Source organism: Apis cerana, linkage group LG11 (genome assembly GCF_029169275.1).
Source record: "Apis cerana isolate GH-2021 linkage group LG11, AcerK_1.0, whole genome shotgun sequence".
Lineage (NCBI taxonomy): Eukaryota > Metazoa > Arthropoda > Insecta > Hymenoptera > Apidae > Apis > Apis cerana.
Window position 1 is genome coordinate 4,482,221 of NC_083862.1, and position 129,862 is coordinate 4,612,082.

The window sequence follows — 129,862 nt, forward strand, 5'->3', positions numbered from 1 at the left end:
ATTAATATAAGCAATTAATAAATATATATGACTCAAAGATTTCAATAAAGAAAACTTTATTCAAATTTAATTACATTCGAAATTCAAAATTAATAGTATTGCAATAAATGCATTTTAAAAGAAAATTTTAATGATCATTATAAAGTTAGAATTGACAACTTATGGATAAAAGTTAAAAAGAAATTGAAAATACCATAGAAAAATATAATCTAATTCTAGACAGATATAAAAATTCTAACATGCATATTGATAAATATAAAAATTTAAAATCCAAATTAGATCTTATATTTTTTCTTCATTATTTATAATATTTAATAAATATTTTGGACGAAATCAATATAAAAATATGATGAAATTTGAAATTAGATTACTGATCTTATTTCTATAATTACGAATGAAATAGAAAAAAAGCTATTTAAAAAAAAATGTTATAAACTGTGTATGTTATGTTATAAACTATTTATATAAAAATTCGCCAAAGAACATAATGATAACTAAGCAAATTTTTTTTCTTTTCAATATGGAAATTTATTTCTTAATAATAAAAACTATGATATTTATATTCCGACAAGAAAGAAAAATTATCCAAATTCCGTAATGGAATTTTTAATATGAAAAGAAAAATTATCCGAATTCAATTCCATAATGAAATTTTTAATACGATTAAAAGAAAAATTAAAAAAAAAACGAAAAATGACATATAGAAAATGGAATGAATATATATATAATTTATATCTATATATATAATTTAATAAATGGAGTAAATAAATTTGATAAATTAAAAAGACATTCATTAAAAAATTTTGTTTACAAATCTTACATATGATATTAAATATTCATATTAATTATTATTATTATTATTATTATTATAAGCAATTAACAAATATACATGATTTAAAGATTTCAATAAAGAAAACTTATGTAATAATATTTAGAAAAACATTTATAAAACATTAGCATCAAAAGTACAATTAAAACTTCAGAAATGCATATTTAACAATCATTTTGAATATATGTATATCAATAAAATTAATAAATATGGTATTAATATATTTAAATTATTTTTCACATTTTTGACTTTTCATAATTTTAAAAATTATTGTGTATACATACGTTTCAATTTATTTTGACATAACAAAAAAAAATAAAAAAGCATTCAATTTAAAAAATTGAAGAATTATATGAAAAATTATATCAATAAACAATAAAAAATTATATGAATCATTATATTGTTTAATATAAATAATATAGTTTTTTTCTTTATCATTTTTTTCTTATGTTATTATTTTTGAAAACAATAAATAATATAAATAAATATAAAATAAATATAATAAATAAATATAAATATAATATAATTTTATTTTAAATATAATATAGTATAATATAATAATTATAATTATAATATATTTTATATTATATTATACATTTTATAACATTTAAATATATTTTGGTTTTTTTTTTACTTTCGGTGTATGTCATATATAATTGTTTATTTTGAGATAAAATATATGTAATAAAATATAATATATAAATATAAATATAATAAATAATAATATAATATATAAGTATATATAATAAAAGATATTAATGCATGAATTTTTGTAAAGAATATATTTATATAATAGTGCATAATAATATTTAATTTAAAATTGTAAAAATAATTGGAATAATTTGCAATTCTTGAAGTCTTTAGCAGATGAAGTCTGGAGCAGATACATAATAATTATTTTTTACTTTTATTTTAGATTTTTATTTTTATTTTAGATTTTTTTTTCCTTATTATTATTTTACACTAAATTTTTCAGATAGTTCTTTTAAAATACATATCTGAATTATAAGAGAGTATTATAATTATTCTCTTTTGGTAGTTTTTTCTATGTAAAAATGATTTATACGAAATATATATATATATATATATATATATATATATATATATATATATATATATATTATAAATGCGAAATTTTTTTTAATAAAAAAATAAATTTTAATTCATTAAATTTTAATTCTTTATTTAAATAAAAAATTTTTTTGTTTGAAAATTTATTTATCGAAATTTATTTAAATTTTATTATTTAAACATCATTCTGAATAATATCCCAAAAAAAATTAATCGATCTTATGTTGCGAAAATTGTAATTTTTTGCTTAAAATATATTTTGACAACGAAAATAATTGCAAATCATTAACTATCAAAATGGAATTGTGATGTATTTCATTAATGTTATTTTAAGCAAATATTTAAAAATTTTTTTGTAAATATTAATTCTGATGAATATATCTTTCAATGTTTTCGTTTTTTTCATTTGCTTCATGTTTTCGTTCTCTCAACAATTGAATTATGTTTTGATTAATTATGTTGTACGATGAATTATGTTGAAATAATAAGATATGATATTTATATATGACAAAATTTCTTCAACTTTCGTTATTATAATATTGTTGTTTTATTAAAATTAAACTTGTAAAAAAGATATTTGACATAATTAGAAATCAATCACATACGTAATGCAAAAAAATAAATTTATTAAAATCCACAAAATAATATTATAAGAAAAATCTTCTTAATTGAATATAAAATAATATTAATGATTAAATTAATTAATTAATGATTAAATAATTAATTAATACTAAAAATATTATCACATTTACAAAAAAATGTTATATTTATTAAGCAACATTAAAGAATTCCAACAATTTAGCAAAAGTAAAAATACTTAATATAAATTTAAATAAATTCGAATTCAATTTGGCCATTTTATACGAAGAATTAAAAATTCAATTACTTAAAAAAATATATTCCATTTAGATAAAAATATATTCTCATAAAATACTTATTAAAAGTGGAATGTAAAATTTTCTTATATTCAGATAAATATTGAAGAAAAAAATTATTATCTGTAAACTGAAAATCCAAAAAAAAAAAAAAAAAAAAAAATAAAGTAACAAAAATATATCGAAACATACTGATTTTTGTAAAATTATTAAGAGAAATTTAAAAAAAAATATTTGATGCGTATTTTTTTATTAGCTAAGATTCACTTCAAAAAGACAAAATCAATTCTCAAAATTGAAAGTTGAAAAAATATTTTTTTTAATATTTTGGAAACTAAATGATATAGAAAAACTTTTTTTACAAATTGCATATTTCCAAGAATGAGGAATTCATTCAGTTACATAAAATTATTATTAAATTAATGTAAATTATCGTTAAATAAAATCGTTAAAATATAAATTAATTAATTTTAAAAAGATAAATTATTATTTTAAATAAAATGTAATTTAATTTAAAAAATTTAATTTAAATAAAATTCAAAATTTTCATGATAAATAAATAATATTATAATATATTGTATAAAAAAAAGTTTTTTTTTAATTTTTTTATATACCAATTAAATTCTCTATTTAAAAATACACAATTTGAAATAAAAATTTTTCTATATCATTTAGTTTTCAAAAAAAAGTATTTTATCTTTCAAAATAAATGTGAGCTATTAAAAAAAATTCGTATCAAAGTTTTTGAGAATTATTTCTCTTATAAATTTCATCAAAATGCGTTTTATTTCGATATGTTTTCTTGTTGATATTCCAAAACTGAACTTATCAAAACACTTAATAAATGACATCAATCATACACAAAATTTAATTTTATAAGTTTATTGTAATACTTAACTTTGATCAATTATCGAAAGAAGTGTCTGAAATCCGTAATAAACATTTTCAATCATATCGATAAAATTATTCAAGAAAATTTTGAAGAGACATATCTAGATGTAATTAATAAATTTTAATACTTTTAACATCTACTTTTAAGATCTACTTTTAACCAGCATGAAATCTAATATCGAAACAAAAAACAAAAAAAAGAATTTTTTTAGAGGAAGAAATAAAAATAGAAATACTTCTGATATCAAAAATTTCTTATAATAAAATCATAAATGTCAATGAAATTAAAAAATAATTCTGATTCAGAAAAATTTTTAAATAAAAATATTTCATTAAAAATTTAATTCATTAAATAGTTCAGATTCCAAATTTTAAAAACATTTGTAAATATTTTTTTATTAATTTTTATTATTAAATTTAACAATTGATTGATTTTTATTTAAAAAAAATTTTTAAAATATTGAAAAAAATATTTTAAAAAACTTTTAGGATTAATTAAAAAAATATTCTAAATAAGTTCAGCAGACATCGTCAATATTATTAGGACATTATCAGAGATATGATAAATATGAGATTATTTAATGTCTTTTGCAGTTTATTTTGTTTTCTGCAAATATACTGTATCAAATAATTCGGTATCTGTAAGTATTTCAAATGAATCGAATAAGTAATATAAGTGATATATCGAAGTGATATAAGATGTTGACAACCGAATTTGTTATTATTATTAATTTATATTTATTAAGCTATTATTAATTTATTATTGTATTATTATATATTATGTAATATAATTTATTATATATAAATATAAAATTTTTTTATATAAACAATTACTTTTATATTAGTTTTTATGTATTATTTATATTTTTATTATTTATGTAGTTTATTGTATGTTAATGTAGAATTTTATATCAAATGTACAGATTTTCTTACGAAATTCAATTTTGATTTCCTGAATTTTTTTACCACAATTATTTTAAATAATATATAATACGCAACAACTTCTTTTAAATATTTTAGAAATTTTTAGCATAATTTCAATATTTTTTTTTTTTAATTAAATTTTTATTTAATTTTCTTTATCTTTTTCCCCGAAATTTTTTTATATAAATATATATAATTTTATTATATAAATAAAAAGAAATTATTAATTATTATTTTTAAGATTTTATTTCAATTACTGATAGTTTAGGGAAAATTTTTATTGATATTATTTTTTTCGCTTTGATTGTTATAATTTCTTTAGGAATTATAAAAACATCAAAGACATTATTACAATATTTTCAGAATGATTGTCAAATAAAAAACTAAATAAATATGATCAGTGTTTCAAGTTTTTTATTTTTATTATTAAAAGATTCTAAAATAAAGAATTCTTTAACAGATTTTATTTTATTTTTTATTTTTACAAGAATAATTTATTAGAATAATTTTAATTTAAAAAAAAAACTATGTACATATATGTCAATATCACTGAAGAGAAATTTGTCTTATAGTTAAACTTCGATCAATCGCGGTTAAGAATAGCTTTGATTTAGTTGATTTTGTTTTGAAGTTAGAAATTATACCAAAAAGTGTATATTGAATAATATCTTCAGAAATAAACAATAACATACATGTATAGATGAAACGGAAATTCTTTTTTATAATATAATTATTTAATTTTATTTATATCTTTTAATATTATCATGGAATAAATAAAGTCAACAAATAAACAAATGTCAAGCAATGCAAATAAAATAATTTCAAAAAATAAAATAAAAAATCCGCTAAGCGCATAAAAAAGCCAGATTACAGAACAACAAATGCATTGTAAAAAATAGAAAAGAATAATTTTTTCTGATAAGAAAGGGTTTTCCTTGAATTACTGCAATAATTTAAATTATTATTTTTATGACTTCAGAAAAGAAGAATTAAAATTACAAATGTAACAATTAATATAAAAGAATAATAATATAAGCGACTATATAAATTTGCGTATTAATTCTTGTAAAAAATATTATCTACCTTATAATTTTATCATAATTATAAGGTAAATTTATACTGTTTTGTTTCCAAAAATATTGACAAAAATTTTGATTTGAAAAAAACATTTCAGAAAATAAACATAAATGCTCTCTACTAAGAACGAATTTTTTTTAACAAATTTATATAGTTTTATATAATATATATTATACAATATCTTATAATATTATTATATAATATTATATAATTATATACATTATATAATTATATAATATTATTTAATTATATATTATATAATATCTTATAATATTGTTGAATATATATAATTTATATTTATAAGTTTATTATTATATATTATATAATATTATATTTTATTAAAAGAATTGACAATTCAATTTTGGTCAGTTAAATTGATGAATTGAATTACTAACATCTTATATATGATGATATTGATATTATATATGATAATATTAAATAATGAAAATGAAAAATAATTTTTCGAATACAATTATAAAGAAAGAATTAAGAAATCAAAGATTGTCAAGAAAATTTCTTAAAAATATATATATATATATATATTTTTATATATACATTATATACATATATAAAATTACATATATAATATTATATAATATAATATATATACATATAACATATAAATGTAATTAAAAAATTTTTGATATTTTTAGAAAATATATTTATTATATATTATTATTATTAAAAAATAAATTTATTATATTGAATCTTTTATAAAATTATGAATTTAATTCAGAAATAATTATTGTTTAAGAATCAGAGAATGAAATGGTTTAAAAATAAAAAAAGTATGAATTTTGAATATAATGAATTTATACAAATTCATAATATAGAAATTGATAACAATATTTCCAACAATAAAATATGATTTTCTATAAACAAAACAATTAATTAGATACAAAAAATTATTTACATTGATATTGAATAATTATGATTATAATATGAAAAATGATTGTTTATATAATAAGAAAATGATTGTTTCAAACATTCATCTAAATATAAATTACTAGATAATCAATTTAAAAATCTCAGTAAAAGATAAAATCAAAAAATTTGAAAAAGTCATTTACATTAATATGACGACATTGATTGATACATATCTAGAAAAAAGATAAATCAAAAGTTTTGAAACAAAACAGTAATGGAAATAAAATTACAAATTAGAATTCTTATTTATTAAATTTTAAATTATTTATCACTAATCATTTAAAAAATTAGTAGCAAACTTTAAAAATTATTGATTATTAAGAGTAAACACTATTAAATTTATTAAGAATAAACGTTTTGTTAATGTATATTAATAAAATAAAGAGAAATATAAAATAAATAAAATTTCATATCTTAATAAAAAAAAATATAATAATAAATTAAATTTTTCTATATCTTTACAAAATTATTAAAATATAATATCTTATCTAATCTTTACAGAATTATATCTTTACAGATTATTAAAAAAAAATATGCAACATACAAATTATTTATTATATAAAAGAATAATTTAAGTAAGAAGATAATGATTTCAAAAGAATTATAATCTAGTATAATTATTTGCTATAATTTTTTCATAAATAGTTAAATAAAATATGAAAATAATATATAAATAAATAATAATAGTTTTCATATTAAAAAATCATTAACTTAGAAAAAATTTTATATCACATACATATATTATTAAATGTTCAAAAATATTTGATTTTTAATTATATATTATATATCTTTTTTTTGATATTATTATACATTTGCTAATATTTCTTTTTTTTGATATTATTATACATTTGCTAATATAATATTAGAAATGAAATGCTATTGATGTATTATTGATTTATTATTATTGATTTATACATAAACTTTTTTTTTATATAACTTAAAAAACGATCCATTCAATAAATTTAATTAATCATTCCATAAAGTTTTTATGATCAATCCAATGATAATGGATACTATATTTTTAAAAAATTTTTTTTAAAAACATAGCAATTATAATACAAACAATATTGATATTAATTATCATATAAATCAAATCTTAAATCTTTGTCTAACAAAAATAATGTTTGATTTTTAAGAAAATCAAAATAAATACTACAATACTATAATACATTTTTTTAATTTCCAAGAAATATATATTGATTTTTATGATATTATGATTAAAAAATATCAAAAATGGTTGATTAATCTTTATCAATGAGAATTTTTTCTGGACTATTAGTAATTGTATTATTAATTTATTTAATTATTACCATATATAATTTTGTCAGTGCATAAAATTGATAATAGAAAAAAAAAATAGATTTTTTTCTGTTCATCAAAAATAACTTAAAAATATGTGATAATATATATTTCCTTCTAACTATTATTTTGGATAGCAATGATGCTTTCATTATGACAGATATTATTGATTATGTAATATTATATTTAAGGTTAATTACATGAACATTAAATTATGCAAATTAAATTATATCTATTTCAAAACAACTTAAGTTGACAAATTGTTGAAATGTGAAATTAATTAATAATTAATTGTAATTAATAATTTAATTTTTACACAATATGAATATTAAAATGAAAATTGTACAATATAATTTCATTATTTGCATATTATTTATTATTATATTTTTTAATAAGTATAATCACATTAATATTTAATTATTGAAACAAATGATTATTTATTTGAATTTATTTGAATTTCATTAAATTATCATATTGATTTGATATTGATTTTGCTTAATTTTCAAACAAATAAATAAATTGAAATAATTTACTAATTAACTTTACTAAAATTAACATAAACTTTTTTCAAAACAATAAATATTACTACTACAATCACTTTGGAATACATATTATATAAATAAGATACTATTTTTTTTTTTGAGAGTATAATAATGAAGTAAATCAATTATTATATTTAAAACTATATAGTTCCATTTAAAAATGTATTTCATTTTTATCTCATTTCTATTCTATTTACAAAAATTTAATTACATCAGATACTTTCTTTTAGTTATTAATTTCTCATTTGAACCATTCTTTTATATAGGTTTCCAATAATTTGCATTTTTTATTTATAATTAAATATTCTATATATAATTCAAATAAAATAAAAAGATAAATGTCTTATCAAAATTAAGGAATAAAAGTACAAAAAATTAGCAGATATTTTGTTGCTTTTCAAATAAAAGTTAAAAGATTTATAACAATCTCAAAATAGATTTATTTGTTATAAAGCGGAATAAGAAATATAAATAACATTATATTTGTTATAATAACTGATATATTTGAATCAGATACTAATTTTTTATTATCAAAATATTATTCAAAAGAACATTCAAAGAACAAAAAGGTCAAAAGAACATTCCAGATTAGATTAACTGATTCTAATAGCAAACAATTTATTAAATATTAATACAGAATTATATATCAATCAAAACAATAAAAATTTTATTATCAGATTTTTTAATTTCACTAAAGTCACAAATTATAATTGAATGATATTTAATTTTTTTTTATTTATGGTAAACATATTCTAATGAAAAGATTCTTAGTATTTTTAATTAAAGAAGTTTTTAATTAAAGAATTTTTAATTCAATATTTTGAAAAAAAATTCATTATATAATATAATGATATAATTCATATGAAACAACAATTTCACTGATTTCAGAAAATAAAAAGAACAAATAATATAGGAAAATATAAGAAAGAATAGAATAATTAATTGTTTTTTAAAAGGAATTTTTTGATTAATATCTTTTGATGAAAATATAAAATTATATTGAATATATCAATTACATATATAATAATTTGAAAAAAAATTAAAATCTCATAAAATTAAAACATAAATTATTTCTCATAAAAGTAAAATATATAAATTGGCAATATATTAATATTATATTAACAATATTATATATTTTATAGAATACAAACAATAAAGTAATAAATTTTAATATTTTATTAGGAATATTAAAAGAATATTAAAAATTTTATTAAAATTAATAATATAATTGTAATAAATATCAAAAGCAATAATAATAAAATTAAAATATCAAATATAACAAAAATCATTGAATCAGGTTATTAATATATAATAATATATAATAAATTAGATATAACATTATTTATAGAAAATATAAAAAAATCAAAATCATAAATGTTTATCAAATTTTATAATTCCAATAATGCCAATAATAAAAACAAACAAAAATAATATTAGAATAAGAAACAAAGATAAAAAAAAATCATATATACGTATACATATTACATGTATATTGTATTTATATATATGTTACATAATATCTATGTATATGCAGAATATATTCTTTATAAGTTATTTGAAATAAAAAAGAAAATATTTTAAAATTTTTTTAAGCAATTACAGAAATAACTTTAAATGTAAATATAATTATATGATCAAATGAACTTATCTGTTGATGTAATTATGTGAAAAGTCTCGTTCGAAAAATATATATATGTATCACTTATAAAAATTAAAAATTTATCCATATTTATTAATAAACTTTTAATTCCTATCTGTAATTCTTAAATACAAAGATGAGAGGATGAAAAATATTACATATTATTTGTCTATTGTCTTCTGTTAACTATTGTCGCGAACTGATGAAAATTCCTAATTATAAAGAAGTAACTGAAGCGTCACCATTTCAAATTCAAGCCATATAATAAATCACTCATCTAAAAATAGAAAATAAAGACCATAGTAAATAAATAAATATATTATTTATGAAAGAATTTTATTATCGAAAATATAATGAAAAAAAATAATAATGCAGAAAAAGAATTAAAATATATAAAGATTTATATTGCTTTACAAAATATTTTCAATAATAAAATATATTTATCAGATATAAGAAGTTTTATCAATCTGATTTTTTTTTTTATTTAAAAATTTTGAAACTCTCCATAAATTAATAATTGTATTATATAAAATATAACATATATTATAGTAATTCCTATATATTGCGTGCGATATGTATCAAATATGATCACATTTATCTTTCAGTGAGATTTCGCATATAAAAAAATGTAAATTTATATATAGATTATAAAGTTATAAATAATAATGGTTTCTTTTATATATATTAAACATGACATAATATATCTTGAGAAATTGAAATTGTAGAATCATGATTTTTTATTGCTTATAGCAAAATTTTAGTTTATATTATAGCAATAATAATCATGAAAATTTAGTTTCCTTAAAATTGCTTTTTTGCAAATTTTATTATATTTTTGCAATATTGATTTAAATTTAGATCCATTTCAATTTTGATCCATCAATTTTATTCTGTTTGTTTTTTTTAGTAATTTGTTTATGAATTTATTTCTGGGATTTCCTTATGATTGCCAAGTTTTAATAGTATTATAAATTATTGTTCAGCTTGTATTTTAATATTATTTATTTTATTTCTTATAGATATTTATTATTATTTTGGTTGATGTTTTGTTGGTTTAATATTTGAATTATGCTAAGAGAATTGATTCAGATTATATAAAAATATTCTATATGCTAATTATTTATTTTTATTTTGAGCTACTTTTATTGTGAATATTTGATTAAATTTTAAAAATTTAATTATATTTTATTACAGATTGTTTCATTTTTGAATCATGAATTATCAGTGACTATATGAATATGATATAAATAATAGCTTTTTATTATATTTTGATCATAAAAAATTTTTTTGACAGCTTTTATTTTACTTTAACTTATTGTTGGTTTTAATAATATAGCTGAATTAATTGACATATCATCTATATCAATAATATTTGAGATAATTTTAAGCAATATTTTTCTTTGCAAAAAAAAAACTTTCATTAAAATCTTGTTAAAAAGTTATTAATAAAAAACAATCACATAGTCTAGTCTAGAAGTTGATAGCATGACTTATGCATGCTAATCAAGCACAAACAAATCTAAGTAATATATTGAATATGTTGAATATAATAAATATTTTATCAATAAGAAATTATATCTAATTATATCATGAATAAATAAAAATTATAATTATATATTCAAAATATACAAAAATATATTCAATATATTTTCTTTGATATTATCTTAAGAATTTTCAAATGTTTTTACATTTTTAGCATATTTTTAGACATCTTGTATGTAGTGTAGTATTGTATATAGTGTATGTAGTGTAGATATTTTACTTTGATATTCTATTCTTAATAACTTTTTTGTGTTCAATTATAAATATATAGATTGTTCGTTTTAATCTAAAAATTACAGAATTAACTGTATAGTTTCAATTTTTTCCAAAATGTTTAAAAAGTTTATTATTGAGAGAATAGAACTATTGAGAATTTGAGAATTGCATTTTTTACCAAATATGTTTTAAAAATTTTATTACATTTATAGTTTTGTTGTATGATATTTATAATTATTATTTGTAGTTATCGTTTATGATCAGTCTTAAAAATTTTGCAAATTTTGGAATGTTTTGTCCTATATTAAAAATAATTATAATATATAAATTGCGTAGTAAACTAATTCTACAAAATTCTATCTTGTAGAATTTTTTTATAACTTCAATAAAGAATTTCTTACTAAGAATTTTTTATTAATATAGAATCATCTATTTTTTTTTTTTTTAGATTTGAATTTTCTTATTTTGAAGGAAAATAATATGCAATGTAGTATTCCTATTTTTTCTATTTGTTCAAAAATAATTTAATATTAATAGTTAATATTGTTGAAAATAATAAAAAAAATAAATGTTGATAATTAGTTTTGTTTAATAATTCTCTTTTTGCTTAAAGAATAAATTAAAGAATAAATTTTCTGATATCAATTTAATTAATTTATTTTTGCCTGATTGATTGTTAGTTCATTTAATAGTTTGTACTATTATATGAGTCTGTTCTTGAGTATGCATATAAATCATATATTTGTAATAGATTTGTAGTTTTTACTATCGCTTTCCATTATGAAGAATATGTATAAAATTTTTTAGCTATCGGAAATTTGTTTAGCTATGAATTATATGATATTCGTTAAATAAATCGAGTAGAATTAACAATTAGCATTATATATATTTTTGAGAAAAATTTTAACATATTAACATATTACATGTTATATTTAATATTAAATATATGATAATCCTGGAGCTGATTTGGTTGTTGATTTGTTGTAGATTGATTACATATATTATATAATTTTATTGAATTATAAAAAAAAAATATAGATTCTAATAGATATTGAAGTTAAAATAGATATTAGATTAGAGAAGATTAATTTTATTTATGACTATTTGCTTATTATGACTATAGCTGTTCTTAAGTGTTTATGTTTGTGTTTGTAATTATACTGTAATTATATTATAATTATATTGTAATTGTATTTATAATCAATCAAATAAAGTTAATATTAATTTTTTAATATAAATTTTTTAAACTATTGTTTTCCAAAAGTGGATATTGTTTATATTTTTCATAAAAATGTTCCTATTTTTTTCTTTCTAAATAATTTCTTATTTATTTTTTATAGATCTGTTAATTAATGAATTTCAATAGATATGTCATTTTTTTTTTAATATTATAAATTTGAAGCAAATTGTATCCGATCAAGGAGAGAATTGCGAATATGACTGATAATATTTATTACGTTTTTTTCTTGGAATTATGTATAATTATTTTTATTTTTCTTATTATAATGTTTTATATTCGTTTTCGAGTAGCCATATGTATATAAAATATGACCTGGATATAAAATAGCCGTTACTGTTATACCTTTGTTTAAATTAAAGATCTAGAAAATATTAGAAAAAATCATGCTTCATAAATTATTGTCAGGCCATTGACGATATTTGGCTATACAAAGGCTGAAACAAAGGCCAGATTACCCGATCGCTTCACAAGTTCTGTTTTTAACAAATAGTATACATTAATCATATAATACTTTATTCATAACTAAAATACAGCTTTCGAAAATTAATGAAAAAATAATATCAATATTCAATTGTTTATAATAATTTTAAATTTCGCTTTTGAATTCAGAATTCATTATATATATTTTATTATTAAATAAAATAAAAATCTTTAAATCTTAACCTTTATTATGTTATTTAAATGATTCAATTGAATAAAAAGTAATATAAGAAAAAATATAAAAAAAAAAATTAAAAGAAATGAAAAAATAAAAAATGGAAAAGAGATATCATGCACAAATTTAAGACTATTTGGAATTGTTTCAAACCTCTACTTATTGTATGATTCGAAGTAGGATGAGATAATTAATTGTATTTATTTACATCAGTGATGTATAAATAATAGAAGAATTTTTAAAAATGTATAAATAATAGAAAATCGAAAAAAAAATTAGCAGCATATAATTATTCGATGTTTAGAAAAAATACTCTGCGAAAAAAATAATAAAAAATTTATTTTTTTAAGAAAAATATATTTTCTCTTTATCAAAATTGCGTCAGAATAAGCCAAAATACTTATATATGAATGAAAAATAATTTTGATTTTATTTTAAATTTAATTTATCCATACATTCAAAGCAAAAATATTGTTTTGTTTCTTGTATAAATTTTTTCGAATCCATAAATAATAAAAAAATTTCATATAATTTTTTTTATAATATTGGTACAAAATATGTCATCAAATTATTATAAAACACAATCGTCATTTGAAGAAATAAAAAAAAATAATATAAATAATATGAAAAAATTAGAAAAAAATTTATCAATTTTACGAAAATATTTAAATATTAAATATTAAAAAAGACTTTTAATCTTATTTTCATTTCATTATCTCATTTCATATCGCTTAAAAAGAAAATCTTCAAATTTTATTCATTATATATATAGAATTATTTGGTTATTTATACTATGATTTCAATATTTTAAAATAAGATAAATTAATAATTTCTTCCTTTTTCAGATTTTGATTTTCTTATTAAGCAAACTATTTCTATTCTATACATTCTAAATATTCTATACATACAGTTAAAAATTAAAGTAAAATAAATATTATATTATATAATGTTATAATATATAATATTATATTATATATGTTACATATTATTTATTATAATTATATATATTATATATATTATTGAATATTTTATTAAACACAATTTTATTAAATATGGATTTGATAGGAATTTTATTAATTCTAAATTAATTTGATTATATAATGATTTATTTTTTATCTGTCAAATTTATATCGATATTTGAATTTTTATTATAAAAATTTCATATTGCATATGCTTCAACATTTATATATTGAAAAATATAGAATATATAAATATAGAATATATTCTCCAAATATAAAATATAATTTTAAACATAAATCAGAGCAATAATAAAACAGAACAATTTAAAAAAACTCTGATTCATATTTATTTCTATATTAAATAGAAGATGTTTTATTTGCATAATTTTAATTTGTAAGACATATTTTCTATTATATTATATTATATTATATTATATTTCTATTATATATAGTTCTATTATATTATAGTTCTATTATATTATATTTTTAGATCATTCAAGAATAAATCATTCTTTAATATTTCAAAACTTTTAAATCGGGTTTTAAATTTAAATTGTTTTTGAATTTTCATTAATGGTTATGAATTTTTAAAAGTTTGCATGTGAATATTCATTTGTTGATAAAAAATAATATAATTGATGATATATTCTATTTCTGATAAAATAATATGTATTATATTTTAAATATATATATACTATAAAAAAATTTAATTTTTTAAATTATTGATATTTTCAGTTGGATATTGTTTAATCTTATTTTTGTAAATTTTAAAAATAATTCAAATGGATAATATCTGTTAGAAATGTTAATTCGGTTAAAAATGTCTTCAATTTTTTTGCAAATCTTCATTTTTTTCAATTTATTTTTAAAATTTTTTTCAATTTTCTTGCGCAATGAAAAATCGTAATAAACTTTTTGCATTTAATTATAATACTTTCATATGTAACTATATATTTAGATAATCAGAATTGATATCCTTTAAAAACATTTAAAAAAAATTTTTTAATCTTAAATTAATAAACATTTGTCTAATAATTTATCAATTTCTGCCATGTATTAATTTATTTTTATAATACTACTAAAAAAATAATGAATATTTGGATCTGGATCAATTATGCTTAAAGATGATACCAATAAGATTTATAAATAACTATTTTGTTTATTTTATGACATTTTGAATATGCTTAATAAATATATATTATTTATATGTTAAATAATGTAGATAGTTATTTAAAATAGCGCCAAAATTGAAATACATGATAAATAATACATAACAAGAAATGCTTAACTCTACTAATTTCTTCACTATTTTACTTTACTATTATTCCGAAAATACGTCCATTTCTCATACAGATTTTGCAAAACTGATTTGTCCTAAACTAACTGTCATAACTCTTGCATAATTATCTTTCCTCTATTAATTATGAAGTCTATTAGGTTAAGTAGATTAAAAATTTGCTAAGACAATATTGCTTCTTTAATAATACGAGACTATGTCGTTAAAAAAATGAAGAATGTTATTACAAGGTCATAGACCTTATCTGAGATTTATGACAATTCTTATCCGTATATTTCCTTGATTAAATTTTGTAAATCATCTTCGAATAAGACATTAATCATATTTTGATACTCATTTACGTAATGAAAATCTTGGCTTATGTCAAGATACTGAGGAGTTCTTGTTTTAATTTTATTTTGTTTTAACTTTAGAAATGAGGTATATACTTAACAGAAAATTGGAAACTTAAAAATCATTCATAATTTGACTGATCTTTGGATAATTTCGCATACAATCGAGCTCTATCTATTTTAATATTTACGTAACTAGAAATTTTAATATTTACGTGACTAAAGCAGTGCCATAGATAACAGTAGTTTCATCATGACTTCAAAGATTTTCATTGACTGATATGAATCTGATATAAAATACATTGAAATTTTCTATTTGCAATAAATGAGAATCTGGTGGTACATTTTTTTAATGTCGCTGAGACATATTTTTTTCAAAATCGAATTAGAAAATCATCTTATATGGTAGAATCTATTTGGCTATCATTTAAAGATAACTTAGATAATGAGATGGCTGATTCATCAAATATAAATCTGAGTTTTGTCATTATTTTTTTGCTAAGAACATTATAGAGAACATTATAGAGAAAGTAAAATGATATATTCCATGAGTTCCGAAAATTGCCATATATAACCTAACTTCTTGTATTCCATCATGAAATCAAAGTATTGATTTTGAAAATTGAATTATCTTGCTAATTTGTTTTCTAGTGATTTCAATTATCTCTTTGATCTTTTAAATGAACCAATTGATACATATTTTTTTTTAAATTTAGACTATCATCTATATCATCCATCGGTATTGCGAATGATTGTATTTTAGAAGTAATTTTCACGTATATATCCACGATCTCCTCTTTATTTCATATAAATTTTCAATTTCCAAATTTTTTCTGATAATTTAGTGCTGATAATGTGATAATAATTTATTATCCTGAAAAAATTCTGAAATTCGCGCTTCGATTATTCTATCTTAAGAACTCAACCAAGTTGAAATAGATACAATAGATTCTCATCTGTCTCCTATTGATCTATATACAATAAGCTCCAAAATAGATTAGTATGTTTGAACATATCTATTTGATAACAATCCGAAAATATTTGCATATATCAGAATATTTTCCCTTCAAAAAGATGAATATTTGCTCATTTTAATTGAGTCAATAGTAGTATTAATAGACATTCTATTTTAGTTATTTATTTTAGAATAAATTATCAAAATTATTCGTCTCTTCATAATTATTGATCACTTTATTGCCAATCTCAAAACTCTTGTTTTTATTGGCATTCCTGGTATTTCAATTTATTGTCGTAAAATATGATTATTATTTGAGAATTTGTCGCATATTGAGCATAATTTGTGAGCATATTATTAAATCTTATATTTTACTGAAATTAGGAAATTAAAACAATAGTTTTCAGTATTATATTCATTTAATCACTTGAAAATATTGCAATAATTATGATAATATATCGGGTATTATACCATTTACTAATATCGTTGTATTAATCATGACTAATCGATTTATAATTTAATTATTTCATTCATTATGAACATTATTTTTATTAGTTTTCAATGTTTTAACTTTTTTTTCAATAAAATGAATTGTTTAAATATGATATCTATAGAAATTATTATTCGATCTTTTCATTCTCTCTATACATATTATCTAATTTTCAAATAAATAACGCAATGATTATAAAGTCAACTGGTTTCTAAAATCTTTAACATTGATAAATAGTTCAATATATAATAAAAATTTTGTAACTCATCATCTTCATATTCATGAATGAGTGATAAATCTATGTAATGTATGTAAATAAATCTATGTATATATCTATATAATGTATCGTTGATATCAATCTCATCTAATTTATCGTTAATATCAATTTTGCAATATTTTTCAGATAAATTTGTAATTGTTTTCGAGATCTAGCTTTTCTTATTGTTTTTATAATGGAATTCTTTATCTCCGATTTTAAATATTTTTGTACATCGGATAATATTTTATTTTGATAAACCAACAAATCGAATATGTCCCAACATTCTCATTTACTGAATTTCCCGTCAATATTCGACTGATTATCAATAGTATATCATTCCCATTACTGACTATTGGAATGGAGAAAAATTTTATTGGTGAGTGCAAAATTTCTTCCCGAGGAACGTGTGATATTTTTATATATTCTTCCATTTCTCCAATAATTTCAATATATGTATTTTCAAATGTTTTATGCTGCCTCTATATTATTATAATTATATTTATTGAAATTTTCATATTTTTGTATTTCTGAATCATTACTTTTATGTGCTTTATAAAATATTCTTTTGTGTTTATATTACATTGGTATGAATTTGACAAAAATTTTTTATGAAGAAAAAAATTATTATGCTATTATGGAGATAAAAATTGCTAATTGATTTATATATGTGCTTTCTTCAATACAAAAAAATATTTATATTTAAATAATACTTATAGTTAAATAATAATTTCAATTTTTTTTTAATTTATAACTATTGTTATAATGCGAATAGAAATAAAGATATTTTCGAAATTTTTTATGATATTCTCATGATATTAATCTTTACCATTTTAATTATTCATGATATTTTTTAGTAGTTTTTATAATTTCTTTTATAATTTCTTTTTTCTTTTTTACTTTTTATAGTGGTTTTTATAATTTCATCTGGAGAAATCTTTTTTCATATAAGATATCTCTAATTGAATAAAAGATAATATATAATTAATATTATAATCAAAATTATTATATACTTGTTTCTTATATATTACATCTTTAATGTATTTAATAATTATTTTTCATATTTTCCAGAATATATTTCATAAGCTTTGTAATTTCCTATAATAATAAGAAATTTTTTTTTCAGAAAATTTTGTTATAAAATAAACATTAAGATAATCCTATATAATTTATAAAAAAAATTTTCTAAATTGATGATTTTTGATCATTAAAATATAAAACATTCAATAAATATATTGTATTTTTCAACCAATTATTTAATTCTTCAATATATTTAATTCTGTTCCGTAACATAAAAATACAAACAAGCAACTAATATAAACATTGATTGAATATTCAAAATTGATTCTTTGTAGAACTATTTTAAAAGAATTTGATTTACATCATCATAGAAGAAAAATTAATGCAACAAAATTAATGAAGAAATCACTTATTTTATCAAAAATAATGTTAATTGAAGTTAATAAGTAAGATATATATATTTTTTTTTAATTGCAATGAGAAATACTAAGAATACTGAGGAATCATATTTTATATCGCATTGAAAGCAACTTTTCGGAATGTTATTTTTCGATTATCAATACAATTGAAACAATTATAAAATGAAATCGCTTTATCCTACATCTACACAATCTAATAAATGTATATAAATGTATATAAATGTATATAAATGTATATAAAAATGTATATAATTTATCATCATCGAGATACAAGATTACTTTGTTTTATTTTGTTATTGTTTCGCTTTGCATCTCTTTTTCTTTCATAATCAATATAATTGCACCAACATTCAAAAATAATATCAAAGTTGTATTAAAGTCAAATGTGAAGTTTTCAAACTGGAGAAGTAATCATAATTATAATTTCAAATTGAAAATCTGGAAATAAAATATAAGATATTTATAAAATAAAAGTATAAAATGAATTAGGTTTAGCCAACGAAAATGATACGTACATGAATAAATGTAGAGATTTCTATGTCATATAATTCTCGCACATACAATAAACATATCGCGATGAAGATAATTATAAATTATAATTAATTGTAATCAGAAGATAGTTTATTTTTCGCAATCAATATCGAAAACTTAGATTTTGATATTAATTTATCAAAGATACAATGATTCTTATGAGAAATGACTAATTTCGTTGATCAAATTGATCGTTTAAGAAGATATTATGAATAATTGTAAAAAAATGTATATTAAGAACCACCGTAAAAAGTATTCAATCTTTGCCAATAATATAATTGTATTTGATATTTAGTCGTACATACATTATACAATAAATTCAACATAATCGCGAATTATATTTAAATACTATTCAATACAATATCATAATTTGAATCAACTATCATTTTGAATATTATCAAAATCATTTCGAATTAAATCACGAAAACACGAGATGTAAACTATACAAATAATAGCTTAGGAATTGCAATTGCTCCAAATTTAATTATTCGCCTGATTCAAAGTAATAATAATTATTAGGTGTGTAAATAAATTCCTTCCTCTATTTTTCTACAATAATTTCTAACTGAATTCGAATTACTTCCCGTTTGTGATGCCATCTAAAAGAATGTTCTTTTATTTTTAAGAAAAGTCATAATGTGAGCAATGATTTTAAGAGTTTTCAATCCTATGCAACAATTTCAAGCAATATGGCGCGCGAGAAGCATTATTTGCATCATTTGCACTCTAGCTTAAGAAATCAATTATTAAAATAAACTATTAAAATAGTTTGTGCAGCATTAGAAGAAAACGCTAAATCTTACAGAATATGCAAAAAGTGGTATCAAAAATTTAAAATCAGAAATTTTAATTTGAAAGACGACGATCGTTCAAATGCACCGAAAGAGTTTGATGATGGCGAATTAGAGAAATTGCTCAACAAAAATCCAATCCAGTCGCAAAAAAAATTGGCAAAAAGATTGGGAGTCATTAGACAAATAGTATCTATCCGACTGAAACAATAATTTAGAATTTAGGGCAATGAATCCCATATTAAGCGAAATAAGAAAAACAGAATTGAAATTTCTGCTACCTTGCTTTCACGACATAAAAGAAAAAGTTTTCTGCACAAAATTATTTATGAAAAATGGGTCTTATATGACAATCTTAAACGACGGAAATTATGGATTAATCTTAAAGAACTGTCGATTTCAATGGCAAAAAAAGTGCAAAAAAAAATTGCAAAAAAGTTTTTCTGTATATGTAGTAGAAGTTCTGAGGAATCATTCATTATGAACTGCTTCCATTTGGAAGGACAATAATTTTGAATTTAACAATTTTGAATTATCGAAATCAATTAATGAATTTATATACGAACAGCTAGAGCAAAAACGGCCGTTTACTAGACAAAAAACAAGACATGTGATTTTGCAGCATAACAATGCTTGGCTATACGTTACAAAAAGAACGAAATAGAATATAATTTATGTGTTGGGATGAAAAATCCTGCCACATGCACTCTCCAGACTTAATCCCATCAGATTGTCATCTTTTTCGGAGTCTGCAACATCAATTGTCGGGAAAGCACTTCAACTCGGAAGAAGATATCTGAAAATATATTGATGACTTTTTAATCAGCAAACAGCTGTTATTCTTCAGAAATGGAATTTATAATCATTAGGTAGGAAAAGATTATAGAGAATGAGATTATAGCGAATACTTTAAGACATAATATTATACCTGATTTATGTAATAAAATCTTGAATTAGAAAAAAAGAAAGGAAAAACTATTTGCATATCTAATATTGTACCTGATTTATGTAATAAAATCTTGAATTAGAAAAAAAAGAGGGGAAAAATTATTTGCATATTTAATATATTATATTAGATATAACGTGTAAATTATATTAGATATAGATATGCATACGACAAATATTTGAAAACTACAACTAATAGAATAAATCTAATCAGGAAAAAACAATTATATGCTAATTATTTGCGTAAGGCAATTTGAATATAAGCTAAATATATGTAAGATATAACGTAATTTCTTATTATATTCAGACACTACTAAAATATGTTTGTAGATAAAGATTTAATCAAAAGTTAATATAAAATCAATTATTATTTGAAATAGCAGATGTTAACATATTAGAAGATGTAGATAGAGAGTTTCAATACCGAGTTCATCAATACCGTATACTATTAGATTTATTCAGTTTTTGACGAAAATTCGTAAATCAGCTAAAATTTTTCATGAATGAATCAAATGATATAGCATATATAAATATAGCAACCTATTATAATTCTATTCGAATTATGCAACAGATTTATTTTTTTATATTTTTAATTCTCAATGAAATTGCCGATTTTCTTCCCGTCCGAAGAAGGACAAGGAACAATTAAAGATCATGACATATCCATGTTACTGATTTTAATTATATACTTTATTATATATTAATAGGTTATTAGACAAATTAGTGCAAATGTTTTGGAAATTTCTGTACATAGGATAAATATATTGACAGCTTCTTGTATAATCATTGTTAAGATGATCATAATAAGATAGATTCAATTCATCAGAATAATTTCGCATTCCGTAATTCTACTTTATTGGATAATATAGACATTTATAACGGAGTAAAATATTCTCAATATTAAAGAGCGAAATTCAATTTCAATTTCAGATATTATTATTTATCACATCATGCCACATATTAAAAAAAACTAATTTAATTATGAAAATTCATGTTGTCTTCAATGTCATGTTGTATTCGCTAAATTTATATATTAATGACAATATAAGAAAATGATTGTGATGTGATTCGGAAAATATAAATATATCCTAACTATAGATATTGCAAAAATATACCGATAGATTCAAATGGATAGGAATGAAAACACAAATATCAATACAGTGAAAGTTTTAATATCTTAGAATTTTGAAATCATTCTTGTATCAGAAAATGTTCGGAAATGAAAATATTTTATAATTCATTTCAAAAAATTTATCTAAAAAACAAGATTTTAAAAAATATTTTTTCATTATATCAAAATACCATTAGAAATATGTCATAAATTTTGATGTTTATTTAATTTTTATTTTTCAAAAATATTTAACATAAAAAACATTTGAAATGACACAACAATATAATATATAATAAATACAAAACAGTTATCGAAAATGAATCGGTGATCGATCTCCTAGTCTATCAATCTATCAACAACCTTCTTTTTCTATCTAAAATATATCATATATATATTTTTTATGTTTTTTATCTAGTTTATTTTCAAATTTTAATCAATTTCAATTAATTTCCTAATTAAATCAATTAGAAAAGAAAATCAAGACAATCTAACATACATATATCATCACACATCATCACACATATTATCGAAAATTCAATAAACATATTGTGTCCTTCAATCAATTATTCAATCTTTAAAATACTTTTAATTGTGTTTTATTGCATGTAAAATTATAAAAGATCAATTAACATAAAGAACGAATATTTGAAATATTTTAAAATCATTGAAAAAATAATATATAAAAATATTAATGTCTTTATTATTATAGTTCACTGTTAATAGATATGGGGTATATATATTTAATTATTATTAAACTAAAAATTAATCATTATAAAATTATATCGCAGAAAAAAAGAAAAATGAAATGATAATAGTCAATTATATACAATAATTAGTCAATTTGATGATTGAACTTCTAATTTGAATTTAATAGCATAATTTAAAAGCATTTAATAATAGGCGGGAATACATTTTTAATAACTTAAAAGAATATACGATTAATAAAATATTTCATACAAATTATATATATAAAACGTATAATTTTCAAACTAATGAAAGTAATTGTTTGATTTTATAATTATTCGAATACAGAATGAAGATATCAACATATCGAAAATAAAATGAATCTATTTTTTGTTAAAAGATAGTTAAAACCAAAATATAGTAAAATATCTATTAAATTATTTTCGAATTAAGAATAGAAAATTTCATTTGTACAAATATTTTGAATATAATTTGAATAAAAAGAATCAATATGTGTCATTGACAAAGTTACGGTAGATTCAGTTTTTTCTCTTTTTAATTAAAACAAAATAAGGAAATCTTTAAATTTTCCCATCGATCATCAATATTAATATATATATTTCCAATATATTTTAGCATTCTGTATAGATGATTGCATTATATTTATATATATAATATTATTTGTTATTTCTCATGAAATAAAAAGAGAAGAAAAAATCGCAATTTTAATAACAAAACAAATAATTATACCATTCAGAATGACTAGCATTATTCGAATATATTGAAAGAATATTAAAACAACATACTCTATTAAATTAATTATAGTTATAGAAAATAATAAATTTTCTATTATTAAAATAATAATGATTTAATGATTTAAGTTATCTATATATTAAAATATATAGATAATATATTACATATTAAAATATATTAAAAATATATTTTTAAATTATGCTTTAAAGATATTTATCACATTTAATATGTTCTAAAGTGCGAAAATTTTAATTTATTGTTTTGATTTATTTATTCATTGTTATAAATTTTTGTGTACACTCTCTAATTTTATTAAGTGTGAAATAATAAGTTAAATTATAAAAATAAAAACTTTTGATCACTTATAAATAAATCACTTATAAATATTTATAATTATAAATAATAGAATTAATATTAATATTAATAGATTAATATTATAGAAGTAAAAAAATTGACGATATAAGGTACTTAGAAATAAAATTTTATTTATTTATTATTAAAACATATGATGCTATTATTATATATTGTATAAAAAAATTAAAAATAACACATTGATATTTTTTGTTAAAATATAAATATATATATATTTTTATATTGTACACATATAAATTTTTTAAATTATAGAAGTCCAAATTTTTATTCTATATTTGATGAATTTATTTGGAATATATTTGCGAAAAGGATATTGTTCTCTGAATGACTAATTGTTTTTATTGATTGTAATATTAGTAATAATCGAAATTGTATAATATTGTAATATATTAATCCAATTGTTCCATAACTCATAAATAGATGTTAATTTATCTATATATAATTTAGTAGACTGTTTTTATTGTCGAATCTAATTACTCTAAATTTTTATAAAAATATAGCTCTAAAAATGTCGTTTCTATCAATATCCCATATTTGATTGCTTTTTTGTGATTTATAAACACAAAAAGCCAAAACAAGATTAAAATATGTTTTTAATTTAGAAATGAATATTTTTTGGAAGTTTCCACTTTCTTCTTCTTTCGGAATTAAAACTTTCTAAAATCTTCATAATATATTGCAGAAAAATATATAAAATAAACTTATATCATACACTTTATATTTATACTTCTTGATAAGGCATATCTTGTAGTACAGATACTATAGATTTTACAAAAGCATTTTCTGAAAGATTAATTTTTAAAAATTTTTAAATAATATCTATATTTTTCTGTTTTTTGATTCATATGTATTATTTGTTAAGTTTTTATTTTCATTATATATATGAGACAATTTGTAAGAAAATATACCATTATTAGTTAACAATATTATTTGATTATTGATAAACTATCATCAATAGAATAATATTCAAAATTGTTTTTATTCATTTTCATAAAAGTAATTACTAAAGAATATAAATACTATCGGATATTTGATCAAAAATAATGAACGAATTATAATATGAAATAAAAATAAAAATTTATCAAATTCATCTATATGTTCTTTAAATTTGATAGTAACGGATATATAAAACGACAAATAAAAAAGCGATAAAAATGATAGTAAGATAATTTCAAAAAATTAAAATGAACTTATTATATTTATATTCAATCAATATTTTCTTATTTTAAATATTAATTGCATGTTAATTATCGAATTATATAATTGTGCATAATAGAGCTCTTGTTTTATAAATATAATGTATGTGCAGGAATACAAATTCATTCAAAAAAAAGTATGATTATTACTATTATATTATTAATTATTATATTATCATTATTATTAATTATTATATTATTATTATATATCAATCGCAAAAATTTTTTCAATAAATGATAAAAAAATCATTTCAATATAATAAATTTCAACAAAAGAAGTCCTAAATTATATATACGTAATATAAAATAAAAAACAGTTCATTTCAAAATTGTATCAATGTTAAACAAATTCATGCCATTGAAAATGTTAAATGATTGCTAAATGCACTGATACGAACATTATTTTCAATTAATTTATTCAGCAATAGGATGTAATTGCAAATAAATGGATTGAATTTAGATGCGGAACACGACCAGGTTAGAAGAATGCAAAATCTTTAAGGACACATATTTTAATTTAATTTTAAAGAGCATATTCATCGCGTTAGAAACCCGAAAAGCTCTAGATTCTAAAGTCACTGATCATAAAAGTTTCTGATCAATATTTATATTTATATTTAGTCAAACGAATAGCATCATTCCACATATAAATAGGAGAGATACATTATAAAGACAAAATTCAAACTTATGTTTTGCAATTTTTCTAAATTTTCAGAATAACGATCTCAATATTTACTATGAAAGAATTCCGAAAAGACTAACATAGACAGTAAATTTACCGTCAATAGAAAAAATCAGAAAAATTTTGCCAAAAATAATATATAACTTATTTATTATATTGCCTAAAGATGAACATATGTTATAATACGCGAAATTGATGGTGTTCCTCGAAAGATATAAAATCTTGACTTTTTAATCAATGCTGATCGTTTTCGGAAATTATTATGTATCAAATAGCACAAATTCGATAATTTAATTTAGCAAAAAACGCGACTGGATCGTTCCAACATCCTAAATTGGTGAAACGAATTCAAACTATATTATATAATTATATATTGATGAGCATAAATCTAGAACTAGAGCAAGTATTATCTCGGTTTTGAAAAATAAAATGAGCCACTTTTGAAAAATATATAAAGATCTTTTCAAGGAAACGAATGTGAAAACTGCTTCACAAATGTGAGATAAAAATACATACAATTTAATCAGAGTTAAAATTGTAATTATAAACGAAAAAGCATTTTTTAAATTTAAAAAAAAAATTATTTTCATATGTAAGAACATATTAAATTTAATTCATATATCTTTAATCAGTCTTGAGCATTATTCGAACCGGAATTGTTATATTATTTGGTTTATCATGCAATCTTAAAAAGCTCAAACTCGACTAAAATTTGTATGGCATTTAACAATTCGATTAAAAAATTATCGGGAATTTCAATGATGTGTCATTAATCTGATCATTTAGAACGATTTTTTTGACATCCATCCTAAATTTAAGAGACACCGTATCGTATTGTCAGCAGACATTGAAAAAATATATAAATAAAGTACGGACCATAAATATTAATGTGTATTGTAACATTTTAAAACGTGCCTAAAAAGACATATTTAAATATTATTACCTAATATGCAGTATTCTTTTTTTTGCAATATTGCATCCTCAAGCAAATTATATTAGATTATTGAAAATGTCTGTGCGAAATTCACATATAGCTGAAATAATTTTGAATGATTTCTATGTGTACAACTTATTAACTGGATACGATTTAATAGAATCACAAAACGTCTTATCTGAAATTGTTCAAATCTTTGATCTTATCAATTTCATAATAATTCAAACTAAATCATTCATGCAATGACTTTGACAATTTTGTCTTGAAATGAAAATTTGCTCTGGAACACCAAATCAAAATTATTTTATTTTTGTGATGAATTAGTAAACATTGTCTTTTTAATTATTTCATGACGAGTAATAAATAACATATAAACAATTGAATTTTATGGGTTTTCAAACACATCGGCAATAATAAGCAAATAGAAATTGAATTTTCCAACATTAAGATCAAAGTCATGATTCTACATTCTTTATCAAGAATAATTTTCTACTATTGAAATGGCACTTAGGAAGAATCACAAAGATGCATCTAGTAGTGTCATCAGATATATTCCTAATCTGATCAAAAGAGCGATCACAAAAATTTGTATCCTATCGAATCTTGAGGACTCGACTAGCATATTTAATTCTTTGTATAGTTCAAGAATTAGTGTATTAGTAAACAAAGTTATGAATAAATACATACATTTAGATGTACAATTGTATTGCTATAAATATTAAATATCTAATTGTATCGTATATGTAATCTGAACCGTAGACATCATAAATTTATTTTTTCTTGTGTTACATTTAACATAAATTTAACATAAAATCTGGATTCCAATATTAAACACAAATCATTCAAAATAGATGGTATATTAAACAAAATAATGAAATGGTTTAATGGTACAATTGCTAAATATATTCTTTTAATTTAAAAAAATTTTAATTCTTTATCTTAGATTTTGGTTCCTTGATTTGTGTAATATAACCACATAAAATTGTGAATCCTGGTGATCTCTCAATAATTCTCAGTAATTCTAAAAGCTGACCTGAAAATCTGTCGTCAAATTGTCAATGAATAACTTTATCATCTCTGTTCTGAGTCGCGAAACAGAAACTCGAAATTGATTATTTCCCTAATGAGATGATTTTCTCGAATTTCTTTCTTGACATTTTTATAATTTTTAAAGAGGAATTTAGGAAGAGAATTTGGAATGATAACATGATTTTGAGAAATATTAAAAATAATTTAGATACTCACTCTGAATAAAACACACAAAATATTTTCAACTTTATAAAACATTCATATTAATAAAATAATCTTTTGTATATAATAATATCTCGTATATAATAAACTTAACTTTTATTAAATTTATTTTATTTATTTATCTTATTTTTCTTATTTTATAATTATCTTATTTTATAATTATTTACATTATTATTTCAGATGTTAGAAGAATCTTAAATCTTGGTAAAGCACGTATAAAATTAATCTTGAATCGATCAAAACAAACAACAATTGAACTCCTTAATGGCGTAAGTTCAAAATTACGAAAAATGGAATTTTTACAGAAATAGTAAGTATTAAGAATACTTGTTTTATTTAATACATTAACTTGTGTATACTTTGTTTTATGTTACTAAAAAATAAGAATCAATTTTACATCATAAATGAAATGACTGTAAATATATCTTGAATAATCTCTTGAACTTATTGCATTATTCCACGGAACATATGGATTTATTCTACTATTACATTCGATTAAAGGAAATTGATATATGTATACGCGATAATGTTTTGTATTTATTTTGTAAAATCGATGAATCATTCATGTCATTTATATTAACTTCTAGAACTGTTTAATATCTTATTATTCCGTATTAGTAACATTGTTATGTTATATCTATTCGAAATAACGTTAATATAAATCCTACAGAAAGTCGGAAAAGAGCAAGAAATAATAGTAGTTGAGCTAGAAATGTTGCAAAACGATTTCGTAATTTGAATGCGTAAAATACGTAAAAACAATAAGTAAAATACATAAGCCGGAACAATAATATAGTTCCTGCGAAAAAGTTTGAAAACAAACACTGTAGATGCCAGAAAAAATGTACAAAGTTGATAAAAAAATAGGAAGAATGACTTCAATAATTTTTGGAAAATAGGATCCTTTGAAACAAAATGCATTCATTCATGCATCATGCATTCATCCTATTTATTATGCATTTTTTCAAGTTTTTTCAAGTAAAGACTAATACAATTGAACAAACTGATGAAGAATCCAACAACAAATAAGTTTCTTTAATACATAGTATACAGCAAACTTATAGTACATTAAAAATAACATTTGTATAACTTATGATTATTAATACATTAATGTCACATGGCGCAAGTCATTTTCTCACATAAAAAAGTGATATTACAGATCTGTGGTATTACACATAGAATTTTCATAAATCAATTTTATCTTTTTAAAATGAATTAAGACTGCAAAAAATTACATAATGTTTTATATATATAAATTACATAATTTTTATATATATTTACATATCTACAAAATTTTTAAATTTTTTGAATTTGCGAATTTAAAGATCTTCCTTTTGTTTGAAAATCATTATCTCTTATTTTTAATCTCTTGTAATTTTTTATTATTTTGAAAACTTAAAATTTCATTTTTTCTATATATAAAATTATTATTCATCCATTTAAATTATGATTTCGGATAACATCTTTTTTATATGTATTTTTAAATAGAAATATAGAATAATTGTCCTAAATTACTGAAATCGAATATGACTTTAATAAAATGAGCATGTCTGTATTTTTCTCTATATATGTGATTACAATATTTTTAAATAGAAAATATGTAAATTGATGGATATATTTTGTAGTCCAATTATGTGATTTTATTTCAATGGATTATTTTTTTATAAAAATATATGAAAAAGCACGTTCTAACAAAATTTTAGATGATCTTGTGATTAATGAATTTATCAAAATTATAATAGTATTAAAAAATTTCAAAGATATTAAAAATAATAAATATTATAATTAATATTGACGAAACAATTTTTTATTATTACTTTTCTAAATTCTATATCAAAAATAATGGAAAAAAATTTTTTTTTTTTAATTTTTTTTAACAAAAGTAATATGTTATATATTAATTATATTTCAATAAATGTTTATATTGTATTAATCTTGCTCAAGAATTTATCAATCTCATTTAATTCGTATTTTTATTTATTTTATATTAAATATTTTATTATTCTATCACTCTGTAATATTTTCATAGATCAATTTTATTCAATTTTATTTATTTATCTCTTATTATTTTTTGATTTGAAATTCAATTTAAATTTAGTAATATGATTATTTTATATTAGCATTAATTTATATTAATATTAGCATGATTATGATTCTTTAAAAAGAAGATCAATTTTATGATATTGTCTCTGATACATTTTTAATTAAATTTTGATTTCATTCGATCTTTTATTTTTGTTTAATAAAAACATGTACAAATATCAATATCTATTTTTTTTTTCTTATTTCTATTTTCTTATTTTCTTTTTTTTTTCATGAATTTTTCATATTTTATTTTTTAGATTATTCCAATTTTAAATAAAAATTTCTAAAAAAGAATAATAGTGATTAATTTAGTAATTTAATTTTTGGACTATTTAAATTTCAAGACAATTATTTCCAATTATTGATTGAACAAATTTAATTCTAATTATTTCTAATTAAAAATTATAAAAAAAGTATGAAAAATATCGTGAATATATATCAATATACAAATATACAATATTACCAATATCATCCAATAGAAGAAAAAATTTTAGTATAGTAAATTTTAGTATAATTGAAATTTGTTTAATTGTTTTACTAATAAATAGAAAATATTATAAAAGTTCTTTTAAATGATAAATTATATTCAATTGTTCAGTTAGAAATATTGAATATGTATTATATATGTACATATTGTATATATATTATATATATTATTTATATATAATTATAATATTATATATTATATATATAATTATATATATATATATAATATTATAATTTATATATATATAATCCAATACGCATATCTATATTTTTAAAAAACAAAAATAATGATATTTTTAAATTATAAATTATAAACTAAACTTCTAAATTAAACTAAAAATGTCAAAATTTCCTAATATTTAAGATGAATTAAATAATATTTTAGATAAAAAAATTTTATTTGACAACAATATAAAAACTCTTTTTATTGATTATGATAAAATATCACATTAATAAAGATATCATTTATAATTGATGATGTTGAAGTTTTTTCTTCAAACAATTATATTTTGAAAACTAAAATATTTTGAAACTCTTTTTATATATTTGACATTTATATAAAAAATACAACATAAAAAGATTTTTAATTACTATTTTTTTCATATAAGAAAAATAAGAAGAATACTTTTAGAATCTTATTAGATATGTCTTAATGTTCAAATTTCTGCTATTCATTAAATTCACTTGACATTCACTTTTTCTAATTTTTTCATCTTTCCAATTTATTTTATGTGATGTAAAATTGTTGTAAATGAAATAAAATATATGAAATTTTTAAATCAAATATCTAATTGTTTTTACTGTTTTTATTTGACGTTTCAGTTCATTGTTATTAATGGATAGTTTCAATTTTCCATAGATTTCATTAATAAAACGTCTTCGGCTTGTATACTATCGATACAGTGTATACTTGTTGTAAAATTTTCATTAAAAGCATTTATACTTTTATTTCAAATAATTATTATGATTATATGTTATATTATGACTTTTCTATAAATATAAAAAGAAAGTATGTGAAAATCATTAATGGATAGTATAAATAAACAAATAAAAATTAAATCTAATAAAAAAAAGTTTATTTTTGAAGATGTATTCAAAATATTTCCAGAGATATAAATTCAAAAAAACTTAAAACTATTTAGAAAGAAAGTTAATGGATTCAGATCGTCTGGATCGGATGATATAAGAGTGATGGGTCGGGAATTCATACAGGATTTTATTTGCGCGGACTGTATAGCTCTTCGAATGTTAATTTTTATTCACCGCAATATGATGTTTGCCTTGACTGCTTTGATCCATAACTCCCATAACCCACAGATATGTGATACGTGGCGAAGGGTTCAGGCGCCATTCTATGCTGTATTTTTCTAATGTACCTGACATCTTTATATTATTATTTTATTTTTATTATTTAAGAGCACGTCTAATTCATAAAGCTCATTTCGCGTGCCTGAAATTTGTTCCATTGTCTGAAAATCGTCATGTATATTCCTCTGCGAGTTATGAATCTATGCAAGCAATTCAAAAAAAATCTCAGTAAAGAGGTCCGTGGCTAACTTCAAATGTATGATCTTCGTGACGAAATATACGAAAATGCACAAATAAGATTTTACTGTAATCTTACTAGTTTTCTCATGTGTTGGAAACGAACTTGCGTAATCAAAACCGTAGATAGAAAACGACCGTGTCAGCGTTATCCGAACCGCACGTAGCTGGTCTATTACATATTCTAAAGGCTGTGGTCTTGTTTTGAAGCACTTTATGCATTTTCGCATGATTTTCCTTACCGAGAATTTTCAGGCTATAGGCCAATATCGCTTTTGCAATGACGTCATTTTTTGTTGGCATCCCGCATGCAATGCAATAGTCTAATATGCTCGTTTCTTATTATGACTTCTGTAAACGGATGCTTGGAGGGCAATATTAGAGTGTCTGTTCTGAAAGTGTATTTCGCAATATATTTTCGCAATCTATCATCTACTCTAATAATTTCATCCTCGTTTAAAAATACATAATGGAAATAATCGACTGAATTTTGGTAGCAGTTTGTCTGTTTTTAGACGCGATAATCCGGCTAAAAAAGCGTTCCTGAGTAAGTCATTCCAATGTTTTACGAGCTGCATCAACTTGGCAGCGATCAAATTTCCAAATTCTCGCTAATCTTTCGAATATCTATTGTGCGTTTTTATTCGCGAATTTTTAATAAATTTGATACAAGAAGTCGTCGTGCAAAGCAGACGCATATAATCAAAATACCTCCGTAATAAACCAGTTTTATTTGTTAAGGCAACCTTAAATACCCTTTCCTCTGGTCAATACATCAGTATTGATTTGTTTGCCGAAATTTATTAGCATTTGTTGCTAACCAAGTGAGTCCTGATCACTAGAATGCTAGTCCGTAAAGTTTTGAAACTCGCATCGTGAGATATAAGATTGGCTGGATTATCGCATGATGTTATGTAACACCATGTCTGATGATCGCATGCATCCTATTTCTACAACCCTATTGGCTATGAATGTTTTCATCATTTACTGGTCTACTAAATCTACATCATCTACTAAGTCATTAATCCACGCAAGCATTATAGTGGAATCTGACCAATAATATTTCCGAACAATATCTGTAGTGAGTGTTGCTTTAATACTTGACATCAATTGGGATAGTAGTATACCACGAAGTTCTAATCGCGGAAGAGAGATTGATTTGAGAGAAGCCACTCTACATTTAGCACAAAATAGTCTCCCATTTACTTCTTCCTATCAGCGAGCACAAGTAAACGCATACTCCGTAGACTTTTTTTGAGGCATCGAAGAAATCACGCAATTTTATATTTCTTGTGTTTCTTGCTAATGCTCGGTTTTTTGAAAACTGTTAATTGCTCTAGCTCTGATCGAAATGACATCCACTCAGAGTAAATTTCTTGAGGAATTGATTTGTTCCAACCTAACATCCACAGATCTTTCATTAAGATTTTTGCCTGGATAATTATAGATCTTACCAATCCTAATGAGTCGTAAATCTGCACTATTTGAGATAGTATTGTCCGTTTGGTCAATCACGAATGCCAGGATAACAGAAAATCGAAGCGCATCATCGATGGTCAACTATAATAAACCCAGTGTTTTAGGATCCTTTTCGGCCGCTATTTCTGAGAGATAACGTCATGGAACTCAGCTATGATTGTTAAATAATTCGCAGAGGAAATTTGGCTTATTTAGTATCAACAATATCCGAAATCTCCTACCATCTCTGTCGAAATTTTAAAATATTGTCCGCTCCCGTTAGTAAATCATCGACATAGAAATTCTTCATTATAATTTGACTGCTTCTGGAAAGGTCATCGAATTCCTATTTCTCTTAATACTCACGTAGCTAGGAATGATGCAGACGCGATGCTATAAGTGACTGTACTCAATTCGTACGTACTAATTGACGCATTCCGATTCGATCCCCACAAAATAAATTGAAATCTGCGATCCTCGATTCTAATCAATATTTGACAATATATTTCTTTTTATCCGCTGACATGATATATTATGTTGGCGAAATCGAAGCAAAATGGAAAAATAGATTGTCCTGAAAAGTCTTATTATTTAAGTATCATTTAGCGATAAGCCCGATATAGTTTTCTGTTTTTTTATTTGCCTTACGAAAACAACCGCAATTGATATATTAATATGATTCGGAAGAGGAATGGATCGTAACATTTGTGACGCAGGATGAAACTGATGGAATATTTTTTGTTGAACTATTATTTCTTAGTTCAAGGTTTTCTGTTGAGAAAGAAATCTTGAGTTTTTTTATTTTAATATTATCTCAATGCAATAATATATGATACTTGCATCTATATGTCTTACAAACTCGACGCATACATGCCGTTACGCGATGTTCAGATTGTAAACAATTGAAACAAAGTTTCGTTTGCTATACGGTTTTCGTTTTTCATCTATGCTTGAATCCTTAAATCTTTTGCAATAAAGAATGGTTATCCGAACAAGCTGGACATGTGGAGAGAAGACTACATATGATGTTGCTCTGATCGGCACGTCGAATTTATCGATTCGTCGTTGATTATCTGCTGGACGCTGCTATTGCTTATTCTCTGAGAAATTCTTCAAATATATAATCCGTGCTTTTAGAAATTTATAAAAAATCTTTGAAGATAGGATTACGCCCTAAAACCAACGCTCGTTCTACCTATTTGCTGAATCTAGTTTTTTTATAAGAATTACCAGAATCATGGTATCCCATAAATCATGGTATTCATCTAATTTTTCTAACGTGAAGATGATTTTTTGCATCAACAAATTCTCTTAAAGTGCTGAATGATTTGGTTTTGATCGGTAGCAAGTTTAAAAATGCATTCAAATAGAAAACAGGAAAATTCACAATTTTCTCATGTCGGCTTTGTAAACTCTTCCAAGCTACTCTGTAATTTGCTTCGGATCGCCGAAGAACTGGATCGTGCGAGCAATTTTGTCTTTTAACGATCCTCGCAAATAATGAAATTTTTGCAAATTCGATCAAGATTCATTATTTTGAACTAATGAAACAAACGTATCTCTAAAATTCAATCCTTAGACGAATTGTCAAAGATCGACAAATTTAATTGGGGCAAAATTGTCCGAGATTGTTGAGAGAGGAGCGTTCAATCCTAATGAAGGGATCATTCTTTTCTCTTTTTTTCGCGCGTGCGTCTTCTATAAAATTTATTGTGGACATTATATCAAAATATGCGTTTTTGAACTCGACAAAATGAACCGCATGTGTTGATTCTAATTCGGTCTCTTCAACAATTTCTTCTATGCTTTTTTGAATATTGATATATTTTTCGTATAAAGAACCATGTATCTCATATCGTTCTCTAATTTCCGTAAATGTCCTAACTCTTTGGATTCTTCGAAGAATTTCTTAAAACTTGTCAATGAGATCTTAACCGAACGAACTCGTTGATTAATGATTTTAATTAAGTTTCCATCTCTGTTAATGTAAGGACTGAATTTGCTTACTGGAATTAGATGAGAGATTAGATCAACGACGCTGAAATTGATAGCATTTAGAATGCTGGCTGCTGCAAAATTGTCTGATGTTAGATACCGTTGGATTAGGAACTCGATAGAACTTTCCGTTCTGACTGCGTTGACCTTTCTTTCAAGTCGGATCGGAAACGTATTGGCACTTCTTTGATGCTAAAATGAATCCTTTATTAATAGCAAGAATTCTTGATTACTATTCACCACTGTTCACTGACTACTGAATCGAGCTTATTTTAAATATTTACTCTTTGACTGTATCCGGCTGTATCCAGCTCGAAGAACTATATGTTAAAATCAAAACTAATGAACGATTTCGAATATTGCACAAATGGGGTGCCTAAATTGATATTATTGTTCGAAGGACCATCTACTATCATAAAACTGTATATTCTTTATATTATGAGCTCTCAGTGAACAAATGGTGACTCTTTGACTCTTTGCAGTTAACTGTAATGATTCTAACTATATTTTGATGTACACTGCATTGTCATCTAATTCTATCTTCTAATTCTATTACAAGACTGTCGCAATCCTTAGTTTTTCCTCATATCTTTGCCTTTAGAAAAATTTTTTTGAAAAAAATGCACATAGAGAGGTTGGAGGGATCAATCGTCCTCGAAGAATGGGTTTACATCATAGCGCGTGGTAATCAGAATGCGCTCGCTCCCATATAATCCATCGCATTGGCAAATGTGACTCGTGAAGTTGCTATGATGTCTTTGTTTAAATTAGAGATTTGGAAAACGTTAAGAAACCATACCCACTCATAAATTATTGCCAGGCTATTGAGGGTACTATTGAAAACACAGATCAGATTATAACGACCACTTCATAAGCTCTGTCGTTAATAATATAAGTTTAATAAATATATATACAATATAATATTAATAATATATTTAATAAAATAATAAAATAAATATATATAAAATATAAAAATATAAAATAATTTCCAGAATCTAATTAAAAATATTATGTTATTATTTCAATTTAAATATATATATTTAATATAAAAAATTAATATAAAAAATATTATATAAAATGTATTTTTAAATATTATATTTAATGTTCATAACATACACATAAATACATATAATAGTATTTATAAAATAATTTTATAAAATCTTTTAGAGAAAATTTTTAATATAATAGATATCTATTATAAAACTGTTTCTTTATAAATCTTTTATGAAAATTTTGCCAAATTTGCATTATTATTATAGGTTTTTGTAAATAGAATAATTACATGATGTTTGATATGTTATATTTTTAAAAATATAAAAAAACTTGCTAGAATAGATTAGATGATAAAAAGCTTATAAATATATTCTATTAATATATTCTAATAATTGTCAATAAAAGTTATAAAGTTGCATAATGATCTTTTAGTGGCACAGCAAAAATATAGCATATAAAGAATTTCGATCTAGTGAATGAATAAGAACAAAAAAATAAAATTCTACTCTATTATTCAATTTTTTGATCTTGTGGAAAAGTTTTCAGATATTGTTTGTTAAGATACTAGGTGAGTGATATAAAATGATGTTATCATATGCAGTTTTATCATAGGCAGTGAAAGAAAAAAGAAGAATTTAGAAGACTCTCGGAATTGTATATTTTTTAGAAATACTTTGGCATGACTAGAATGTGAACTTACGATGTTTTTCCACTTGTGCCAATTTCAATCAATATTTTAATGATTTCTGATTTAATTGATTTTAATTGAAAAAATTACTAGAAATATTCATAGATTAATTTTCTGAGAATGGATTTTTTGTGGATGGCATAGCTGTCTAATTCTAGAAATTTTTCTTAAATTAAGGATGTCATTCAATCAGGAAGTTGATTCACAGTTGATTGGCTGCTTATGTGTCCACCGAAGAGTCATGATTTCGCAAGATGAATATGGAGAAGATTTTAGAGAACACAATTGTTAATATAATTAGGAAAGATAAATAAAGAATTTATAATCTTTTTTAAATTCATTTTTCACGTAATAATTTAAAATAGTAAAAAAAACTTATTTTTTAATTCAAATACAAATTCTGTTATATTGTTTCCACGTCAAGTATTTTGAAAAAATTTCTGGATTTCATAGTATATAAATATAATAGTATATGTATATGATATTATAATATAATAGTATATGATATTATATATATGATATATATGAATGCTTTATGACAAGCATTTTTTTTTAAATAACAAAATAATTGATATTATGTATAAGTAGATATAAGTAGATATGAAAAAATGAAGAGAATTGTTTAATACATCGACATTTATATATATCATCATATTTTGTGATGGTTATATTTCCGTGAATATCTATCCAATTAGATTTTTATAATTAATTTACAAGAATTTTATTTATAAGTATTTAATAATATTGACACATATCACATAAAAATATATGTAAATAAATATCAAATATCATTTTTAAAAAAATATATAGAATTATATTATTATTTTTGGCATTGAAATATAAATATAGCTATATTATAGATGAATTAGAATAACTAAAATAAAATGTTCTAGTTTTTTTTTAATTAGTTCTGGTATCTTATTGTTTCAAATTTTATCTGATTTTTTCTGATAACAGAATATATATTCTTCCTATTATTTTATAAATTTTTTTTTAACTATTAACAATAACTTATATCTTTTTGCTTGTTGCTTTCTACTTATATCTTTCTATTGTTCTTAAATTCTATTTGTTTTAACATTTTCCGAACATACAACTATTTCTTAAAAGTTTTAAATAAATTCTAATATTTTAATTTTTTTATTTGTTTTTGCCTGATATACAATATGCGCATTTATGATGGAAATTTCAAATAAGTAAAATGCCAATTTTCAGTATCATTTTCGTAACATTATCGCATATGATATCATAGTTGCGTCTTTGACGCTTTGATGTCATTTTCCATTGTTATAATATTGTTTTTTCTGTAATATTATTTCATCTCTTTTCAACAGATAGGATGTAATATCTGACATAAATTTGTTATTATGGTACACAATTCCAACAATAGGTTTTCAAATTCAAAAATTTTAACACTATGTATTATAAAAAATTATCTTTATATGTATATAATATGTCCTTCATTCAATAATTTCTTTGCAAACTTAATGCACATATTTTCAATTATGATCATCTTATTATTGATAGTTAAGAATATATTTTTATTGATCATATATAATCTTTGAGATAACCATCCAAATAATTTTATTCCATATTTATGTGTTTTATTAAATATATATTGTCTAAATATTAATCTTTTTCTTCAACAAACCATTGTTTCGTCAATTATAATATTTGGCTTGCTGAAAAAAATTTTTATAAATAGTTTTATAAATAGTATTATATAGTATTATAAATAATAATAATAATTGCAAAGAACAAATTTATTAATAATAATTCAAAACGATTACGAGTCACTATACTACGAAAATATAAAATATAAAATTATACGACATCTGTTAATCAGCATTTGATTAATGATGTTCATATAATGAGATTCATGTCATAAATCAAAAATAAATAAATTTTTTCATTTCTTCAATTGATTGTGTTCATTGCTTGGAATTTTGGTTATGCGTACTAATTTGTTTCTGCAAGCAATTTATTATTTTTTCAAAAATAATTACAGAACTTCACTTAGACTGATATCAGAAAATAATTCTATTTTTTATTAAAATTTTCTATTAAAATTCACTTTTTTCGAATAATTTTTGTTTATTAAACTTATTACATTGTAATATTATATTATATTCTATACTCGTTTCAATATATCATCCCATTAACACTATCGTATACTTTTCTTCTTCTATGTCTAATTATTCTAAAACTTTCTCAAAATTTTCAGTTTCAGTATTATATTTTTCTTCTTTGACTTTGAATCAAATAAAATTTTATATATTTTTTTCTAAAAGTGATTATTTCATTATTATTTTATTATTATTATTCTCATTATTATTATTACTATTCTCATTCTATTATCAATTATATTTTTACATAGAATTATGTTAGAATGTAAATAATAGAATTCAATATTTTATAATTGTTAGCTCTAAATGATCTTCACTTTTGTTTATTGTTACTTTTATTATTACTTCTTAATCACAAAATTTTTACAAAAAAATTAAGGATTAATTATACTGATTGATAGAAGAAAAAGCAAGAAAATAACTATCTTTGTTTTTAGATTAATTCAAGTAATATTCGATTTGGGATAATCGCGCTATGTTTGTGCGATTAACTATTTTACAAACAATAAATCTATAAATCAGGCTGAATTTAAAAAAAAACATGTTAATAAATAAGAAATTTAGTATAATTAAATATTGTGAGGTTCGCATTTTATAATAGAAAACAATTGCAGTTCATCATAAAAAAAGATTTATTTCCAAAAATTGGAATATTCATACATATATTCATAGAAAATTTAATGATTCTATTATTGCGATAGACATTTTGAAAATAAAGAAAGTCAAACAAAGTGACCATAAATTTAGAAGCGCAAAATAAAACAGTGCAAAATAATGATACGATAAATAATGATCTATTAAAAGAAAAAAGTAAAATTATAACACTAAGAATTAAAAATTAAAAAATAATCGCTTTTTAAAACAATCCCAATTATTTTTTTAAAATAAGTAATTATAATATCAACATATTGTTAGATCTTCGAACAGCAACAAAATTTGAATTTTAGGTTCTATAAAAAACATTCGATTTTTACTGAACTATCAATATTATTAAGTGATCTTTATTATAATTTTTTATTTTTAATATAATTATCGAATTTTTATTTTCTCACGAAATAAATAATGTATTTATATAGAATTGTAGCAAGCAATTTGATTATAATATATTTTTGAAAATATATGGATTATCTTTCATTGTAATCGAAATTATTCAAAAAAATATTTAAAATATAGAAATTTGTTTTACCATGCATATCGTAATTATCGCATATAAAATAAGATAAGATATATGAAATCTTGCTGTAAACAATCTTAGAGATTATTAAAGTTATTTGATATCTATCGATATATATTTTATATATATATTTTTATACCATGCATAAATAAAAAATTATATCATAATATTTTATTAATGAAAATTGATTATGAATAAGAAATTGTATTATAATTTAATAACATTCTGTGTACATAAATTAAATTGTATATTATTATGATAAAAAAATTTTCATATAAATTTTTGTGGAAACTTGATATACATTAAATGATTAATATTTTCTTCAAAATTGTTTAATATATTGATTAGATAAATATATTTATTAACTATTCATAAAACAAGACCTTGCTCAACTTTTTAGATATAACATAGAAAACATTATATGAATATTCCATAGCTAAAACAAAAATTATTGTATACATCTATAAAAATCAAAATTAAAAAATTCTGTATCCTAAGATTCAGAAATTTTTTTTTCTAGATTTTGTAAAAAATACAGCAATAGAATAAAGCTAGTTTCTTCTGTAATAAAAAAAAATGTTTTTTATGCTATTTTTTAAATTATTAAAATTATTGATTAAAATTTTTTATGAAATCTAAGAAAAAATAAATTTAAAAAAAAACATTTTTTATGTAGAAGATTTTTATTTATAATTTTCTGTTATTAAATAATCTATCAATAAATTTTTAAATAAATTTATTAAAAATTTTCATTAAAAGAAACAATTTATTGAGATGATATTATTCATGGTTTATTTAATGATAGAAAAATTAGCAATATGTGAATTAGAACGCAATTACTTCATTTTTAATAAACTATATTCTTGGAAAGCATTGGACAAATACTTAGATAGAAATGTGATTCCATTTCAGCAGAAAATAAATTGTATCGAATCGAAATAAATCAATGCATATATGCATATGTATATCATATTTCCACATAAAATATGCAATATGTAATTTAGATTATGAGATCAATGTCACAGAATCAATCACAGAAAATTAGAATTTTAAATTATTGAAAATTTTTAAAATTCGCAATATTTTAAAAATTGAGTTACTTCAGGCATGTTTTAAATATTTTCAAATTATAAAATATGAATTACATTCGTGGAATATACTGTAAATACTCAAAAAAATATTATATTCAATGAAAATATTAATTTTTTTAAATATAATATCTTTTAAAACAATGATATCTATTAACAATTATTTAATTCCACAAATATTATTCAAGAAGAAGTTTATTTTGGAGCGACACAAATATATATTTTATAAATAACCATTACTAACAATACGATTATCTATATGTAATTATATACATAAAAAATCAAATTTTCGACAAGATTGCAGGATATTGACAGATATTGCAGGAATCAGTCTCATTTTATCACGAAATTAGGATTATTTTTTATGCTTATGAATTTCTTGTATTTGAAAAATTGGAAAATTTTCGCAAGAATCACATTATCAAACATTCATTCAAATTATATTAAAATATATTAGTTCTTCTATATTAATATTTATTGCATGTCATATATGTATTGTCAAAAATTTTATGAATATTCCATATATACTTTTCAATAATATAACTTCCATATATATTTTTAATAATATATATATATATCATAATAATATATATCATAATATTTCTTCAACATCAATTATATCAAATATTAAATTAGTAAACTCTAATTTTAACTCGATCTTCAAAAATCATCAGAATAGATCTTTTTTGAGATTTTTTGTATATTGAATTATTAGAATTTATTAGAATTATTAGAATAAAATTATCTAATTCATATGCCACAAGATATAACTTGACTGAATTATGAATGATAATTTTGATTCTCTTCGATTCTTGAAAATATACTAATAGGCTATCTGCTACATATTAATAAACAAAATATTAATGAACAATTATATAATTAAATGATAAAATTTAAAAAATCTAATGTATTGCAAACATTCATTATGATAAATTATATAATTGAACAATATTTTCATTCTATAAAATAGACAAATATAAATATTAAATAGTATGGAATATATTCAAAAATTCAATCAAGCAATTCAAAAATAAATAATTCAAAGATGCAAACATTGCAAAAATTCTGTAATTTGAAATGCAAACTGGACAACTATATCTCGAAGATCAATATATCGCTTTCATATAGAAAATGAATGACGATTGGATTTATTAGCATTTGCCGCATGTTGTGATATATAAAATAAATAATAACATGATACAAAAATAAATAATAGCATGATATAAAAATAAATAATAGCATCACAATTATTCGTTTAATTGCTTATCCTACAATATCATGTGACAAACATATGTCAATTAGAATAAATATAAACAAATGTGAGAAATATGATACGACGATTGGACCAAATATAAATACGTGTAAGAAATATAATATAACGATCGGACACGTGATAAACATTTACTAATTTTCTTGGAAATTCGGATATGAAAATATATTTTTTTGAAAAATATTAGAAAGATACTCTTAAAAATATCGTAAAAAAAGAATAATAAATATTGTTAATGAATGTGAAAATTTTGCTAACATCGCAAAAAGTAATTTGATAGATATTTTAAATATATGATGTATGATAGTATACTAACAATAATGATATTTCCTCTACGAAACATTGTAAGTATTTGGATATAGAAGATGATACTGACGATGAAGACATAGTAATAATCAACAATCAAATCTATGTATTTGAAAAGAAGAAGCTAATGAACTAAAAATTTGGAATTATACAGAGATTCTTGGCATAAAAATGACAACTTTATGTCAGCTAATGAAAATTAAAAAAAATTAAATTTTTTTAATATATATATTTTATAATATATATTATATAATATATTTTAGGAAAATATTGTCACGGAGACGATCGATATGCAAACCAAATAAACAAATAAAAATAAAAGACTAAAAACGAAATTAGGTTTTCTAAACTATGTAAACTATGATGAAATCAAAATATATTTTGCATTATGTATAATAATAATTGAAGTTAAGAAACCAACAATTCAAATGAATTGGTCTAAGAAAACAGTTAAAAACTCCAATTTCAGAAAAACAATGCTCAAAAGATTTTTGCATTTTGCAAATAACAATTCGAGTAACAATATAAATAAATTATATAAAATATAAAATAAAACTTATAATAAATTTTTTGAATCAAAGATTTAAAGAAATATATACAATGCAAGAAGACATTGCTATCGATGAATCATTGATGAAATATAAATGACTTATCCTATAAATAATTTAATCTATCGAGATTTGGTATAAAATTTTATAAATTATACGAATTAAAATCGAGTTACTGCTATGATTTTAAAATGTATGGTAGTGATAAAATAAATTCTAATAATAGAACATCTGAAAGTGTTGTCAAAATTGTTTAAAACTTTAATTAATAATAAAACTGATATTGCTGGAACAGTACGCTCGAATAGAAGTAATATGCCAAAAGATTTTTATAAAATAAAATTAAAAAGTAGTAAATATAGAATAAGAAGCTACAATTGCATATTGGCATTGAAATAAACGAGACGTTTATATTCTGTCTTTATAATTCGAAACAGCTGAAATGTCTGAACTAAACAAAAATCGATTCAATTGTAATTCGAAACCAAAATGTATCTGTGAGTATAATAAGAGAATGATTGGATAAGATCAAATGTTAGCGTGTTTCCCGTGATGAGAAAATATATGGAAGGATACCGAAAAATTTTCTTTTATTTGTGATATTATTTAACTCCTATATTTTATTCAATAAATTTTTCCAAATATATAAATTCAATTATCGAAATAAAAGCCAGCAAAAGCAGGTAAGGTTTGTACAAAACGTAAAAAACATAGCGAAATAATATGAGAGTGCAAAATATGTACCAATATATTTTAAAAAATATCACACTATCGAAGATTATTAAAATTTTATCAAGACGTTAATAATTTAAAATATGTATTTATTTAATTGTATTATGAAATTGTAATAAAAATGTTACTTTGTGTTACTTTTTGTGTTACTTTTTTATTCAAGATAATAAATCTTTCTTGTTCATGACCACTTGGTTGTAATTATTTATTAAACATCTTGTAAAATAAAATTATTGTACCTTATACATACATTTACATATCAAAGACATATGCAATTTACAACTTCGAACTGGCTGATCGATATTATTGTTGGCACGCGCTATTGAAACTTAAATCGTAAGGCAAGAGATTAATTCCAAAAAGCAAAAATTATTTCCAAAATATCATTAATGCATAATTTATCGAATTTATAATACAAGATGATCTTATCCATATATATTGTTAAGATTTCGACTTTCATTATTTATAATTTTCATTTTTTACTCTTTAACAAAATTTGGTGATTAAAAGATCAGTTACTTTGTCACAATTTAAAACAATACTGAATCCAAGAATTAATCAAATCATAAATGATGAAACATCTGTTAGAAAATATACCTATTTATTTTTTGTAAATTATGACTTTGTCGAACTTTTATCCATCCACGATCCATCTTTCATTCTCTACTGATGAAGATGAAATAGAATGTGAAATATTTGAAATTTTATTACACACTTTGAAATAATTAGAGAAATAAAAATGCAATTAAAGATTACAAATTCTTCAGAAAAAAACTTCGTGCTCACTAATAAATTCTATCTCTACTTCGATAATTGATAATGAGTGTTAAATTACTGATAATCTATCTATCGATCTTTGACAGAAAATTAAGTGAATGGCTATAATTCCAGGATATAATTAAGTCTTTAGTATGTCAAAAGGAAAAATTATGTGGTATGCAAAAATATTATTATTTAAAATCGATTATAAAGAATTCCGTTCCAAAGACATTAAATATCTCGGAGAACAATTACACATTGGTTTAAAAAATATTACAAAATTGATAGCAAAATCCGATGATATTACGTAAGCATCTTATAAATATCTTATAAATTTTAGATTTTTAAATTTATCGCTCATTCATAAAAAATCAAAAATCGAATTGTAAAATTTTATCGATAACGCATCAAATTTATTTAAAGATTCTAGGAGAATAATATGAAACATAAAACTTTATAATTATTTCGTTATTTATTCAAAAATTATATAATATCACATATAGAGAATAAAGATTATAACGATATCCGAAAGTATTACATATATTTAAATATATTAAAAAAAAATTTTAAGTTCATAGATTTTATTGAAGAAATGTCGAAAACTTCGGAAGTCAATAAGAGTAATATTCATCAATTGATCACAACTATAATCGCAGATTATAAAGACAGACAAAACAAAACAGACAGTATATCATAAAGTCTGAATGGATATCTCTAGGATAATCATACATTATATAGATACAATACTTTAAATAAGTATAAGCATAAAAAACATAGATTGTACAGAAAACTGATCGATGCTTTATCTATCAATAAATTATAAAATTTTACAATATGCACATAAATATGTTCAATAAATAAGGAATTATAATATTCTTCATATTGCATATCTTGATAAATTCATCGTCATTAAATAAATCGAGCGCGGTCGTAAATGAAAGTTTATTTTTGTATGCTACGAATATAGCAAGTAAATCTGTGGAATATATGGTATTATCCACAGCAGTGATTTATATATAGGATAAACAATATATAAAATATTATGTATTATTAGATTCCGAATTTCGAGTCCATTTAGTTTCGGGAGATTTTTGTCAAAAAATTGGGATCTCAATAGCGACAAGCTTCAGGATTGAATAAAGCGATTAATATCATAAAGAGACGAATATTGCTAATAATTGATTTCAGAATTAACAATTTTAAAACAGAAATAAAATGTTTATTTATTAAAGATTATATTTGATAATCAGCTTATTATTCGAATTATCTTTAAATAACAGCTGATTAGTAGAACTCGTGTATTTTCTTTCAATTCTAATTTTTTTCCAGAAACATAAATACATTCTCTCAGCGGACTTTGAAAATTATATATACATATATATATATGTATATATCGTTAAATTTTTATTCATTTATCAGATAAAAGTTTTTAGCGTATTTTATAGCATCTCACATCAATCAATAAAGATTTTTGAACTAAATATATAATATAATATAAATATATAAAATATTGTTTTGGTTGCAATTAATCCTATTCCATGTTAGTGATAAAACAAATAAAACTAAATTGTATATAAGAATTTTCAGATCAAATTAAATCATAAATAATTTTTTGTCGATGATTTGATATAGTTGTTTTCTGCTAAACTTTTCCGAAACTAAGAAATTAAAATAAGAACTCGTAATTATCTTGATTCAGATAATAATTATATAATAAAACGAAAATGATTCACACAATTTAGTCAAATAATAATAAACACGGATAGAAGAATCGCGTTATAAATCTCAGATAAGAACATTTTTTATTTTTTAATTTGTCTAGTGATGAATTTTTGTACTACTAAATAAGTAATATTGTTCGAGTTAGCCCAAAATTTCATATTTATAAATCAGCTAATAAGATCGGATTTATAATTATCAGAAAAAAAATACTTATGCAAGAACTATGATAGTTAAATTTGAGACGAATCAGTCTTACGAAATCTGCATGAGAAATGAATCTATTTTCGAAACATGGCAAGCAAAATGAAGAAGTTAAGCATTCCTCATTATATATTATTTATCATGTATTTTGAATCGCGTATTTGAAAATTCATGGTTTCTTTGATATATCAAAACGAACATATATGCGATACTTAATCTAATCAGATAACTAAATAGTATATTTATTATATTTTAAATCAAAAGTGAGTTCTTTAAAGACAATTTTTTCACAATTTAAATCATATAAAATAATATTATTGATTAAATTAATCAGTATAGTGAAAGATTCGTTCTGATTATTATTTGATTATTGATTTGATTCTATCATCACAATTATGTAAATACGCGAAGCTATGCATTAAAAAATGTTTATGACGAATAAGATTGAAGAAATCCAGTGATTGACAAAAATTAGTCAATAGAAATATGTAAAATTGGATGATAATCTAATTTGATTTGATGATAATTTAATTTCACGGCATAGCATCTTCGATTGATAATCACTTATCGTAATGTAAATTCACTTATGACGAATTACTGGCAAAGTAATTATTACAATGAATAAATCGAATTCATTGGCATCATTAAATTCATTCATAAATAACGAGAATTTGATCAGGTAATTTATCAAATTTCTATTCCGTATGCGCGAAGATCCGTAATAACCAAATAAATATTCACTTATTGATTTAATAAATTACAAACGTGTTACACTTTTGTATGCCGGGCCAATGCTTGCATCATTGCATAAACTTTTTTAGTCAATATTTCAAAAGATAATGTATGATAGGTGCTGCATAGATGATTTCGAATGCATTTTCGCAGAATATCAAATGAGGAAATTTAATCTAGAATATTAACCCGAATAATGTGAACAAAATTCTTTCTTATAATTAATGGGAATTAATAATCTGATATAATAAATATAATAATTTGATGTGATATGATAATTTATAAAGTATTATTTACAAGCTTTAGATTCTTTGGGTTATATAGCTTATATTTTCCAAATTATTTAAATATTGGAACTTTTATTCCAAATATGAAATAGGTGGTATAGAAATATGGTAATAGAATGGTAGAGATTAGTATTCACATTATTAATGTATTTAATTTTTATACTTAAAACAATGTTTAATGTAAGTTGTCTAAAAATTATTGCAATAACTTAAAATTGTTTTTAGAATATATTTTGGGATGAACCAGCAATGAATGAGATATTTGCAAAGTATTTTACTAGTTGATTTTTCATGTATATAATTATTGTATGTATATAAATTGTTATAGATAATTTTTTATTTATTTAAAAAAGAAAGAATTTGAATTGGATAATATTAAAAAACAGCCACATAATTCCATAGTCGCTTTTTAAGAAAAGCCAGTTTGGATTTTGTTATAATAATATTTAATGAAATTGTTTTTCATTAATGATAGCTTAACTCAAGTTTAATGATAATTTATATAATTTAATTTAATTTAATTTATATATAATTATATTAAATTTTTTTCAAGTTTTTTTCTATCAGAATTTTTTTATTGGAAAATATGCCATACTCAATGAAACGAATAAAACTCTTGTTTTAATATTGTAATATTGTAATATAAACTTGAGAAAATGATTAACTGTTTAAGATTCATCCTCCATCGAATATCATGGAGATACTTAATTATATTGAAATTTTTGAACATTTTTTTAATGATTACTATAAATAGTATATTCAAAAAGCAATAATAGAATTTTACAATAATAAATTGATTTTTCAATGCATCATTATTATTGTCATCTACAACGAAAAGCATTTTATAAATTTTATTAATTTTTCGAATCAGAAAGTGCTAATAAAAGTATATATATAATTATATGTATAATTATACATATGTATAATATGTATAATTGTCTTTTATATTAAATAAAACAATGTATTGTTGGAATATTAAATTAAATCATTTGTTAAAGTCAATATGGTTATAGTGACGAATGAATTTAATGATGGCTCTAACAATTAAAATTAAATTGATTAGATTAAAATAATTAGTATTAACAATATCAATTGTATCAAACCAATATTTCTTGAAAATTAATTTGACATCACTTACAACAAAGATAAAAACTGAATGCTAATTAATATTTTTTATTCCAAAACGTGAGAATTTACAAAAAAATCATAAAAACGAATTATAAAACTAATTGAATAAAAAGTAAAATTCGAAAAATAATATTAAGTGACATCGATTTTCAGTATTTTTTTTGATTTGCATAAAAGCTTTTTATTCTTTTCATTTTCTTTTTGGTTTTTTAGAAGAAGATATAATCTATTAGTTAACTTTCAACAAAAACTTTCTATTTATGAATATCTTTAGTAAAAAAGAAAAAGTTTATTAGAGTGTGTTTTTCTAAATAAATTGAATTTTAAATTAAGATGGAAATTAAATCTCATTCTATTTTATAAGCGCTAATAATTTTTGATATGCTCATTATTTTCATCTTATTATGTTAATTATGTATACGTATCAACAAAATTTGTACCATTATCAGAATATATATTTCTTTGTATGGAACAAATTGTGACAAATAATTTATAAATAATTGAATGCTAAGATCATCTTTTAGATTCATCTTATTTTTGTTGTAAAACAAATAAATATATATATATATATATATATATATATATATTTATTCATATTTTCTTCATAATTTTCATAATACAAAATGAACTTATATCATTTTATATCAACATATATAAAAAAGTGCATCGAACTTACGCATGCTACAAATTTTTTTTCTACAGAATTTTTTTTGTATAAAAAATAAATAGGAAGAATATATAAAAAAAATTCTATGGAAATTTAATGTAAAGATTTCTAATATATTATTGAACGAATTATGTAAACAATTAAGTGAAATATAAATAGAATAAAGCTAGATCATTAATGCTAGAAAATATCAATAATTGAAACATTATTGTATCAGATAATAAACAAAAAGCCAGATATCATTAAAAAATATTAAAATTTTGAATCAATTTAATAAATAATCTATAACAGTTGATTAAACAGAGGAAATAAGAATTATGCATCATTTATTGGAAGATTTTAAAGAAAAAAAAAATATTCAAAAAAAATAATTATTTATAGAAATAATCATAGTTGTCAAAGCAATATATAAATTTAATAACAAATAAAACATATTAAATTTTATTTCATGACGAATTTGAAGGACCAAAAAATCGTAGACTATAAATTCTATCTAACTTTTTAATTCTATCTTTAAATATTTGAAGAATTGTAATTGTTAATACTTTAAATAATTTATCTATTAAAATATATAAATATATTATTTTAAAATATTTTCCACAATAGAATTTTTTTATTTTACTTATGAAAAACTTATGAAAAACAAGATTTTGAAAAAGATTATGAAAAACAAGAAGAAAAAAAAAATTTTATTAATCTTTTATATTATGTTATATCCATCATTTACCGATCTCTTAGCAGACGATAAAAAAATTAGTTAAAAAAGTTACTAATAATCTTATCGAATAAGGCTCTTTACATTAATATTATATTTTATTAATTTAATATTTATTTTACATCTTTTATAAATACGTATTTCCATATCCATATATTTGTTTATATTATATTTATTATAATTATATTTGTATTATATAATTAAAATGATTTATATAAAAGTTGCTATCCATTATATATTATTAGACACAAATTTCATTAGTGCAACATAAAACAGTATTTTGAAAGTATTTTGTCACTATCATTTTATATATTATAGTAGATAATAATATATATATATATTATAGTGGATAAGATTTAAACTTTTTTTACAATGTAACACAAATTCATATAATATAGAATATATGTTATAGATAAATTTGTTATATTTATTTATTTTAAATTTATCTCGTTTTCTTTTTTGAAAATCACATGAACAATTTCTAGAAAATTAAGGATAAAATTAATATAATTATTAAATTACTCACTGTAAACAAATAGATCAATATATACCGTTTAGTAATGTCAAATAATCAAATAATAATAATTATAAATAGTCGATAATATATATCATATGTATGAGCCAAGAAAAAAAATATAATATAAATTATAAATCTGATATTTAGCGGTATCTCAATTAATTAATTATTAGAATTATACATATATTAACCAGAAAAATATTCTAATATGAATATTATAAAAATCAAAATATTGTATTTTATAATAAATAAGATCTGTTTGAAAATAATTTATAATTTTAACATTTATAATTTTAATGAAAATAAAGAATATAAAAAAATTATTAGTAAAATCTATTCAAAAAATTTATTGGATTTTATCCAATAAATTTTATTTTAAAATCATAAAAATAAAACAAAAAAAAATAACTAACGCGAAAATTGAACATAATATATAAATTAAAAAGCTAATGAATTAAATTTCTAATTATACGAATTTCAGACAAAAATAATATTTAAATCTTTGAATATCTACAAAATAAAGCTATTAAAGAAGAAAAATGATGAAGAAAGAAAAGACGCATTGAAAATTAAAAGATACTAAAGCCTAAAAAGTTATTATTATGAGATATATATGTTATAAGAATCTAAAGAGATGTTATAAAAGTAATGGAATGTTATAAAAATAATTATATAACAGAAAATTGTAAAATGTTCAATAATTCAAAAATAGTCTAAAATTCAGAGACATTTTTCTATTATTAAAGAAGATTTTTTTTCAAGTGAAGCACAGAAATATAATACAAAGATTAATACAAAGTAAGTAAAATATGTTTTTTTAACATATGACACACAATGAAGGGTGAATTGGAAATGTATGGAATCACATGATTAACAATTTCAATTTTATTATTTGTCGAAATAATACAAACACACAAAAAGATTTATATCAATTATAAGCTCAAATTAAAATTTAAATAGAAAGTATACATTAAAAGATAGTTTAATAATTTCGGAACTAAAAACTTAATTTCCATAAATGACATTACATAGAATAACATTGAAGTAAAATTTACTGAAACTAAAGTCAATTGAAAAGCAAAGAAAATGGTTTTGAAAAATACGCAAAAAAGGATGTATTTACAATAGATAATAAAATCAAAACAAATAGAAGTACTGCTAATCAGAAATAATAATATAAATTATTAAAAACTAGTATATATGAAATTATTTAATATGAAGAAACTAATCAGATTAAGTATAGAAATGATTCTAAATATCAAATAACTTCATAATGAAGAAATAATAAAGAACATGTACAAGAAACATGTATAATAGAAAAATAAAAATGAATTATTAATATAGAAATAAAACGAAAGGAATTCGATTATTAAAAATAATATATAATATATGCATATATATAATCCATTAAAACGAAATTTTTATTCTTGCGATAATATATAATACATAAAAGAATAAAGAAATTTAATAATTATATTAAAAGTAAAAATTTTTTTTTATTTATAATATATATTTATTTTTTTTATTTTACCTATTTTCATCATTTCATGGTATGTTGATTTAATGTTTAATAAAAGATAGAAATATATAATACAAATTTTTTTATTTTTGAAAATTCAGCTGACAAAGCAAAAAATCCATATTTATTAAAAACAAAAAATTGTTATTTTTTTTATTTTTTTATACTATTGCATAAGTTATTCAGACTATTTGATCAAAATATTTGAATTTGAATAGACTGTAATTGAAAAATAAATTTTAAAAAATTAATTTTTTTGTTTACATTTCTTAATTAATAAATGTTTGCATATATAATTAATAAATATTTTACCAGACAAAAATCCTCATGAAAAGAAATTTTTATCTGAAAATTTTTTTTGTATTTCGTAAAGTCGAAAAATTATTGTGTAAAATTAATGTAAAGCCACATTTTGGCTTTGAGGATGGCTTTGATTTTCCTCTTAAAGTGATTTCGGACAATAAAAAAAAGTGCATAATGCATACTTACATAAGTATTACATATATATTTTCAAATTTTTATAATTTTTAAAATTTTTTTGATTGAAGACCTTTCCGTAAAGTATAAAATCGATCTTTAAAATAAAAGATGGAAGATACAAAGGATCGATTGATGGCAAGAAAATGCAAATAGAGAAAATGCAAAAAAGAGTTCAATAGGAAATTTAATTCACTGCTAAGTTCAAATGTCTTTAAATTACTATCATTACTATAATTACTATCATTGAGTAGAAATTACTATAATTACTATCATTGAGTAGAAAGATTATCATATAGTAAAATTCAATATCAAAAGTGCAGATACTTAGAAAAAGAGCTATATAAATAAGAAGACTTTAAAAATTCAAACCAAATACGTAGATTAAAAAAGATATCAAATTTAAACAAAGTGAAATCAATGTTTCATAATTTCTTGAAAAAAAAAATATGATTGAATTTTTTCAAAATTGTTTAAGATTATTTGAAGACATTCTTTAAGATTATCTTAAAGGAAGGATTCAATATTATTAATTTTATATGTAAAAAATGATATACTAATCAGCAAGAATATCGAAAATATAAATTACATCGAGAAAACAACTAACAATTGAATACGAATTAAAAATTTATAATAATTTTGATAATTTTTTAAATATCACCATTAAAAAAAAGTAATACTGTAGAATTTAATCAAATAACATTGTAAAATAACGAAATAAAAACAAAAAACAAAATAAAAACAAAGTTTGTATTTTGTAAATAATAGCAAACAATTAAATTGTGATATTAATATTATTCCGTCAAAAGAAAAATTTTTTGCGATAATGCTGTTTATGAATCTCGCTTTTGGTTAGCTCAATTTTTTTTTCTCGAATCGCATGATTTCTGTTTTCAATTTATCAATTTTTATGATCTTTATCAATCTTTATCAATCTTATCACATAAACAAATTTGTATAATTGTGAAAGCAAATCATATAAAATATAATTGTAATTAAATAAATATTATAATAATATAATTATAACAATGCTGGTTGAATGTCTCTAAGCTAATAATAAAATTTTCACATAATGTTTTATTTTAGGAATTAACTTGAATATATTTTATGAAAGCAAAATATATATATTATAAGAGAAAGCAAGATGCTGCATATTAGAAGAGAAAATATGCTGCATTGAACAATGACTGTTGAAATTTATCAAGAAAGATGCGAATAAAAAAAATAAATATGTAATAATATATAATAATAAAAATTTTTACAATAATTTTTATTTTATTTGAAGATTATACCATTGAATTGTTTCTTTCAATTAAAATGAATCAAAACAAATGAATAAATCGAATTAATTTTATTGATAAATAAAATAAATATATAAAAATATTCATAATTACTAAATTTAAACATTTTTATATAAATTTTTATATATAAATTTCTAGGTCAGATGCTTTGACCATGCAACGACAAAGTTTAGAATTTTTAAGACGTTTTCTTTTTCAAATTGACAATGAATTGATATTCTCTTTTTTTTTTTTTTTTTAGTTCATTATTCATTTTTTGTTCTACTTTTTTTTTTCAAATGAAAATCCATTTTCTTCAATATTATATAATGTTATCCATTATTTTGTAACTTTTTCTTCGCTAATTTGAAACATTTGTGCAATAAAAGAGACTTCTAAAGAATACATTTCCTTTCTGTTCCATTTCTTCGTACTCTATTTTTTCGTATTGTATTGCGTTTTTGAAATTAATTTATTTCTCAGAAAACGTTTCTAAGATATTGTAATCTTTTCTTCCAATTATATTTTAGTCAACATATATTTAGGAAATTAATACAATCTATTATATTTTTTATAAAATTCAATTAATCCTCTGGAATATTTTAAAACTTTTTTTATTAACTTATGTCAAAAATATAATTAAAACTTCGCTATTATGTTTTCTTTCATAACTTGTATCGATATTATATTTATACGAAAAATATAAAAAATAAAAATCTTTATCTATTAATATTTCGATCAGTAAAACGTAACTTTGTCTATAAAAATTATTTTTTCAATTACAGTAATCTTTAATTGTTTTTCCTTGATTGAAAATTTAAATAAATTTTTTGAGCTAATCTTTAAAAATATTTTGATTCATTCATGTATTTCGTTATGCTCTAGAAATTATTTTTTGATTATTTTTTTATTTTCATTTATTTTTTTAACTGTAGAAAAAATCGAAATTTTTCGAAGCTAAATTCTTCTACATTAATCTTATTTCATCCAGATAAACATTATTCAAATTAATGTTATTTTTCTTCAAATATTTTAAAAATGTCAAAACATTTGATTACTTTATAATATGCATTTCTTCATGATTCTTTTATGATTCGTTTGAAAAAAGCATGTAGCACTTTTTGAAATGTTTTTGAGATCCATTTCTATATATGAATTGATAGGCTGTCCTAATTTTTAATTTTATTTCTATCGCTTTTTCTTGTAATATTTTGTCTATTAAAATGTTATTAATACTACTGATTCTTATATAAATTACAAATATAATTTATTGTTCAATTCTGACAATATAAATTTTTTATAAGTAATAAAATAATTTATTTTTACATATAATTGTATTGCATTTTTTTATGTAGGAATATCAATTGCAACTTCATATATTAAATGTTTTAGCGAAACATCTTGCAATGTTTCAATAATATAAATACTATATGTTATAGACAGCTGTTTATATTTATATTTTTTTTTCGGTTGTCATTATATAGTTCGTAGAAGGAATAGTATAATCACTAAATTTATTATTAAATTAACCATTAAATTAATCAATAATCACCAAATAATAATAATAATAATATAAACTTTTAAAATTTTTATTTATTATTATTAAATTTATTATTAAATTAACCATTAAATTAATCACTAATCGTTAAATAATAATAATAATAATATAAACTTCTAGAGTTTTTTAATCTAAAGTATATATACTTCTGTAACATAATTTAAAAATTTGATTCAAATTCAAATTAAAAAAAAAAACTATAATTTATATACTTCCTGACATTTTGAAATTAAATAAAATTCTGGGGCAAAAAATTTTTTATTTCATGTATTTCTAGAAAGTTCACATAAGTGGAAAAAAACGGTACTTAGAAGTTTTTGAATTTGTGAAGATATATTATTTTATCTATTATATTATAATTGTTCAATATATGATTTCAAATGTCATGTTCATGAATGTTCGTATATAATTAAATTTCGTTACTTCAAGTATTTATTTATTAATCCAAAAAATAAATTATAATATATTTATTGCTATTAAATAGAAATAGATATTGAACATTTAAAACAAGAATTAAATTTCATTTATCTATTATGGATGTAAAAGACATATTACATATATAAAATAAAGTATTTAAGTCTGAAAAAATAATATATTTTTTTTCACCCTCTTAACTTTAAAATATTTTATTCTAAATAATAAATATTTTATTTTTAAATTTACATAAATATTAAAAATATATTAAATTAAGTTTTCTTGACTTTTAATATATTTTAAAATGAAAAATTGTTTTAAATAAAAAAAAAATACAAGATTGATAAATAATTGAAGAAATATAATTTAAAGGAATTTATTGAAATTACGTAAATGAAATTACAATGCTTAGTTTTTATGTAACTTTATTTTGTTTATCATATATTGAGTCAAGAACTTTAAGAATGAACAGAAATTTAACATGAAAATTTAGAGTATAAGTTATGTTAAAAATAATAAATAAGTTATGTTAAAAAATTTTAATTTGTCAGCAAAACTAAAAGAAGAAAATATTAAATTTAAATTGGAGATTCAATTATTTTATATAAGCAAAGAATTTAAAATTATATAGAGAAATAAATTAAATTTGTTAAAATTATTAATATATAAAATTATTATTTGTTAAAATCACTGTTCTCCATTCAAATCATTTTTCTTTTTAAGCAGATATTAAAATCCTTTGTTAGAATCAATTTCCTCTATTATCAATTTTCATTTATCAAAAATTATAGAAGTTATTCCTGAAAATTTTCTTATGTTACAGAAAAAATCTATTTTTAATATAGATTTAGCATTTATAATTTTTAGATAATTCTATAGTATATTTAATTCATCAAAAGTAAAATTACTAAATTCTTTAAAAACTAAATTGTTTTTCAATTTTGATTGTTCTTTTTTTCTTCTTCTTTTTCCTTTTTCGTATCCTATAGCAAGAACTAAATATAGAATTTTGTATCAATTATAGGGATGTTAAATTATATCTCGAACATTTTCTTCCTATCAGTTATTGATTTTTCCTAAAATTTCAAATCCTAAATTAATTATTGTTTAAATTTCATATCTTGTATATTTGTGTATGAATTGGATGTTATTGGGCGCGATCATTCTGTTTTTTCCTTTTTTTGAACCATCGAGTGATACAACATAATGACCTCAGAGTAGACAAAAGCAAAGGCATTGGCACAACTCACATCTATACTACATAGTTTATAATATAATATAGTTTATAATGTTGTATATCTATATAACATTATTTTTTTTATTAAATATATTCTTTACATTGTATATTTTCTTTATTTTAAACAAATTCAACTTATTCCCTAATAAAAAAAAACAAATGAAAAGCAAATTAGATTATCAAAAAAAAGAAAACGTACAAAGAAAACAATTATACCATGATTCCCAACATTGATATATCTGTAGACGTTTTTTTTAAGAAAAAATTATTATCAAAATTTAAAATAATAATCTTTAAATAATCTTTAAATGATTTTGAAAACAAATAATGTGATGAAAATAATTTGAACTTTTTATTTATTATTAAATGTTTAAAATAATATTATTTTTAAATCATAATTGAGACAAATTTATATATATTTTTCGTCTACTAAGATACTAAGATGCAATAAATACATATTTTTTATATAAAAAATATCAATGGCTTTGAAAAAAACCAAGAAAAAATAATCTGACAAAAAAAATCTTTTTCTAAACTATTCCTCTTTTGAAACCATTAAAATGTCTTATAATTTTTTTTATATATTATAAAAAATTTATTATAAATTATTATATTTAAGTATGTATTTAAATATATAGATAAATTTTATTATTTATGATGAAAATGATCTGAATAAGTTAACTAAATTTAGAATGCATATGATATTTTGTATTTTTCTTAAAAAGATTTAAATTAACAACATATAGCAAACAGAAACGATTCATCGTAAATCTATTTATCAGGACCTTAGATAATAGAGAATTATGAATCAAAAACATAACTTCTTTCACTTTCAAGATGCTTTTTCTCATTCCATTAATTTTTGTAAAAAAATCTATTTCAAAGGATAATATTTAATTGGAGAAAACATTTATCTATTTTTGATTTTTAAATTAAGATATAATGAGCATAATGAACTTAAATATTGTCAATCTATATTGAGAATGAACAAAAAAATGAATCAAGAATAAACTACGTCTTCATAATACACCCATTTTATGTAAATTCGGACGATCCATTTTATATTACTAGAATTACTAGAATTTCTAGAATTATATTGAATTTATAGAAATCTAATGCATATTATCGATGTAAATAAACGTGTTTACAAATTTATATTCGAATATTAGCTAACACACAATATAAATGATCTTTAAAATGAGTTTATAAAAGTAAAATTTTTTTCTTTTTGATCTAAGTTTATTTTTTTTCATATTTAACAATTCTATTTGCAAAAAGTGATATAATTTTATGTCATGAATAATATTTCCATTTATAGAGACTTCTGAAATGAATTTATAAAAATAATATTTTATTCACTATTGTGAATTTAACGATAGAAAATCTTGATCTTAACATCATATTCTCAAATAATAGATCTACTAGAGAACAAAAGCTATTATTCTTAACTTTATAAAAATACATTTTCGAAAAATTTATAAAAGCAAGATTCATAATATTAAAAAAGTTTTTAATATCTTTTTTAAATTGAATTTAAATTGATATATAAAATATACTTTATTTTGTTAAATAAATTCGCCGACATTATTTTTTTTTTCGCTGATTCTTAAATTTATATTGTTATAACTACTCTATCAAGCTAGTTATCTTACCATATTTTCTAAATTTCATTCAGATTTTAATAAAAATTAAAAATATTGAAAATTATGAAAAATTTTAATTTTTCATTCAAAGATTGTATCTCATAACAAACAAAAATTGCACTCTATCAGCTTAATTTTTTTTTTATTTTTCAGAGTGAACTCAATTTTTTTATCTTATAATTGAATTATCTTCTAGATATCTAAATATGAAAGTTTATAATTTTCACAGATCAAAACAAAATAGGAAAATATTTTCTTTTTTTTTTTTTGAATTTTTTCTTTTTTTCTAATTCTTGAAATTTATCAATATACAGTTTTGAAAATCAACATTAGTTTTTTCTCTTGAAATCAAAATGTTATACCTATTTTATTCATTAAATATTTATTTTACCAGATTTTTGAAAGATATCAATTATTGTATTTATTTTCAGAATTTTCATTTATAAAGATTATGATAAATAGTAAAAATATTCTAACAACTTCACTACTATTAGCAATTCATTATAAATGACATATATAATAATTTTTTCCAATCTTTAAATAATTTTTTCTTGTTCTTCGTGTTTCTGATATAATATCCCTCTAATCGTAAAGTTTGACGCATACATATTTAGAATAAATTCAGTATTTTTTAAAATAATTCAATATCTTTTATATAGATAAAATAGGAGATTGTGAAAACTTTATCTTTAATTGTTAATTCCTGAATTGCTTTAAATTTATCAATATATTTTCATTCTGATTTTTGCAATTTATTTTAAATATTTAATTTCTCGTCAAAAAAGTTTTTCTGTTTAATTGCAAATTATTATTTCTTTTAGTTGCAATTTATTATTTCTTCTTCTGAATATTTTTTTCAAAAATTATCATATCATTTAAATAAACTAGGTAATTTAATAAATTTTTTATACAAGATTTACTGAAACAAAATCAGATGTTTCGAACAGAAAATAATAGATAGCTGTTGCATAGATTAAATTACGACTTGAATTTTCATAAATCAGTTTTTTCACAAAAAATGATTTTCTTTTCATCTTTTTCATTCATTTTAATAATCTCTTCTAAATTTTTTACGAAAATATCTTACGAAATCATGAAGTAATTTCGAAAATTTAACTTTTTGTTAAATTGTTTTATTAATTTTTCTGAACAATGCTTATTCTTATAAATAATCAGAGATTCTTTTTTTATTTAATTTTCGTTTTCTCTCTTTTTATGTTCTTTCTTGAATTATTCTTTCTTTTTCAAAGATTTTCTTCCGTAAATGAACATTTTTATAATCGAAAAATAATCTAATCAATATTTGTGTTTTTAAAAAAAATTAATTCCTAAAATGCAATCTTTGTTTATGATGATTAACAGAAAAATTAGTATCTTCTTCTTTTCTAAAAATTTTTTTTATTTTTAAAAAAAGTTACATTAATCCTAATGATTTTTTTTCGGATATTGAGAAAATATTTTCAATTCTTGATTGCTGCACTATTTATTTTCAGAATATAATCCGCTCACAATTCAATAATGAGTTTTCAATAATTAGATTTTTTATTTCCCCAATAAAATAGGTAGATATTCAGGTAATATGAATTGAAATGAGAATTTCTTTCTCTACATTGACTTCTTTTTGTGAGTTTTTTTTTGTTCACTGTATTTGTGTTTTCCAGATTCAATAAGTCTCAGATTTATTTTGTCTCTTCAAATCTTTTTTTTGCTTTGATAATTTTTCTTTAGTTTTGGTCTATTAAATTTATTACATTTAAAACTTTAAAATCGATGTTTTCAATGAATTTGTATTTGTAGAGATGATTTCCATCTCTAAGATTCTTTTCGAAAATACAAATCAGCTACAACGCAAGAATTTCCTAATTCTTTCCTTGATAAATTGAGAGACAACCAATTTATTTCGCATTTAAAAGCCACTTGTGTCACCCTTTCAATCTTAGACAATCTTATAATACTTCATTCGGAGTAATAATTCGAAAGATATTTTGCATGAAATTCTATAATGAATTAGTTTCAAATAATCTATAAAAAATTAGCAAAAAGAAAACTGCATGCCGATTCATTTAATGAAGCAATCAAAACTGTAACTTAGATTACTATCATTAGATTATTATCATTTGTTTACATAATAATTTAATAAATTCAAATTATATTTGAAATTCTTTGAAAAAATTAAAATGAAACGGTTTTCCTACATATGCAAGAAATATAGAACTAATATTATTTTCTAACTGCGTAGATAAAGAAGGATTGAAAATAAAATATTAATGGAAATGACTATTTGTCTAGATTTAAATGAAAATTTTTTATCATTTATATTATTTCCATTTATAATACTTAAGCGGCGGCCATCTGTTTTTATCATACATTAATCGAAATATACTATTAATTATTAGCAATCCTTGAAATCGCTTTTTAAGATGATTTTTCTATGAATAAAATTCTATTTTTCTCAACATCTGCCTTCTATTAATCTGCTTTTTTTATTAGATTTTGTATTGTTTTTAAATAATTCTAATGATTATTTCAAAGTTATCGCTATTTTACAAATTATTCTTTAATGGAGTTTCGATAATTCACTATTAATTTTAAAAAAAAACAGTCTTATTTCTGGAAATTGGCTCTTTATTATTAGTTTTATTTTATTACTATTTAGAATTCGATATTTTACACAGAAAGCAAAAAATAAACCGTTTTGTTTCAGAAAGAACTCTATTATATCAGTATTTTCGATATAACTGCCTTGTTCCTCTATGACTGTCAATATATATATTAACGTAGTAAATATATGCTCTAACAATATTTATCTATTAATTATTTATTTTAATTACTTCATTTACTTTATCTACCAATCTATTTTACTTTATCTACCATTTAGTAATAATAAAATATATCAATTTTTACTTTAATTTATTATAAATAATATAATAATACTTTAATTGCAATTTTTTTTATATTAAAGATTACGTATATATATTCAATTATACAAATCAATTATACAAGTGTTTATGTAGAATTTTTGATTTTATTAAATTTTAGAAATCAAAATGATAAAAAATGTTCACATATGTATATATGTATATATGTATGTCCGATAAAGTTTACTTAATATTTCAAATTTGCACTGCACAAAAATATTAGATCAAAGAATTAAAAGATATTTTATTTAAAAAATGAATCTTCTTATATTTATATTTATTTATGAATATATATTACTTACAGAATATCCATCAACCTCAAAAATGAAAAAAATTAAATATACAATAAAATTTAATACAAATTATAATTGCAACAAAGATTTTTTTTATGAAATATTGTGATAATTTACTTATATAATATATGACATATAATGTTATGAATGTTATCACAATATGGAATATGATGATTAATATAAATTATGGTATTAGAAATGATAATATCGGTTATCATTGTATCAAAGATATTGATTAAATGAAGTCATTTTTTGGATATGAAATGGAACAATTATATGTTTCAAATATTTTATCTCTTTATAATAACACAAAGAATAAAAGAAAAAATAAAAAAAATGCAAATAATTATAAATTAATTAAAATATAGAAATTTGTAAATAAAAAAATATAATAGAAAATCAAACATCCATTGAACACAATAATATTTGCAAATAATGCATCTTTATTGCAGAAAAATAAAAAATATAATAAATAAATAAATAAAGCAAATATTACAACTTGAATTTTTTAAAATTATTTTAAAATTAAACTTTAAAAAAAATTTATATTTTTTTTATTTTTTTACAAGAAATCATCTTGTGCTTAATCGAACATAACTTTCAATTGCATCTGTATATGTATCCATTATTTGATTAAGTTTTTGTTTATTTGATTAATTCAGATTTATTTTGCATTTATTTTTAGCACTCTTGTATTTTGTCTAAAATAAATCTAGTATATCAAAGAAAATGTATATAAATATTATAGTTTATTCATTATTCATAATGTAATTCAATATAATTTTTTATTCAAAAAAAAATATTTATTATATTTAACATTCTTTCTTCGATATGTGTTGTTTGGGTTTGTTTATCGATAGCACGTAATCCATCACGCTGTCATCACAGCGAGACTAGGCTATCCGTTTTGTTTTTTATAATAATTTGTAAAAATTTTTTATATTTTTTTAATAATTTGTTTAATAAAGTTGTAGCAAAAGCTTTTGCAAAATTTTGCTCAAAATTATTTCAGAAATCTATAGTTAACGGATATTTGATCCAATAAATACATTTTTGGGACATACTATATATATAAAATATTTATAAAAATATGATACATTTTGAAGAATATTGATATATTGAATATTGAATTTTAGATATTAATACAATAAAAAATGTTCATATACACATGTATTCGATAAAACTTAGTTAACGATTCATAACTATTTTAAATTTGTATTAACTAGAATGAGAATGTTCAAATAAGTATATGACAATAAATATTACTTATGGAACTCCTTAATAAAAAATAAATATATTTTTTAAATACACAAATGATTATTTTTGAATTTCAGTGAAATATAATGTAATATAACGTATATAAATATTATATAATATTGTATAATATTATAGCATATTTTAACGTATAATATGTAATATTTTAAAAAATAAAATTTTTATCATTTTCAGTTATGTAAATTAAAATCTATTAAATTTATTATTTACAAAAATTTATTTCAAAAAAAATTATTTAAAAATTAAAATGTTAAAATTAAAACAGCAAAATTTTACGATATTCAAATATCGATTTGCTAAATCAGATAATTAGATAATAATTTAATATTTCATTTAAAATTAGAGATGATCATTTTATTATACTTATTAAAAATTATGTTATGAGTATCGTGAATTAATATATTAATACATTAGTTTAATACATTCTAATTTTTAGAAAAACATATTTTTAAAGTTTTTACTTGTTTGAATTTCGAATAAATAATTTCAATTAGGCTGATCATGCAGTTTTTATTTTCGAAACTCAATAGTTAAAGTTACAGATAAACTTTGTACTTGAAATATCCTGCTGATAATTTATTAGATTGACAATAAACTCGTCTTATAAATACAATTAAAAATTATATGCATAAAAATTTCATAAAATCAAGAATAGAAGTCAAGAGGTTAGTACTTATCATTGGATTTCTTCTTTATTTAAACGTAATGTGCAAAAAAATGCAAGGATAGATTAAGCAGAATATTAAAAATGCTAGCACTTTCTTTATTGACAGATTATTTTGATAAAAGTCACAAACACAATTTATTTTATTAGCATTCATATACACATTAATTTTTAAAGATAAATAATCACCAAAAAAATATAACATATTTTTCAATCATTATTATATACATTATAAGATCAACGATCATCAAATATACAATAAATTGCTTTCAAAAATTCATATTGTCAAATAATTTATTTTTTCAAAATATAATTGATTTTTGAGAAATGGTTCCGATTCTGCAATGAAATTATTTCTAAAATATCTACATAAAAAGAAGAATACTTTGATATTAGAACTTGAAACATTATTGATTTACAAAAGATAGAAAACTTCATTTAAAGAAATAACATTTATTTCTTGAATAAATTTTTTTGAAATAATAAAATGAGAATATAAATATTTTTTACGAAATCGTATCAATATTCTAAGTTTTTTATCTCATAAAAATAATGAATAAAGATAATTAATCTCCTATCTAAAAGAAAATATTAATATTATTCAAATACAACTATAACACATAAATTATAAAATGCAGAAATATTTGTATTTTAAATTTTTATATTGATTAAATATAAAAATTTATACATTAAATATAATTGCTTCAAAAACGTAACTTTTGCAAGTGTAGAAATATAAATCTCATTATTCAACTATATTAATTATTCGCATAGAGCTGCTAATTCATTATTAATCATTCATATACTATTATATCCTATTATTTACAAAAATATTAAAATACATTATTAAAATTTTTTGTGCTAAAATGATTATTTAATATATAAAGTACATTATAAGAATATGCTTCTTTGTATATAATCAGTTTACAATTTTTTTTAATTATAATGCACTTATATAAGAATTCTCCAATGCAATTTTCCAAAAATAAAATTATAGTTTTGCAATTATTTAAATAAATATAAATAAAAGATTACATAAAGAACATATTGAAAATCTTATATGCTTTAATCAAAGTAAAAAAAAGAAACACAAATTATTAATATGCGTACTTTATTATTTAATAAAAATAATTGAATTTAGTAATTAATAAAAATTATTATTAAATAAGATTATTAAATTTTATTAAAAATGCGAAAAATGTTGAAAATTTTTTAGTCCGAAATTATATTATTAGAAAATATAAGATTTTCTATAAAAAAAATTTTCAAACATTTTCAATTGAAAATTTTATATTAAGAAAATTGTTTTGGTATAAATAATAATAATCTTATATCATTTAAATATTATATAAATTATCTAGATTATATAAAATATCTAGATAACCTTTAAATTATTTATATGTATATATATATAAAATATGTATATATATAAGATTAATAATTGATAAAAATTTTAAATTAAATTCTCTAGAAATAAAAAATAAATTATTATTTCAAAGATAGCAATCAAAAAATAGCAAAAAAAAAAATAATAATCGATATAATTATTGATGATAGTACTTTAGAAGAAAATTCCAAAAGTTTCGAAGGCACATAAATAATCAATAGTTAGATATTTATTTTAAAGTCAATTTTGAATACAATTTTATTGGATTTCTTCTTGATAAGATATAGAAATTTGATATCGCCATTGCCATTTGCTATTTAGTAAAAAAATAAAAAAAAATAAAAATTTAAAAAATTTAACATCGTAATGTTATCTAAAAAAAAAAAAGCACAATATAAATTCAAATTCATATTATCTTTACAAACTTTGCAACATAATAGTTATAAATAATATATTAGCAATTGTAAGATTTTAAATGATTCGCACATGGTTTTATTTTTTTATGTAGAAATTTTTTATTTGTTCTGTTTATCGTCCTGTTATCAATAATTCCAAAAATATAATCTTTTCTTATTTTACAACTTGTAATTAGCCATCATATCATATTGAATATTTAATTAATTGATTCACATTTATTTAATTAATAAATTAATTTAAAAAAATTTGTCAATTTAAATTTATAATTTATTCTAAATTAATTATTTTTTTTTTTTTAAATTATGACTGGAAGAATTTTTTGCATCAACGAAACTCAAAATTTAATATAATATTTATTACTTGAAATCGTTAAAAATTATTTATAATTTCTTATTTAAAATATATGTTCGCGAGCATTTATCGCTCGCGAGATTTATAAAGAGTTCATTCGGAAAGATTTCTCATATAAAAGATCCTTTCTATTATATTGTTCTTCGCAGATCATTTTTAAACTTAAATAAAATATGATATTATTTAAGATAGAAGAATTTTTTAGAATTTAGTCAACAATTTGTAATTATATATTATTGACATATTTCAGCCTAGTTGAACTGATTCTAAAAGTAATATATTCTAGGCACAATTAATTCAACGATATCCAATCATTCTATTTTAAAAAATTTTTTTTTAACTTGTCGCAAGTCAGGTACTACCTGCAATATTATTCTGCTCTAGCAGAAAACCGAAATCCTCGCAATTAACTAAAACGGGATTTTTTAAGATCACAAGCTTTTCTTATAAAAAAAAAAAACTCTCATTGTAAACAAATTATACTCTAACCGCCGGACAGTCTTGGAGATAAGATAATCTTAGAAATAAGATAATCTTGTAGTAACACATCATGTTCTGACCGTCGGACACGATTATTTATTGTAACTGGTAAAAAGATTTATTCTAAACAAGTCGACAATAAATAATTTTTTTGTAATTATCGCGATCCGATCATTCTTAGTGATATTATTATATAATATCTCTCTTATACATATGTACGGTATTTGTAATCGCATTAATATAGATCAAATATTGCGAAGAAAATACATCAATAGTTAAAAGCATTTCAGACATATTTGTATATCAGACAAAAGACATTCGACATATGTATCCATGTACTTAACAATCCATTACAATATTATTATATTATTGCAGGTGCAAACAATATGTCAAATACTGTCAAATATATCATCCATTAATTTGTGAACATAGATTATGAAAATATTTTTAAAAATTTTCAAAAACAGAAATAGATTTTATTGTTTCAATTAAGATTACTGTAAATCGTAAACTTTTCTGTGAATAAAGTAACTTCCTTAATATTTATTGAATAAATTTATTGTATAATTTATATATAATTTATATAATTATTGGATTATTTCTTTTATAACTAAAGATTAGCTGTATTATAATTAAAAAATTATAAGTAAAAATTGAACATATTTATTTTTATATTCAGTTTATATTCAATTCATATTCAATTCATTATTCATTTTTTCATATTGAATTATTATATAGATTATAGATTATCAAAGATATAAAAATATAATTTAAATACATAATAAATAATTTAAATATGCATGTACATAAAATCGAAATGAATAAATTAAATTAGAACTTTTTATTAAGAAAAAATTAAATTAAATAACTTTTTATTGAATAAAAAATTAAGATTATTTTAATTTTTTTTAATAAAACTATATCTTTGATCAAAAGATTTTAAGTCGAAAATAAAATATTTTAAAAGTTATAAATTTTGATTCAAATAATTACAGACTTCCTCGTTACATTTATTTATTAAATTTTCCACTTTGAATAAGGAATAAATTCGACTTATCCATAAAAAATATTTGCTATATTCTATATACTTCTTTCGATATGTTGCATTGATTTGTTCACGTTTGGTTAATAACATTATTATAGCAGCTCGATTAAATTACCTATTACAATTGGCTAATATTAATAATCTCCAATTAACTAGAATTTCCATATGGACATCTTATATAGTGAAAAATCATTAAAATTGATATATGACATAAATTGATAATTGACATTTTATATAGGATATATATATAAAATGTAGGAATATCTATTGACTGGAGATTCCTGAAGTAACTTCAAGTAATATTTTCTTTTGCAAAAATTTTTGTTACCGTTTTAATAATATTATAATTTATTCATTGTTTATATATAATTTAATTTGATATAATTTTTATTGATAAAAATATTTCTTATATTCAATAAATTTTCTCCCACATATATTGTTTGAATTTATTTGTTCGAAAGGACATTGCGACTTGACTAAATTACACACTGATTGATTATTTTTGTTAAAAAAGAGTAATGTTTTTATAAAGAAAAATGTCGTAATTTTGAAATTATCTCAAGAATCTAATTTTTTTAATAGAGAAAAGGTATACTTTTTTCTAATTTATTTTAAGAAAAAATTATTTTGAGATACACATCATATAATATAATTTACAGAAATCAGCATTCATTTCATTAATTTCAGAAAATAAAATAGGAGAAGATGAAATAATTAATTGATTTTTATGAAGGGTTTTTTTATGTGAAATTCTATCAATTAAAGGAAAATATTGCATAAATATTTGGAAAAAGTAAAAAAAAATTAAAACTTTTTTAAACTAGAACATAGAAGGCATTTTCACAAAATTAATATGTAAATTAACTTTTGTTATTATTATTTTACAATTTATAAAACACAAAACATAAAACATAAAAAATAATAATAATTAAAAATTATTATTAAAATTAAAATTAATAAATAATATAATTGTATCATTCAAAACAATTAACATTAAAATATCTGAATAATACGGCAAATAAAAATCTCCAAACCAAAATTATTAACTAGATTATTCGTACTATCATTATTTATAAGAAAATCAAAACTCTATAAAGCAATATAAAGCGACTGTAAAAAATTATTTTAAAGGAGAATGAAATTGAGATTTATTTAATTTCTTTCATCATGCACTTACATCAAAATTATTCCATATAAATAGATTTGAATATAATTAAAAAAATAATTAAACAATCTGAAAATCTTCGGATCAGATTTTATAATATTAATATATTCATATTATACAATATAAATCTTTTATAAATTATTTGAATTATTTTATTTAAAATAAAAAAAATATTTTACAATTTTTATTAAAAATTGACAAAATGAAGACTTATGAAGCAATTAGACTTAGATTTTATTTTCAACGACTTCAATAGTCTAGTAGTATTTTACAAACGAACATAGTTCTTTAATAGTTTTCCAGATCTTCACTAATAATCGAAACAGAGATATAAATATAATACAATACAATTTCATAAATCACACTTGCACCTAATGTCTTGCAATGGATCATCATGGAAGCAATCGCAAGCATCTTGATCATGCATTGTGACGCGATCACATGAGAGCTAGAACTCATCTTTTGAAACCGTCTTCCAATGCTATTTGCTCTAACCCCATCTTAGTTTACATTTTCAAGGAAAATAATGATTGAAGAAAAAAGACGCGATAATTTGCTCTTAAATTGATTAAAATAAAATAGAATTCAGTCAATTAATTGCAAACAATTAAAGTAAATCTTTCGTTTATTTCCAGCTTATTAATAGAAACGATTGTTCTATAATAAATTCTTCAAGTAACATCAATTCAGACACCTCAATATTTAAAGTCATTAAATTGAACTTTAATAATTATTTCCAAACAATTTTGAAAAGTAGAAGTAATCTAGTAATCTTAAAAACAAAATAATAATTATATGATCAAATAAATTGAAATGAAATATGAATAAAATTTATAATTATTTCAAGAGTTTAAAAAGAATATCTCATCCAAAATTGTTTATATTTTTGTTTATAGTTATTTATATTTATTATTTATTTATTATTTTATTCATTATTAATAATAATTTTAATTATCTCTTTTGTGATTATAAGAAATAAAATAGAAATTACGAATAGAAAAAAATAGAAAAGTCTAATCTAATTAATTTAGATTATTCTAATGAATTAACAAAAATCTCTAATTATGGAATTAACTAAAGCGATATTATCCCAGAACAAACGATTTAGCATTAACGATTTATTCATTTAAAAAAAATATAATAAAGAAATATCAATATGAATAATACATTACTTATAAATGAAGAGAAGCAAATGAAAAGAGTATTATAGAGAATTGAAATATTCGATACATAGTATGTTATATATGAAATATTTATACATAGTATGAAATATTTTTTATGATAAAAATTAATAAAGATAAAAATTAGAAAAACATTGGAGAAAAAAAAAAGAAAGAAAGAAATATTTTTATAAACTTTTAAATGATTTGAAAAACAAAATAATTGAAAAAAATAAAATTAAGTTAAATAACAACAAAGAGGAAAATAAGATAATAAATAAAAGATAAAAATATAGATAAAATAGCTAAAAAAAAAACAATAAGAGAAGATGATATTATTAAAACTAAACTAAAACAAAGTATGAACTTATAATATATATTTATATATATGCAAGTCTAGAAAAAAATTACATAATATTTTATATAATTTGTAAAAAGAATTAAGTTTATTTAAATTTTATTTTTATAATATCAAAACAATAAGAATTAATTTTTTCTAATTATTTCTGGAAAATATTTAAATTGTTATAGAAGATTAAATAAATTTGAAATTCATTCGTCTATAATTTTATATCACTTTTTATTTTCTACTATTTTGTTAAAACATATTCTAATATTGATTTTATTGAAAGTTTCAATTTATTAACATTTCATATTATTATCTTTTCTTATATTAATATCTTCAATTATTTTCATGCTCTTTCTCCGTATTTTTTTGAGATACCAAGATTAGCAAGATAAAAATTAGCAAAAAAAAAAAATAGAAGTATTCCATTATAATATTTTTTTAATTTCTTTTTTTCATCATATAATAATAGACTTATATTTATACATAATATTTCATATGAATAAAATACTATTTTAAAAGATGCTTTTAATTCATTATTATGTAACCAAATAGATCATAATGTTTATATGAAAATGCAATATTTTTAATAAATATTGATCTCTCCAAATAAATCCATTCTTATTAATTTATTTGTATTTTAATATTTAATTAGAAATAGTTTACATAATCATACCAATGACAAAATAATGGCCAAATAACTATACTAACTATTTATAAGTTTCATTATAATTATGAACACAAGATATATTGACATATATACATATAATATTTATTATTTTCTGCGAAAATAAATAATAATAACCCTACAATTTTCTTGAACAAAGGTTAAAAAATAATCAAAATAAAAAACATTATATATTATTTAAAAATTATTTATATATTATTTTACTTTGATTTTACTATTACTATTATCACCAATATCAAATTCGTAAATTATTGATTTCATTATTTCCCGAAAAACTTTTATTATTTTATCTAAATGTTTTTTTAAAAATTTTATCTTCTTCGCTAATCCCTTCTTATTCTAGTGAAAATATGTTCAAAATATAGGATTTTTATTATTTATCATATTATATGTTTGTGTATATATGTTATATGTTTCAAAATTATATAATAATTTAATAATATATTAACTTACGATTATTGTAACTGTAATTTGTTAAATCGTTAAAAAATCGTGAAACAATGTAACAGCATATTATGTTATTATATCGAAAAGTAAAAAATATTTCAAATGAATATTACTCAAATTAATCAATAAAAAAATTGAAGAGAATCAATTTCATGATCGACTCAATTTCCTGATTTAAAGCTATATTGAATTTCTTTGTCTGAAAAACTCAAATACATTGGACAAAAAAATGCTATCTATATCAAAAAATATTAAATTATTAGAGTATAGAAAGGCTCAGAAATATACGAGTAAATGAATAATTCAAAAATTTGCATCATCATTAACTCTTCAAATATTTCCTCTAAAATAAAAATTATTTTATATTATTAAGTAGTAGGGAAATCAGTGGTTCACATTTATGTAAGTAAAATCTTCTAATTAAAAAATGAAGTGATACAAATTTTAAAATCAGTAAAATCAGTCTAATTAGAAAATTTTAAGGAAAATCATATATTTGTGTAAATATTCACGATGAAAAACTTTTTGTAAATTCAAAGAAAAAACATTTTAAAAAACTTCGTTTAATTTAAAACTTTTGTTACTACAACAATAAAATTATACAGAAATGAAGTCTATATATAAAATATAGATAAAATTGATTTGAATTGATGATCATTTCCTCGAAAATTGCTAACTTCAAAAAAATTCTACATCTGAATGTATATGTATGCATACGTAAATGTAATATTCACATAGAAAAATATTAAATAAAAACTGGAAATAATGAAAAAATATTAAATTAAATTTTATTAGATAATGCTCTATCTTATTGTTTCATAAAGTTAAATAAATGACAAGTTTCACGTATCTTTAATATAATATTTTTTTTCCAATAAATATTACTTATATATTATTTATCCATAAATCAAAAAGTGATTGAAAAAATAAAAAAGTTATATAGAATATCTATTTTAAATTAAAAATCATAATTTAAATTATATAGAATTTATAAAATTAATATAGAATTTATAAATTAATGTAGAATTTATAAAAAATTTTATATTAAAAAAATATTATAATTTACTAAATTAAATATGGAATTATTTGGCAGAAGAAATTTTGAAAAACATGACAAAAATTTCTTTCTGACAAAGAAATGAAAGAGGTTGTGATACAAAAATTTCAAATAAAATTTCATAAAATTACAAAATGCATTCTATGCGTTCTATGAAAACAATAAAATTACGAACATCGAAGAGTAACTTACCAGTGATTAATTTCTAAATTTTTAAATTTTGAACGACGAAGAGATTATATATGAATTACTGGAGATAGTAATATATAATATATAATGATATATTTTCAAAGAAAAAAAAATAAATAAAAATGAAAAAAATAGAAAAAGCAAGAATATAAATGAATTGGAAAAGTTTAATTTCCTAAAGAGTAATTATTTTTGAGACAAGAATTAAATGATTCAAAGTATAATTAAAATTAAATATTATTGATTTATAACAACCTTTTTAATATTTTCAATGATCTTCAATAAAAATTAATTGATTTTAATATTATCATGATTTATTATTATCATTGATTTTAATATTAGTATCATTTATGTTTTAATATTATATTTAATATAATAATATAATGTAATATTGTATTATCACATCATTTATTAAAATATTCATAAAATGGTAAATACTTTTATGAATAGACTCTAGACATCAAAATGATGAAAAAAGTTCATATACATATATGTCCGATAAGACTTAATTAACAGCATTTAACTTTTAAACATTTTAAGTGAGTTAGATAGACTTAGATGATAGCAGCAGAAATGCAAGAATGCACTTAGTTGGATACAATATACTCAGTATTTAAATGTCGTTTTTATAGCACAGCCTCTCAATAAAAAATAAATACATAATATTCTTTTATATACAAATAATTATTAATGAATTTCAGTATAATGTAATATACAATGAACGTATTATATAATTTATTAACAAAAATTCATCTCAAATGTCATTAAATTTTACAGTATTGACAATTATACAATTATATAATTTTTTATTTAAATACATAATTCATTGTGCAAACATTTTATTTAAATCCATAAATTGTATGATATTCAATTTGCCTACTTATCATAATTTATAAAAGTAAATTAAAATATTCTAATATAAGATTTCTAATTAAAAAGATTAAATATATTTTTTTATATAATAAATTTTTATATAATAAAATTTCTAGAAAATATATAAATTTTATATATTGTTTATCCTAACATGTACAAAAAATCACTAGATAAATCAATTTAAATTCCAAATCAATATAACAGTTGTAAAATTATCTGCTACCATTATTTGAATATTTCAATATTTTATATTTGAATATTTCAACATTTTCTATTCCGATATGAGATTAAACAAAAAAAATTTGACTATTAATTTAATATTTATATTTTAATCATATCATATTAATATGATGTTTTATATTCACTAAAAATCTATATTAGCATTGCATATTTTTTTCAAGTATTGCATATTAGATATTTTTTTTTATTCATTATTCACAGTAATTTTTTTTAATAAAATTATTTCGACTATTATTTATTATCGTACAATTTAATTGTTATTTAATTATAAAAAATTACTGAATTAAAATTTTATTTTAAACATATATTGAAATATATATCATTTCATCAAATTCCGATTTTGTAGTATGATGAATATATATACTTGAAATAATGCTGCTAATAATTAAATGTTGATTATGAATATTAAAAAAAAAAACTAAATAATAAAAAAAATAAGATACCTATACATGAAATTGAATTTTATATTTTTATATATGTTAAATATAAAAATATAAAAATCTAAATAAACAATCTTTTTCATTGTCGAGACAGTGTTGTTTTATCTTGATGCATTTATTACTAGCATATATCAAAAATAAAAGTGCAAAAAAGAAATTGATGAATTTATAATATCCATTCAAATAACATAAACATACATAAAATACATATACATTTTTTATGGCTATGTGATAGTAATATTGATTTCTATTATTAATATTGTATTTGTATTGTAATATTCAGATTAACTATTACTTCTTTCTTAATAAAAATAAAAAACATTGAGTAAAAATGAAATAAAAATTTCATTCATTAAAGAAAAAGTTCATTCACTTATGTTTAATAATCTGAAATTGATTCAAATATCATTAATATTTCAAATTTTCTTACATGTGAAAATAATTTTAAAAAAACAAGCAATTTTATATATATTAAAAATACATTTAATCCTAATTTGAATAAATTAAGTATAATATATAAGTATAAATATAATATAATATGATTTATCTATAATTTCAAATCAAATGTTAGGTAATCATTATACAATGCTAAATATTGTAAAATTTTCTATAACTTATTCGACAAGTTTTTATTAAATAAATTTTATTAAATTTCAATTTGGATAATAAAAGTTTTTTTTAGTAAATATAAACAAAATATAAAAACTTACATATTTACACACATTGCAGCATTACATGATATTTATGTACATTGAAATTCAAAAATAGTAATTTATGTATAAAAGAATATATATAAATGTATTGTATATAAATATATTTACTTTTATTAAGAGAACACAAATAATATTGCAATAGTGTATGCACTCTGCTAAGTTTTTACTGCTCATTCTATTTCCTTCTATCTAATACTTAAAACTTATATTATTTATAAGTTATTAATTAAACAATATTGGATATGTGTGTATATGAACTTTTTTCATTTTGAAAATCTAAAATCCATATTCTATATTTTTTACAAATATCCTACATATACTTGAATTTTTTCTGCGAACTTCTTGTCACTACAACAATCTTAATTTAATTTAGAAAAGAAAATAAAACAAGAACATCAAAAAAATTTAATTACATTTTCCATATAAGAATGAAATTTTTAATAATTTCCTTACTAATTTTTCATCAACAAAATAGATTATTTCTATCGAAAAAAACAAATAAAAAAATCATATAATTATAAAAAAATACCATCTATTCACAACTCTCATGAAATTGGACTACAAATATTTATATCATAACATAATATTGAATAAATTAATTGTTTGTTTAATTAATTTGTATAGGACGAATAAATCGAATTTATTTATCGTTCAAAATGAATAATGCAAAATTGAGATATAAAAAATATAAAAATTCTAATAATATAAAAAAAATAAATAATAAGATAAATTAATAATTAGAAAATAATTCATTAAATATAAATTTAAGTATAAAATATAAGTATTAAATATAAAATTAAGTATAAAGTAAAATAAATTAAAAAAAAAATTAAAAAAATAATAAAATCAATTAGTCATAGAAAATTTAAAGCAAGTTTTGAAATATATCACTAAGTCATTTTTTTCTGAATATCTTTTCTTTATATTCAATATCCTTTCTTGGCATTGAATTAACTAACTCAATATTGAATCACACTATAATATATATTATAATATATATAATACTACTCATATAAACACTATACTCATTACAGACAAAATATTATTGAAAAATAATATAATATTGGATTAATATATTCATTATTTATTTTAGTACAGAATTATTAATATTTATAATCTAATAGGAGAATAGAATTTAACATTTTTTTAATTTTTCTTTCATATTATTACACTTTAATACTAAACACTTCTATTTAAATATTTAAGCTTTGATTTTGAATTGTGATTTTGAAAATGTAAGCTTATGTATATTATTATGTATTATGTGATTTGTCTAAAAATTTTTTTCTCTTTGTGCAAGAATTTTTAATAATTTAGATTTATTATTGTTCAATATATTATTTTTTGGAATGTGAACCATTCTATGAAATAAATATCAAATTAGCACATTTTGTGAAAGAAATTTCTGATTGACAGAAATCTATAAAACATTGTTATTTAGATAAAATTTGTAAATTAATTCATTTTCAACTTAAGACTATTAATATCTGTTTAAAAATAAAAAAAAATATAAAAATGTATTAATTAATAAGAGAAATTTTATTAAAAAAATATTAAAATGATCTTATTTATTAAATAAATTAATTTATACTTAAATTAATTTATAATTCACATTCCATTTAGTATATATTTTTATATATACTTTGACATCTTTGATAAATTTTTGAATAATAATTCAACATAGACAATAAATAATAATTAAATATAAATTTAATAGGGATTAAATATGTTTAATTTTTACTTTATTTTTTAATTATAATCTTTATAAAAAAAATTTAATCAATAGATATTATATTCATAGTCAGAAAAGTTTATAATATAATTGATTGTCAGTTTTGAAAATTTTTTAAAGATATTTTCATTACCTGTATGTCAATAATCATGAATGATATAAGATCTCATTGATATTAATTAATTATTTTATAATTTATTTAAATTATATAAAATCTTAAGAATCATTAATTAATTTGTATCATTTTTGCAATATCCTATATATATCTGTATATAAATATATTTTTTAAAGTAACTATAAATATAATATAAATATATATTATAAGTTGCTAGTGATATCAAAATATAATATCATTTAATTTATTAAAAATTCTTGTTGATAAATTAATTCTAATCTAAATTAATTCTAATCTAAAACCATGAAATAAAAAAAAAATATAGGAAAAAGATTTTCTTAAAATCATAATATAAGGTCAATTAAAAATTTTTCTTTACTTCTTATTGTAGAAAGAACTGAAATCAAAAATTATTTATAATTTTTAGTTTTTTTTTATTTATTTTCTTAATAAGAAGTAACTTATAAATATGAAATGAAAAATAAATTATTTTTGAAAATATTTAAATGATTTTTACATATATAAAAAATTAATTGTTAGCTATAATTAAAATATTAGTTTTATTATTATATATGTGAAAAAAATTTATACGCAAATACATACTAGTTAAATATATATACATATTAAATATATATATATATTATTTGATATTTATGAAAATTAATTAATAATCGATTTGGTTAGCTATGTTAGAATTATAAGCCTAGAATTCTTGCTTTAATGGTTTAGATTATTATTAGAAACTAAAGAACTCATTACTAAAAAAAATGAAATTGAATTTTTTAAGATCATTTTTAATTACTTTTTATAAAAACAAAATGAATGTAACAAATTTTAAGAAATGTACAATAAAATATACATAATAATATTTTAAATATTTGTTACATATTTTTCAAAAATAATTCATTTATTTTATAGTTATATATTAATTAACATATTTATTGTTTATAATATATATATATATATATATATTTACCCAAAAATCTGCAATCAAGCATAGAATTCAAGTCAATTCAATCATCAATAAATATACTTCATCACTTATGAAGCAGCTGCTATTCTATTAAGAAAAAATTCTATTAAAACCAAAGTAATTACCAATATTAATAGTGGCAGAAAAAACTTCCAAAGTATGATGAAAATGTTTACGAAAAATTGGTAACTAAAACAAAATTATGTTTTTATTTCATTTTGTAATACATATTATCAAATCAATCAATCATTATTAATCAATTATTATTTATTATTTGATATATTATTTCGAATATTTTTTATTTAAGAAAAGCTATTGATTTGATTAAATTTCTTTAAAAGAGCAAATATTTCGAAAATATCCTAACCTTAATATCCATGATTATTTGCAATTAAATATAACATAGAATAACTTTTAGTAATTTTATGTTGTTTGTTTTGTTCGGTTTTTTATATTTCTTCCTTAGATTTTTTATTATCACTATAATCTTAATATATACAATTTCAATTATTATTTAAATACTTCAATTATTTTATTTCAGCAATAATAAACTATCAGTTCATCTTTCTTCATCATTAGATTTTTATAAATATATGCGGAAGATTTTAGACTTAACCCAAATTTGATGTCACTTATTACAATGCGCGTAAATTCAAAATAGATAATTTTAATATCAGTAAATTATTATAAAATATAAATTTATATTATTTCATAAAACATATTCTATAAATTATTCTGTAATCTATATCATCAAAGAAAGAATTTATCATTTAATTAGTAAAAATATTGTATGTAAATATATGTATATGCATATGTATATGTATATGTATATGTATATGTATATGTATATTATTATTATTATTATTGTTATTGTTATTGTTATTGTTGTTATTATTATTATTATTATTATTTCTGTATGTATATATGTATATATTATTTAAAAAACAATAAATAAAATAATTATAAAAAATAATAAATTATAAATTTAAAATTATTATTCACATCATTAAAATATATAATAACTTTACATATTTCATAAATTATAATTTATACTTTTTAAAAAAAAAATACAATACAGATTCTCGTATTTTTATCCCTATTATTCGAATTCCCTAATATACATTCTATTATCTGTTTATATGTATTATATGTTCTGATATCTACACGTTTCCTAAAGATGTTTATACAACATATTTAGATTACATATTCAACGTATTTAGATATAATAAATATTTTTCTGTATTCGGTCGGTCAAATATAATCATATCAATTCAGTCTAAAGCAGAAAACGATATCACAATGGCAAATAAATGAAAATGTGTAGTTTTAATTAATGAAGAAAAATGCAAAATAATTAAAAATCTTAAAAGTAAAAGTGCAACGAACTTATTAATAAATTATACATTGTAAGTGGTTCAATGGTTTAAGACGCAATAGGAATGTAATTCTACGCAGCTGCTTATATTAAAAAATTTATGTGACATAGCAACTAAAAAGATATTGTATTCTTAGATGTTGAAAGAAACTGTCAATTTTGTTCTACTTGAATGAATGAAGTTTATTGCAAAAGAAAATAATTATTTTATTATTCGAAAATTCCACTATCCAGCCACTTTTGTCTCTCTATTAGTTCACAGATACAGTACGAGACTTTATTGTAATAAATCATTTAATTATTAAATAAATTTAAAAACTATTTATTATATTTAATTTTTTTTTTAATTTATTCTTTTTATAATTTATTTCTTTTTATTGTATATACATGTATAATTTCCAATAATATAACAATACATATAATGATATGTATATATCATTTCTTGTAATAGCAGAAAAACATGTATAATAAATAAATAACAAAGAAAATATTATTTTACTTAATTTAATTCATAATGCAAGAAAAAAATTAAGTTATAGATAACATAATTCATAATCATAAATTTTATTTTCTAGATACGACAAGTGCAATGAATCAGATCATGCAAAATAAACAAAATACAATGAAATAAATATAGAACAATCATATTAATCATTATTGAAAATTTTGCATTTTGATATCAATAATTTTTCTCAGAAATTACTTTATAAGCAGTTCAAATCTCAAGTGATTTTGACAAGAAAAATTTGCATGGAATAAAATTTATTATGTTTCTGTTGTATCTCTTATATTAGGTTATTAAGCTATAATCAGCCGTAATAGATTTTGTTATGCTCTATTACCAATCTAGATACCATTAGACAAACTGTGAATTTTTGCTGTTTATCTGTAATCAATTATAGGAACAAAATCTGAATAATTTCTAATTTGTCTTTTACAGGATCTGCTAAGATTTTGTTGTAATAAATCATGTATCAAATTTATTGTTTTTTTGATTATAAATTTAAGATAATTAAAAATTTTTTAAAAATCTGCTGTTTATATATTCTCATTATTAAAATTTAATAATATCCCTAATAATAGATTTGCAAATTCACATCAAATTGATAATAAAAATTTAGTAACAGAACTATATTTATATTGTCTTTTGGTTTTGATTTTATTGTAGAGTCTCTTATCTAAATTCAACAAATTGATATTAAAAATACTGCAAATCAGTTATGAATATCTATTATCAGATTATTGGACATAATAGACTTTGCACAATATAATATTATATATATATATATAATGTAGTTTGATAATAAAAATGCAACAAAAACAGATTATTCTTTATATTGAATCAATTATATTATTCTAAATATTTAAATAAAAGATGCAATAAATTATTAATAAATAAATTATTTTTTTATTATATTTATATTATATAATATTTTTATCTTATGTCATTATTAATAAATATTTAAATATCATTTTATATATAATTATAATATAAAATATTTTTTTTATAAAGAAAAAATATTTATATTTTTATTACAATACAATATTATAAAAATTATAAAGTTCTTCATAATTTTATATATTAGATCATGATGCACAATATAATATTATACATACGTAATATAATTTGATAATAGAAATGCAACGAAAATAGATAATTCATAATATATGTATATTTATTTAAAATTTTTTAGATTGAAAAATTAATATTTTTAAATTTAAAAAAAATTATTGAAATAAATATCAATATCATTTCGATTATCAATTCATAATCGATTATGTAATTGTAGTTATAATTATAATAATAAATAATATAATAAATGTAAGTATAATAATAGTAATAAAAAGTGTAAATAAATATAATAATATCCTTTTTTAATAATTAATTTTTAATAATTAAACATTGAACTTTGAATATTAATTTAATGACTAAAAAGATAAGTTTATATAAAAATATAATACATATTATATTATATTTTATAATTTCTTATTATTTATTATTTATGCTAAATTATTGCAAATGAATTTCTATTTAAAGACTATTTATATTTAATTTTTTAAAAATAATATTAATAAAAATTTGATTTAAAATATCTTATCTATTGAAAAGAAAAATTAAATTTAATACAATTAATTGAATTAATTCAATTAATTACTCAATTTTTTTATTTTTTTTTTGTAATTATATTTATCAATTGTAAATTTTTATATAAATAGAAGATTGTTTCTTTTTTTAATGCTTTTTCAAAAATTTTATTAATATTAAAACAATTTTTTATATTTTTATGTTAAATTTTTTAACTCATTTAAGAATTTAAACTTAATTATATATTTATTTAAAATTAAAATGTTAAAGTAAGTTTATTATACAAAATATAGTTTGGTTTTTTATAATAGAATTATTCTTATAATAATATTCAAATTATATTTATCCAGATTTAAGTTTCAAATTAATATGTAAATATTATTCAACGTACATATATATTACATTTAGCATAATAACTTTTTTATAATTTTTGAATAATTTGAATAATTTTTGAATTTTTAGAAAGTGTAAAATTATTTATTTTTAACAAACTTATATTTATACAATATCATTTCATCTTCGATTAAATTTAAAATAATCATTTTGAAATATTCATAATAATTTGATCGCTCAATAATTTATCGCTTATATTCAAATAATAACGAACAATTCACTAAAAATTCTTTTTCAATTTTATAATCTTAAGAATAATCTTAATAAGAAAACTAAATTTGAAAAATTTCAAAAAGAAGAATGGCACTATGATTTCGAATAAATGAAGATTTATGTATTTAATAGTATGGATAAGAATTATAGGCAATAAAATAAACTTTTCTTTTTTCTTATAATAACTTTCAATAGTATTTCAAATGAATTTTGTTATTGTGTATATATGTATATATGTATATAATATTATGTTATGTATGTTATGTAATCATTATACATCATTATATCAAACTATATTTATAATATTATATATTAAAGAAATATCGATATTATAAAAAGTATAAATCTGAAGAATTTTTTTAACTGGATTATTCTGCAAGTAAATATAGAAGATAATATCTGGCATGTTTACAAAAGGCACGATAATTATCTGTATTCGATGATGCCATTAAATTATATCAATTAATTTAAAGAGAATAAGCATAAATATATACAAAAAAAATAAAATAATTGCTATTTTATTAAAAGTAAATCAATTTCTATCAATTTTTTAATAAATTTCATTATGAACTTTTTAATTGTTAGCGAAAGTTTTTGGTTTTATAAAAACAATTATTTTATTCTTACTTTTTAATCGCCTTCCATAGTAATTAGTTAATATCTCTCCATGCAGATAAATTAGAAATAAAATTTATATATAATTTTAAATAGAATTTCTAAATCTATTAAATTTTTGTGTAGTTTCTTTTAGGTTTTTGCTTCTTTAATAGTTTTTTGTTATATGAAGTTTTTTGTTTTTGCCAATTGAATTTTTTTTTATTTTTTATTTCTATGTTATATAGTTAGAATATATATTAATGCAATTGTTTAAAATATTTGAGATATAGATTATATTGAGAAATAAGTTTTGAGATAGCATTATAAATAATTTTATTTCTTATAAAGATATTGATTATAGTTTAATTAGGAATCTTTATCTTATAATTCAGATTGTATTTTATTCCGATTTTAAATAATTTTTTATCGATTCTGTTATTTTAAATTCAGAATAAAGGTATTAGTTAATTAGTTTTTTTAATTATATTCTATAATATCGGAGAATGATTGAAGTTTAAATCCAAGATTTATTGATCAAATCTTAGTTTTATTTATAATAATAATAGCAAAATCAAAAACTTTGGATATTTTTTTGTTGAAATAAGAGAGAAATTGGTGAATCATTTGTATAAAGTATCTGTCTCTAAAATCTGCAACTTTTGTATTTCAGTGTTAATTATTCGCATGAAAATCATCTTATATTAAATTTACTTATACTTATATGAATCACAAAACAAAGATAAAAATCCATATTATTTTTTAAATTTTTATTTTATTTTAAATTTTATATGAATTATAGAATATATATATGAATTTTATATAAATTATATATGTGAATTATAGAATTTCTGTAATAGTAATTGAATTTATAAATATTTAAACTTTTACTATTTTTATTTAAAAATAGTAAGAAATCAATAATATTCTGTAGATGTTTAATGTTATATTTCTATAATTATTGCTATGCGTCCATGTGTTTTTCTTCTGAATGTTTTATATCATATATAATATGTTTTATGTTAATTTTAATACAATATTTGTGAATTTTAGTAATCGATTATTATATTGAAATCATTCATAGTGATAAAAATTTTAAATTTTTAAATACATTTCTATTCCTTAAACATTCCAAATTAAGATTTGTAGGTTTGAATATGAATTAAAATTATGAAGAGGATTGTATTAAATTTTGTATTTGTTATTTCATTTCATTTATTACAAGTTTATAAGATTTCAGAATTTTTTATATATACAATAAGTAAATAGAGTAACTTAATTTCACAGATATCCAAATTATATCGTGATTATATCATAAACTTATAATTATGTTTCGCAGATTTTGTCTTAATCAGCCGGACTTCAGGAATGATAACTTCTATATAAAATTCCTAATCTCAATGGCGCGCGGCGAAAAAAACATTCTCTAATCGAGGACACTGAACAGCAAGTCGGTGGGTATTAATTGCGAACAGCCAACTCGGAGATACCTGACGCTTCCTCATCCTGGCATAGTAGCCTTATTTAACTAAGATGACTCTGATCAGATATTTAGACCTGACTTATTCATGGGAACGATTATGAAATCCAATATCAAATCTATAAATAACCAAATGGAAGGAGAAAATGAGAAAACGAAAAAAGAAGAAGGAAATGAAACTAGATCCCAGGATAAGCCCTATATAGCGTACCAAGACAGGAATCTTCCGGTTCTATTGAAGTGTTTTTTACAACATCTGGGACATTAAACATAAACAGTGCCTCGATGGAATGCGAACTGCTTTTTCAAGATTGGTGATGCAGAAGAAGAAACACATCATTGATATAATAAAATCATATAATAATTCATAAAATCGTTGGATGATAGATAAAGAGAGAGATTATGATAGAGAAAGAGAAATTATATTTCTAATCTGTATCCCATAATGATTGGAAACTATATCGATCTTGTAAACACGAAAAAATAACTGGTGGAAGCTAATAAAAAAAAAAATTGAGACTCGCAGCGAGCTGGCACTTGTGGATTTCAATGAAGATCCTGTACTGCAGTTGGATGTAGTATTCTCAGAAGAGGAAGATATACATTAGGAGCATAGACGAAAGTTTATTCCTGACATCGATAGATTGATGTTTGAAGTTTTTAAGGAAGTGGAAATGGAAATCGTTTCCATGTTTAAATGCTATCAGGGAGCATATAAAAGAAGACTAAGAATGGCTGCCCTTCATTTGAGAGTAATTACGACTCGTCAAAAGATGTCTTCTGAGATAGAGGTAGAGTTGAACATTAATATAGAGCTAAGGAAGACTCTTAAATGGAAGTCTTCCGCCAGGAACTCGAATCTCTGCTTAAGGAGCGCAGTGAAGAGGGAATTACGAATGATTATCACTGTCTCCATCACTGAAGTTTATTCACGTATCATCATCGCCCGGAAATGAGAATAATTCGCTTAAGATAAGTTTATTATAAAACTCTTTGAAATCAAGAGAGATCGTTTACGGGAACCATCATAAAAGAAGAGAGCGATTGTTCGCAAATCTATCTGAAATACCTATACGATTTCTTGGAAGAACTTCAATAGGAGTCAAAAACTAACCTGACCAGGAAACATAAATGACGATCGGAAGAAACGCAGGGTGCGCGCTGCAAAAACAAAGCTCGCTCTTGCTTTGAACAATAACAAGAATCTTGCAGAAGGAAAGATGATACATATGATATTGGCTGTGCATCGCCAAACACGATGATGCCACTTCCAAAAGTTATATCGATTTGGCCTGTCTGGTGTTGTTTGGCGCTTTATATCTAACTACATTCCTGTGAAAGAGATCGTAGGTGCTTTGTCACATTTGGGCTTGAAAAAACTTTGTCCACCGACCATTAAGCCATTGAGGCAAATTGGACCTATCCCTATGGGGAAACAGCTTATTTAATCAGCGACGGCATGATTGATTTTATAAAATAAAAAGTTAAACAATATATTATTGGAATAAGGCAAATGTTAACATTATAAAAATTTCAATTTTTTTTATAAGAAAAAAACTTATCCGATGTGCTTACTATTATGTATCAATATGTACAAACAGCCTTAAGATATTATGCAGAAGCACAGCCATTAACTTTATTAAGAAATTCTATTTTATCATCTTTAAACGTAAATAATGAAAGAAAGCAAAAAATTTGGTTATTAACTATAAAAATTTTTGGTTCTTTAGTATAACATATATTTAAAAATATAATAGCAGTAAAATATAAAACTTCGTTAAGATTAGGTTATCTTCATTTTTCTGATTTTATTATAAAATTAAAAGATAGAATCGAACATTATTATTTTTGTTTTTGTTCTATTCGTACTTTATTGTGGATTTATAGATTCTATTGAATGTTGTGACAACAAAATTAATTAATTTTTCTTTTTTCTTATGCTTATTTTATGCTTCGATCGGAAGTTTTGTTATTGAAGTTATTGGTCGTATTATACGTGTTATTAACTTTTTAATCAAAATTATTGTTTATTTTAATATTATTTTAATTTATAAAATAATTTATAAAACAGTTATAAAAGAGTCTATAGCATATGACTAATCTATAATTGTTTTTTACATAAAATGGCATTTAAAATATCTTAATATAATTATAATTGAATAAATCTAAAACTAATATTAGAAATATAAATTTAAAGTTAATTTATAAAAATATATAAATTATGTTTATTACAATAATATAATAAAATAATAAAAATAATAAAGATATGTCAATTTTTTATCATAAAAAATTATTATGAAGTTATAAATTAGTAATAAAAGTTAAGAAATTGTTGAATTATTCTTTATTGTATTAGAAAAATCCAAATTTAGTACAATCGGTAAAAAACCTTTTCGTTGAACTTCGGGACAGTGGCACTTCTATACATATAATGCGATAAAGCAATCATTTTTTAACACAATCTGACACAATATTTGATAATATCAATAATTTTTAATTATAATTTTTTATAATTTTTTATAATTTTATAATTATAATTATAATTATAATTTTTTTCCTGTATATATAAAAATATAATAAAATATGTAACGTAATAATAAAGTACAAAATTAAAAAACGAATATTAAAGTAGAGAAATAAAAAAGTATAGGATAGAAAACACATATTATAATTGATAAAAAAAACAATAAGAAAGAATATTATTTCATATTTTTATTTCTAAATTACAATTAAATTAATGGTAATTTAATTCCATAATACATACGTACACATATACAATGTGAAAAATATTAAATATTGCACACAATACACGGTACGCTAAAAAACTTAGGAATTATAATTATCGTGTCCATTGGTCTCTTTCTCACTCAAATAGTATCTGAGAGAAATCCTGACAATAGACATGAAAAGTTAAAAATTTTTTAAAAGTTTTAAATCTGAAAATCCTGAGTTAAAAAGATAGATTAAATATTATATTTATATCAATATAAATATTTGATATCTCATAGATTAATAAATTGATTTTATATAATCTTATTATGTTCTAAAATTTTAATGATTATTATTTTGCTCTTTATAATATAATATAATATAATATAATATAATATAATATAATATAATATAATATAAACGTAATATAATATAAACATAATGTAATATAAACATAATGTAATATGAACATAATATAATATAATATAATATAATATAACATAATAAATATAATAAATTATTCAAATTTTATTATTTTATAAAAAAAATTACGAATTTATAAAAAGAAATATCCATTAAAGAAGTAAGATATAATTCAGTATATGTAAATAATTAAATATTAATGAAATGTTAATGAAAATATACTTTTTTTTATCAAAATATATTTTCGAGAATATAAAGAAATATTCAAATTTGTAAGCTTTGATTTCAAAGTCTGCCTATCGCGAATGTCTTCTTGCATAATATTTAATTTTATATTTTGATACGAAAAAAACTATTATCTATTTTATTTTAAAAATCAAAAAATTAAATTATTTAAGAAAAAATGAAATTAAAAATGATTTATTATACTATGATTAACATGTAATATTTTATATTGTATAATATTTATATAATAATATTTAATATTATATAATATAATAATTATATTATATAATATGGATATTCATATTCTTGAATATTTGACGTTTGCAAATATTCATATTAAATATTTTTTACATTAAAAAACTTCAAACAATTAGAAAATTACTGTAATTTAAAAATGTCAAGTGCAAAAAAATCAAATCTAAGTTAATAAATAAAATGAAATAAAACGTTCCTAGAGTATAATAATATTATTCACGAATATAATAAATATCCGTATTCGTATAAAAATCTACATATATAACTAGTCACTCATATCAATTCGAATCTTTCGTGATGGGCTGACTTTGAGATAATCAGAGGAACATATATGCGATTCGCTATTAAATGGGATAAATCTGCATCGATGCTGACCCATGGAGAATCAAATAGAAGGAAATAGAATCTGCGTTCAAGAAAATAAAAATTCATAATTTAAATATTGATATATATATATATATAATTTAAATTTAAATTTAAAACAAAATATATCATATATATATAATTTATTTAAACATAAAATCATATTATAATCATATTATTTTAAAATGATATATATATATAACGATTATTTACAAAAAAGAAAGATGAAACAAAATTGATGGAAAATATATAAAGATATCTCTTTGCGTAATCGATAATTACAGTAATAATATATATCCGAATATTTAAAAGGAATATTTAAAAAAGAAAAATAAAATAAAAGATTAATGATATCTTTTTTATTACAATTAATAAACAAACAGTAAACATTGATTTTAATTTCGAAAATGGCTTTTATAATTAAATCAATTAGAATAATTGTGCTCTAAAAAATACTAAAAAAATCGAGAAAATTTTTTCGATATTTTATTTTTTTTCTTCTATCAAACATTCGTTAAAGAAATTATTTTTATATCTCTAAAGCTATGAATTGAAAATTTAGTGATAAAAAAATTAATTTTTAATTTATTTGTAATAAAAAAAACGTAATCTAAAATATTCGAAATAAGAATATAATTTGTTTAATCTTTTCTATTTTTATCGTAATATTTTTAATAATTCATGTATCTATTATGAATTATTTATCAAATAGATATACATTATTAAAAAATAATAATGAAGAAAATAAAAATATATATATTTTTTATATGAAAAATCACAAGTGTTACCACTTGTTTGATAAGTTATCATGTTGAACGATTGTTGACAGTGTCCATATTCAAATTTCTTTTTTTTATCTTATATAATAAATTATTAACCTGCATAAAAAATAATAATATTTTTAGAATATACAAAATGTTTAAAAATGTTTAAATGTAATTAAAATAAGACAATAACTAAGTTTAAATTTTATTTTAGAAATTGATAATATTTATTTCATGAATAATTTTAACAATTTTAATAATTTAATAAAAAAAATTGAATAAATTATTTCTCATAGAATTATCAATTATAATAATATGTAATAAATAATGTTATAAATTATTGAATAATTAAATAATATACAGGAAAAGTAAAATAATCAGGGAATATAATAAAAAGAAATTATGCGATAGATTAATCATCTGAAACGAAGCATCCAAAAATACGATTTTTGACGGAAGAATGACATATCGTACTGCGATTTCGATTATCGAACTGGACAAAGAAAAAAAAGATATGTTTGAAGTTCAGCAACAAATCGAAATATGTTGAGCGACGTACAATTATAAATCATCGATTTCTGAAAACAAAATATTTTCTATCTTGAACGTAATATCAAAATAAATATAAAAACGATACATTCTATTCTCTAAACAGACAAAATTATTAAAAAGAAAAATTATTAATAAGAAACATTCTCAGCTTTGAATCAAATGCTAGATAAACACATTTATCAATATATGAGAATATCTGTAAAATAAAATTGATTACTAAGAATTATCAATCTTCAATTATCAATCTCATATTGTTATATAATCTTGTTTCTGTCTAATTATTTTTATTTCTCTGATTAAAGTATAAGAGAAATATAATAATTATAATAATTGTTTTTCGTTAAAATAACTTAAATCTTATGTTTGCACGAAAGTCGTGATGCATAACCTATCTTTAGAAATATTCTATTAATTATCCATTATTTCATTAAATGATAATCAACAAATAGAAATTAGAATGTAAAACCAATATTATATTAAATAATGTTAAAATAAAACAATAACTAAATTCGACTTCGGACGTTTTTAGTACAGATTATTAGAAAATATAATAGAAAATCAATTCAATTCAATTTATATATAATAATATGTAATAAATAATTTAATACAGACATAATTTTAATTCTTAAAAAAAGCATTAATAATCTACAAATTAAAGCACACACAATATCAAATTCCACAAATTTATATATCTATGTTGATATAACGCATTTCCTTTCTACGACTTTTGACAATAGACGACAATATACGCACTGATTTGTCTAAATGTTGAAATTAGCGGTTTTTTGATTGGCAGAAATAGCACGGTTTTTTATTCACTTTAGTCGCGCGATAATTAAAATATAATTCAATTAATAATAATGAATAATTAATAACAAAGTTTAAAAAAAGAATCAGAAATTCATCATAAAAATTAAATATAATTAATAAAATTTAAAATATAGGAAAAGAATTAAAAACAAATTAAAAACAAATAAAGCATAAGAAAAGCATTAAAATTATATAAAATTGAATAAAAATTAAAAACTGTTATAATAAAAATTATTATATACTGAAATAATATAAAAATTCTTTCAATGGGCTTTAATATAGCGAAAATTAGAACTTTTACTTCATCATATTGTGATTACTTTTGATTAGTTGATTATTTTAATTTACGATTATAATTATTTTTTCTCATAAATAACATTTAATATTTTATATATTTTTATATATATTTATATATATATATAAATATATATATATATATTATAATATATATATTATAATATATATAAATATATATATATATTATATAAATATATATATATATATTTATATATATTATATATATTATATAATATTTTATATATATTTTATATTAAATAATATTTTAATATAACTTAAAAATTAAAAAATAATAATGAAAATAATGTAAAGTAATCAAATTTAATTTGTATTTATAGTGCGTAAATATATATTAATCTTTAAATATATTATTGTAATATATTGTTAAATATATAAATTGTTAACAAAAATTTAAAAATAATTGAATTAAATTATAATAGAAAAATTATTTTTTGAAAGCTGAACAGATAAAATACATTCAAATTCAACCTTATTATTCTTCAAATTTTTATAAAAGATACATGGAATTCAATTTTTTACCTAAATTTAATTTTTAAATTACTTTAACTTTTAATTTTTAACTTTTAATTTTATTCCATTGCTAACATTTAATTTTAATTAACTTTAACTTTTGATTTTTAATTAACTTTTGATTTTATTTCTAAATTTTTAATAACTTTAACTTTTTATTTTATATTAATTTAATTTTAATTTATAATTTGCTTTAAATTTTATTTTAATTTATTTTTCAATTTTTAATTTATATTGATTTTTAATTTTTAATTTTATTTCAATTTTTTTTCAAAATTTTTTAAAATTTTAATTTCTAATTAAATTTAATTTTTAAATTTATTTTTATTTATTATTTAGATTTTTAGATTTTAATTTATCTTTCAACTATTAATTTAATTTCTAATTTTTAACTTTTTTAACTTTTAAGTTTTAATTTTATTTCACTTCTAACTTTTAATTTAAAGAAAACTTTTATCTTTTAATTGAATTTAATTTAAAATTTTTAATTTCTTATTCACATTAGCTCCTATTATAAAATTATTGTTTTATTTGTACAAAATTTTTTAATAAAAATTAATTTATAATTTTTTTAATTCTGAAGTAATTTATTAATTATTTATTATAGTTATATATTATTATATAGTTATAATTATTATTATACGTTGATTGAAAGGTGATTTTAGAATTTAGTAGAAAAATTAAATAACAATCTCAGATTTCTGAAATGTCATTAAAAATTTTATTGAATTTCATCAATCAATTATATATATGTATTGATCCGAATAGTAAATTACATGCTTTAGGTTTTTTGGTAATGGATTAAATTACATGATTATTTTAATTTAATTTAAATTAAATTTTTAAATTAAAAAAATAATTTAAATTCAATTGCCATAATTATTAGCACAAATTGCAAATAAAATTAGAATTATCTACCATATCAATTATTCTTCTTTCACAAATTCTTATTTTATATTGCATCGTTATTCTTGATTGATCATTATCTGTCATTTTAATTTATAGTTATAAAACGGTTCATAACATACAAATAATCTATAATTGTTTTTTAAATATCTATAATTGTTTTTTAAGTAAAATGGTATTTGGAATATCTTAATACAATTATAGTGAAATAAGTCAAAAACCAGTATTAGAAATGTAAATTTAGTTTCAGTTTATAAAAATATATAAATTATTACATTTACTATCGTAATACATTGTTAAAGTAATAAAACAATAAAAGTAGTAAAGGTATGTCAATTTTTTATCGTAATAAATTAGTATTAAAAGTTAAAAATTGCTGAATTATTGTAGTCGATAAATCAGTTTTGTCGCAATCGGTAAAAAAAGTACTGTCCGTAAGTATTCGTCCAATTTCGTGATAGTGACAGCGGTCTCCTATAACTACCATGCGATCGAATCATTTCTTAACGAACTTATATGTCCAGAAGATCGATGATATTCTAACTAAATTTTTATAATATCAGAAAATAATTTTTAATCTTTTTTTGTCAATAATAAAATAAAATTTATTAAACATTACTGTCGTATATTATTTTTTAATTAATATTTATTTATCGTTTCATTTATTTAAACATTTATTTTATAACGTATTTCTTAATATATAATTTTCACTCATTTATTTCATATATTCATTTATTTTTTTATCTATTTATTTCTTTTTTCTTTTAATTTATAGTTCATTATGTCAATATAAATTACGTTTATTTATTTATTTATTCTTTTCTATTCATTTCTAAATTTATTTTTTGATTTATTCTTTAATTACTTATTAATTCATTTTTTACCTATTTTACATATATTTCTTGATTTATTTTTTAATTTATAGTATAATGTGGATCTCGATACAGTTCCTCCCCTCGGAGAGATAAATATTTTTAAATTAAAAATATTTTATCATTTATTATGATGGAAACCGGCGAATAAAAAAGTACGCATATATATATATATATATATATATATATATATAAACATTCAATATAAACTTTACATGACTAATTATTTTTCTCCATTATGAGATTAGATTACATATAAAATACGTACAATATTTTGAGTTCTCTTCTAAGAATTGCAATTATCCATATAAATAAATTATATAATTCTTTTTTTCTATTCAAGTGAAATGAAAGAACTTTTGTTAGAATACATTTGCTAGGCGTTATAAATTTAAGATTTACATTACAAATGAGGTATTAATTGAAATATTAAAGTATTAAGATAAATATAAAAAATATTAAAGTATAAATTCATTCGTTGTTGTCACGACTTGGAATTAACTGAGAGCAATAAATTGCTATTATAAAACAGCAATTTAAATAATCATTTCATTCCGAATTATTTTTTCTTTTCAGATTTACTTCTGACCTACTTTAATTTTTATTTCTTTTCTACTTTTCCATCTCTCGTTCTTTTCCTCTCTTCTTCTTAATTCATATAACACCAATTGTTAATTATAAATCGTTTCAATTATCAATTATTTATATTTTATTATATTTTTCTTGATATTCGTTCATTGATATTAATTATTAATTTTCGATACTTTATTTACGGTGTTCTTAACACATGTCATTTAACTTTTGTTCCATTTAATTTTTTAGCGTTAGATGACTCTCGATGCGTCGATAGTAACCTCCTCGTGGTGAGACCTGGTAATAATCAATATCGATTTTCATAGATTACTCTTTGAAAAACTTCCTTCGAAAATTTTCCAAAGATAAATTTCTTAAAAATCGATGCCGAGCTAAGAACTACGCAGTACAACCTGCTACAGCCCAATCTAGAAAATTGTACCAACTTCCCCTTCGATATTTTCGATATTTCGTCTGGACTGAACTGCGGATACAGCATTTTATTAAACCCCCATAGAGGACATCGTGGGATGCGTCCGTTCTAATTTTAAGTTAAGTTATATCTCATATACGTAATCTTAAGATACGTATATTAAGTTTCTTGACAAGCGTATTTCGCATAGAAAAATACACCGAACTAACTTCGAAAGCGAAATATAAAATTCGATTTTGATCAAAATTGTAGCTTTTCGACAAGAAAATCGCTGTTACGGCGAATTGGGGATCGAAAATGATCAGAGAGACGTTAGTTAATCAAACACAACAAATTCGCATTGTTGAATGATTAAATTCTTCCATGAAAAATCAATTTGGACGAAAAATGTTGCTTTTCGTCACGAGAAACGCTCCTACGGCGAATTCTGCATCGAAAGAAAACGTTCGGAACAGAACGCGGTTAAACCGATCTCTCCAACACAAACTCGCCCTGTTACCGTCAAATTCTGGAACGAAAAATTGATTTCGATAAGTTACAGTAGCATTTCGGCACGAAAATCGCAGTTTCGGCGAATTCCGCTTTGATATCGTTGAGAGCGACGTTCTCAAGCTGATACTCGCGAGTTACTTTTCAATTCTGCCACGAAAATTCGATTTTGATCAAAATTGTAGCTTTTCGACGCTAAAAACGCTAAAAACCGCGAATTCGGATTCGAAAGCGAACAGAAATACGACATCGAACAACAAATACGACATATCACGTGAAATTCTGGCATGAAAAATTGATTTTGATCAAAATTGTAGCTTTTCGACAAGAAAATCGCTGTTACGGCGAATTGGGGATCGAAAATGATCAGAGAGACGTTAGTTAATCAAACACAACAAATTCGCATTGTTGAATGATTAAATTCTTCCATGAAAAATCAATTTGGACGAAAAATGTTGCTTTTCGTCACGAGAAACGCTCCTACGGCGAATTCTGCATCGAAAGAAAACGTTCGGAACAGAACGCGGTTAAACCGATCTCTCCAACACAAACTCGCCCTGTTACCGTCAAATTCTGGAACGAAAAATTGATTTCGATAAGTTACAGTAGCATTTCGGCACGAAAATCGCAGTTTCGGCGAATTCCGCTTTGATATCGTTGAGAGCGACGTTCTCAAGCTGATACTCGCGAGTTACTTTTCAATTCTGCCACGAAAATTCGATTTTGATCAAAATTGTAGCTTTTCGACGCTAAAAACGCTAAAAACCGCGAATTCGGATTCGAAAGCGAACAGAAATACGACATCGAACAACAAATACGACATATCACGTGAAATTCTGGCATGAAAAATTGATTTTGATCAAAATTGTAGCTTTTCGACAAGAAAATCGCTGTTACGGCGAATTGGGGATCGAAAATGATCAGAGAGACGTTAGTTAATCAAACACAACAAATTCGCATTGTTGAATGATTAAATTCTTCCATGAAAAATCAATTTGGACGAAAAATGTTGCTTTTCGTCACGAGAAACGCTCCTACGGCGAATTCTGCATCGAAAGAAAACGTTCGGAACAGAACGCGGTTAAACCGATCTCTCCAACACAAACTCGCCCTGTTACCGTCAAATTCTGGAACGAAAAATTGATTTCGATAAGTTACAGTAGCATTTCGGCACGAAAATCGCAGTTTCGGCGAATTCCGCTTTGATATCGTTGAGAGCGACGTTCTCAAGCTGATACTCGCGAGTTACTTTTCAATTCTGCCACGAAAATTCGATTTTGATCAAAATTGTAGCTTTTCGACGCTAAAAACGCTAAAAACCGCGAATTCGGATTCGAAAGCGAACAGAAATACGACATCGAACAACAAATACGACATATCACGTGAAATTCTGGCATGAAAAATTGATTTTGATCAAAATTGTAGCTTTTCGACAAGAAAATCGCTGTTACGGCGAATTGGGGATCGAAAATGATCAGAGAGACGTTAGTTAATCAAACACAACAAATTCGCATTGTTGAATGATTAAATTCTTCCATGAAAAATCAATTTGGACGAAAAATGTTGCTTTTCGTCACGAGAAACGCTCCTACGGCGAATTCTGCATCGAAAGAAAACGTTCGGAACAGAACGCGGTTAAACCGATCTCTCCAACACAAACTCGCCCTGTTACCGTCAAATTCTGGAACGAAAAATTGATTTCGATAAGTTACAGTAGCATTTCGGCACGAAAATCGCAGTTTCGGCGAATTCCGCTTTGATATCGTTGAGAGCGACGTTCTCAAGCTGATACTCGCGAGTTACTTTTCAATTCTGCCACGAAAATTCGATTTTGATCAAAATTGTAGCTTTTCGACGCTAAAAACGCTAAAAACCGCGAATTCGGATTCGAAAGCGAACAGAAATACGACATCGAACAACAAATACGACATATCACGTGAAATTCTGGCATGAAAAATTGATTTTGATCAAAATTGTAGCTTTTCGACAAGAAAATCGCTGTTACGGCGAATTGGGGATCGAAAATGATCAGAGAGACGTTAGTTAATCAAACACAACAAATTCGCATTGTTGAATGATTAAATTCTTCCATGAAAAATCAATTTGGACGAAAAATGTTGCTTTTCGTCACGAGAAACGCTCCTACGGCGAATTCTGCATCGAAAGAAAACGTTCGGAACAGAACGCGGTTAAACCGATCTCTCCAACACAAACTCGCCCTGTTACCGTCAAATTCTGGAACGAAAAATTGATTTCGATAAGTTACAGTAGCATTTCGGCACGAAAATCGCAGTTTCGGCGAATTCCGCTTTGATATCGTTGAGAGCGACGTTCTCAAGCTGATACTCGCGAGTTACTTTTCAATTCTGCCACGAAAATTCGATTTTGATCAAAATTGTAGCTTTTCGACGCTAAAAACGCTAAAAACCGCGAATTCGGATTCGAAAGCGAACAGAAATACGACATCGAACAACAAATACGACATATCACGTGAAATTCTGGCATGAAAAATTGATTTTGATCAAAATTGTAGCTTTTCGACAAGAAAATCGCTGTTACGGCGAATTGGGGATCGAAAATGATCAGAGAGACGTTAGTTAATCAAACACAACAAATTCGCATTGTTGAATGATTAAATTCTTCCATGAAAAATCAATTTGGACGAAAAATGTTGCTTTTCGTCACGAGAAACGCTCCTACGGCGAATTCTGCATCGAAAGAAAACGTTCGGAACAGAACGCGGTTAAACCGATCTCTCCAACACAAACTCGCCCTGTTACCGTCAAATTCTGGAACGAAAAATTGATTTCGATAAGTTACAGTAGCATTTCGGCACGAAAATCGCAGTTTCGGCGAATTCCGCTTTGATATCGTTGAGAGCGACGTTCTCAAGCTGATACTCGCGAGTTACTTTTCAATTCTGCCACGAAAATTCGATTTTGATCAAAATTGTAGCTTTTCGACGCTAAAAACGCTAAAAACCGCGAATTCGGATTCGAAAGCGAACAGAAATACGACATCGAACAACAAATACGACATATCACGTGAAATTCTGGCATGAAAAATTGATTTTGATCAAAATTGTAGCTTTTCGACAAGAAAATCGCTGTTACGGCGAATTGGGGATCGAAAATGATCAGAGAGACGTTAGTTAATCAAACACAACAAATTCGCATTGTTGAATGATTAAATTCTTCCATGAAAAATCAATTTGGACGAAAAATGTTGCTTTTCGTCACGAGAAACGCTCCTACGGCGAATTCTGCATCGAAAGAAAACGTTCGGAACAGAACGCGGTTAAACCGATCTCTCCAACACAAACTCGCCCTGTTACCGTCAAATTCTGGAACGAAAAATTGATTTCGATAAGTTACAGTAGCATTTCGGCACGAAAATCGCAGTTTCGGCGAATTCCGCTTTGATATCGTTGAGAGCGACGTTCTCAAGCTGATACTCGCGAGTTACTTTTCAATTCTGCCACGAAAATTCGATTTTGATCAAAATTGTAGCTTTTCGACGCTAAAAACGCTAAAAACCGCGAATTCGGATTCGAAAGCGAACAGAAATACGACATCGAACAACAAATACGACATATCACGTGAAATTCTGGCATGAAAAATTGATTTTGATCAAAATTGTAGCTTTTCGACAAGAAAATCGCTGTTACGGCGAATTGGGGATCGAAAATGATCAGAGAGACGTTAGTTAATCAAACACAACAAATTCGCATTGTTGAATGATTAAATTCTTCCATGAAAAATCAATTTGGACGAAAAATGTTGCTTTTCGTCACGAGAAACGCTCCTACGGCGAATTCTGCATCGAAAGAAAACGTTCGGAACAGAACGCGGTTAAACCGATCTCTCCAACACAAACTCGCCCTGTTACCGTCAAATTCTGGAACGAAAAATTGATTTCGATAAGTTACAGTAGCATTTCGGCACGAAAATCGCAGTTTCGGCGAATTCCGCTTTGATATCGTTGAGAGCGACGTTCTCAAGCTGATACTCGCGAGTTACTTTTCAATTCTGCCACGAAAATTCGATTTTGATCAAAATTGTAGCTTTTCGACGCTAAAAACGCTAAAAACCGCGAATTCGGATTCGAAAGCGAACAGAAATACGACATCGAACAACAAATACGACATATCACGTGAAATTCTGGCATGAAAAATTGATTTTGATCAAAATTGTAGCTTTTCGACAAGAAAATCGCTGTTACGGCGAATTGGGGATCGAAAATGATCAGAGAGACGTTAGTTAATCAAACACAACAAATTCGCATTGTTGAATGATTAAATTCTTCCATGAAAAATCAATTTGGACGAAAAATGTTGCTTTTCGTCACGAGAAACGCTCCTACGGCGAATTCTGCATCGAAAGAAAACGTTCGGAACAGAACGCGGTTAAACCGATCTCTCCAACACAAACTCGCCCTGTTACCGTCAAATTCTGGAACGAAAAATTGATTTCGATAAGTTACAGTAGCATTTCGGCACGAAAATCGCAGTTTCGGCGAATTCCGCTTTGATATCGTTGAGAGCGACGTTCTCAAGCTGATACTCGCGAGTTACTTTTCAATTCTGCCACGAAAATTCGATTTTGATCAAAATTGTAGCTTTTCGACGCTAAAAACGCTAAAAACCGCGAATTCGGATTCGAAAGCGAACAGAAATACGACATCGAACAACAAATACGACATATCACGTGAAATTCTGGCATGAAAAATTGATTTTGATCAAAATTGTAGCTTTTCGACAAGAAAATCGCTGTTACGGCGAATTGGGGATCGAAAATGATCAGAGAGACGTTAGTTAATCAAACACAACAAATTCGCATTGTTGAATGATTAAATTCTTCCATGAAAAATCAATTTGGACGAAAAATGTTGCTTTTCGTCACGAGAAACGCTCCTACGGCGAATTCTGCATCGAAAGAAAACGTTCGGAACAGAACGCGGTTAAACCGATCTCTCCAACACAAACTCGCCCTGTTACCGTCAAATTCTGGAACGAAAAATTGATTTCGATAAGTTACAGTAGCATTTCGGCACGAAAATCGCAGTTTCGGCGAATTCCGCTTTGATATCGTTGAGAGCGACGTTCTCAAGCTGATACTCGCGAGTTACTTTTCAATTCTGCCACGAAAATTCGATTTTGATCAAAATTGTAGCTTTTCGACGCTAAAAACGCTAAAAACCGCGAATTCGGATTCGAAAGCGAACAGAAATACGACATCGAACAACAAATACGACATATCACGTGAAATTCTGGCATGAAAAATTGATTTTGATCAAAATTGTAGCTTTTCGACAAGAAAATCGCTGTTACGGCGAATTGGGGATCGAAAATGATCAGAGAGACGTTAGTTAATCAAACACAACAAATTCGCATTGTTGAATGATTAAATTCTTCCATGAAAAATCAATTTGGACGAAAAATGTTGCTTTTCGTCACGAGAAACGCTCCTACGGCGAATTCTGCATCGAAAGAAAACGTTCGGAACAGAACGCGGTTAAACCGATCTCTCCAACACAAACTCGCCCTGTTACCGTCAAATTCTGGAACGAAAAATTGATTTCGATAAGTTACAGTAGCATTTCGGCACGAAAATCGCAGTTTCGGCGAATTCCGCTTTGATATCGTTGAGAGCGACGTTCTCAAGCTGATACTCGCGAGTTACTTTTCAATTCTGCCACGAAAATTCGATTTTGATCAAAATTGTAGCTTTTCGACGCTAAAAACGCTAAAAACCGCGAATTCGGATTCGAAAGCGAACAGAAATACGACATCGAACAACAAATACGACATATCACGTGAAATTCTGGCATGAAAAATTGATTTTGATCAAAATTGTAGCTTTTCGACAAGAAAATCGCTGTTACGGCGAATTGGGGATCGAAAATGATCAGAGAGACGTTAGTTAATCAAACACAACAAATTCGCATTGTTGAATGATTAAATTCTTCCATGAAAAATCAATTTGGACGAAAAATGTTGCTTTTCGTCACGAGAAACGCTCCTACGGCGAATTCTGCATCGAAAGAAAACGTTCGGAACAGAACGCGGTTAAACCGATCTCTCCAACACAAACTCGCCCTGTTACCGTCAAATTCTGGAACGAAAAATTGATTTCGATAAGTTACAGTAGCATTTCGGCACGAAAATCGCAGTTTCGGCGAATTCCGCTTTGATATCGTTGAGAGCGACGTTCTCAAGCTGATACTCGCGAGTTACTTTTCAATTCTGCCACGAAAATTCGATTTTGATCAAAATTGTAGCTTTTCGACGCTAAAAACGCTAAAAACCGCGAATTCGGATTCGAAAGCGAACAGAAATACGACATCGAACAACAAATACGACATATCACGTGAAATTCTGGCATGAAAAATTGATTTTGATCAAAATTGTAGCTTTTCGACAAGAAAATCGCTGTTACGGCGAATTGGGGATCGAAAATGATCAGAGAGACGTTAGTTAATCAAACACAACAAATTCGCATTGTTGAATGATTAAATTCTTCCATGAAAAATCAATTTGGACGAAAAATGTTGCTTTTCGTCACGAGAAACGCTCCTACGGCGAATTCTGCATCGAAAGAAAACGTTCGGAACAGAACGCGGTTAAACCGATCTCTCCAACACAAACTCGCCCTGTTACCGTCAAATTCTGGAACGAAAAATTGATTTCGATAAGTTACAGTAGCATTTCGGCACGAAAATCGCAGTTTCGGCGAATTCCGCTTTGATATCGTTGAGAGCGACGTTCTCAAGCTGATACTCGCGAGTTACTTTTCAATTCTGCCACGAAAATTCGATTTTGATCAAAATTGTAGCTTTTCGACGCTAAAAACGCTAAAAACCGCGAATTCGGATTCGAAAGCGAACAGAAATACGACATCGAACAACAAATACGACATATCACGTGAAATTCTGGCATGAAAAATTGATTTTGATCAAAATTGTAGCTTTTCGACAAGAAAATCGCTGTTACGGCGAATTGGGGATCGAAAATGATCAGAGAGACGTTAGTTAATCAAACACAACAAATTCGCATTGTTGAATGATTAAATTCTTCCATGAAAAATCAATTTGGACGAAAAATGTTGCTTTTCGTCACGAGAAACGCTCCTACGGCGAATTCTGCATCGAAAGAAAACGTTCGGAACAGAACGCGGTTAAACCGATCTCTCCAACACAAACTCGCCCTGTTACCGTCAAATTCTGGAACGAAAAATTGATTTCGATAAGTTACAGTAGCATTTCGGCACGAAAATCGCAGTTTCGGCGAATTCCGCTTTGATATCGTTGAGAGCGACGTTCTCAAGCTGATACTCGCGAGTTACTTTTCAATTCTGCCACGAAAATTCGATTTTGATCAAAATTGTAGCTTTTCGACGCTAAAAACGCTAAAAACCGCGAATTCGGATTCGAAAGCGAACAGAAATACGACATCGAACAACAAATACGACATATCACGTGAAATTCTGGCATGAAAAATTGATTTTGATCAAAATTGTAGCTTTTCGACAAGAAAATCGCTGTTACGGCGAATTGGGGATCGAAAATGATCAGAGAGACGTTAGTTAATCAAACACAACAAATTCGCATTGTTGAATGATTAAATTCTTCCATGAAAAATCAATTTGGACGAAAAATGTTGCTTTTCGTCACGAGAAACGCTCCTACGGCGAATTCTGCATCGAAAGAAAACGTTCGGAACAGAACGCGGTTAAACCGATCTCTCCAACACAAACTCGCCCTGTTACCGTCAAATTCTGGAACGAAAAATTGATTTCGATAAGTTACAGTAGCATTTCGGCACGAAAATCGCAGTTTCGGCGAATTCCGCTTTGATATCGTTGAGAGCGACGTTCTCAAGCTGATACTCGCGAGTTACTTTTCAATTCTGCCACGAAAATTCGATTTTGATCAAAATTGTAGCTTTTCGACGCTAAAAACGCTAAAAACCGCGAATTCGGATTCGAAAGCGAACAGAAATACGACATCGAACAACAAATACGACATATCACGTGAAATTCTGGCATGAAAAATTGATTTTGATCAAAATTGTAGCTTTTCGACAAGAAAATCGCTGTTACGGCGAATTGGGGATCGAAAATGATCAGAGAGACGTTAGTTAATCAAACACAACAAATTCGCATTGTTGAATGATTAAATTCTTCCATGAAAAATCAATTTGGACGAAAAATGTTGCTTTTCGTCACGAGAAACGCTCCTACGGCGAATTCTGCATCGAAAGAAAACGTTCGGAACAGAACGCGGTTAAACCGATCTCTCCAACACAAACTCGCCCTGTTACCGTCAAATTCTGGAACGAAAAATTGATTTCGATAAGTTACAGTAGCATTTCGGCACGAAAATCGCAGTTTCGGCGAATTCCGCTTTGATATCGTTGAGAGCGACGTTCTCAAGCTGATACTCGCGAGTTACTTTTCAATTCTGCCACGAAAATTCGATTTTGATCAAAATTGTAGCTTTTCGACGCTAAAAACGCTAAAAACCGCGAATTCGGATTCGAAAGCGAACAGAAATACGACATCGAACAACAAATACGACATATCACGTGAAATTCTGGCATGAAAAATTGATTTTGATCAAAATTGTAGCTTTTCGACAAGAAAATCGCTGTTACGGCGAATTGGGGATCGAAAATGATCAGAGAGACGTTAGTTAATCAAACACAACAAATTCGCATTGTTGAATGATTAAATTCTTCCATGAAAAATCAATTTGGACGAAAAATGTTGCTTTTCGTCACGAGAAACGCTCCTACGGCGAATTCTGCATCGAAAGAAAACGTTCGGAACAGAACGCGGTTAAACCGATCTCTCCAACACAAACTCGCCCTGTTACCGTCAAATTCTGGAACGAAAAATTGATTTCGATAAGTTACAGTAGCATTTCGGCACGAAAATCGCAGTTTCGGCGAATTCCGCTTTGATATCGTTGAGAGCGACGTTCTCAAGCTGATACTCGCGAGTTACTTTTCAATTCTGCCACGAAAATTCGATTTTGATCAAAATTGTAGCTTTTCGACGCTAAAAACGCTAAAAACCGCGAATTCGGATTCGAAAGCGAACAGAAATACGACATCGAACAACAAATACGACATATCACGTGAAATTCTGGCATGAAAAATTGATTTTGATCAAAATTGTAGCTTTTCGACAAGAAAATCGCTGTTACGGCGAATTGGGGATCGAAAATGATCAGAGAGACGTTAGTTAATCAAACACAACAAATTCGCATTGTTGAATGATTAAATTCTTCCATGAAAAATCAATTTGGACGAAAAATGTTGCTTTTCGTCACGAGAAACGCTCCTACGGCGAATTCTGCATCGAAAGAAAACGTTCGGAACAGAACGCGGTTAAACCGATCTCTCAACACAAACTCGCCCTGTTACCGTCAAATTCTGGAACGAAAAATTGATTTCGATAAGTTACAGTAGCATTTCGGCACGAAAATCGCAGTTTCGGCGAATTCCGCTTTGATATCGTTGAGAGCGACGTTCTCAAGCTGATACTCGCGAGTTACTTTTCAATTCTGCCACGAAAATTCGATTTTGATCAAAATTGTAGCTTTTCGACGCTAAAAACGCTAAAAACCGCGAATTCGGATTCGAAAGCGAACAGAAATACGACATCGAACAACAAATACGACATATCACGTGAAATTCTGGCATGAAAAATTGATTTTGATCAAAATTGTAGCTTTTCGACAAGAAAATCGCTGTTACGGCGAATTGGGGATCGAAAATGATCAGAGAGACGTTAGTTAATCAAACACAACAAATTCGCATTGTTGAATGATTAAATTCTTCCATGAAAAATCAATTTGGACGAAAAATGTTGCTTTTCGTCACGAGAAACGCTCCTACGGCGAATTCTGCATCGAAAGAAAACGTTCGGAACAGAACGCGGTTAAACCGATCTCTCCAACACAAACTCGCCCTGTTACCGTCAAATTCTGGAACGAAAAATTGATTTCGATAAGTTACAGTAGCATTTCGGCACGAAAATCGCAGTTTCGGCGAATTCCGCTTTGATATCGTTGAGAGCGACGTTCTCAAGCTGATACTCGCGAGTTACTTTTCAATTCTGCCACGAAAATTCGATTTTGATCAAAATTGTAGCTTTTCGACGCTAAAAACGCTAAAAACCGCGAATTCGGATTCGAAAGCGAACAGAAATACGACATCGAACAACAAATACGACATATCACGTGAAATTCTGGCATGAAAAATTGATTTTGATCAAAATTGTAGCTTTTCGACAAGAAAATCGCTGTTACGGCGAATTGGGGATCGAAAATGATCAGAGAGACGTTAGTTAATCAAACACAACAAATTCGCATTGTTGAATGATTAAATTCTTCCATGAAAAATCAATTTGGACGAAAAATGTTGCTTTTCGTCACGAGAAACGCTCCTACGGCGAATTCTGCATCGAAAGAAAACGTTCGGAACAGAACGCGGTTAAACCGATCTCTCCAACACAAACTCGCCCTGTTACCGTCAAATTCTGGAACGAAAAATTGATTTCGATAAGTTACAGTAGCATTTCGGCACGAAAATCGCAGTTTCGGCGAATTCCGCTTTGATATCGTTGAGAGCGACGTTCTCAAGCTGATACTCGCGAGTTACTTTTCAATTCTGCCACGAAAATTCGATTTTGATCAAAATTGTAGCTTTTCGACGCTAAAAACGCTAAAAACCGCGAATTCGGATTCGAAAGCGAACAGAAATACGACATCGAACAACAAATACGACATATCACGTGAAATTCTGGCATGAAAAATTGATTTTGATCAAAATTGTAGCTTTTCGACAAGAAAATCGCTGTTACGGCGAATTGGGGATCGAAAATGATCAGAGAGACGTTAGTTAATCAAACACAACAAATTCGCATTGTTGAATGATTAAATTCTTCCATGAAAAATCAATTTGGACGAAAAATGTTGCTTTTCGTCACGAGAAACGCTCCTACGGCGAATTCTGCATCGAAAGAAAACGTTCGGAACAGAACGCGGTTAAACCGATCTCTCCAACACAAACTCGCCCTGTTACCGTCAAATTCTGGAACGAAAAATTGATTTCGATAAGTTACAGTAGCATTTCGGCACGAAAATCGCAGTTTCGGCGAATTCCGCTTTGATATCGTTGAGAGCGACGTTCTCAAGCTGATACTCGCGAGTTACTTTTCAATTCTGCCACGAAAATTCGATTTTGATCAAAATTGTAGCTTTTCGACGCTAAAAACGCTAAAAACCGCGAATTCGGATTCGAAAGCGAACAGAAATACGACATCGAACAACAAATACGACATATCACGTGAAATTCTGGCATGAAAAATTGATTTTGATCAAAATTGTAGCTTTTCGACAAGAAAATCGCTGTTACGGCGAATTGGGGATCGAAAATGATCAGAGAGACGTTAGTTAATCAAACACAACAAATTCGCATTGTTGAATGATTAAATTCTTCCATGAAAAATCAATTTGGACGAAAAATGTTGCTTTTCGTCACGAGAAACGCTCCTACGGCGAATTCTGCATCGAAAGAAAACGTTCGGAACAGAACGCGGTTAAACCGATCTCTCCAACACAAACTCGCCCTGTTACCGTCAAATTCTGGAACGAAAAATTGATTTCGATAAGTTACAGTAGCATTTCGGCACGAAAATCGCAGTTTCGGCGAATTCCGCTTTGATATCGTTGAGAGCGACGTTCTCAAGCTGATACTCGCGAGTTACTTTTCAATTCTGCCACGAAAATTCGATTTTGATCAAAATTGTAGCTTTTCGACGCTAAAAACGCTAAAAACCGCGAATTCGGATTCGAAAGCGAACAGAAATACGACATCGAACAACAAATACGACATATCACGTGAAATTCTGGCATGAAAAATTGATTTTGATCAAAATTGTAGCTTTTCGACAAGAAAATCGCTGTTACGGCGAATTGGGGATCGAAAATGATCAGAGAGACGTTAGTTAATCAAACACAACAAATTCGCATTGTTGAATGATTAAATTCTTCCATGAAAAATCAATTTGGACGAAAAATGTTGCTTTTCGTCACGAGAAACGCTCCTACGGCGAATTCTGCATCGAAAGAAAACGTTCGGAACAGAACGCGGTTAAACCGATCTCTCCAACACAAACTCGCCCTGTTACCGTCAAATTCTGGAACGAAAAATTGATTTCGATAAGTTACAGTAGCATTTCGGCACGAAAATCGCAGTTTCGGCGAATTCCGCTTTGATATCGTTGAGAGCGACGTTCTCAAGCTGATACTCGCGAGTTACTTTTCAATTCTGCCACGAAAATTCGATTTTGATCAAAATTGTAGCTTTTCGACGCTAAAAACGCTAAAAACCGCGAATTCGGATTCGAAAGCGAACAGAAATACGACATCGAACAACAAATACGACATATCACGTGAAATTCTGGCATGAAAAATTGATTTTGATCAAAATTGTAGCTTTTCGACAAGAAAATCGCTGTTACGGCGAATTGGGGATCGAAAATGATCAGAGAGACGTTAGTTAATCAAACACAACAAATTCGCATTGTTGAATGATTAAATTCTTCCATGAAAAATCAATTTGGACGAAAAATGTTGCTTTTCGTCACGAGAAACGCTCCTACGGCGAATTCTGCATCGAAAGAAAACGTTCGGAACAGAACGCGGTTAAACCGATCTCTCCAACACAAACTCGCCCTGTTACCGTCAAATTCTGGAACGAAAAATTGATTTCGATAAGTTACAGTAGCATTTCGGCACGAAAATCGCAGTTTCGGCGAATTCCGCTTTGATATCGTTGAGAGCGACGTTCTCAAGCTGATACTCGCGAGTTACTTTTCAATTCTGCCACGAAAATTCGATTTTGATCAAAATTGTAGCTTTTCGACGCTAAAAACGCTAAAAACCGCGAATTCGGATTCGAAAGCGAACAGAAATACGACATCGAACAACAAATACGACATATCACGTGAAATTCTGGCATGAAAAATTGATTTTGATCAAAATTGTAGCTTTTCGACAAGAAAATCGCTGTTACGGCGAATTGGGGATCGAAAATGATCAGAGAGACGTTAGTTAATCAAACACAACAAATTCGCATTGTTGAATGATTAAATTCTTCCATGAAAAATCAATTTGGACGAAAAATGTTGCTTTTCGTCACGAGAAACGCTCCTACGGCGAATTCTGCATCGAAAGAAAACGTTCGGAACAGAACGCGGTTAAACCGATCTCTCCAACACAAACTCGCCCTGTTACCGTCAAATTCTGGAACGAAAAATTGATTTCGATAAGTTACAGTAGCATTTCGGCACGAAAATCGCAGTTTCGGCGAATTCCGCTTTGATATCGTTGAGAGCGACGTTCTCAAGCTGATACTCGCGAGTTACTTTTCAATTCTGCCACGAAAATTCGATTTTGATCAAAATTGTAGCTTTTCGACGCTAAAAACGCTAAAAACCGCGAATTCGGATTCGAAAGCGAACAGAAATACGACATCGAACAACAAATACGACATATCACGTGAAATTCTGGCATGAAAAATTGATTTTGATCAAAATTGTAGCTTTTCGACAAGAAAATCGCTGTTACGGCGAATTGGGGATCGAAAATGATCAGAGAGACGTTAGTTAATCAAACACAACAAATTCGCATTGTTGAATGATTAAATTCTTCCATGAAAATCAATTTGGACGAAAAATGTTGCTTTTCGTCACGAGAAACGCTCCTACGGCGAATTCTGCATCGAAAGAAAACGTTCGGAACAGAACGCGGTTAAACCGATCTCTCCAACACAAACTCGCCCTGTTACCGTCAAATTCTGGAACGAAAAATTGATTTCGATAAGTTACAGTAGCATTTCGGCACGAAAATCGCAGTTTCGGCGAATTCCGCTTTGATATCGTTGAGAGCGACGTTCTCAAGCTGATACTCGCGAGTTACTTTTCAATTCTGCCACGAAAATTCGATTTTGATCAAAATTGTAGCTTTTCGACGCTAAAAACGCTAAAAACCGCGAATTCGGATTCGAAAGCGAACAGAAATACGACATCGAACAACAAATACGACATATCACGTGAAATTCTGGCATGAAAAATTGATTTTGATCAAAATTGTAGCTTTTCGACAAGAAAATCGCTGTTACGGCGAATTGGGGATCGAAAATGATCAGAGAGACGTTAGTTAATCAAACACAACAAATTCGCATTGTTGAATGATTAAATTCTTCCATGAAAAATCAATTTGGACGAAAATGTTGCTTTTCGTCACGAGAAACGCTCCTACGGCGAATTCTGCATCGAAAGAAAACGTTCGGAACAGAACGCGGTTAAACCGATCTCTCCAACACAAACTCGCCCTGTTACCGTCAAATTCTGGAACGAAAAATTGATTTCGATAAGTTACAGTAGCATTTCGGCACGAAAATCGCAGTTTCGGCGAATTCCGCTTTGATATCGTTGAGAGCGACGTTCTCAAGCTGATACTCGCGAGTTACTTTTCAATTCTGCCACGAAAATTCGATTTTGATCAAAATTGTAGCTTTTCGACGCTAAAAACGCTAAAAACCGCGAATTCGGATTCGAAAGCGAACAGAAATACGACATCGAACAACAAATACGACATATCACGTGAAATTCTGGCATGAAAAATTGATTTTGATCAAAATTGTAGCTTTTCGACAAGAAAATCGCTGTTACGGCGAATTGGGGATCGAAAATGATCAGAGAGACGTTAGTTAATCAAACACAACAAATTCGCATTGTTGAATGATTAAATTCTTCCATGAAAAATCAATTTGGACGAAAATGTTGCTTTTCGTCACGAGAAACGCTCCTACGGCGAATTCTGCATCGAAAGAAAACGTTCGGAACAGAACGCGGTTAAACCGATCTCTCCAACACAAACTCGCCCTGTTACCGTCAAATTCTGGAACGAAAAATTGATTTCGATAAGTTACAGTAGCATTTCGGCACGAAAATCGCAGTTTCGGCGAATTCCGCTTTGATATCGTTGAGAGCGACGTTCTCAAGCTGATACTCGCGAGTTACTTTTCAATTCTGCCACGAAAATTCGATTTTGATCAAAATTGTAGCTTTTCGACGCTAAAAACGCTAAAAACCGCGAATTCGGATTCGAAAGCGAACAGAAATACGACATCGAACAACAAATACGACATATCACGTGAAATTCTGGCATGAAAAATTGATTTTGATCAAAATTGTAGCTTTTCGACAAGAAAATCGCTGTTACGGCGAATTGGGGATCGAAAATGATCAGAGAGACGTTAGTTAATCAAACACAACAAATTCGCATTGTTGAATGATTAAATTCTTCCATGAAAAATCAATTTGGACGAAAAATGTTGCTTTTCGTCACGAGAAACGCTCCTACGGCGAATTCTGCATCGAAAGAAAACGTCCGAACAGAACGCGGTTAAACCGATCTCTCCAACACAAACTCGCCCTGTTACCGTCAAATTCTGGAACGAAAAATTGATTTCGATAAGTTACAGTAGCATTTCGGCACGAAAATCGCAGTTTCGGCGAATTCCGCTTTGATATCGTTGAGAGCGACGTTCTCAAGCTGATACTCGCGAGTTACTTTTCAATTCTGCCACGAAAATTCGATTTTGATCAAAATTGTAGCTTTTCGACGCTAAAAACGCTAAAAACCGCGAATTCGGATTCGAAAGCGAACAGAAATACGACATCGAACAACAAATACGACATATCACGTGAAATTCTGGCATGAAAATTCGATTTTGATCAAAATTGTAGCTTTTCGACAAGAAAATCGCTGTTACGGCGAATTGGGGATCGAAAATGATCAGAGAGACGTTAGTTAATCAAACACAACAAATTCGCATTGTTGAATGATTAAATTCTTCCATGAAAAATCAATTTGGACGAAAATGTTGCTTTTCGTCACGAGAAACGCTCCTACGGCGAATTCTGCATCGAAAGAAAACGTTCGGAACAGAACGCGGTTAAACCGATCTCTCCAACACAAACTCGCCCTGTTACCGTCAAATTCTGGAACGAAAAATTGATTTCGATAAGTTACAGTAGCATTTCGGCACGAAAATCGCAGTTTCGGCGAATTCCGCTTTGATATCGTTGAGAGCGACGTTCTCAAGCTGATACTCGCGAGTTACTTTTCAATTCTGCCACGAAAATTCGATTTTGATCAAAATTGTAGCTTTTCGACGCTAAAAACGCTAAAAACCGCGAATTCGGATTCGAAAGCGAACAGAAATACGACATCGAACAACAAATACGACATATCACGTGAAATTCTGGCATGAAAAATTGATTTTGATCAAAATTGTAGCTTTTCGACAAGAAAATCGCTGTTACGGCGAATTGGGGATCGAAAATGATCAGAGAGACGTTAGTTAATCAAACACAACAAATTCGCATTGTTGAATGATTAAATTCTTCCATGAAAAATCAATTTGGACGAAAAATGTTGCTTTTCGTCACGAGAAACGCTCCTACGGCGAATTCTGCATCGAAAGAAAACGTTCGGAACAGAACGCGGTTAAACCGATCTCTCCAACACAAACTCGCCCTGTTACCGTCAAATTCTGGAACGAAAAATTGATTTCGATAAGTTACAGTAGCATTTCGGCACGAAAATCGCAGTTTCGGCGAATTCCGCTTTGATATCGTTGAGAGCGACGTTCTCAAGCTGATACTCGCGAGTTACTTTTCAATTCTGCCACGAAAATTCGATTTTGATCAAAATTGTAGCTTTTCGACGCTAAAAACGCTAAAAACCGCGAATTCGGATTCGAAAGCGAACAGAAATACGACATCGAACAACAAATACGACATATCACGTGAAATTCTGGCATGAAAAATTGATTTTGATCAAAATTGTAGCTTTTCGACAAGAAAATCGCTGTTACGGCGAATTGGGGATCGAAAATGATCAGAGAGACGTTAGTTAATCAAACACAACAAATTCGCATTGTTGAATGATTAAATTCTTCCATGAAAAATCAATTTGGACGAAAATGTTGCTTTTCGTCACGAGAAACGCTCCTACGGCGAATTCTGCATCGAAAGAAAACGTTCGGAACAGAACGCGGTTAAACCGATCTCTCCAACACAAACTCGCCCTGTTACCGTCAAATTCTGGAACGAAAAATTGATTTCGATAAGTTACAGTAGCATTTCGGCACGAAAATCGCAGTTTCGGCGAATTCCGCTTTGATATCGTTGAGAGCGACGTTCTCAAGCTGATACTCGCGAGTTACTTTTCAATTCTGCCACGAAAATTCGATTTTGATCAAAATTGTAGCTTTTCGACGCTAAAAACGCTAAAACCGCGAATTCGGATTCGAAAGCGAACAGAAATACGACATCGAACAACAAATACGACATATCACGTGAAATTCTGGCATGAAAAATTGATTTTGATCAAAATTGTAGCTTTTCGACAAGAAAATCGCTGTTACGGCGAATTGGGGATCGAAAATGATCAGAGAGACGTTAGTTAATCAAACACAACAAATTCGCATTGTTGAATGATTAAATTCTTCCATGAAAAATCAATTTGGACGAATAATGTTGCTTTTCGTCACGAGAAACGCTCCTACGGCGAATTCTGCATCGAAAGAAAACGTTCGGACAGAACGCGGTTAAACCGATCTCTCCAACACAAACTCGCCCTGTTACCGTCAAATTCTGGAACGAAAAATTGATTTCGATAAGTTACAGTAGCATTTCGGCACGAAAATCGCAGTTTCGGCGAATTCCGCTTTGATATCGTTGAGAGCGACGTTCTCAAGCTGATACTCGCGAGTTACTTTTCAATTCTGCCACGAAAATTCGATTTTGATCAAAATTGTAGCTTTTCGACGCTAAAAACGCTAAAAACCGCGAATTCGGATTCGAAAGCGAACAGAAATACGACATCGAACAACAAATACGACATATCACGTGAAATTCTGGCATGAAAAATTGATTTTGATCAAAATTGTAGCTTTTCGACAAGAAAATCGCTGTTACGGCGAATTGGGGATCGAAAATGATCAGAGAGACGTTAGTTAATCAAACACAACAAATTCGCATTGTTGAATGATTAAATTCTTCCATGAAAAATCAATTTGGACGAAAAATGTTGCTTTTCGTCACGAGAAACGCTCCTACGGCGAATTCTGCATCGAAAGAAAACGTTCGGAACAGAACGCGGTTAAACCGATCTCTCCAACACAAACTCGCCCTGTTACCGTCAAATTCTGGAACGAAAAATTGATTTCGATAAGTTACAGTAGCATTTCGGCACGAAAATCGCAGTTTCGGCGAATTCCGCTTTGATATCGTTGAGAGCGACGTTCTCAAGCTGATACTCGCGAGTTACTTTTCAATTCTGCCACGAAAATTCGATTTTGATCAAAATTGTAGCTTTTCGACGCTAAAAACGCTAAAAACCGCGAATTCGGATTCGAAAGCGAACAGAAATACGACATCGAACAACAAATACGACATATCACGTGAAATTCTGGCATGAAAAATTGATTTTGATCAAAATTGTAGCTTTTCGACAAGAAAATCGCTGTTACGGCGAATTGGGGATCGAAAATGATCAGAGAGACGTTAGTTAATCAAACACAACAAATTCGCATTGTTGAATGATTAAATTCTTCCATGAAAAATCAATTTGGACGAAAATGTTGCTTTTCGTCACGAGAAACGCTCCTACGGCGAATTCTGCATCGAAAGAAAACGTTCGGAACAGAACGCGGTTAAACCGATCTCTCCAACACAAACTCGCCCTGTTACCGTCAAATTCTGGAACGAAAAATTGATTTCGATAAGTTACAGTAGCATTTCGGCACGAAAATCGCAGTTTCGGCGAATTCCGCTTTGATATCGTTGAGAGCGACGTTCTCAAGCTGATACTCGCGAGTTACTTTTCAATTCTGCCACGAAAATTCGATTTTGATCAAAATTGTAGCTTTTCGACGCTAAAAACGCTAAAAACCGCGAATTCGGATTCGAAAGCGAACAGAAATACGACATCGAACAACAAATACGACATATCACGTGAAATTCTGGCATGAAAATTCGATTTTGATCAAAATTGTAGCTTTTCGACAAGAAAATCGCTGTTACGGCGAATTGGGGATCGAAAATGATCAGAGAGACGTTAGTTAATCAAACACAACAAATTCGCATTGTTGAATGATTAAATTCTTCCATGAAAATCAATTTGGACGAAAAATGTTGCTTTTCGTCACGAGAAACGCTCCTACGGCGAATTCTGCATCGAAAGAAAACGTTCGGAACAGAACGCGGTTAAACCGATCTCTCCAACACAAACTCGCCCTGTTACCGTCAAATTCTGGAACGAAAAATTGATTTCGATAAGTTACAGTAGCATTTCGGCACGAAAATCGCAGTTTCGGCGAATTCCGCTTTGATATCGTTGAGAGCGACGTTCTCAAGCTGATACTCGCGAGTTACTTTTCAATTCTGCCACGAAAATTCGATTTTGATCAAAATTGTAGCTTTTCGACGCTAAAAACGCTAAAAACCGCGAATTCGGATTCGAAAGCGAACAGAAATACGACATCGAACAACAAATACGACATATCACGTGAAATTCTGGCATGAAAAATTGATTTTGATCAAAATTGTAGCTTTTCGACAAGAAAATCGCTGTTACGGCGAATTGGGGATCGAAAATGATCAGAGAGACGTTAGTTAATCAAACACAACAAATTCGCATTGTTGAATGATTAAATTCTTCCATGAAAAATCAATTTGGACGAAAAATGTTGCTTTTCGTCACGAGAAACGCTCCTACGGCGAATTCTGCATCGAAAGAAAACGTTCGGAACAGAACGCGGTTAAACCGATCTCTCCAACACAAACTCGCCCTGTTACCGTCAAATTCTGGAACGAAAAATTGATTTCGATAAGTTACAGTAGCATTTCGGCACGAAAATCGCAGTTTCGGCGAATTCCGCTTTGATATCGTTGAGAGCGACGTTCTCAAGCTGATACTCGCGAGTTACTTTTCAATTCTGCCACGAAAATTCGATTTTGATCAAAATTGTAGCTTTTCGACGCTAAAAACGCAAAAACCGCGAATTCGGATTCGAAAGCGAACAGAAATACGACATCGAACAACAAATACGACATATCACGTGAAATTCTGGCATGAAAAATTGATTTTGATCAAAATTGTAGCTTTTCGACAAGAAAATCGCTGTTACGGCGAATTGGGGATCGAAAATGATCAGAGAGACGTTAGTTAATCAAACACAACAAATTCGCATTGTTGAATGATTAAATTCTTCCATGAAAAATCAATTTGGACGAAAAATGTTGCTTTTCGTCACGAGAAACGCTCCTACGGCGAATTCTGCATCGAAAGAAAACGTTCGGAACAGAACGCGGTTAAACCGATCTCTCCAACACAAACTCGCCCTGTTACCGTCAAATTCTGGAACGAAAAATTGATTTCGATAAGTTACAGTAGCATTTCGGCACGAAAATCGCAGTTTCGGCGAATTCCGCTTTGATATCGTTGAGAGCGACGTTCTCAAGCTGATACTCGCGAGTTACTTTTCAATTCTGCCACGAAAATTCGATTTTGATCAAAATTGTAGCTTTTCGACGCTAAAAACGCTAAAAACCGCGAATTCGGATTCGAAAGCGAACAGAAATACGACATCGAACAACAAATACGACATATCACGTGAAATTCTGGCATGAAAAATTGATTTTGATCAAAATTGTAGCTTTTCGACAAGAAAATCGCTGTTACGGCGAATTGGGGATCGAAAATGATCAGAGAGACGTTAGTTAATCAAACACAACAAATTCGCATTGTTGAATGATTAAATTCTTCCATGAAAATCAATTTGGACGAAAAATGTTGCTTTTCGTCACGAGAAACGCTCCTACGGCGAATTCTGCATCGAAAGAAAACGTTCGGAACAGAACGCGGTTAAACCGATCTCTCCAACACAAACTCGCCCTGTTACCGTCAAATTCTGGAACGAAAAATTGATTTCGATAAGTTACAGTAGCATTTCGGCACGAAAATCGCAGTTTCGGCGAATTCCGCTTTGATATCGTTGAGAGCGACGTTCTCAAGCTGATACTCGCGAGTTACTTTTCAATTCTGCCACGAAAATTCGATTTTGATCAAAATTGTAGCTTTTCGACGCTAAAAACGCAAAAACCGCGAATTCGGATTCGAAAGCGAACAGAAATACGACATCGAACAACAAATACGACATATCACGTGAAATTCTGGCATGAAAAATTGATTTTGATCAAAATTGTAGCTTTTCGACAAGAAAATCGCTGTTACGGCGAATTGGGGATCGAAAATGATCAGAGAGACGTTAGTTAATCAAACACAACAAATTCGCATTGTTGAATGATTAAATTCTTCCATGAAAAATCAATTTGGACGAAAATGTTGCTTTTCGTCACGAGAAACGCTCCTACGGCGAATTCTGCATCGAAAGAAAACGTTCGGAACAGAACGCGGTTAAACCGATCTCTCCAACACAAACTCGCCCTGTTACCGTCAAATTCTGGAACGAAAAATTGATTTCGATAAGTTACAGTAGCATTTCGGCACGAAAATCGCAGTTTCGGCGAATTCCGCTTTGATATCGTTGAGAGCGACGTTCTCAAGCTGATACTCGCGAGTTACTTTTCAATTCTGCCACGAAAATTCGATTTTGATCAAAATTGTAGCTTTTCGACGCTAAAAACGCTAAAAACCGCGAATTCGGATTCGAAAGCGAACAGAAATACGACATCGAACAACAAATACGACATATCACGTGAAATTCTGGCATGAAAAATTGATTTTGATCAAAATTGTAGCTTTTCGACAAGAAAATCGCTGTTACGGCGAATTGGGGATCGAAAATGATCAGAGAGACGTTAGTTAATCAAACACAACAAATTCGCATTGTTGAATGATTAAATTCTTCCATGAAAAATCAATTTGGACGAAAATGTTGCTTTTCGTCACGAGAAACGCTCCTACGGCGAATTCTGCATCGAAAGAAAACGTTCGGAACAGAACGCGGTTAAACCGATCTCTCCAACACAAACTCGCCCTGTTACCGTCAAATTCTGGAACGAAAAATTGATTTCGATAAGTTACAGTAGCATTTCGGCACGAAAATCGCAGTTTCGGCGAATTCCGCTTTGATATCGTTGAGAGCGACGTTCTCAAGCTGATACTCGCGAGTTACTTTTCAATTCTGCCACGAAAATTCGATTTTGATCAAAATTGTAGCTTTTCGACGCTAAAAACGCTAAAAACCGCGAATTCGGATTCGAAAGCGAACAGAAATACGACATCGAACAACAAATACGACATATCACGTGAAATTCTGGCATGAAAAATTGATTTTGATCAAAATTGTAGCTTTTCGACAAGAAAATCGCTGTTACGGCGAATTGGGGATCGAAAATGATCAGAGAGACGTTAGTTAATCAAACACAACAAATTCGCATTGTTGAATGATTAAATTCTTCCATGAAAAATCAATTTGGACGAAAATGTTGCTTTTCGTCACGAGAAACGCTCCTACGGCGAATTCTGCATCGAAAGAAAACGTTCGGAACAGAACGCGGTTAAACCGATCTCTCCAACACAAACTCGCCCTGTTACCGTCAAATTCTGGAACGAAAAATTGATTTCGATAAGTTACAGTAGCATTTCGGCACGAAAATCGCAGTTTCGGCGAATTCCGCTTTGATATCGTTGAGAGCGACGTTCTCAAGCTGATACTCGCGAGTTACTTTTCAATTCTGCCACGAAAATTCGATTTTGATCAAAATTGTAGCTTTTCGACGCTAAAAACGCAAAAACCGCGAATTCGGATTCGAAAGCGAACAGAAATACGACATCGAACAACAAATACGACATATCACGTGAAATTCTGGCATGAAAAATTGATTTTGATCAAAATTGTAGCTTTTCGACAAGAAAATCGCTGTTACGGCGAATTGGGGATCGAAAATGATCAGAGAGACGTTAGTTAATCAAACACAACAAATTCGCATTGTTGAATGATTAAATTCTTCCATGAAAAATCAATTTGGACGAAAAATGTTGCTTTTCGTCACGAGAAACGCTCCTACGGCGAATTCTGCATCGAAAGAAAACGTTCGGAACAGAACGCGGTTAAACCGATCTCTCCAACACAAACTCGCCCTGTTACCGTCAAATTCTGGAACGAAAAATTGATTTCGATAAGTTACAGTAGCATTTCGGCACGAAAATCGCAGTTTCGGCGAATTCCGCTTTGATATCGTTGAGAGCGACGTTCTCAAGCTGATACTCGCGAGTTACTTTTCAATTCTGCCACGAAAATTCGATTTTGATCAAAATTGTAGCTTTTCGACGCTAAAAACGCTAAAAACCGCGAATTCGGATTCGAAAGCGAACAGAAATACGACATCGAACAACAAATACGACATATCACGTGAAATTCTGGCATGAAAATTCGATTTTGATCAAAATTGTAGCTTTTCGACAAGAAAATCGCTGTTACGGCGAATTGGGGATCGAAAATGATCAGAGAGACGTTAGTTAATCAAACACAACAAATTCGCATTGTTGAATGATTAAATTCTTCCATGAAAAATCAATTTGGACGAAAATGTTGCTTTTCGTCACGAGAAACGCTCCTACGGCGAATTCTGCATCGAAAGAAAACGTTCGGAACAGAACGCGGTTAAACCGATCTCTCCAACACAAACTCGCCCTGTTACCGTCAAATTCTGGAACGAAAAATTGATTTCGATAAGTTACAGTAGCATTTCGGCACGAAAATCGCAGTTTCGGCGAATTCCGCTTTGATATCGTTGAGAGCGACGTTCTCAAGCTGATACTCGCGAGTTACTTTTCAATTCTGCCACGAAAATTCGATTTTGATCAAAATTGTAGCTTTTCGACGCTAAAAACGCTAAAAACCGCGAATTCGGATTCGAAAGCGAACAGAAATACGACATCGAACAACAAATACGACATATCACGTGAAATTCTGGCATGAAAAATTGATTTTGATCAAAATTGTAGCTTTTCGACAAGAAAATCGCTGTTACGGCGAATTGGGGATCGAAAATGATCAGAGAGACGTTAGTTAATCAAACACAACAAATTCGCATTGTTGAATGATTAAATTCTTCCATGAAAAATCAATTTGGACTAAATGTTGCTTTTCGTCACGAGAAACGCTCCTACGGCGAATTCTGCATCGAAAGAAAACGTTCGGAACAGAACGCGGTTAAACCGATCTCTCCAACACAAACTCGCCCTGTTACCGTCAAATTCTGGAACGAAAAATTGATTTCGATAAGTTACAGTAGCATTTCGGCACGAAAATCGCAGTTTCGGCGAATTCCGCTTTGATATCGTTGAGAGCGACGTTCTCAAGCTGATACTCGCGAGTTACTTTTCAATTCTGCCACGAAAAATTGATTTTGATCAAAATTGTAGCTTTTCGACGCTAAAAACGCAAAAACCGCGAATTCGGATTCGAAAGCGAACAGAAATACGACATCGAACAACAAATACGACATATCACGTGAAATTCTGGCATGAAAAATTGATTTTGATCAAAATTGTAGCTTTTCGACAAGAAAATCGCTGTTACGGCGAATTGGGGATCGAAAATGATCAGAGAGACGTTAGTTAATCAAACACAACAAATTCGCATTGTTGAATGATTAAATTCTTCCATGAAAAATCAATTTGGACGAAAAATGTTGCTTTTCGTCACGAGAAACGCTCCTACGGCGAATTCTGCATCGAAAGAAAACGTTCGGAACAGAACGCGGTTAAACCGATCTCTCCAACACAAACTCGCCCTGTTACCGTCAAATTCTGGAACGAAAAATTGATTTCGATAAGTTACAGTAGCATTTCGGCACGAAAATCGCAGTTTCGGCGAATTCCGCTTTGATATCGTTGAGAGCGACGTTCTCAAGCTGATACTCGCGAGTTACTTTTCAATTCTGCCACGAAAATTCGATTTTGATCAAAATTGTAGCTTTTCGACGCTAAAAACGCTAAAAACCGCGAATTCGGATTCGAAAGCGAACAGAAATACGACATCGAACAACAAATACGACATATCACGTGAAATTCTGGCATGAAAAATTGATTTTGATCAAAATTGTAGCTTTTCGACAAGAAAATCGCTGTTACGGCGAATTGGGGATCGAAAATGATCAGAGAGACGTTAGTTAATCAAACACAACAAATTCGCATTGTTGAATGATTAAATTCTTCCATGAAAAATCAATTTGGACGAAAATGTTGCTTTTCGTCACGAGAAACGCTCCTACGGCGAATTCTGCATCGAAAGAAAACGTTCGGAACAGAACGCGGTTAAACCGATCTCTCCAACACAAACTCGCCCTGTTACCGTCAAATTCTGGAACGAAAAATTGATTTCGATAAGTTACAGTAGCATTTCGGCACGAAAATCGCAGTTTCGGCGAATTCCGCTTTGATATCGTTGAGAGCGACGTTCTCAAGCTGATACTCGCGAGTTACTTTTCAATTCTGCCACGAAAATTCGATTTTGATCAAAATTGTAGCTTTTCGACGCTAAAAACGCAAAAACCGCGAATTCGGATTCGAAAGCGAACAGAAATACGACATCGAACAACAAATACGACATATCACGTGAAATTCTGGCATGAAAAATTGATTTTGATCAAAATTGTAGCTTTTCGACAAGAAAATCGCTGTTACGGCGAATTGGGGATCGAAAATGATCAGAGAGACGTTAGTTAATCAAACACAACAAATTCGCATTGTTGAATGATTAAATTCTTCCATGAAGAATCAATTTGGACGAAAATGTTGCTTTTCGTCACGAGAAACGCTCCTACGGCGAATTCTGCATCGAAAGAAAACGTTCGGAACAGAACGCGGTTAAACCGATCTCTCCAACACAAACTCGCCCTGTTACCGTCAAATTCTGGAACGAAAAATTGATTTCGATAAGTTACAGTAGCATTTCGGCACGAAAATCGCAGTTTCGGCGAATTCCGCTTTGATATCGTTGAGAGCGACGTTCTCAAGCTGATACTCGCGAGTTACTTTTCAATTCTGCCACGAAAATTCGATTTTGATCAAAATTGTAGCTTTTCGACGCTAAAAACGCAAAAACCGCGAATTCGGATTCGAAAGCGAACAGAAATACGACATCGAACAACAAATACGACATATCACGTGAAATTCTGGCATGAAAAATTGATTTTGATCAAAATTGTAGCTTTTCGACAAGAAAATCGCTGTTACGGCGAATTGGGGATCGAAAATGATCAGAGAGACGTTAGTTAATCAAACACAACAAATTCGCATTGTTGAATGATTAAATTCTTCCATGAAAAATCAATTTGGACGAAAAATGTTGCTTTTCGTCACGAGAAACGCTCCTACGGCGAATTCTGCATCGAAAGAAAACGTTCGGAACAGAACGCGGTTAAACCGATCTCTCCAACACAAACTCGCCCTGTTACCGTCAAATTCTGGAACGAAAAATTGATTTCGATAAGTTACAGTAGCATTTCGGCACGAAAATCGCAGTTTCGGCGAATTCCGCTTTGATATCGTTGAGAGCGACGTTCTCAAGCTGATACTCGCGAGTTACTTTTCAATTCTGCCACGAAAATTCGATTTTGATCAAAATTGTAGCTTTTCGACGCTAAAAACGCTAAAAACCGCGAATTCGGATTCGAAAGCGAACAGAAATACGACATCGAACAACAAATACGACATATCACGTGAAATTCTGGCATGAAAAATTGATTTTGATCAAAATTGTAGCTTTTCGACAAGAAAATCGCTGTTACGGCGAATTGGGGATCGAAAATGATCAGAGAGACGTTAGTTAATCAAACACAACAAATTCGCATTGTTGAATGATTAAATTCTTCCATGAAAATCAATTTGGACGAAAAATGTTGCTTTTCGTCACGAGAAACGCTCCTACGGCGAATTCTGCATCGAAAGAAAACGTTCGGAACAGAACGCGGTTAAACCGATCTCTCCAACACAAACTCGCCCTGTTACCGTCAAATTCTGGAACGAAAAATTGATTTCGATAAGTTACAGTAGCATTTCGGCACGAAAATCGCAGTTTCGGCGAATTCCGCTTTGATATCGTTGAGAGCGACGTTCTCAAGCTGATACTCGCGAGTTACTTTTCAATTCTGCCACGAAAATTCGATTTTGATCAAAATTGTAGCTTTTCGACGCTAAAAACGCTAAAAACCGCGAATTCGGATTCGAAAGCGAACAGAAATACGACATCGAACAACAAATACGACATATCACGTGAAATTCTGGCATGAAAAATTGATTTTGATCAAAATTGTAGCTTTTCGACAAGAAAATCGCTGTTACGGCGAATTGGGGATCGAAAATGATCAGAGAGACGTTAGTTAATCAAACACAACAAATTCGCATTGTTGAATGATTAAATTCTTCCATGAAAAATCAATTTGGACGAAAAATGTTGCTTTTCGTCACGAGAAACGCTCCTACGGCGAATTCTGCATCGAAAGAAAACGTTCGGAACAGAACGCGGTTAAACCGATCTCTCCAACACAAACTCGCCCTGTTACCGTCAAATTCTGGAACGAAAAATTGATTTCGATAAGTTACAGTAGCATTTCGGCACGAAAATCGCAGTTTCGGCGAATTCCGCTTTGATATCGTTGAGAGCGACGTTCTCAAGCTGATACTCGCGAGTTACTTTTCAATTCTGCCACGAAAATTCGATTTTGATCAAAATTGTAGCTTTTCGACGCTAAAAACGCTAAAAACCGCGAATTCGGATTCGAAAGCGAACAGAAATACGACATCGAACAACAAATACGACATATCACGTGAAATTCTGGCATGAAAAATTGATTTTGATCAAAATTGTAGCTTTTCGACAAGAAAATCGCTGTTACGGCGAATTGGGGATCGAAAATGATCAGAGAGACGTTAGTTAATCAAACACAACAAATTCGCATTGTTGAATGATTAAATTCTTCCATGAAAAATCAATTTGGACGGAAAATGTTGCTTTTCGTCACGAGAAACGCTCCTACGGCGAATTCTGCATCGAAAGAAAACGTTCGGAACAGAACGCGGTTAAACCGATCTCTCCAACACAAACTCGCCCTGTTACCGTCAAATTCTGGAACGAAAAATTGATTTCGATAAGTTACAGTAGCATTTCGGCACGAAAATCGCAGTTTCGGCGAATTCCGCTTTGATATCGTTGAGAGCGACGTTCTCAAGCTGATACTCGCGAGTTACTTTTCAATTCTGCCACGAAAATTCGATTTTGATCAAAATTGTAGCTTTTCGACGCTAAAAACGCTAAAAACCGCGAATTCGGATTCGAAAGCGAACAGAAATACGACATCGAACAACAAATACGACATATCACGTGAAATTCTGGCATGAAAAATTGATTTTGATCAAAATTGTAGCTTTTCGACAAGAAAATCGCTGTTACGGCGAATTGGGGATCGAAAATGATCAGAGAGACGTTAGTTAATCAAACACAACAATTGCACCGCTTACATCAATCACGCGCATATGTTATATAAAAGTAAAGCGCAACTACTGGATTCTTCTCTCTGGAATTTTTGCGGGAATAATTTCCAGAGGATGCTCATTACCATAACCTATTATTTAAAACACTTTTTTACGCCTCGTGGCGAAATGCCAAATTTCACCGAATATGCTTTTTCAAACGTGACAAGGCACTTCGCCTTTCGTATGCTAATGCGAATAAATAGCGGATCCATTGTTCGAAAAATCGTTGTAAGAAACACGTCTTACGTTAGTTAATCAAACACAACAAATTCGCATTGAATGATTAAATTCTTCCATGAAAAAATCAATTTGGACGAAAATGTTGCTTTTCGTCGCGAGAAACGCTCCTACGGCGAATTCTGCATCGAAAAAACGTTCGAACAGAACGCGGTTAAACCGATCTCTCAACACAAACTCGCCCTGTTACCGTCAAATTCTGGAACGAAAAATTGATTTCGATAAGTTACAATGCTTGTTCGGCACGAAAATCGCAGTTTTAGATTCCGCTTTGATATCGTTGAGAGCGACGTTCTCAACTGATACTCGCCAGTTACTTTTCAATTCTACGAAAATTCGATTTTGATCAAAATTGTAGCTTTTCGACGCCAAAAACGCTAAAACGCGAATTCAGTTAAAAAAGCGAACAGAAATACGACATCGAACAACAAATACGACATATCACGTGAAATTCTGGCATGAAAAATTGATTTTGATCAAAATTGTAGCTTTTCGACAAGAAAATCGCTGTTACGGCGAATTGGGGATCGAAAATGATCAGAGAGACGTTAGTTAATCAAACACAACAAATTCGCATTGTTGAATGATTAAATTCTTCCATGAAAAATCAATTTGGACGAAAAATGTTGCTTTTCGTCACGAGAAACGCTCCTACGGCGAATTCTGCATCGAAGAAAACGTTCGGAACAGAACGCGGTTAAACCGATCTCTCAACACAAACTCGCCCTGTTACCGTCAAATTCTGGAACGAAAAATTGATTTCGATAAGTTACAGTAGCATTTCGGCACGAAAATCGCAGTTTCGGCGAATTCCGCTTTGATATCGTTGAGAGCGACGTTCTCAAGCTGATACTCGCGAGTTACTTTTCAATTCTGCCACGAAAATTCGATTTTGATCAAAATTGTAGCTTTTCGACGCTAAAAACGCTAAAAACCGCGAATTCGGATTCGAAAGCGAACAGAAATACGACATCGAACAACAAATACGACATATCACGTGAAATTCTGGCATGAAAAATTGATTTTGATCAAAATTGTAGCTTTTCGACAAGAAAATCGCTGTTACGGCGAATTGGGGATCGAAAATGATCAGAGAGACGTTAGTTAATCAAACACAACAAATTCGCATTGTTGAATGATTAAATTCTTCCATGAAAAATCAATTTGGACGAAAAATGTTGCTTTTCGTCACGAGAAACGCTCCTACGGCGAATTCTGCATCGAAAAAAAACGTTCGGAACAGAACGCGGTTAAACCGATCTCCCCAACACAAACTCGCCCTGTTACCGTCAAATTCTGGAACGAAAAATTGATTTCGATAAGTTACAGTAGCATTTCGGCACGAAAATCGCAGTTTCGGCGAATTCCGCTTTGATATCGTTGAGAGCGACGTTCTCAAGCTGATACTCGCGAGTTACTTTTCAATTCTGCCACGAAAATTCGATTTTGATCAAAATTGTAGCTTTTCGACGCTAAAAACGCTAAAAACCGCGAATTCGGATTCGAAAGCGAACAGAAATACGACATCGAACAACAAATACGACATATCACGTGAAATTCTGGCATGAAAAATTGATTTTGATCAAAATTGTAGCTTTTCGACAAGAAAATCGCTGTTACGGCGAATTGGGGATCGAAAATGATCAGAGAGACGTTAGTTAATCAAACACAACAAATTCGCATTGTTGAATGATTAAATTCTTCCATGAAAAATCAATTTGGACGAAAAATGTTGCTTTTCGTCACGAGAAACGCTCCTACGGCGAATTCTGCATCGAAAGAAAACGTTCGGAACAGAACGCGGTTAAACCGATCTCTCCAACACAAACTCGCCCTGTTACCGTCAAATTCTGGAACGAAAAATTGATTTCGATAAGTTACAGTAGCATTTCGGCACGAAAATCGCAGTTTCGGCGAATTCCGCTTTGATATCGTTGAGCGACGTTCTCAAGCTGATACTCGCGAGTTACTTTTCAATTCTGCCACGAAAATTCGATTTTGATCAAAATTGTAGCTTTTCGACGCTAAAAACGCTAAAAACCGCGAATTCGGATTCGAAAGCGAACAGAAATACGACATCGAACAACAAATACGACATATCACGTGAAATTCTGGCATGAAAAATTGATTTTGATCAAAATTGTAGCTTTTCGACAAGAAAATCGCTGTTACGGCGAATTGGGGATCGAAAATGATCAGAGAGACGTTAGTTAATCAAACACAACAAATTCGCATTGTTGAATGATTAAATTCTTCCATGAAAAATCAATTTGGACGAAAAATGTTGCTTTTCGTCACGAGAAACGCTCCTACGGCGAATTCTGCATCGAAAGAAAACGTTCGGAACAGAACGCGGTTAAACCGATCTCTCAACACAAACTCGCCCTGTTACCGTCAAATTCTGGAACGAAAAATTGATTTCGATAAGTTACAGTAGCATTTCGGCACGAAAATCGCAGTTTCGGCGAATTCCGCTTTGATATCGTTGAGAGCGACGTTCTCAAGCTGATACTCGCGAGTTACTTTTCAATTCTGCCACGAAAATTCGATTTTGATCAAAATTGTAGCTTTTCGACGCTAAAAACGCTAAAAACCGCGAATTCGGATTCGAAAGCGAACAGAAATACGACATCGAACAACAAATACGACATATCACGTGAAATTCTGGCATGAAAAATTGATTTTGATCAAAATTGTAGCTTTTCGACAAGAAAATCGCTGTTACGGCGAATTGGGGATCGAAAATGATCAGAGAGACGTTAGTTAATCAAACACAACAAATTCGCATTGTTGAATGATTAAATTCTTCCATGAAAAATCAATTTGGACGAAAAATGTTGCTTTTCGTCACGAGAAACTCCTACGGCGAATTCTGCATCGAAGAAAACGTTCGGAACAGAACGCGGTTAAACCGATCTCTCAACACAAACTCGCCCTGTTACCGTCAAATTCTGGAACGAAAAATTGATTTCGATAAGTTACAGTAGCATTTCGGCACGAAAATCGCAGTTTCGGCGAATTCCGCTTTGATATCGTTGAGAGCGACGTTCTCAAGCTGATACTCGCGAGTTACTTTTCAATTCTGCCACGAAAATTCGATTTTGATCAAAATTGTAGCTTTTCGACGCTAAAAACGCTAAAAACCGCGAATTCGGATTCGAAAGCGAACAGAAATACGACATCGAACAACAAATACGACATATCACGTGAAATTCTGGCATGAAAAATTGATTTTGATCAAAATTGTAGCTTTTCGACAAGAAAATCGCTGTTACGGCGAATTGGGGATCGAAAATGATCAGAGAGACGTTAGTTAATCAAACACAACAAATTCGCATTGTTGAATGATTAAATTCTTCCATGAAAAATCAATTTGGACGAAAAATGTTGCTTTTCGTCACGAGAAACGCTCCTACGGCGAATTCTGCATCGAAAGAAAACGTTCGGAACAGAACGCGGTTAAACCGATCTCTCAACACAAACTCGCCCTGTTACCGTCAAATTCTGGAACGAAAAATTGATTTCGATAAGTTACAGTAGCATTTCGGCACGAAAATCGCAGTTTCGGCGAATTCCGCTTTGATATCGTTGAGAGCGACGTTCTCAAGCTGATACTCGCGAGTTACTTTTCAATTCTGCCACGAAAATTCGATTTTGATCAAAATTGTAGCTTTTCGACGCTAAAAACGCTAAAAACCGCGAATTCGGATTCGAAAGCGAACAGAAATACGACATCGAACAACAAATACGACATATCACGTGAAATTCTGGCATGAAAAATTGATTTTGATCAAAATTGTAGCTTTTCGACAAGAAAATCGCTGTTACGGCGAATTGGGGATCGAAAATGATCAGAGAGACGTTAGTTAATCAAACACAACAAATTCGCATTGTTGAATGATTAAATTCTTCCATGAAAAATCAATTTGGACGAAAAATGTTGCTTTTCGTCACGAGAAACGCTCCTACGGCGAATTCTGCATCGAAAGAAAACGTTCGGAACAGAACGCGGTTAAACCGATCTCTCCAACACAAACTCGCCCTGTTACCGTCAAATTCTGGAACGAAAAATTGATTTCGATAAGTTACAGTAGCATTTCGGCACGAAAATCGCAGTTTCGGCGAATTCCGCTTTGATATCGTTGAGAGCGACGTTCTCAAGCTGATACTCGCGAGTTACTTTTCAATTCTGCCACGAAAATTCGATTTTGATCAAAATTGTAGCTTTTCGACGCTAAAAACGCTAAAAACCGCGAATTCGGATTCGAAAGCGAACAGAAATACGACATCGAACAACAAATACGACATATCACGTGAAATTCTGGCATGAAAAATTGATTTTGATCAAAATTGTAGCTTTTCGACAAGAAAATCGCTGTTACGGCGAATTGGGGATCGAAAATGATCAGAGAGACGTTAGTTAATCAAACACAACAAATTCGCATTGTTGAATGATTAAATTCTTCCATGAAAAATCAATTTGGACGAAAAATGTTGCTTTTCGTCACGAGAAACGCTCCTACGGCGAATTCTGCATCGAAAGAAAACGTTCGGAACAGAACGCGGTTAAACCGATCTCTCAACACAAACTCGCCCTGTTACCGTCAAATTCTGGAACGAAAAATTGATTTCGATAAGTTACAGTAGCATTTCGGCACGAAAATCGCAGTTTCGGCGAATTCCGCTTTGATATCGTTGAGAGCGACGTTCTCAAGCTGATACTCGCGAGTTACTTTTCAATTCTGCCACGAAAATTCGATTTTGATCAAAATTGTAGCTTTTCGACGCTAAAAACGCTAAAAACCGCGAATTCGGATTCGAAAGCGAACAGAAATACGACATCGAACAACAAATACGACATATCACGTGAAATTCTGGCATGAAAAATTGATTTTGATCAAAATTGTAGCTTTTCGACAAGAAAATCGCTGTTACGGCGAATTGGGGATCGAAAATGATCAGAGAGACGTTAGTTAATCAAACACAACAAATTCGCATTGTTGAATGATTAAATTCTTCCATGAAAAATCAATTTGGACGAAAAATGTTGCTTTTCGTCACGAGAAACGCTCCTACGGCGAATTCTGCATCGAAAGAAAACGTTCGGAACAGAACGCGGTTAAACCGATCTCTCCAACACAAACTCGCCCTGTTACCGTCAAATTCTGGAACGAAAAATTGATTTCGATAAGTTACAGTAGCATTTCGGCACGAAAATCGCAGTTTCGGCGAATTCCGCTTTGATATCGTTGAGAGCGACGTTCTCAAGCTGATACTCGCCAGTTACTTTTCAATTCTGCCACGAAAATTCGATTTTGATCAAAATTGTAGCTTTTCGACGCTAAAAACGCTAAAAACCGCGAATTCGGATTCGAAAGCGAACAGAAATACGACATCGAACAACAAATACGACATATCACGTGAAATTCTGGCATGAAAAATTGATTTTGATCAAAATTGTAGCTTTTCGACAAGAAAATCGCTGTTACGGCGAATTGGGGATCGAAAATGATCAGAGAGACGTTAGTTAATCAAACACAACAAATTCGCATTGTTGAATGATTAAATTCTTCCATGAAAAATCAATTTGGACGAAAAATGTTGCT

The 129,862-nt window shown here is 25.1% G+C and overlaps 3 long non-coding RNA genes across 4 annotated transcripts; 2 read left to right on the forward strand and 1 right to left on the reverse strand.

The window, feature by feature from the left end:
- Positions 1 to 20,052: 20,052 nt before the first annotated feature.
- Positions 20,053 to 79,624, reverse strand: LOC108001262 (uncharacterized). 2 transcript variants are annotated; one of them, XR_003698481.2, is made up of 3 exons: positions 79,391 to 79,624; positions 79,027 to 79,212; positions 20,053 to 21,573 (listed from the first exon to the last, which is right to left on the reverse strand). It is a non-coding gene; the product is annotated as an uncharacterized LOC108001262 (long non-coding RNA). The 2 variants fall into 2 exon arrangements; XR_001766669.3 differs by lacking the exon at positions 20,053 to 21,573 and adding an exon at positions 74,603 to 78,447.
- Positions 79,070 to 80,000, forward strand: LOC133666930 (uncharacterized). Its single transcript, XR_009831833.1, has 2 exons — positions 79,070 to 79,208; positions 79,565 to 80,000. It is a non-coding gene; the product is annotated as an uncharacterized LOC133666930 (long non-coding RNA).
- A 103-nt stretch (positions 80,001 to 80,103) lies between these two features.
- Positions 80,104 to 81,428, forward strand: LOC133666932 (uncharacterized). The gene is made up of 2 exons (XR_009831836.1): positions 80,104 to 80,665; positions 80,974 to 81,428. It is a non-coding gene; the product is annotated as an uncharacterized LOC133666932 (long non-coding RNA).
- Positions 81,429 to 129,862: the final 48,434 nt, after the last annotated feature.